Source organism: Diadema setosum, chromosome 16, assembly GCF_964275005.1.
Source record: "Diadema setosum chromosome 16, eeDiaSeto1, whole genome shotgun sequence".
Taxonomy (NCBI): Eukaryota; Metazoa; Echinodermata; class Echinoidea; order Diadematoida; family Diadematidae; genus Diadema; species Diadema setosum.
In genome coordinates, this window is record NC_092700.1 from 16,739,174 (window position 1) to 16,883,352 (window position 144,179).

The following is a 144,179-nucleotide window of genomic DNA, read 5'->3' on the forward strand; positions in this document are numbered from 1 at the left end:
CTACCTGTGTGTCATTCATTAATGATGCATGTCAAGCTTTTGTATATTTTTGTATTATTTTGTTGAAAGTGAAAATGAAAGTTTGAATTGAATTAACTTCAATGAAATCCAACAGGGGGAGAGGAAAAGAGTGTCGAAGGAAGGAAAGAAGCAAAAGGAAAGTGAAATGCTGGGTGTGTGGAGTAGAAAGAATTCGGTGCAATCTAATGTGTGCATAATATGATTATTGTCACTGAATATCATAGAGACTGAGTTGCAGGAGTAAACAAACTGGACTTGTTGCGTTAGCATGGTGAGCAAGGCCGACTGGAGTGTATTCACTCCACTGTATGTATGTGATTATGAATGTGTACTCTGATGTGTGAACATTAAGTGTCTGTATCTGTATGTGTGTGTTTGTGTGTGAGAGTGTGTGAGGGGTATCATAGTAAGTTTGAAAGGACCCCTGCAGGCTTGTTTTAAAATGATAAATTAATTATATCGTTAAAAGTCAGTGAATGGGGGAGGGGGACGGGACGGGAAGTAATTTAAAAGGGAAATTATTTGAGTCAAACAAGAGAAAAATTGGATCTTTATCCTTTTATATAGGCCTATAGGTGGCGCTATTAGCGATCTCTTTGGAATTGAGATGTACTTTAAACGATGCTTTGAAGGAACAGAGTCGGGGACATTGCTCTAAATTGTATAGGGGAAAGTATTTCTGGTCGACCGTGCCATATTAAATTTTGGGCTAAGATATACGTTAAGGATAATGTAAGAGATAATTAGGTGGGTGGGGAGACGCATAGTAGCTAAACTGCATTTAAATCAAGATCGTGCATGCGATGAAACAGAGACGGGAGTGGACATGACCCATATTTTATCGCAAATATGCCTGTTTGTAAAGTGTTGATATTATTGCGGGGTCATCCGACGAGACCGACACCCACAAGTCATAAGGCCCAGGAGTTCGACATTGGAAAAAGATGGTCCATTAGTCTTGCAGTCCACAAGTCATTGAGCCCGTGAGCTCGACACTGGGCAAACCAGGCCCAAGAGTCACATATAGTTTGCGAACAACAAACAAGGTCCACGAGTTCGACACTGGGGGAAAAAAAAAGCCCCACGAGTTTTACAGAACATCCGGAGAGCCTAATATGTCAGTCTATTGCGGGCCTTTCCGTTTTTCTTAGTGTGATCAATACTTTCTGTGATCCACGATTCCTTGTATGCAAAGAATGTCCACGAGTTTGACACTGGGTAAAGAAAGGGCCACGAGTTTGACACTGGGTAGAGAAAGGACCACGAGTTTGACATAACATCCGGAGCCTAATGTGTCAGTCTCTTAGATTGCGGGCCTTTCTGTTTTCTTAGAGTGATCAATACCTTTGGTGATCCACGATTCCTTGTTCTTTGTTGAATGTTTTGTTTTTACAAGAGACATGCACATTCTTATCACAATTAAACTGAAGTTTGTGCATAAAGATTTCATATGGTTTGTCAGCATCTATCTTATTCAGTACTTCATTCCATTTTTCTTAAGCGAAATCAAAATAACAACAAATCTATGTTTTATTAGCTTATCTTTAGTACTTGTATAATGTCTTGTTTGATTTGCATTTTGTGTGAATTATATTTGCTTAGATATGGCCGAAAAAAATTCCAATGTCCCTAAACTATTGCATCACACGATGCCATTAGTATGGAGCTTTCATTGAGTGCATTAAAAAGTATATTGTCATTTCAAGCTTTTCATGTGATAAATATTCAAGTTGGCTGGTCTACATGAGGATGAAAATGGTGAAATGATGATAATCTAATGAACTTTAAAGCATAAATATTATCAGTGTTTAGGAAAAGTAGAATAGATAGAATAAGATATACAATTACGATCTAGCGTCAGTAATGTACTATTTTATGCTTTATTAAAAAAAAAATATATATATACCGTTTTCAGGTTAGCTCGTAAAGATTCCAATGAAGAAAAGATAATAATTAGTCAGAGGGGATGAAGGTTCAGGTGTGAGGTTCTTCAACTTGTCTCCCTCTGCAAACGAAATTTGTTAAGATCGCAACTGCTGATCTGTAAATTAAAAAACATGTCGGAAAAAGGAACTGGTGGGACCTTGTATTTTCTCTGATTTGTTGTGTGGTACTTCTGTGTGGTATTGCAGTGTGACACTATGGCCCGAATTCACGAAGGTGGTACAATTGAAACCATGGTTTTAACCATGGACAATTTGCATGGAGCGCCAATTGTCGCATAGCCTAACTGTATTTCGTTACGAAATCAGTCACTTCGTCGACGAAATGACCATTTGCATGCACTACCTTCAAGATGATTGGGCTGTGTTTGTCTGAGAGGAGAGGGTCAAACACATCGACAGAGAAGTCATTATATACCAAGAAAATTTCCGGAGATGCAAGAAAATAGTCAACAACACTTGCATTTGGGCAAGTAAAGTCTCCAGTACACTATACCTGCCTATTCCAACTCGCCCATTAACAACGATCAGATTAAAACTTCTGCAAATTTCGAGGAGTTTCTTGCGGTGACTATTGATTTCCTTGTCCTGACTTTTCCTGTCTAAACTCAGACCACAATTGGAAGAGAGTAAATCCAAGCACTCGAAGTTATTTATGTATGCCAATTAGAACAGTCAACGGAGTTATCGTCTTCCAATGATTAATTTTAAGACCTGTTCTAGTATTAGAGTCACCTACAAGACCAGGTAGCTGTGCATATTTCTTAACTTTATCAAATCAGAAACGATATCATAATCGTATTTATTAATAAGGATTCATCATAAACCTTTGACTGCTTCGGAGGAATGTATAGACAACTCCCAAAGTAAATGAAATTCCAATAGCGTTCTCATTAAATTTAAGCCATAATACTGATTCTGACTTTAGTGCTATTCAAAATAAAGTACATCCGGGTTCTCCCGTAGGGTGATTCAACATTGTTAAACGAAATGATGGAATGGATCGTTTGGGTTTGCTTGAGACCTAACTTCAGGTTTCTATAACATCTTTTTGGTTAGATTATGAGAAACCTCTTATGAAATATGAAAGAGCATGTAATTCCAAGAGGGATTCAACGTTTATTTGATGTAAATTGGTTTTGAAATGGCTGAGATAAAACGGAGCAACCCTAATAAAAGTTGGGACCCACCTTCTATTAGGATCGCTTTGCTTTCTTTGTCTTTGGATGTGTCAGCCATTCCAAAACCGCTTTTCATCGTATAAACAGATTTACTTTGAATTCCTTTTAGAATGGTATGCTCTGTACGCATATGGTATGTTCTGGTCTCTTGGTATCTCGCAAAAAGTTAAAAGCCCAATCCTCATCTCCACCAATACTACACTATCCCTATATCAACAACATTTCACTTGATCTTATCATTACACTTGTAAGGACAATAAGCTGTAATTACACTCTTAGGACAGATCAGGGCACCGTTTGTCTAGTGTCTGTCCTGTGGGTAGTTATCCAAAGGAAGTTTTTTTTTTTTTGGGGGGGGGGGTATTACCCGGGGGTAGTTATCCAGGGGTAGTTACGGGGGAAGGGAGCAGTTATCGGAGAGGGAGATAGTTGTCCTATTTTAGGTGAATTGCCCTGGGGGTGATTGCCCTAGGAGGGTAGTTGTCCGAGGGTAGTTGCCCTAGGGGGATAGACCTGGGGGTAATTATCTGGGGGGGGGGGGGTAGTTATCCGGAGGGTAGTTGCCCAGGGGTAACTGCCCCTGATTCGCTTTTCAGATCTACACCAATCTCCTTTGCCAAGGTGATTACAGTGTGGGTGGTGTCCTCATTAGGTCCGCTTTCTGGCCATCCGAAAATTTTGAAGCTGTCACTCTAGGAGTACTGATCAGGTCTGTCTATTCAAAGCGATTAGTTTGGACATGATGGGTTGTAGAGCCCACCAATGTCAAAATCGACCACTAATGTCAAAACAACCACTAATGTCATAACACGTCGACCACAAATGTTATAACATCCACTAATGTCATAACACGTCGACGACATATGTCAAAATCGGATTAACCACTAATGTCATAACACGTCGACGACAAATGTCAAAATTTCCATTTTTACTGCAAATGTCATAACACGTCGACGACAAATGTCAAAATTTTCAAATTTTACTGCAAATGTCATATCGCGTCACAGGGGCATATCCAGGAATTCCGTAAAGGGGAGGCGCCTTTACAAAATCAAAGGCTGGCGAGACCCTCCCCCACCCCCATTTTCTTTTTTTTTTTTGTTGTTGCGTTAACAAAATATAGAGACGGAGCACCAGAGGGGGATGCGCCCCCTCTCGATCCGCGATTGCGTCAACCGCAAATGTCAAAATCGGATTAACCTCAACATGTCATAACACGTCGACCACAAAATCAAAATTTCCAAGCTTACTGCAAATGTCATAACGCGTCACGGGGCGGATCCAGGAGTTTCGTAAAGGGGAGACGCTTTTGCAACATTAGAACTGCCGCACCCCTACCCCAATTTTTTTCCTTTTTTTTTAATTGTTTTAACTAAAGAAAAAAAGAGAGGGGGCACCAGAGGGGGATGCATCAACCACAAAATGTCAAAACTCATTGCTTGAATTATAAGGGCGGATACAGGAATTCCGTAAAGGGGAGGCGCCTTTACAAGATTAAAGCTGCCGCAACCCTACCCCATTTTTTTTCTGTTCATTTCTGTTGTTTTTAACAAAAAATAGATAGGGGCACTAGAGGGGGTGCGCCCCCCCCCCTCGATCTGAGATTGCGTCAACCACAAGTTAATGTCAAAACCAATCGTTTGCATTACAGGGGTGGATCCAGGAATTCCGTAAAAGGGAGGCGCCTTTACAAAATTAAAGGCCTCCACAACCCCATTTTTTCTTTGTATTTCTGTTGTTTTAACAAAAAAAAAAGAAAAAAAAAAAGAAGGGGGGCACCAGAGAGGTATGAGTCCCCTCTCCATCTATGATTGCGTCAACCATATACAACAAGTGTCAAAACCCATTGCTTGCATTACAGGGCCGAATCCAGAAATTCAGTAAAGGGGAGGCGCCTTTACAAATTAATTATTAGGGCTGCCGCACCCCTCCCCCAATTTTTTGTTTTTATTTCTATTGTTTCGATTAAAAAAGGGAGGGGGCACCAGAGGGGGATGCGCCCCCTTCTCGATCAGCGATTGCGTCAACCACAAATGTCAAAACTCATTGCTTGCATTACATGGGCGGATCCAGGAATTCTGTAAAGCGTAAAGGGGAGACGTCTTTTCAAAATGAAAGGCTGGCGCAATCCCCCTCCCCCTTATTTATTTCTCTTTTTTATAAATCCTGGATGCGCCAGGCTTTAATTATGTAAAGGTGACCCCCCCCCCCTTTACGTAATTCCTGGATCCGCCCCTGTATTACAAGCAATGAGTTTTGACATTTGTAGTTGACGCAATCGCGAATCGAGAAGGGAGCGCAACCCTCTCTGGTGCCCCCCCCCCTCTCTCTCGCTCTTTTTAGTTAAAGTAATAAAACTAAAAAGGAAAAAAATGGGGGGGGGGGGGGGTGCGGCAGCTTTGATTTTGTAAAGGCGCCTCCCCTTTACGGAATTCCCGTATCCGCCCCTGTAATGCAAGCAATGAGTTTTGACATTAATCATTAATTGACGCAATCATGGATGGAGAGGGCACGCATCCCTCTATGGTGCCCCCTTCTATTTTTTAACATAAATAAAAAGAAAAAAAATGGGGAGGGGTGTGGAAGCCTTTGACTTTGTAAAGGCGCCTCCCTTTTACGGAATTCCTGGATCCGCCTCTGTAATGCAAACAATGTGTTTTGACATTAACTTGTGGTTGACGCAGTGGCGGATCTAGAGGGGGCGCGGCAGCCCTCCCCGTCTCAGTTTTTGTTAAAGCAAAAGAAAGAAAAAAGAAAAAGAAAGGAGAGGGGCTTCCCTTGCCTTTGAGTTTGTAAAGGCGCCTCCCCTTTACGGAATTCCTGGATCCGCCCCTGTGACGCGTTATGACATTTGTGGTCGTTGTGTTATGACATTACCTGTGATTAATCCAATTTGGACATTTACGCTTGACGCAATCGCGGATCGAGAGGGGTCGCATCCCCCTCTGGTGCCCCCTCTCTATATTTTGTTAATAAGAAATAGGAAAATGGGGGGGGGGGGGGGTCTCGCCAGCCTTTGATTTTGTAAAGGCGCCTCCCCTTTACGGAATTCCTGGATCCTCCTTTGTGACGCGTTAGGACATTTGCAGTAAATTTGGAAATTTTGTCGTCGACGTGTTATGACATTTTGTGGTTAATCTGATTTTGACATTTGTCGTCGACGTGTTATGACATTTGCAGTGAAAATTGAAATTTTGACATTTGTCGTCGACGTGTTATGACATTAGTGGTCATTATGACATTTGTCGTCGACGTGTTATGACATTAGTGCTCATTATGACATTTGTCGTCGACGTGTCATGACATTAGTGGTTGTTATGACATTTGTCGTCGACGTGTTATGGTCAATTATTAGTGGTCAATTTTAACATTAGTGGGCTCTATACATGTGCTGTAGAGCTCAAGTGATGCATTTTTAACGACGGAGGCTGAAGCTTTTCCATAGCAACGGACATGGCAGAAGTTACGGATTAGGTCATAGCTTGAATTATGATTGGCTGGATAGCCACAGGCACCCAGGCAACTATATTATCTGCAATCAGTGGTCCATCACGGTCTCCCTGTCCCTCCACTGAGCTCTTCGCAGTGGCATGTGCCAATCCGGTGGCAGCAACCAACGCAAACGAAACCGCTTCCTCGAGAGCTATCTTTGGTCCCCTTCTCTTCTGCTTTGATGGCTACCTCGACGCCCAGTTGAACAAACCTACTGCCCACTTGCCATGACGTCACAACAAATGCAATACCACAATATTCTTGGTGAGGATGCTTGAAAAGAAGAGGAGAATGATGCTGCGCAAGTTGCTAATTAGAGACAGGGGTCTTATCCAACCAGATAATGATGATACGTAGAGTTGCAATTACTTGATGACACATATAAATCCGCGCTGAGCAGTGAAGACAATGGACAAAAATGCGCTAGAGATTGTTTTGGTTGCCAATTAAAGACATAATTTACCATTGCAGATGAAACAAAACCCAATATTAGATGGGTTAGTCAAATACCGATTATGATTGGCTAAACACAGTCACGTGATGGAGGAACATTCGTTATGTTCGCCTATGGGAGAACATTTTTGTAATGTTCTCCCATGGGAAAACATTTTCACGTAACAAAATGACAGAAGGACCCGCACATAGTGAATTTGGCTCTGCGCGAGCGATCGAGTGCGTTGTGCTGGTGGTTGACGTTGACGTAGTAACTTTGACCTATTTGACTAACCCATATAATATAACAGATGATGACTTTTGTTGTCGGGAACGTGGAACGTTTTTCGTCTCGGGACTTATAACCTCCCTCAATAGCATTTCAAACCCTTCGGGTGGAACATTCGGTATGTTCCCTCCCCCGCCAGTAATATAACATTAGTTCTTTAAGATAGTTTTAAAATGTGAGTTAGGGATAGAAACAACCATTGTAAAAATTTGGATCAATATAATTGATGTGAAGTATACTGTTGAATACACAAAATGTGAACAATAGTTACAATAAAAGTGTTTCCTGACTAAACCGTTTACAGTTATGGTTTACTGGGAAAATACTGATATTTCCTTATATTTTAGGATTTATTGCGAACATTTTATGAGGTAGAATGTCTTGTGATACAACAGACCTACACATATGCATCAAATGTGATATCTTGAACATTTTTTAAATCACTGCTCCCAAGGGTAAACAGGACCTTTAAGTTACTGATGAAGATGAAGATTAAGTTCGAAGAGTAATTTACATGAGGAAACACCATGCAAGAACGCTGAAAAATCTTGAATACATCTAAAACGGTGTTGCTGAGGCACAAAGTAGTATCTCAAATAAGTCTTAACATTGGACAAGTAAAGCGTTCCACCAATGTGACATATATATAGCAATGTCAGCGGGGTCACATTTAACACATTTCCTATTCTGCCGACGTGTTAAAAGGTCAATTTTCATCAAAGCACTGTGGCTATATATATAGCTTTAATTCTTTAAAGAAATATCAATAAAATGCACTATAAATTACTAAAAACAAAAACTTTAATTTGGATCACCAAAATTATCAGGAAACTTGCATTCGATGACATTATCGTGGAGCTCCACGTTACACGAAGTACGTCATGCAAGTAGCCATCTTGAATAAAGTGACCCCAAATTATTTCTGCTTCCGGGTTGTTTTTTTCTCTCTTGCCTGGTTATATGACGTAGGTGTTTAGAGATATTTACGTCGGTACATCTCCACATGTTGCACATGCGAAATGACCAGTCAGAACTCGACGAGCAGTTCGTTTTCCCCCTAAAAATCTTGTATTTTGGTGAAGTTTGGATAAAGAGGCATCAATTTTGTGACTTTGGACTCTGTTTTCTATGGCAAAATCTCAAGGGTTTTAAAAAAACCGGTCTTTATTTGATTTTTGTGGATGTTTTTAAACTAGAAACCACTTGCATTTACAGTAAAAACCTGTCGCATTTTGTCGCAACAAGGATAAGCAAGCCGGTGTCGGGAGATCTCTCGGGCATTTTTCGGGACGCAGAATCACGGTTTCGGAGGTGATTACGTAGGTTCGTATTTAAGGCCACCTTACGTGTAACCGTTACAAGTGAAGGGCCTGCTACTACGTGTTGTGCTAATTACTTCATTACTCTGCCGTTTTTGCCCATAGAATTTAATTGATTTCCACAATGATCGTTTCCAAAATAAGTTTTCGTTGTCAGCCGGTTGTTCAGTACTTGTAAAGTATTTTTTTTTTCCTTTCAAACCACCTTAACACAATAGTATAACACTAACACTTCCAATAGTTCTAACCAGTTACCAGGTACTAAATAGACTTTTTAACGTCAGGTCTAAAGAAAACTTTATGATAATGTAGGTTTCACTTTTCAAATTCAGATCTTTAAATTCTGACATTACATGTAACAGTTAGACAAAGTCCAAGTTTAAATCGGCAAATTACAAGTAATTCAAGCTTGTCTTGAGTTTAATTTGATGAAGAAGATGTTGGGTTTTGACTTTGAAGTACAAATGTTTACCAATGCCCCTCTGTATGTATGAATATGATTGTTGTTAGATAGATTAATCATTAATTATTATCATTGGTCTAGGCAGTATTGTTATTATAATTATTATTATTATTCAATATTTAACATTAGTATTATTATTAACAACTGCAGAATATCTCGCCAAGATTTTTGAGGCATGCACGAGATTTTCTTGTGCACTGTGTGCGTAGTATCCCGGACGAAATAAAGCACAGTCGATCAGTACAGTGTATATAGTCGAGAAATTTCGTCTGGAGATCTTGGCGGGGTATTCTGCAGTTAAGCCAATTATTGTTTTAACATTTATCTTAAGCTTATTAGTAATATTAATGTTTTATTGTCAGGCACTAACTTGGTTAATCATAACATTGGCATAGAGTCTATGCCTAATTGATTAGAATTGATTAGAATATTATGATTTTAATTTAAAATGTAATTTTGCAATATTTTCAGGCCATTTTATCCAACAGTGGATCCAGGATTTGAAAATTGGAGAGGAGGGACGAAATTCAACGAACTTCACTTGTAAAACTCACAAAGGAATAGTGGAATACCCACCAACTCTACTTGACTTTTTGGAGTCTTACTCGATCAGTAACATTAACAATGTGAATGAAAAAAAAAATAACCGTATGAAAAAACAATAGAATAAATTAAGATGAAGTACAGTTAACTTGCTATTTATTATTTTTTTTGTCTCTACATGTTTTTGAAACAGCTTCATTTTGGTGCATAAAACCATCTCTTTTTTTTTTTTGTTTCGAAAACCTGCATAGGGCCCTAGGGGGTAATAGAGTAAGGAGAAGCAATTCTCCATAAATTGCGGCAGAAGACATACAGTTGAGTGCGACATTCGACAAGCCATAACTCAGTAAATAAATATCCAATTTCAATTATCTTCACCATTGGATTTGTCTCGCTGAGACCTTTAATATGATATATGGTTTGGCCATATTTCATGAAATCTTTTTTTTTGTCTAACATAGCTAATATATAAAATAAAATTAACAATTGATGGTTCTAGAGAAAGAAACCTAGGAGCAACTGACACATACGTCTTATCTCGCCGAAAGAACCAAAGTAAAAAATCGCAATATCAGTAAACAAGATGTCGACTTGGGCGCACGCGCAATTAGGACACTTCCTGTAACCATGGCTACGATGTGGTTGCTACACATCAAACCACCAACCCAGCGCCAGGTGCAAGCCCCAGCGAGAGAAGAGCGGACGTGTACTTTCTGCCATAACAGACAACACAAGACGACAGTACTCTTGTTTATGCCAGTGAAATACCTCCAACCAAGGAGCTCCTTGCTGTAACCGTGTTACGCAGGATACAACGCAAAATAGGTACGTTTCATGTGTGCTTCTTCAGAAGAGAGTACGCTGCATGGAGTACAGAATATAGAGGGTTATTCGCGTATGGCGTAGTAAACATCTTGTCAGTCGTACTAGGTCATACAAAAAACAGTTCCCACTTTTGATGCTTAAAAGCTCGAAAATTATATATCACATAAAACTGTCATTGATATGAGTAATAGCTGAATAGTGTACAATTTAGTTGGAGGTGATTTGAATATGTAAACCTATATCAGTTTGATAAAATCCATAATTAATTTCAAAGTAAGGTTCCAGATTTGAGTCAAATTTTAACCCTCTGTACAAAACCTGAACTTTCCACAGGAACTAATGATGTGTATGTGAGTGTGTATTTACAATGACCCTGAACAAAGGATATGGATACCACCTGTTCAGAGCTCTGCTCCAAGGCACATGAATGCTTTATTAATTATTCATGATGGATTGCCCGGGGCACTGCTAGCCTGAATTCATGGCAAAGGGTGAAATACGTGCTCATGAGGAACACAGCTTATGTTCAGACGAGGGCAGTTTTGGTCGGAGTAACTTCGGAGGAAGCCTAGGGTCGGAGGAAGCTTGGTCGGAGTAACTTCGGAGGAAAGGTCGACTACCGTCGTGTGGATACAGGGTCGTGGTAAGATAAGTATAAATTGTGACCCTGCATCACAAAACCAACAAAAAGTCGCAAGACATGAATTTTTAGTTAAGGGCAGATTCTCAAAGAACGGAACGTAAGCTTTAAAATGATGTATAACTCAATTCAACTGGACTGCCATAACCTACCTAAATACTGCCAAGAAAACATACACTCTGGAAAAGTGGGAACTGAGAAAAGAGGCTCTGAAGTACAGGGTCTATTCAAGCGTTTAATCTTTACCGAGCTGTGCGAGCTGTGCTATGAAAGGGACAAAACACAGGATGTAAACGAAGAGATTATGAGATTAAGGTGAAATTGAGCATGTTCTATTAACACATTCTATCCATGATTAACGCTAACTTTCAAAGCAGTAGCAATATCCTTTCAAAAGTTATTAGACTTGAAAGTGAAGAGTGTGCAAAGGATTTCAAGAAATGAAAAGAGGTCTCTAAGACATACCTAAACATTCTACTCTTCTCCAAAAAAAGGGTTGTAGAAAAACCGCTGAAAACACTCTTTCCCATTCATTTTATGATCCCAAACTATCTAATAATGTAGAAGAAGGATAGCCCTCTCAGAAAATGTAAACTACTCAAGATTGACTCGGTTGACCAATTTCACGTTTTTTTTTTTTAAATTTATTCATTTTTTTTTTAGTCCTCACGTAAAATCAAGGGGCGCGAATTGCTGCGCCATAAAATTTTACTCCGACTAGAAATACGTCAGAACATGGCTCATGAACTGTATTAACTGTTCACCTTTACCTCGGTGAGAAAATATTTTATCATGCCTTGCTAATCAGTGATACATGTGAACTTACTTTGTATAAACCTTTAGTGAAAGCAGACAGACCTCTCATTTCCCTTTCTCCTTTCTACTATCCTATCTCTATGCAAGTCTTCCCTCCCTCCTATTCTCCTTCCGACGTGTATTATAATAATGTATGTACGGGGGCTGCACGCAAATCAAGCCACGCTTATGCTGTAGCCCGGGTTACAGCGTGAGAATAATGAATAATACAGTGGGCCCACTGTATTATTCACTGTTGTATGTAATATACTGTGAAGAGTTTGTTCGCAAAAACCGATAAGTCCATTTTTGAAGATTTTGAATATCGGTCTCTGACATAAAGTACAAAATAATACCTTTTAAATGATATATTGGTCACTACATATAAAGGTACATTTTTGAAGTTATGGTCAAAAGAAGCAAATATTTTCTTATCATTCTCTTTATTTTTCTTGAACTTTAATCGCAAATATCTCCATTTGGCAAATATGGACTCATCGGTTTTTGCAAACAAACTCTTCGTTTGTTGTACGTTTTGCTGTAAATTGTGCAAAGGCAAGGAAGAAAAAAAAATTCTGTGAACAACTTAAATATTTATGTATGTACACGAATGTGCATGTACAATGATGATGCAGAAACCAATGAATCAAATCAGATCAAATAAACAAAGACAAAAAAAAATCGCTTTCAATTCATGAAATAAAGACGATTAAAAAAAAAAATGCATCATTAGACCCGGTATCACACAATATGACCCAAATAATGAAGAGTATTCTGTAGTTTATGATTTTGATTTTGATATTTATGAAACAGATGTAAATGTTAATAATGATAATAATGAATAATATCAAAATTCCAAATTTTGCACAATGAATCAATTTAAACCGTTATCCGGAATTAACGATTCTTTTTAATGAGTTTGAGGTAATTTTGATAACCTTTGTTGTTTCTTTGACAATACTCATGATTTATCTTTTTCTATAATATGTCTTAGTAAAACGTGGATTACTCGGAGTTCTGCTTCCACATATAATCTCTTCCAGGTTATGATTCTAAAGAAAATAGCAAACGCGATAGTATATGGGTGGAGGTGTTGGTTTATACGTGAAACAAAACCTTGATTACGTTATTCACAGTGGTTTAAGTTGTATAAATGATGTCGTTGAGTCTCTTTGTATTAAAATAAAGGTCCCTTATATACATTATGCTGAGAATATACAATTATTATGTATACACCTCCAAATTCAAATACCCCAAATTGTCTTGATTATTTGCAATTTCTATTACATAATCTAATATTTAATAATAAAGATTGCTATATTATGGAAGATTTTGATATAGATTTTTCTAAGTTTCAAACTATGAACACTGCTCAATCCTTCCTTGATATCATGATCTCCACATCTTTCTCACCCTTTATACAAACCACCTGTAGTAACCAATCGCTCAGCAACTCTTATTGATGATATATTTTGTAATATTAACCCTTTACTCGTTTCTGGTATTTTTCCTTCAGATTTATCAGATCATTACCCTATTTTCATTCACATCCCCCTTCGAATGCCCCTGTGTTTACTTTCCGGAAGGGGGCACCCGCCAATGTAGAGAGGTTGCAAGATGATCTCAGTAATGTGAATTGTCTTCTGTACATAATACTGAAGATACAAATGAAGCTTATGATTTGTTTATGAGTATTTTTATTTCGCTTATGGATAAGCATGTTCCTGTTGTTAAAAAGAAATCTAGAAATTATAAAAGATTCGCTAGACTTTCATGGGTATCTAAGTCCTTCTGTGTTCAATCAATCGAAAGATTATATTATATGCTGGTAAAATCAAACGTAGTCAGGAATCCCATTGCAAGTACACTTCATATAAAAATGTCCTCACACAAATACTACGGTATGAAAAACGGAAATGTTTTATAAATCTGATATATTTTGTTTAAACGTGATATTCAAAATACTTGGAAAGTTATTTATATGGCTATTAATAAGAATAATTACAAGTCCCATATTACATCAATAGAATATGATGATGTTGATGATGTTTCCTTAACAGTATTTTTTATCATTATCTTTTTTTTTTTTTACAAATAGGAAATAATCAGAACATTTTAGATTACTTAGAAGCCCCTAATCCTCATTCATTTTTTTGTTCCTTTACACAGACATGAATTATTAGATATAGTTCAGAATTTGAAAATCAAAAAAAAAAAAAAAAAAGCGCTGGACATTCCAGTATTGATAATGTTCTTTAAAAAAGTATTATTAATTACACATGTTTTGTCGACCCACGATACATGTGTTTAATTTATCCATGAGTAATGGTGTTGTCCTTGAGGTTATGAACGTTTCCAAGGTAATTCATGTACACACAAAAAAGGGGGAGGGAAGATGTTTCTAACCATAGACCAATATCATTGCTAACTATTGTTTCGATGTTATTGGAAAAGGTTGTTTTGACCAGGCTTTTGAAGTTTTTAGATACTCACAAATTATTTCTGATTCTAAATTTGGCTTCCGACAAAAACATAGCACATCTCATGTAATCCTTACCTTCCTTGATAAGGTTTCAAAAGCTATATCTAAATTTCATCACACTATTGGAGTCTTCCTGGACCTCTCCAAGGCTTTGATACCATCGGTAACAACATGTGACACATAGGGTGTTATTTCCTCGATTGCTGATCCACTTGTTCACATATTTAATTTGTCAATCCTTAACGGTGTGTTTCCCGATAAAATGAAATTGGCTAAAGTAATACCAATATTTAAGAAAGGCGATAAACTTGTAATCAGCAATTATCGCCCAATTTCATTATTGTCCTCACTGTCTAAGGTTTTAGAAAAACTTATTTATAAGAGAATGATCAATTTTTTGAAGGTACATGAAGTTTTTACAAACTCTCAGTTTGGTTTTCGTGAGAAACATAGTACTTCGCATGCTCTTTTATATTTCGTTGATGAGTAGTTCATGCCATTGATAATCATTCTCATTTAGTTAGTATTTTCTTGGACTTCTCCAAGGCCTTCGACACCATCAATCATGACATTTTACTTTACAAATTATGGCATTATGGAGTACGTGGGAAGGCCTTGGAGTGGTTCAAGAGTTATTTAGTCGATAGAAAACAATTTGTTACAATTAAAAATAATGATTCAGTTATCAGAGAAGTTAAATGTGGCGTCCCACAGGGAAGTCTTTTAGGGCCGTTATTGTTCATTATTTATATAAATGATTTTTGTCGCGTATCTGATGATCTCTCTTTTATTCATTTCGCAGATGATACAAATGTATTTTTCGCCCATAACGATATTGATTTTCTCGTTCACAAAATCAATATTGAATTGAATAGAGTGACAAACTGGGTCAGAGCTAATAAGTTATCACTCAATGCTCAAAAAAACGAAATATATGATTTTTAGTAGTACTGTTGACAATTTAAACACAAATATAGTTTTAGATGATTCTCATCTACAAAGAGTATCAAATATTAAATTCTTGGGGGTCACTGTAGACGATAAACTTTCCTGGAAATCACATGTTGATAATATTTGTAACATAATATCGCGTAATATAGGTGTTATAAATAGAATGAAATTTCATATTCCACAAAAAATATTACTTATGTTATATTCGTCGTTAATATTGCCTCATTTGAATTATGGAGTTTTAGTTTGGGGCAATACGCATCAGAATTTACTTGAAAGAGTGTCCCTCTTGCAAAAGAAAGCCCTCCGCGTTATCTGCCATTCCCCTGTACATTCTCATACAAACACGTTGTTTGCCTCTAACAAGCTCTTAAAAATTAAAGATCTGTTTTTGTATAATTTAGGCCAATTTATGTACAATTATTGCAACAATTTGCTTCCATCTATTTTTGATTCTATGTTCCTCAAAAACCAATCATTTCATGAATATCCCACTAGGCGTTCCAATGAATTTCATTTACCCCTTTTACGCACGATCCTTGCTAAAAATACACTTATTTACAAAGGCCCAAATTATTGGAATACTTTGAATCATGATATAAAAAACGCCCCATCCATATATTCTTTTAAGAGGAGACTGAAGTCCTTTCTATTGCAATCGTATGACTCTACAGTACTGAACTAGCCATTTGGCCTTCTTTCTCACATACTGACTTACTCACCTTTTCTCCTCTTTGAAGAATAACTTGTATTCTTTTGGATGTCTGCTGCCATCTACGCTATCGCCCAAAGCGTCAAAGACTTGAATTTCTGTCTTGCTCCTGTTCATACGTCCCTTCATTTCCTTGCTTTTCTCCTTTCAGGCGTTACAATATCTCTTTTTTTTCTCCACAACTATCATCTGTTTCTCTTGACATGCTTCTGTCGAAGATCGCTGTCTCTGTTGTGCATTTTCGTTTGCTATTTTGTCTTCTGTTTGTTAGTCTTGTCCATTCAGTTTTGTCCCGTACAGCCTTTTCTTCAGTAGTTGTTTCGTTGTCTAGTCTTTTTCTATGTTTGTTTGCGTCTACGAAGGTAAATGAATTTATCTGTGAATCTAATTCTCAGTGGGCTTCCAGACTTCTTCCTCTTCTTTTTTCTTTTTTTTTCCCTTTTGTATTTATGATGCTTCAATATCATTAATCTTCCTATTGATGTTATTTTTCCAGAGGGGCCCACATTCTACAAGCTCTGTCTTTTTAGTGGGTCTCTCCATTTTTCACACTTTAAGCAAAGTTATACATGTACTTCATTTCGATCACTTCTGTTTCTTTTTTTACAACAATGTATAATTACTATAAGGTCCTCAATTGTTGTACATCCTTTTCAATACATAATGTTCTGTTTACCTTATTCTCTGTTGTCAAAAGAAGTGTAACTTATGTTTTGTCGGAAAATGAAATAAACTTTAAATTGAATTGAATTAAACATACTACTTCATAACTTATCACATTGATTATGGTATCCGAGGAAAACCCTTGGAGCCGTTCAGGAGTTACCTTACCAACCGAAAACAATTTGTACTCATCAACGGTCAAACATTGATATGCAAAAGGTGAACTGTGGTGTTCTTCAAAGAAGTTTGCTATATCCTCTTTTAGTTGCTTTTTTTTATCTCAATGATATGTCAAATTCATCAAGAATCATTTGCTTTTTATTGTTTGCGGATGACACTAACGTATTTTTTTTTAATCTGATTCTGATCCTGATGTAATTGATACTTTAAACATTGAATTAACGAAATTACTTCACTGGAGAAGAGCGAACAAACTGTCAATCAACCTACAAAAAAAAGTATGTTTTTTTTTTCTGGAGGCGCACACAGTCAGTTATTGATTATTATACCGTATCACATTCACTGTTTTTTTTCTTCTTCTTCTTCTTTTGTGACTAATTTTGGTTTTGCATTGTGCTAATGTTGTTTTGTTTTCTAGTCTTTTGTATGAATAGCACCAGTGCACTTGGAAGCACCAGTATAAATTGCGATACAAACGCAATTATTATTATATTATTATTATTATTATTATTATTATTATTATTATTATCATTATTCCTTAATTTTCTTGAAAAGTTACCGAGAAATATCCTCCTGGAAGACACGATCATTAAAGAAGTCTCTTCTATCACATTTCTAGGTTTGATTTATGTCAACAAACTCACTTGCAACTTACACATTGACTCCATATGTTGCGTTATTTCAACGAATAATAGGTGTCATAAATAACGTCAAATTTTGTCTTCAAAAAAAAAATCTCTTTTCGTGTTATACTCTATACTTTGTTATTTTGATTTAGGTAGGAACGTCCATATGTATTAAGTTATGTTAAATTTAAAAGCTTAGAGTCTGCCTATGCTCTTTTAGAATCTGCTCTTATAATCAATGTCCATCCAGGTGACTTTTTAGTGGTTCTGCGATGCTGGGTCAGATTTGTGTGAACAGACACCACTGAAATATGTAAAATTTAACAAATTATGTGAGAAAAAAAAGGTACCATTTTTACTGCATGCACTATATATCCTGATGACGTTGTGGATGATACACACGTAATCCTTGTTAATTGTTATTATGTTTTCCATTCCTACAGGGTTGGAAATTGAATGTGCAGTGATCTTCCAGGGTTTTCCGATCAGACAGCGAGTGGTTATTCAAAGAGGAGATGTCTGAGGAGGAAATCCAGCGTGAAATGTTACGGAAACTGAGAAATGACATAACAGATGCAGAATTTGATATGATGAAAAGTAAGTAGCATTTTGGAATTGTTCGACTGCTGTGACAAATATTTGTACATGTTATTAACGAAATATATGTATTCTGTTCATCTTTTGAATATGGTGCAATTGAATGAATTATCCTGCACTTATGCCTTATCCTATTTTTTTTTTTGTAGACATATATTTTTTGATATAATGATAAGTCTTTAAAATGTTTTCGTTTCCTTCCTCTCTCTTGATCGAGATGTTTTACTGATCAATTGGCATCCCAATCCAGAACTCCAACAGCTGATGTTCTGAAAATCAAGGTATGCTCCCAAATGACCCAACCTGCTAGCAGTCAGCGTACGCAAGCTACGTTTCATTATCATTAATGCAACACGCTTTAAAAAGCATATTATGCAGGTTGCATTGTTACTTAGGGTGAATTGTACAGTTTGTTCTTTCTGTTCATGATGGTATCTGCAAATGGGTGCCATCTGAATTGAACATAGTATCAGTCGGGCACTATATTCATCTCCACTCACGCAGTGGACCGGCTCCTCAGTGTATTATAATCAGACAATAGGTGTAAATGTTCGGATTTTGTGCGTGTTTTGTTTGTTAGAGTTGCCCTTGGAAACTGTGTACTTGCCCTGTCTTGTGGCGGTTGGCGGTCCCTGCGTGTGGGTCTTGTTGGGGCATAGGGGTGGGGTGATCTTTTGCTCTGCAGCTGCGGAAGAGGAGGCATCGGTATTTATTGCAATGAATGATAAAAACGACCTATTCATAGATGTTCCTTGTGAACAAGGCCATCGCTGGTTCCCTCCGAATGGCTTCCTCGGGCAAGGGTTCCCTTAGGCTGTATTAGCTGTTTGGGATTTGTACCCGGCGGGCATGATGGTTGTCAGTTGGTCATTTTGTTGTGATTATAGCCTGCACGTGGTTATGATCCATTGCAACCAAATCTCGGAATTAACTCAATTTACCTGCAATTAATGTTTTTATTGTTGTTGTTGTTTTTACATATTTTTGATAGTTTAGTTGTGTTCAGACGAGGGTAGTTTAGGTTGGAGTAACTTCGGGGTCAAATCGTAATGTTGACATTTTGCGAGTACACGTGCGCGTGCAGTACAATTCTAACCTAGCCGATCGCGACGAAGAAGGTATGGAATATTATAGCGCTCAGAAATTCTCATTAACAAGTATGAAGAAGACAAATACCACTGGCAAAAAAAATAATCGTATGGTCGACGTGAGCTGTATAACAGCACAACATCTGTATTAATAAGTACAAAATCTGACCGGCATACATAATTAACATAAACTCAATTTATTTTTTGATAATCATTGAAAATTGTGATATATTGTATTTGTAATATCTGTTTATGTTTTGTATTATAGGTTGATCTCATTGTGCAATGGTTAAGATGAATAAGATTGACAATTTTTGTTCTATGTATGTTGTTTTTTTTTCATTGCTACACTGTATTTTGCGAGTATTTTTAATGTATACATGGCCATCTGTTAACAATGTCTGTAATTCAGCCTCCGGGTCGCGATAGATATTGATGAATAAAACACCTTTTCAATTCAAAATGAGTCGTTGCAATGTTGAGCAATGTGATGTAGAATGTACACCTTTGTACCTTACGCTTCGTTATATAAGAGCTAGATCATTGAATTTGCAGTGTTGCTTTATATACTACGTAGTCTATATTAAAATGCCTTGCATTGCCAATAATAAAACTTGACCTGGGCTGTTTCCTAACTTTTCCATGTATATAAAACACATACACACACAAACACAAATAATTAGGGGATGCTCTAAAGTGCAGATTTTTCCCCCGCTTGGTCACTTCGACACCCCCTAGCTGGTCATACCTCCCCCAATCATGAACATAAACCGACACCCTTGACTACCAGTGGCGGATCGGGGGGGGGGGGGGGCACCGGGCGCCCCCCTCTTAATTTCCAAAGCGGAAAAAATATAGCTACAAACGGCAGTTTTTGGACTGTAAAATGTCAAAATTTTCAAGCTCGCTCACATTTAATCGTTATGCCATTCTCCTGATGTTGCTGCCAGTAATTGCCAGCAGTTGCGCCCGGTGCGCCCCCCCCCCCCCCCTAGGCCGCGGCCGAGCCCGGCATTACCTCAGTGTACACGTAAACTGGGCCAAATGCGCGGCCAATTTTAGTCTGGCTTCCAAACCCTCTGCCCGTACTATTTCGCTACTCGGGATATTAACCTCCTCAACGTCAAAAACTAGTATAGTTTAAGGTGGTTTTGTCCTGCAAAGGATTTTTCCTTCGGCAAAGGCCTATGCCCGAACGGCGACTTCGTCGCCACGGAATCCAGTTGGCAAAGGATCTGAAAACCAGACTATACCAAATTGCGTTTGTTTACAAGCCAGTAATTGCCAGCAGTTGCGCCCGGTGCGCCCCCCCCTTAACTGCTGGCAATTACTGGCAGCAACATCAGGAGAATGGCATAACGATTAAATGCGAGCGAGCGGAGCGAGCGAGCTTGAAAATCTTAAGTTGTGACATTTTACAGTCCCCAAACTGCCGTTTACATAGCTATAAATTAAATTGTTATGCTACTTTGACATTCTACTTTGACATTCATGATAAGATGATAAGATTCATGAAGATCCTCATTATATTTGTAATATTCTAAATAATCATTTTTCTTCCATTGGGGAAAATCTTGCAAGCAAAATTCCATCTTCAAATAAACATTTTTCTGAATTTTTAGGTCCACCAAATTTAAACTCAATGTTTTTTAGCCCAACATATAGTCAGGAGATAATCAATATTGTTTCTGATTTTCGTTCCAAAAAAAGTGCTGGACACGATGACATCAGTAATTTTCTGCTGAAGGGGGTAATATCTTCAATTTCGGATCCTTTATCTCATATATTCAATTTATCTCTTTTTTTATGGTATTGTTCCTGAAAGTATGAAAATAGCAAAAGTTATTCCTTTGTTTAAAAAAGGTGACAAATTAGATGTTAATAATTATAGACCAATTTCTTTGTTATGTACACTGTCCAAAATTCTTGAAAAAATTGTTTACAAAAGAACTCTTACTTTTTTGAAATTCAATAATATACTCTCAAATACTCAGTTTGGTTTTAGAGAAAAACATAGCACCTCACATGCATTATTGAGTTTTGTAGAAAAAGTAGCACATGCTATCGACAAATCCTCACATCTCATAGGTTTGTTCCTGGACTTCTCCAAGGCCTTCGACACCATTAATCATGATATTTTACTTAATTAACATTACGGAGTCCGTGGGAAGGCCTTGGAGTGGTTCAGGAGCTACCTCTTGAACAGGAAGCAATATGTCTCTTTAAATGGTTGCAATTCACAAATGTTAAATGTTAAATGTGGGGTCCCACAGGGAAGTTTATTAGGTCCGCTTCTGTTTCTTATTTATATAAATGATTTCTGTAAATCATCAGATATTCTTTCTTTCATTCTCTTTGCGGATGATTCAAATTTGTTTTTTTCGCATAATAATCCTTTTACCCTAGTAAAGACATTAAATTTTGAATTAGAAAAAGTTGCTCAATGGATAAAAGCTAATAAATTATCTCTCAATCTTCAAAAAACAAAATATATGCTTTTCAGCAACTCCATTGAGGCACTACCTGCTGATATTATTTTTGATGGCACACCGCTGGAAAATGTTTCTTATATCAAATTTCTGGGAATAACAGTTGATAATAAGCTTTCATGGAAATTTCATGTTGATAGTATATGTAAGATTATTTCTCGAAACATCGGTATAATCAACAAGATTAAATTTTGTCTTCCTTTGTAGTCCCTGCTTACATTATATTCATTCCTCATATTGCCTTATTTAAATTACGGTATTCTTTTATGGGGAAATACATATCAAACTCTTTTGGATAAATTACTTCTGCTACAAAAGAAGTCACTGCGCATTATATGTCACACTGCATATTTGTCTCATACTGATCCGTTATTTTTTGAAAATAAAATATTTAAAATTAAAGATTTTATATTTGTTTAATTTAGGACAATTTATGTATAATTACAATAAAAATAATCTTCCATATATATTTGAATCAATGTTTTCAAAAAATCAATCTGTTCATAATTATCCTACAAGGCAATCGAACGAATTTCATTTACCATTTTTTAGGACCTTGCTGGCTCAGCAAACCTTCATCTACGAGGGGCCTAAGTATTGGAACTCACTTCCCTACGACATAATAACAGCACAAACTTTGAATTCTTTTAAAAACAAATTAAATTTTTTTCTGTTGAAATCTTATGATATACAACCAAATTAGGTTCGGTTTCATTCTCTCAATCAAGTCGTTTGTTTGTTTGTTTGTTTTTACAAGTATTAAGTTATCACACAGAAATCATCTTTTAAGGAAAACAATCTGTCTAACATAAGTTTACCTCAGATATTTCTTTTATTGTACCAGTAACATTTGTTACGGAAGGTTAACTTGGCCTAACGAACCATCATAACCACCAAAAATACCCAGACTCTCAAACAAGGTGTTTGGTCGATCTCGGTCATCTTGTCGAACTCTTTATTTACATATTCCTCCGCGGAACAATCAAGTGCCCAGAAATAACAATACAATGTACCTGTATCCATAACACTTCCCCCCTAAAAGAGTGCATTTAACGTTTTAACACAAATGGACTCTATGTACGTTGGCACAATATTTTGGAACAGCATTGTACATTCCTCTTCCAATTCACACTTATAACTCCATGAATTTACCATGGTTGCATCATTATAAGAACACATAAACGAAGTATGCTATGGCTACTAGTATATCATTATCACAACCTGTGATAAAACATGTATGACTTTAGTACCATTCAACGTGTACCAAACTAACACTCTCGTGAGTTATACTGCTGCTTGTGAGTTACAGCATACTGGAATTGCATGTAGTTGTGCAACACTGAATACTGCAATGTTAACTTTCTCAACACCTTAACCTTTATGCAATCATGTCATGCATACAGCACAAACAATACACTTGTACCAAAATCATGTGGTTTCCTCGTTAGAACACACATGCAACATGTCAATTTTTACACTGTCATTATTAAATGATTAACCTGTGTACAACGATTATAAAACACGTCATCTCTTCCACAAGCAACTGCATAAAATCCAACTGTTGTAATCATATACATCATATTACCTACAACCAAAACATCATATTCCATGATATGCGACTTACATATACCTGTACACGTTGTGTCAGCATCTATTGAAACGTTTAAACACCAACAAATGTCATATATCCTACTTATGTGTCTGAAAACTTTCCTGTCAACATACAAAACACCAAGAGTATGACCTGCCTGACAAAACATCAAATGAACCTGAATGAGATATACACTGTACTTGATGACAACCTGTGTGTACACCTAAACTTAATAAGTGAGTGTATACCTGCCTGTATACATCCTGGTATAACACAGTTCGCTTAAATACATGCCTGTTGGTATGTTGGATCAACTGTGAAGTACTGAATACCTTTGCCAAGGCAATGATTGAGGTATAATAATGAGCAAAAGCTTTGTACATGTATAACTATATAATTTCTGTACCTAATACAGTATACATGCTAATTAAATCCAAAAAGCAACATCCAATAAACTTAGGGTGTATGCCACAACAAATTTAACCAATACCTGTACATGTACAAGTATGAAACTTCAAGTACCTGAACTGTACCTACATTACTCGATACACCACATTCTCTATACAAACAGCGACACTACCTGTTTGAAATCAATTTACCAACAACTCACATTCTTGACAACTGTTGATGGCTAGCATAACTTAAAACAGCCTTCATAGTGTATTCTTTTGTTGAGTGACTCAAGCACAATTATAGCTTGCTGTGTTTCCTTATTAACACAAACATGTCTGAAGATACTTCCATGTTGTTATTTACACATTCAAAGTGCCATTCATGCTGTTGGCATCACAATTATAGTGTATGCAAAATGCATACATGTACCACTCGTACATATACATGATGTACACACACTGTCCTGTGTACTTGCAAAACAAATTACACCTGTTTAAAGTGTTGCAAACATAAAATACATTTGCACAAATGTTGCATCTGGCAACAAGACAAAATATTGAGATGTCTCAATTAAGCACGAGAAAGGGCGTCTGCCACAATGTTTTCCTTTCCGCGAATGTGCTTAATGTCAAGGTTATACTCCTGTAGGATTAAACTCCATCGCAGCAGTCTCTGGTTTTTGTTTCTTATTCTGTTGACGAATGTCAGTGGGTTGTGATCAGTCCACACAACAACGGGTTGAGTTGTGCTGCCCACGTAGACATCAAAGTGGCTGAGCGAAAGAATTAACGCTAGGGTCTCCTTCTCAACGGTAGAATACTTCCGCTGGTGCGCGTTGAACTTCTTTGAGAAGTAGCAGACCGGTCTGTCCACTCCATCGTCATCAGCTTGCATCAGCACGGCGCCTGCTCCGACATCGCTTGCATCGACAGCTAGGCTGAAGCCTTTCTTGAAGTCCGGCGCTGCCAATACAGGACCACTCGACAGGATTGCCTTCACTTGGTCAAACGCAGACTGGCATGCGGCTGACCACTGGAACTTCACGTTCTTCCGCAGGAGATCAGTCAAGGGTGCCACAACATCCGAGAAGTTATGGCAGAAGCGACGGTAGTATCCGGCCATGCCGATGAATCTCATCAGCTCCTTCCTCGTCTTGGGAACAGGGACATCTTGGACTGCTCCTACCACATACATGACTGGCTTCGCACTTTCACCTGCACTTCTCTCAACATACTTCTTCAACATGTTGATGTGACACAACCGTTTCTTTTTCTTCCTGTCTGGCGTCTGAATGATGTAATTCACATCACTCAATCTCTCCTCCACGACATAGGGACCAGAGAAGCGAGCACACAGAGGGTTACCAGGAATGGGCAACAGTATCAATACCTTTTCACCGGGACTGAACATTCTTTCCCTGGACCTCTTATCAAACAACTGCTTCATGTTCTTTTGACTGTTTCTCAAATGTCCAGCTGCAAATTCACGTGCACGAGTCAGCCTACCACGGAACGTGGTCACATAATTCAACAAACCAGGTGACTCATCCTCACCCAACAGCTTCTCTCTCAAGACCTTCAATGGACCACGAACCTCGTGTCCAAACACTAACTCAAAGGGACTAAATCCTAAGGACTCTTGCACAGACTCTCGCACCGAGAAAAGCAACAACGGCAAGCCTTCATCCCAGTCCTTCTCGACCTCAAAGCAGTATGTTCTCATCATGTTCTTCAGCGTCTGATGAAAACGCTCCAGAGCGCCTTGACTCTGTGGATGATAGGCACTCGAGGTAACACATTTGATACCCAACTCACGCATCACTTGCTGAAATATCTTTGAAGTGAAGTTGGAACCCTGGTCTGATTGCACCACCTTTGGCAAGCCAACCGTTGTGAAGAACTTCACTAACGCCTTGCTAACGTTCTGTGCAGTAATACGCCGAAGTGGCACAGCTTCTGGAAATCTCGTAGAAGCGCACATCATAGTGAGCAAGTACTCATGTCCAGCCTTTGTCTTTGGCAAAGGACCAACACAGTCTATGATAACTGTGCTAAACGGCTCATCAAATGCTGGTATGGGCTTTAGGGGAGCAGGAGGAATCTTCTGATTAGGTTTCCCCACCACTTGACAAACATGGCAAGTTCTACAGAAATCTGAAACATCCCGTCTCAAGCCAGGCCAAAAGAAATGTTTCAAAATCTTGTCAACCGTCTTATTGACTCCTAGATGACCACCAAGAGCTGACTCATGCGACACACTCAAGATATGTTTACGAAATACTCTTGGAATGACAATTTGGTGAACTTCTCGCCATTCTTCATCACTAGAAGAGTCAACTGGCATCCACTTCCTCATCAACACATCTCCTTTCACATAGTAGCAAGTCCTTTCACTCAGTGCTTCTTCTTCAGCAAGAGCACTATCACACAATGCTACCAACTGTGGATCATTCTTCTGTGCATCAATCAAAGAGCTCTTGTTCAACCCAATCTCATTTTCATCTACAGGCTGAGACTCATCCCCTATCTCATGTGATTTTGATGCTGCGGGTTTGCTTACTTCTACATCATCTAACCGACAGACGAAACTCCCTTCTAGACCGATATCCCCTTGACTAGCCTTCATTTCAGACTCCTCTGATTTTCTACACATGGAACGTGTGACTACACAAGCTGGGAAAACTTCAGGGAATTCCTGAACCAATGCAGCTGTCTCATTTCCTTCTTTATCCAAAGGGACTGCACTGACCACTGGAATAGTCACTTTGTCTCCTGCAAGATCATTGCCTAATATCAATGCTACACCATCCATAGGAAGTGACTTCCTAACACCAAGGCTCACCCTTCCTGAAACTAGGCCTGACTGCAAATCGACTGTGTGAAGAGGGGCCTCAACGTAACCTCCTTCTACTCCTTGTAACAGTACACTTGTGCCTGTGGACGACGTTTGCCCAAAAGGTAAAACACTGTCAAGAATCAATGACTGGGATGCACCAGTATCTCGCAGGATGGTAACCTTTCTAGCTTCATCACACCCTATCAATGACACATAGCCTACAGAAGTGAATGGTTCATACTGAGACTTAATCTTGTCTTGATCAGCTGACTTAATCACACTCTGAACTTGTTCACACCAATCACCTGTCGATTCAACCGAACGACTCACCAATCCATTTGGATGAGACTTCTTTTCTTTGTCTTTTTCCTGTTTTTTCTTGTTCAGAACGGGACAAGTAGACTTCACATGCCCTGGTTGCCTACAATGGAAACACACAATGGGCTTCTCAGTGTTCCTACCCTTCTTGTCAGTCTCATTTTCTACCACTAGACCAACCTTCACATCTGTCTTACTGCTAGAATTTGTCTTGCCAACACTTTGACGACTTGGAGCTGCATATTTGCTTCCTACATACCTGTTTCCATGACTACGGGACAGAGTATACTCATCAGCCATTGTACTAGCTACTGACAAAGTTTTCACCTTTTGTTCCTCAATATGTGTACGCACCTCTTGAGGTAGTGAACTCTTAAACTCCTCTAATAGCACAAGTTCCCGCAAATCTTCAACAGTAGCCACGCCTACTGATTGCAGCCAACGAGTGAAGGCAATTTCCTTCACTTTTGCAAATTCTCTGAATGACTGTGACTCTAGTTTTCTACTATTCCTGAATTTCTGTCTGTACGCTTCAGGAAACAAGGCGTACGCGTTCATGATTGCCTTTTTTACTATTGCGTAATCCTGAGCTTCTTCGCGCGACAGTGAAGCATAAGCATCACATGCCTTTCCCTTTAACTTAGTCTGCAAGAGATGAGGCCATTTTTCTTTCGGCCATTCCATGCTATCCGCCACTTGTTCGAAGTGCAGGAAATATCTATCCACATCTCCTTCATCGAACTCAGGGACCATTCTGACATTTTTGGCGATATCAAAATGCCCACCACTGACGCTTACACCATACTCTCTCTCACCGACTTGACGAGCCCTTTCTAGAGAAACCCTCTCTCTCTCTAACTCAATTCTCGCTTTCTCAAGTTCAAGCTCTTTCAGACGTACTTCTACACTCCCTTGCACATCACCAGGGGGACTACCTGATATGCTACGCAATGCCTGGAGGGGAAATACTTCTTCATCTACAAGAAATTTGATTGTGTGCTGTGTAATCTCTGACTTTTTCATTGTACTCTTCACAGCAGGAACCTTGTAGTTTTCTGCAACACGCAACAAATCAACCTTTTTCAAGGTTAGCAACTCCTCAACTGTGGGTGAATCCACAAACTTCTCAATGGAAAACTCTTGATCTTTCTCCATTATGCACCAATAATGTACAGTTAATAGTGCAACAAGAAAACCTGACTATCACCAGCCAGCCAGCTGAAAAACTCTTTTCAACTGAAGAAAACCAGTCGCACTATAAACAATAACCCGTATGCTATACCACACACGACCCGACTGGGAATAACCCGTATGCTACACCACATACGAACCGACTTAAAATAACCCGTGTGCTCAACCACACACGAACAACAATGGCATTACCTGTGTGCTAAACCACACACGAACCACCGTGAAATCACCTGTATGCTAAACCACATACAAACCACCGTGGAATAACCCGTATGCTTAACCACATACGAACCGCCGTAGAATAACCCGTATGCTGAACCACACACGAACCACCACGTACGGGACCAACGACCAACGTTTGACCAACGTTTCCACGCAAACACTACGCACGCACAGCGTATAACTGGACTAAACCATCCTCAACACTACGCACGTGCCAAATTAACCCTTTCGATCCCGAAAGAAGTTACGAACGTGTGCTTCCCTCACGCAGACACAGAAAGACGACCGATTTACATCAAAATGTTTAACATATCACTCCGCGTCCACACACACACTACGCCATAAACGCATCATGCTTTCTGAAATCGTAACACCTGCACATACAGTAAACTGTAACAATCACGATGCAAACTACATACAGTACTGTACGTAGTTGCGCGACGCGACGTAAACTGTATCGCGATCGCCCATGTCCACGACATAGCATAGAGTGCTACACACGCTACTCACCGAAATTCATCGGCCAAGCGAGAACGAAAAAACACTCCTGGGATCATATCAAGCCCGACCAAATCACCTAAGTCCGCAGAAACCCTGCCGAACTCCTGTGACGTGCCCCCAATTTGTTACGGAAGGTTAACTTGGCCTAACGAACCATCATAACCACCAAAAATACCCAGACTCTCAAACAAGGTGTTTGGTCGATCTCGGTCATCTTGTCGAACTCTTTATTTACATATTCCTCCGCGGAACAATCAAGTGCCCAGAAATAACAATACAATGTACCTGTATCCATAACACAGTGAGTCTATTCTCTTTCTCTTTTTTTATATCCGTTCCTATGCATTCATACCGGCATATGCACCCAATCAATCGCAATTTCAAACCAGGGAACGTTGTATTGTTTTGTTATTGCATTTTCATAATGAAGTACAGTATGCTTGTGTCCACGATGGCGCGTGTTGTACCATAGTCTCATTTCCCCCTTTTTTTTTGTTCTTTTTTTTGTTCTTCTTTTTTTCCCCCTTCCCAAGTTAATTTCATGTCAGTTGACGTTGGTTTCTTTGACTTTGTGTACGTATTTTTAGAGGGTCCCATACCCTACAAGCTTTGCTTTTTAAGTGGGACCCTCCATTTCCATTCTAATCTTTGGTCTCATTAGGTATATACCTTAGAAACGAAATTCTGTTGTTACTCATGACCACTTGTACGTTTTTCTTTGAAATTGTTATAAATTTGTTCTGTAAATGTATTGTATATATTTTTTCTGTTTATTCAATGGAAATGGAAATAAAATTGAATTGAATTGAATTGAATTGAATTGAATTGAATTGAATTACAGTCCCAAAACAGCCGTTTTGTAGCTATATTTTTTCAATTGTAAATTAAGGGGGGCGCACCGTACTATTTCGCTATTCAGGATATTAACCCCCTCAACGTCGAAAACTAGTATAATTTAAGGTGGTTTTGTCCTTCAAAGGATTTTTTTTTTTCCTTCGGCAAAGGCCTTTGCCCGAACGGCGGCTTCGTCGCCACGGAATTTTATTTGGCAATGGGTCTGAAAACCAGACAATACCAAATTGTGTTTGTTTACAAGCAGGTCGCCACTACGACAAAATATTGAAAGGTTTGAATTAAAAGCGCGGCCGAGCCCGGCAGTGTAAACGGACAAAATTGCGGGGCTCGGCCCCGCAATTGAGGCTGGGCTCGGCCGCGGCTCGGCCCAGCCCCGCACTGTAAACGGGGTCTGCGGGGCCAACATTGGCCGCGCATTTGGCCACGCGCTGGAGATGGTCTAGGCCGCGGCCGAGCCCGGCATTACCTCAGTGTACACGTAAACTGGGCCAAATGCGCGGCCAATTTTAGTCTGGCTTCCAAACCCTCTGCCCGTACTATTTCGCTACTCGGGATATTAACCTCCTCAACGTCAAAAACTAGTATAGTTTAAGGTGGTTTTGTCCTGCAAAGGATTTTTCCTTCGGCAAAGGCCTATGCCCGAACGGCGACTTCGTCGCCACGGAATCCAGTTGGCAAAGGATCTGAAAACCAGACTATACCAAATTGCGTTTGTTTACAAGCAGAGCGCCACTACGACAAAATATTGAAAGGTTTGAATTAAAAGCGCGGCCGAGCCCGGCAGTGTAAACGGACAAAATTGCGGGGCTCGGCCCCGCAATTGAGGCTGGGCTCGGCCGCGGCTCGGCCCAGCCCCGCACTGTAAACGGGGTCTGCGGGGCCAAAATTGGTCGCGCATTTGGCCACGCTCTTGATGTGGTCTCGGCCGCGGCCGAGCCCGGCATTTCCTCAGTGTAAACGTAAACTGGGCCAAATGCGCGGCCAATTTTAGTCTGGCCTCCAAACCCTCTGCCCGTACTATTTCGCTACTCAGGATATTAACCCCCTCAACGTCGAAAACTAGTATAGTTTAAGATGGTTTTGTCCTGCAAAGGATTTTTTCCTTCGGCAAAGGCCTTTGCCCGAACGGCGACTTCGTCGCCACGGAATCCAGTTGGCAAAGGATCTGAAAACCAGACTATACCAAATTGCCTTTGTTTACAAGCAGAGCGCCACTGCGACAAAATATTGAAAGGTTTGAATTAAAAGCGCGGCCGAGCCCGGCAGTATAAACGGACAAAATTGCGGGTCTCGGCCCCGCAATTGAGGCTGGGTTCGGCCGCGGCTCGGCCCAGCCTCAATTGCGGGACCGAGCCCCGCAATCTAAAATTGGCTCGGCCCAGCCCCGCACTGTAAACGGGGTCTGAGAAAAGGCCGAGCTCGTCGGCCGCGGCCGAGACCACCTCCAGAGCGTGGCCAAATGCGCGGACCATTTTGGCCCCGCATTTGGCCTTTTGCGCTGTAAACGGGGTCTTAGTTTGCAGTTCGCACTGTAAACGGGGTCTTAGTTTGCAGACTGACAGCGCACGCACACAAGCGCACACTCACATACACACACACGTACCCCTCAAAATTACTTTTCCACGAGGTGTCCCCCCCCCCCCCCATGTCTTGGCCCACGGTACGCCACTGTGCGTAGACCAGGGCCCCGTTGCAAGAAAGTTGCAATCAATTGAAAATAATTGCTCATTTTGAAACAACAATTCTGATTGGCTCAGGGTCTGCCCTATTAAGAAGACATGCATGCAACAATGATTTTGATTGGCCAGTGACAATCAGTTGCAAGTTGCGTGTAAACGCAAAGTTTGTAGCAACGGGGCCCAGGTGACCAGAATGATCCTTCCATTGACATTTTGAAAGCATCCATTTCATTATTTTGCATTGAATGTATTATCTAGCTCTTTCTATTGATATTATCAGATACCGCTTTTGCTGTCAGGTGGATGTTCTGGCAAGCACCACTTATAAGGATCACTTGAGTAATCATTACATCACAGATGCTTATCTCAGTGAATTTAAAAACCAACACGCTCTGCTGGTACAGATGACCTATTTTTCTGCTCATGCTCAAAATGGAACCCCGAACTGGCTTATTGGCATCCCAATTCAGAACTCCAACAGCTGATGTTTTGAAAATCGAGGTATGCTCCTTTGTTATTCAAACTGTTAGCAGTCGGCGTACGAAAGCTGCATTTCATTATTCATTAATGCAACACGGTTGAGCATATTAATATGCAGGTTGTATTGTTACTCAGGGTGAATTTTATACAGTTTGTTCTTTCTGTTCAGGATGGCATCTGCAAACGGGTGCCATTTGAACTGAACATAGTATCAGTCGGGCACTATATTCATCTCCACTCACGCAGTGGACCGGCTCCTCAGTGTATTATAATCAGACAATAGGTGTAAATGTTCGAATTTTGAGCGTGTCTTGTTTGTTAGAGTTGCCCTTGGAAACTGTGTACTTGCCCTGTCTTGAGGCGGTTGGCGGTCCCTGCGTGTGGGTCTTGTTGGGGCATAGGGGTGGGATGATCTTTTGCTCTGCAGCTGCGGAAGAGGAGGCATCGGTATTCATTGTAATGAATGATAAAAACGACCTATTCATAGATGTTCCTTGTGAACAAGGCCATCGCTGGTTCCCTCCGAATGGCTTCCTCGGGCAAGGGTTCCCTTAGGCTGTATTAGCTGTTTGGGATTTGTACCCGGCGGGCATGATGGTTGTCAGTTGGTCACTTTATTATGATTATAGCCTGCACTGGGTTATGATCCATTGCAACCAAATCTATGTTTATACCAAAATCCATGTGTAAAACACGCTGTTACGACTCTCGGGATTTACTCGATCTACCTGCCATTAATGTGGGCAGATTACGACAGTCCAAAGCATTATTATAATATTCCCGGGTTGTAAGATGCTTTGTTGTTTGTGGATCCTTTCCCGTTTAGGCTATAGGGACGACACCATCAATGTAATTCATTTGCTATTTACCACCAATATTCTCTTCAGATCTTTCTCCCTCTAGTATGTTTTCTACTCCCTTGATCTGAAGCATACAATATTTCATTAATAACAGTTTTCTGATGTAAAGGTAATGCACATTATAAAATGGGTTCAAGAATGTAGCCAATAGGAAGCGCTGGAATGAGTCACGTGTGCTTTGGTTATTCTAGTCCCATCGCACTGCGTGTTAAATCCACCGTGGTTAAATCCTATTGCCGATCGTCTGTGCGCGCGGCGGCTCCTTTGAATTGCATGCATACATACAGTACGCGCTGTCAATCCTGTAAACACTTCTAGTTCGGGCTGCCGGCCGGCCGGCCTTTCTTCCCTTGTGCATAACATGTGTGGCGTACGTATACTAGTACTCTTATACGTACACTTTGTACAGTACAGTAGACCAAGCGTTGTGGGACCGGACGCGTACATGGAGTCACTTTGAAGGGCAAATCCAACGATTTAGCAGATTAATTCTCACGCCGTTTTCAGAGTATGTTGTCTAGTAGGCCTATATGAGGAGTCTATATCAAGTCTTTAAGGTAAAGGGTGCATATTCTATGTAAAATAAGTAAGTTTTCATGCGGGAACTTAAGTGTCCGGAAACCCAACCCTCCATCATACTTATAAATACTGTATGTGCGGGATTTCCGAGTGCGACGTGCGTAAATGCTTGGGACGAACATCTTCGGACGTCTTGACCCACAAAGGTACGTGAAAAACGCTGGAAAATGCTGTTAGTTTTCGAATTGTTTTCGAATTCGAAATGTTTTCGAATTTTTCGAATTGTGAAACATGCACTCGGCCTCGCCTCGTGCATATTTCACAATTGTAAATACCCTCGAGTGCACTATACGCCTCCACTAACGCACTCTATCCTGTGCATCATTTGTATATTATTGCATTAACCTCTTCTTGACTGTGTTAATACCCTGTTTATGTGTGCACGTGCCAGTTCAACACGGTAGCCCAAAAGAGATCATTCTGATGCAATGCGGATTTTGCTACTGTATATTTTTCTCGTGAGGCCTCATTGGTCATCCTTTGGGTTTTCCTTTCAACGTTGTTGCTTTTGTTTGTTGTTTTTCTGAACATAAGCATCTTTACAAAACATGTCATCTATTTGTACCCATGAGATGCACGTGTTTCCACCTTCGATACAAAGAAATAGATAGGTTTCATAATATAACTGATGTTACCTTTTGTTTTTGTCACCGATTAGGACATATCATACTGAGACTTTGTTTAAATTTAGTTTAAAAGCTTCTTCCATCAGTCACTTAAAAGTGTGCTGCAATTCACGACATTGTTACATACTCATAGATAGTACGAATAGCCTGTTCCTTCTCAGTTGTAGGGGATATCCGTAAATATTTCTTCCCCTTTTATGTTAATTTTCCTTCTGGTTCGAATCTATGCTTTGTCGTAATATGATACGGATAGGTGATGTTATTTTATATATTCCGTCCACTGCATGGATAAAGAATAATTTGCCGAGTTTTGATTTAACATACTCTTTCTGTATTTGTATGCTTATGACAAACTTTTTTTTTGTGTGTGTGTGTTTGTGCTAATCAAGATCGCATCAATGTTATGTATAGGACGACCCTATTTCCTTTTGTAGATAACGTTATGTCAAGAGACAACGATATAACGTGTAACTGGAATATTGCAACAATCTCCACTGTCAAATTCTCTATTGCCGTCTATTGCCGTCTACAGGTGCCTTCGTGGACTCAAGCAACGGACATCACGCTCACTCTTTAATACGCAATTCAATAGACACAGCATTCAATTCAAAATATTATGATGATGACTTTTTTTATTTGGTAGGAGCTTCTTTTGTACAAAACGAATCAGATAGCAATCAAAATGACATTTTCTTGGTTTTCAGCCAGTTTTAATTCATCGCCGCAAGAATTAGATTATGATTTTGACATAGAGAACCAATAGCAAAGTCCATATTCTTCTGAATATCTTACTCAAAACCAATTCAATAATGTTGTCAAGGAGTATGATAATACTACTTTTTCTCTTATAGATTTTAATATTACGAGCATTAATAAACATTTTGAAGAATTGCGGTTACGCCTAAATAGCTAATTATGCAAAATATCTCGGCAGTCTGTCTAACCGAAACCTGGCTTTCTCATGGTTCAAGTCTTCCATTCGCTCTTGACGGGTATGATCTTGTGGTTAATAACAGACAAAATAGGGTAGGTGGGGTGTTGCCATATATGTTTCACAAAATTATGATTATGTAGTTCGTGATGCGGTTTAACAGCATGACTAATTCTTTTGAGTGTCTTTTTATTGAAATCACAGTCCCTGGCAGTAAAAATAATTATAATCACAGGTGTAGTATATAGACTACCAAGCGCGATTATTAAATCATTTTTAAATCATCTTTCAGATTTGGTTAAAAACCCACTTTTTATCAATAAAAATTGTTTTATAATGGGTGATTTCAATATAGAATTATCAAAACAGAATAACATGTCACAAGATTTTTTGGAAATATTTCTACCTCCTTCTTTCTTACCCTAGATATCTAAACCCACACGTAAAGTTAATGAATTCGCCTCCCTTATTGATAATATGTATATATTTTTATATTCTTCCTCCTCCTGATTCTTTTGTAGTACTCTCAGATATCACGGATAATTTTCCCACCTCGACTGGTTTTTCTTAAAATGAGACAGTTAATAATGAATACAACCACTTATTTAACCGAAGAATCACACATGAAAATATAGCCAGGCTAGGTGCTAGTTTAGACACTGCAGACTGGTCCAGTATTTTTGATACAAATGTTGTTAATTTGTCCGTTGAATATTTTATGAAGATTTTTTCAAAATTTGGACAATTGTATACCAAAACGCAGAGAAAAATCAGCTAACTACCAAAAAACAAAAAACAAACAAACAAACAAAAACCTAGGCTACCATGGATTTCTAAATCGCTCTTGCGTTCAATTAACAGAAAGAATAATTCATATCATGGATTTAAAATGAAACGTACTGAGCAATCAAAACTGACATATACTAGTTATAAAAATATTTCGATGAAAATGGTACGAATAGAAAAGAAAACTTATTATACTAATCAGTTACAATTTTACAGACATGATACGCAAATTTCATGGAAAGTGTTAAAGGAAGCCATGAATATCTCAAATGTCAAATCAAGTATTACAAAAATTAGATCTGATGATGAAATTTTTGAAGATCCTCATCAAATTTGTAATATTTTGAATAATGATTTTTTCTTCAATTGGGGAAAATCTGGCAAGTATTCCTCCCTCCACAAAAAAAAAAATCTTTATTTTTAGGTCCACCATATTCTAGTTCATTATTTATTAGTCCAACATACAATCAGGAGATAATCAATATTGTTTCTGATTTTAGTTCAAAAAAAAAGGGGGGGGGGATGGACACGCTTACATCAGCAATTTTCTTTTAAAGTGGGTAAAATCGTCAACTGCAGATCCTTTATAGCTCATATATTAAATTCATCCCTTTTTAACGGCATCGTCCCCGAAAGTATTGAAATAGCAAAAGTCATCGCTTTGTTCAAAAAGATGACAAATTAGATGTAAATAATTTCCGACAAATTTCTTTAAGTGTATTGTCAAAAATTCTTGAAAAAAAAAATGATCGTAGAAGAACTATTGATTTCTTTAAATCCAATAATATATTTTCAAATTTTCAGTTTGGATTTAGGGAGAAACATAGCACTACACATGCATCATTGAGTTTTATAGAAAAAGTGACACATGCTATCGAGAAATCTTCTCATCTCTTCTCATCTGTTCCTGGACGTCTCCAAGGCCTTCGACACCATTAATCATGATATTTTACTTTCAATAAATTACATCATTATGGAGTGCAAGGGAAGGCCTCGGAGTGGTTTAGGAGCTACCTCATGAACAGAACAGGCAGAAATATTTTTTTTTTTAATGGTTACAATTCGCAGGGAAGTGTATTAGGTCTACTCTTGTTTATTGTTTACATAAATGATTTTTGTAGATCATCAGATGTTATTTCTTTTATTCTCTTTGTAGATGACTAAAATTTATTTTTTTTTCGCACAGTAATCCTCTTACCCTTGTAAATACAAAAAAAAAAAGAATCAGAAATTGTTGCCCAATGGATAAAAGCAAATAAGTTGTCTCTTAATCTTCAAAAAAACAAAACAAAACAACAACAACAAAATATGTTTTTTTTAGCAATTCTACTGAGGCATTACCTGTTGATATTGTTTTTTATGGTACTCCCCGCGAGAATGTTTCCCATGTCGACATTAAGCTTTCATAGAAATTTCATATTGACAGTATATCTAAAATAATTTCACTTAACATTGGTATAATTGATAGGCTTAAATTTTGTTTTCCTTTATCGTCCCTGCTTACATTACATTCATTCCTAATATTGCCATATCTAAATTAAGGTATTCTCGAGTGAGGAAATACATATAAAACACTTTTAGATGAATTACTGTTATTACAAAAGAAATCACTCCGTATTATTTGTCATCTTTCATTTTTGTCCCATACTGACCAGCTTATTTTGAGCATAAAATATTGAAAATAAAAGATTTGTATCTGTTTAATTTAGGACAATTTATGTAACAATGTAAAAGTTTTGAAACAATGTTTCGAAGAAATCAATCCGTTCACAATTATCCAACATGGCGATCGAATGATTTCCTTCGGCCATTTTGAAAACTTTGCTGGCTCAGAATACATTCCTCTACGATGGACCCAAGTATTGGAATTCACTTCATAACAATTTTAAAACAGCTCAAACTTTGAACTCCTTCAAGAATAAATTAAAATTGTTTTTATTGAAATGTTACAACATGCAACCGAGTTAGGATCGTTTTATCATGTCAGTCAAGTCATCATTTCTTTGAACATCAAACAATTGTGTATTCATTGTTATTTTAATCAGATAATGATAATAATTTGTTAGACACAAGTCCTCCTTAGATGTTTCTGTTATTGTTCTGTATGTACCAATGTGTCTATTCTCTCCTTCTCCTGCACTCTTACCGGTAATTTTTTTTTCATTATATTCAATCCAGGTTGTATTTCATCATTACTCTTACATCATGGAATCCAGTTTGTTTGCGCGTCCACGATGGCACGTGCTGTAGTGTTGTTGTTGTTTTTTTTGTTTCTTTTTTCCCCTTCCCAATTACTGTATTTTGATTTCATCTCAGTTGCTTCGTTTTTGTTTTATATCGCTGATTTGTGTATTTTCTGAGGGTCCCTCATCGTACAAGCTTTGCTTCGTAGGGGGACCCTCCATTTTTCATCCCCATCCTTACTTAACATGTATTACATGCTTTATGTATATATTTAAAAAGATATAATTGTTTTTTTTTAATCTGTTACTCATTTTCATATGTGCTTTCTTAAACCACATTCTGCAATTATTGCAAATATCCTGTGCACATACATTGTACATAATTTCTTTGTTTATTTGATGGAAGTGAAAATAAATTTGAATCTTGAATCTTGATTCTTGAACAAAAGAAGCATAAGCTTCCTAATTGAGAGATCTGTGCAGAATATCTGACTGTTTAATTTTGGATCTGTACAAACTAAATGAAACTTTGTTGAAAACTTCACGTGCTTACCAGCAAAACAAGCACTTTTAGCTCATCTAATAAACAATGAGCTCTCAAAACTAGATCTCACAAACTCAAAATTATATAATTCTCATTCTGATGTAACTTGGAATTCCTGATACCAGTATCAGCCAGAAAATATCAACTTACTCTATGAGAGACAAAAGAACATGAACTTCCTGGACTGCTTCCTTTCTTGGCAGTTGGCTCAACTTCTGTCCAGTATTGAACGAACTTGAAATGTAATATAGTTGCCTGCTTACTTCTTTGATTCTGCTGATTAACCATAAATTTGTCACTATTGTTGATCATTCATTACATCCCATTGAATTGACTTCTGCAATTCACATAAATTTCTGTACAAATCTATACATGTATGAGGAACAGAGCAAAGAATAATGTCTGTCACTTGTGTGTGGAAGAAAAAAAAACACCAACACTTTTGTACAAAATTACATGTGACAGCAAACATGTTACTCAAAGGCACACATCTAGAAACTTGTTCTCATATCAGAGTGAGGTAAGCACATATCAGAACACCTGTGCCTAAAAAAATGTTCATCAATCTGACTTGAGTGAATAGAGTAGCATTTCACAAAACATGATGAATTGTGAACTTGAAACTAAATTTATGGGAGTTTTGGACGTTACATGTTTCAAAATGTTTTTTTTTTTTTTTTTTTTTTTTTTTTTTTGCACAGTGATGATGCAATAATGTCTTGCAGGTTTTTTTATGCCTCCGCCACGAAGTAGTGCCGGAGGCATTATGTTTTCGGGTTGTCCGTCCGTCCGTCCGTACGTCCGTCCGCATTCGTTTATACGCGATAACTTGAGTGATATTAAGTGGAATTTTACCAAACTTGGTCCAAGTAAAAAGTATGATAGGGTAATTACTTGATTAGATTTAGGGTGAAATCGGCTAAAGGCCAAGGTCAAAGGTCAAGGTCAAATCATGAAATTGTAACTGTTTACGCGATAACTCAAAATTGGATGAAGCAACTTTCACCAAACTTGGCCCAAGGATAAAGTATGATGGGGCAATTAGTTGAGTAATTTTTAAGTGAAATTGGAAAGAGGTCAAAGTTCAAAAGGTCTAGGTAAAATGCTAAAAATGTTGTTATTTTCCCCATATTTATGCAATGCCCAAAGGTATTCTCTTGAAACTTTGTGTAGACATGTACTACTGCGCAATGATTCTCCAGAGAGAGTTTCATGTCATAAAGTAAATGTCAAAAGGTCAAAGGTCAGGTGAAAATGTTACGATTTCACTTTTCTCGCAAATGGCTCAATGTATCTGCATGGAACTTGGTACATATGCATGTATTGACTGGCAGGGATTAGCTAGGGAATTTAGGGGTCATGGTTCAATATTCAGGGTCAAAGGACAAGGTCAACACCTTAAAAATTACACTTTTTCTTTATACCTTGAAAATTATTCAATGCATAAACTTATATTATTCAATGCATAAACTTATACGATCTTCATTTAAATGACCAGATGTTTTATTGAACCACAATGAATTCTAGGTTTTCTCTGTTTATGAAATGCCTACATTTGATTTGAATTGTTAAGCATTGAGTGCGTACGGCATGTCGCTTCTAAACATTGTCTGATTATTTGCCTATGTAATGTGTGTGATGTGTTTTAAACGTTCTTCCGGACGCTACTCCCACCTCCTTTCAAAGCTTTTGAAGTGCAGACAAGGCACCTGTTCATAATAGTATTTATCAGTTTATCTTGATGTCCTTTTTGAAGGTGTCATGTGTCACCAGTCATTCTGATTCTTCCAGCCATTTCGCCATTTTGATTCTCTCGGTTTTTAAATCGGGAGTTTTTGTTGCTGGTTTCTATTTTTTTTTCCTTATTTTTCTGTTGTTGTTGTTGCTATGGGCAACTCTCGCGAACTTCTGTGAACTGAACATGCACGACTCTGGGTACATCGCCAAAATCGTTTATTGAATTACACGTACCCTTATTTTCTCCTTATTTTCAACTCTAAGATACGATCGATGATCGTGATATGCATTTTAAAATCCGATGTTTCACTGAACCACATGAATCCTATGTTCTCTTCTCTGTATATGTAATGTCCACTCTCGATTTGCATTGTTAAGCATTGACCTCGTACAGCGTGTCATTTCTACAACACAGTTCGATTATTTGCCAATGCGTTTAATGTCCTCCTGGACGCTACCCCAATCCCGCTTTCCAAGCGGTTGAAGGGCGGGTCAAAGGCTTCTGTTCATATGTATCTATTTATCTCGGTGCTCTTTGGAAGGTGTCATTATAATTATAACCATGCGTCACTATGTAATTCAGCTGTTTCGTTTCTCTTTTTTTTTTCTTCCTTGGATAGGTCAAGCCCTTGGGGTCACCCCCATGTTTGTTTCTTGTTGTCGTTTTTTGTCAGGGGTATTCTTTGTATAAACATTTTCAAACTGTCATTTTATTATCAATGATTCCATCCTTCAAAACACTTGGCACTCTTTCATTTCAAGCAGTCATTCCCCTCTCCCTTTAGGGTGGTATGATAGTTCGCGGGTCTTTTTTTTTTTCCTACCAACCTAATAACCCACCATGAAATCTCAGCCTCTTTATTTCTTACTGTTCTTTTAATCGGGAATTCATTTGTTTGACGAAAGACAGGCCATGCCTGCCGGAATGCGTTTCTCCTTTTTTATTAAACCCTCTCTCTTTATTGATTGTTACGGGCAGCGTTTGTTAACTACTATGAACAGAACATGCATGTACCTGGTTACATTGCTGAAGTGGTCCTACTATTGAGTTCCAAGTACTTCTATTTTCACTTTATATTTTCAATTCTACGACATGGTTTAAGGCCTCATGTTCTATATTGAACCTCATGAATCCTAGGTAATATTTTCTGTATATGTATTTCTTCTCTTGATTTGCATTATTACTATTGAGCAACATCCACGTGACATCGTGTATGATGTACCATATAATATAGTACCAATGGACTGTTGTTCCAATGAACCTTGTTATCATGAATTTAAAGGTAACGTAATTGCAGGTGGCGAGTTTGTTTTTTTTTTTCTTCTTCTTCTTCTTCCTTTTATGTAACATGGGATATTTTGCTTTGCCAAAAATGTATGATTGGCACGGACAGCCATTCATGCTGTCGATAAATACTGCTTCCACTGAACTCTTACTGATTCTCTTTTTTTCCGTCAAAGTTTCAATTGATGTGTCAATGCAGCACTGCACAAGTATACGCACTGTGCAACACTTTGAATTCTTATGCTAGTGCAACTCACGTCTTTGTACTTCTCCTTTTTCGACAACAGCCGGTCGAGCTCGTTCTTTTACTTCCCTTCTCATCCCTATTCTCCTCTTTCGGAAGCCCACAGAGACACTTGATTTATTCTTGTTATTGTGTTGTGTGTGTTCTATGTCTTTCTCTGACGATGCTTCTGAACGTTCTCACTTACCTTATTCTGCTCTTTCTCGTTTCAAGTTCTTCTCCTCAGCGATATCCTACTTATCGTGATTTTGACGCCATTTATACTTGTAGATTACTCCAGTGTTTTGCCTCTTTCTGGCGACTGGTTATTTTCTTGTATCATCCACTTATTTACGACATCCTAGTTTTGTTGACATCGCAGACTTTTATAATCTCGTCTCGTACCTTTAATCATGGCAAATTTTTTTAATGCTCCATTTTATTCCGTATCGAATGATGACTTTTTTGAATTGTTCAGGAACACTAGGTTAGACTCTGACCCAGTTAGTGGGCTAACCAGTACAGGAACCACTCCTTATGATGATTTTGTTACCGATACCCTGAATACAGGAGCAAATGAATTGCCTCATGATTTTAGTAATGATTTCACTCAAAATATGTTATGCAATTATATTACAGTAAATCAATACAAAGATATGATTCATAACTTCTCTGAGGATACGTTTTCTTTGTTACACTTAGATATTAGGAGTTTAAATAAACATTTTGATGATTTAAAGTACTTATTAGAATCTGATGAAAGTCAGTCGTTATCGGTTATTGGATTAAGTGAAACATGGTTAACTTCCAATGCAGAAAATTCCTTTGCAATTGATGGTTACGATTTATTTGTTAATAATAGGCCTGATAAGAATGGTGGGGGTGTTGCATTGTACATATCATGTTCCTTTGAAACTATTGTCCATCAAGATATTTCTAGAATGGACGATACGGTTGAATCTTTGTTTATAGAAATTCTCATCCCAGGATGTAAAAATCTTATGTTAGGCATTGTATACAGACCTCCTAATTCAAACGCTAATGATTTTTTAACCTATTATTCAGATTTGGCAAATTCACACGTTTTCCGAAATAAGGATTGCTTTTTGCTCGGCGATTTCAATATTGATTTGCTGAAGTCTGAGCATGATAATATCTCTAGTGATTTTCTTCACACACTTCTATCCTCATCCTTTCTTCCGCTCATTTCCAAACCCACACGTATTACAGATCGTTCTGCCACCGTCATTGATAACTTTTTTTTTTTGTAATATTCTACCCCTCCCCGATTCTTTCATAATTCTTTCAGATATGACTGATCATTTTCCAATAATGACTTATTTTACTCTTAAAACATCATCTAATATTAAACCTCCTTCATTTCCTTTGTTTAGTCGTAGAGTTTCACCCGAAAAGTTAGCTAGTTTTGATGTGGCTCTCGAGAATGCTGACTGGTCAGGAGTGTTTGGCAGCGATGATATCAATATATCTTTTCATTATTTTATGGAAATATTCAATCATCATTTAGATGATGTAATTCCAAAACAAAAAAATAGAACAGATTACAAAAAACACCCAGGTTACCTTGGATCTCAAAATCAATCCTTCGTTCAATTAATAGGAAAAATCATTTGTATTATAAATATAAGCTGGAAAAAACCGAGCGATCGAAGAATAAATACACATCACACAAAAATACTTTGACAATGATTTTACGTTCTGAAAAGAAAAGATATTATTTCAAGCAATTCTCGAGATATAGGTTTGATATGAAAAATACTTGGAAAGTTCTAAAACAGGCCATGAATGTTCCGAATAAAAACTCTGACATTGACAAAATGAAAATGAATGATGAATTGATTAATGATTCTCTTCATATTGCAAATATCTTTAATTCATATTTTTCAAAAATAGGTGAAAATTTTGCTCAAACTATTCCTGCAACAGAAACTCATTTTACTGAATTTTTAGGCCAGCGCAACTCTGATTCCATATTTTTGACACCGACTAATAGATTTGAAATTATTGATATAGTTTCCTCTTTTGAGAACAAACGAAGTTCTGGTTATGATGAGATAGATAATTTTATACTTAAGGGTGTTATTTCCTCGATTGCTGATCCACTTGTTCACATGTTTAATTTGTCAATCCTTAACGGTGTGTTTCCCGATAAAATGAAATTGGCTAAAGTAATACCAATATTTAAGAAAGGCGATAAACTTGTCATCAGCAATTATCGCCCAATTTCATTATTGTCCTCACTGTCTAAGGTTTTAGAAAAACTTATTTATAAGAGAATGATCAATTTTTTGAAGGTACATGAAGTTTTTACAAACTCTCAGTTTGGTTTTCGTGAGAAACATAGTACTTCGCATGCTCTTTTATATTTCGTTGATAGAGTAGTTCATGCCATTGATAATCATTCTCATTTAGTTAGTATTTTCTTGGACTTCTCCAAGGCCTTCGACACCATCAATCACGACATTTTACTTTATAAATTATCGCATTATGGAGTACGTGGGAAGGCCTTGGAGTGGTTCAAGAGTTATTTAGTCGATAGAAAACAATTTGTTACAATTAAAAATAATGATTCAGTTATCAGAGAAGTTAAATGTGGCGTCCCACAGGGAAGTCTTTTAGGGCCGTTATTGTTCATTATCTATATAAATGATTTTTGTCGCGTATCTGATGATCTCTCTTTTATTCATTTCGCAGATGATACAAATGTATTTTTCGCCCATAACGATGTCGATTTTCTCGTTCACAAAATCAATATTGAATTGAAAAAAGTGACAAACTGGGTCAGAGCTAATAAGTTATCACTCAATGCTCAAAAAACGAAATATATGATTCTTAGTAGTACTGTTCACAGTTTAAACACAAATATAGATTTAGATGATTCTCATCTACAAAGAGTATCAAATATTAAATTCTTGGGGGTCACTGTAGACGATAAACTTTCCTGGAAATCACATGTTGATAACATTTGTAACATATTATCGCGTAATATATTTGATTTGATTTGATTTGATTTGATTTGATTTATTGGTTTCTGTATCATCATTGTACATATACACATTCATGTACAAACATAAATATGATAATATATATAAGTATTTTCTTGTTCATTGCCTGTGTACAATGTACAGCAAAAGTACAACAAAACATACTACAATGAATAATACAGAGGGGCTACAGCATAAGCGTAGCTTGATTTGCGTGCAGCCCCCGTAGCATAACATAATATTATAATGTACATCGGAAGGAGAATAGGAGGGAGGGATGACTTGCATAGAGATAGGATAGTTGAAAGGAGAAAGGGAAGGGAGAGGTTTGTCTGCTTTCACTAAAGGTTTATACAAAATAAAATCACCTGTATCACTGATTAGCAAGACATAACAAAATATTTCTTCAACGAGGTACAGGTGGACAGTTGATACAGGTCATGGTCGGTTACATAATCATTATTACATAATAGACTAATTGTGTCGATATTTGTACAAAAGAATTTCGTGTATATAACAATGACAATGGAATTACTGATATTCAGATAACAACATCGTTTTTACAGCCTTCCTAAAAGAATACGTGGACTTTAAACTTCGAATTTCAGAAGGAAGAGAATTCCAAACATCGGGTCCGGTGTGTCTGACAGATTTCAGAGCCATCACTGTTTTGGGATTATACAACTTATCAGATTGTCTTGTTGGATAAGATGTATTTCCTTATTTAATTGAAATAATGAGTAAAAAGAAGATGGCAACTGACCATTATGTAAGCGAAACATAAAGAGTGAGTTTTGCAAAAAATTAATGTCATTTACCTTAAGTGTTCTTAATTCTGCGAATAAAGGATCTGAATGGTCTCGATTAAACCTGAGTTGGTGCATATACGTATTGCTTTCTTTTGCAAAAGTAATATACTATCAATGTGGCTTTTTGATGTTGCCCATACAATGTTGCAATAAGAAATGTGCGATAATATCAATGAATTATATAACATAAATAAGATATTCTGAGGGACATAATACTTTAACTTTTGAAGTATACCAACATTACGAGATACTGTATCAGAGATATATTGTACATGAACATTTCATTTCATATTTTCATCTATATATATTCCGAGGAATTTAATACTCTCTTTTTGTTCCAATAATACACCATCCACCATAATATTTAAATGTTGCATTTCAATGTTGTGCTTCTTGTTATAGAAATACATAAAATTTGTCTTTTTCAGATTAAGTGATAATCTATTACTCTTAAACCACATAGATAATTTCGGTAATTCAGTGTTAAGAGTTCTTAGGAGCGAATGAAAATCAGAATTGGAACAAAATACATTGGTGTCATCAGCAAACATAATATATTGCAGTGACTTAGATGAGTTTGAAATATCATTTACATACACTAGAAATAATAACGGTCCCAATATGGATCCTTGTGGGACTCCACATTGTATAGGTAATACTTCAGAGTTAACAGATTCATAGTACACATATTGCTTTCTAACAAGTAATCTTTAAACCATTCAAGTGGAATACCACGAACACCATAGGACTGCAATTTACGTATGAGGATAGTGTGGTCAAGAGTGTCGAATGCCTTGCTTAGGTCCATGAAAACACCGATGACATGTTTTTGTTCAGCTAAGGCAGTCGACACTCTATCGTATAATTGGGCTAGTGCCATATCTGTTGAATGAAATTTCCTGAAGCCATACTGGTCTTGGTTAAATATATCACATTGTGTCAAAAAAATCATACAATCTGTTATATACAAGCCTTTCTATTACCTTAGAAATACTAGGAAGAATAGAAATAGGACGGTAATTTGATACAAAAGAAGAGTCATCTTTTTTATATATTGGAATAACTTTAGCAATTTTACATGCATTCGGAAATATACCAGTTGAGAGTGACAAATTACAAATGTACACTAAGGGTGTCAGTATACTACCAATAATCTGTTTTAAAAAATACGTACTCATTTCATCATGACCAGTTGCATAACTTGATTTTAATGAGTGAACAATGTCAAGAATCTCACCATAGTCTGTTGGTTTAAAAAATAATGAATTATCATTTGACGCACCTAAATACTGCGAAACATCAGTTTGTGTGGGATCTATTTTTGAAGCTTGACTAGGACCTATAGCAACAAAATACTCATTGACACAACATGCTACATCCCTTGGGTTACAGAGTGTTTGACCGTCACGCATAATTTGAAATGTTGACATATTCTTTTGCTTACCAATCACATCATTAATAACTTTCCAAGTGGCTGACATATTTCCAGTAGCATTTTGAAAGGCTTCTGTATAAAACATCCTACGGGAAAGCCTTATAATTTGTGTCAATTTATTTCTATATAATTTATATCGATTAACGTTATCATTATTAGGATACCGTAAACTGCATTTATATAACATATTTCTTTTCTTTATTGATCGGAAAATTCCTTTTGTTGTCCATGGATTTTTAATTTTTCTATTACTTTTCCTTTCAATTGCGGGGATATGTTTGTTAAAGTAAGAAAGAAATATATTCCAAAACGTATCATAAGCAATATTTGGGTCTGCGCGAAGCAATACATCATCCCATGTCTCCGAGATTAAATCGTCGTTGAGTAATGATATATTTTCTGATGTGAATTTGCACTTCTTCTTACTTTCTGTTTGCTTGACATGGGAATGTTGTATCTCGTCACAGTAAAAAATATAGGTAAATGATTAGATATATCACTATACAAAAGACCAGATTTCGAATGATCTGTGTCAATATTAGTAACAATATTATCAATCAATGTTGATGAGTTAACCGTCATTCTCGAGGGCTTATCTATAGTGACATTACAGAAATTTGCTTGCAAAATATTGCAAAACTTATTCTTAGCATTACTTCCTTGATTCAAAAGATCAATATTGAAATCACCCATCAAGTAAACATCTTTGTTTTCTTGATTGATCAGCTCTAATAAAACATCCAAATTTTCCAAAAATAAATTACTGTCTGTATGAGGGGGCCTGTATACAACACAAAGTATTATATTTCTTCTATTACATATATTAATTTCAACACACGTGCAATCAAATTCATTTCCCTTATATATCAAATCAGATCTTACTTTAAACGATAACGAGTGTGATAAGAACAAAGCAACTTCGCCCCCTCGTCCGCATTTTCTATCAGACCGGACAACAGAATATCCATCAATGTTATATAAAGGGGGAGATTTGTCGTTAAGCCATGTTTCTGTGACAACGATAACTGAAAATTTCATATTTATCGCAGACAACAATAATTGCATATTTTCGAAATTTCTTTGAAGACTGCAAGCATTAACATGTAATACACTGAGAAAATGTTCATTGCTAGAAAATTCTGAATTAAACTCGTCAGGTGAATAATACCGACATTGGACATTTTTATGTGTACATAGATTTATTTCATCCATATTTTGAATAGGAACAACATATTGACCACAACATGATCATAAATATTTGCTTACGAATTACTGAAAGCAGACAAGAAGGGAAGGAAGGAATAGGGCAAGTCATACAGAATGTGCGTGTGAAAGTATGTGTGCTGATGGATGAGTGCGAGGTGCGACATGGTATATCATCATGGTACCTCATTAAATTACGAACTACAAAATTAGCGATTGTTTTGCACATCTCAACTGAATTATTTCCAATGAAACATAAGGACGCTCCACAGCGATCAAAAGTACATACTAAAAAAAAGCTCAATTTCAAATCGAGCTCTGTTTGTCGAGAAGACTATAACAAACAAAGTTATGGTGTAGCAAACTTGTCATTATAGCTGACAACTTGCAGCAGCAATGACAGCAAAATATCAAATACTGTTTAACATTATCCAATCTCAACAACATTCATTTAATTTTTAAATTATTCATATCGTTTATATTTATCCAATCTCACCAATAATCTTTTAATTATATAAAAACATTCAAAATATATTTATTTTTATGTAGGTATATGAAATTCATATCAGATACGGAAAAAGAAAAATGTCCGTTCAAAACGGAAAAAGAAGAAAAAATAACAAGCGAGGCATGTTGAGGTCTGGTGTGACATGGAATAAATAGCCCAGCAGTGGAGTTACACTGATATGGATACATGTACAAAAAAGAAAAGGAATTCAAGAGAAGCCAAGCGGGCGTGTATTAAGAGCACGTCCGTCCAATGAGTACACAAATTACAATTACGGTATTATTCCGCCCACCTGACAACGAGAACGGGAAATGCTTGTAGGACAATAACAGGGCAGATACCAAAGTGGCGAAGTTCCAGAGTTCATGAACCTTGTACTATCGGTCCTTTAAATGCTCATAAGAAATGGGGAAAAAACCCGAAAACAAAAGCAAAACTGAATTTCATTGTGATACAGGTTAACTAGGTGACAAACACTTCTTACATGAGTGTGCATAGTCCATTCTAAGGGTAATGAACAATGTAAAAGGGCTTAGGCTGATATGAATACATGTACAAACAAATGGAATTCAGGGAAGCCAAGCGGGCGTGTATGGAGAGCTTATACACATACACATTGGGTACACAAATTACATTTGAGGGATTGTTCCGGTCACCTGAAAAAATGGTGTTGCATAACCTATGTACTAACATTTGCTGTAATTAGACTTGTTGTATGAAAGTATAGGAGTGCTGAATATAAGAACGGCTGACGTGAAGGCAACGGAATTCAGGTACGAGAAGTCAATGTAAATTAAATGCTTTAGAAAGTACATCTGATGGATACGCAGAAGACATACTGTATGCATTATACGTGGCTTTCAGAGCAAAAGAGAAAGAAAACGAAACAAAGGTGGAAATGGCGCCATATGACTTCAGGCATGTCATCAAAACAGAAATTTCTTTTCAGAAACCTTAGTACCTAAATCAGTGAAGTTATTTGAATTGATCTGATTCAAGTAAAAAAAAAAATCAAATTCTCATGAGTTTATGCCAACCTTTTCAAAAAGAACAATTTTGGGAAACGTATTGGCGTAGGCCTTATAAAAAATGGCAATTCATCAGAAATTATAAAATTCAGCTTACAAATGTCATACTATCATGTTCTTTGATTAAAAATAAATCTACAAAACTTCTTACGTTAAACATTACATAATTATGATTTGACATTATCTATACAGGACATTTCATTTCAATGCGATCAATACTGCAGTGTTTCTCCGGTAGGGCATTATTATAAAAAAAATCCACAACAATATTATAATTTGAAATCATCATATAAATGGGTTATTATGCAAAACATGACTGTAAACCTACTACAAATAGAAAATACTTTGGTAGACAATGCTTGGGGTCACATTGGATGTGAATGATAATGACGGGCATTATATGCATTATGGAAAAAGAAAAGTACATTGGATCATCAAACATCCTGACTGAAACTTCAGTTAGATAATCAATTGAAATTGTAGGGGTTACCACCAAGTTGTCGCCATTTGCCGGCGTAGAATCTCAGCTTGGTTCCTGCCTTGTAGAGCTCCTGAACCTGTTTCACCCATTTCTGTTTCTCTTGCAGGTCAAGTGGCGTCAGGTCATCAGTAATGAAATACTGCTCATTCTTCAGGACATCTCTTGTGCGACGCATCACTTCGACTTTATCGCGATATGATAACAGTTTCACCAGAACATGTCGAGGTTTCCCTTCGTTTCTTTTCCCATCTCTGTGCGCGCGTTCCACCTTGCTGTTGATCTGAAACTTGTCTCGTAGGATGTTTTCCGCTGTCTTGATGCAGTCATCGTGATCACCTTCCTGCGGCTCAGGGATTCCAACTAATCTCACATTATTTCTCCTCAGGAACCTTTCATTTCTATTTGCAGCGATAGCATGCCTCTCCACTAGACTTCAGCCGATCCATCTCAGCCTGCATGTCGTTAATTTTCCTTTCCATGCCATCCTGCTTAGATTGTAGATCGTCGATTCGCTTTCTCTCATATTCCAGGGAGGCTCCAAGGTGAGTTTCAAGGTCGTTCAGCTTACTTATGAAGTTGTCGACAGCCTTGCGGATCATATTCTCAAATCTGTCCGTTGCTTGCTTGAAGTAACTCTCCAAGCTTGGAGGCAAAAGAGGAACCCCTTCCGGGACAGCTCTAGCCTTTAAACAAGGCGACTCGCTCTGCGTGCCCCCATATAGCGCGTTTACCCCACAAACCTGTTGGCCGGCGAGTGGAGCGAGCCGCCTTTATCCACTCGTTCAGGGATGTGTACATTTGTCGTTGTTGTTGCTTTATATTCTTTGACAAATTTGCGTACAAATTTGACGCAGAAAATACACACGGCACCAAGGCAAGCCTCGTTAATATTAAGTAGAATAAGAAAAATATTAACGAGGCTTGCCTTGGTGCCGTGTGTATTTTCTGCGTCAAATTTGTACGCAAATTTGTCAAAGAATATAAAGCAACAACAACGACAAAAGTACACATCCCTGAACGAGTGGATAAAGGCGGCTCGCTCCACTCGCCAGCCAACAGGTTTGTGGGGTAAACGCGCTATATGGGGGCACGCAGAGCGAGTCGCCTTGTTTAAAGGCTAGGACAGCTCCGGCTGCAACCGAGTCAGCTGCACTGGGCGCAGAGGCGGAAATTTCAGTGTCAGTATCAGGTTCCTCGATAACATTGTCGACATTCTCCGGCTGCATGGATGGAGCCGGGGTGGCGGTATTTGTTGTCGCCTCCTGGTTCAAATTTGGCGCGCTTCTCTGTGTAGTGTGGCTCATTGGGCTACGTGTACTAGTAGTTATAGTAGTGGGCTTACCCGGCTTTGCCTGGCCTTGGTTTTCCTCGGTCTTAGCTTTGCTTGCTGATCCATAATTACTTGCAATTTCGGTTGGGGCGTTTTTTATATCAATCAATCCTGGAATGTTGACTGGTAGAATGAAAGAGTCGATAAACAAATTGAGAAATATTCCGTGTCCTTATGGTATATAGTTTTTTTTCACAGAGTTTTCTGGAGACGTGCAAATTAGCGTGTTCACTCGAAGGGCGCCATCTATCTATCTATCTATCTATCTATCTATCTATCTATCTATCTAATATAGGTGTTATAAATAGAATGAAATTTCATATTCCACAAAAAATATTACTTATGTTATATTCGTCGTTAATATTGCCTCATTTGAATTATGGAGTTTTAGTTTGGGGCAATACGCATCAGAATTTACTTGAAAGAGTGTCCCTCTTGCAAAAGAAAGCCCTCCGCATTATCTGCCATTCCCCTGTACGTTCTCATACAAACACGTTGTTTGCCTCTAACAAGCTCTGAAAAATTAAAGATCTGTTTTTGTATAATTTAGGCCAATTTATGTACAATTATTGCAACAATTTGCTTCCATCTATTTTTGATTCTATGTTCCTCAAAAACCAATCATTTCATGAATATCCCACTAGGCGTTCCAATGAATTTCATTTACCCCTTTTACGCACGATCCTTGCTAAAAATACACTTATTTACAAAGGCCCAAATTATTGGAATTCTTTGAATCATGATATAAAAAACGCCCCATCCATATATTCTTTCAAGAGGAGACTGAAGTCCTTTCTATTGCAATCGTATGACTCTACAGTACTGAACTAGCCATTTGGCCTTCTTTCTCACATACTGATTTATTCACCTTTTCTCCTCTTTGAAGAATAACTTGTATTCTTTTGGATGTCTGCTGCCATCTACGCTATCGCCAAAAGCGTCAAAGACTTGAATTTCTGTCTTGCTCCTGTTCATGGTCCCTTCATTTCCTTGCTTTTCTCCTTTCAGGCGTTACAATATCACTTTTTTTTTTCTCCACAACTATCATCTGTTTCTCTTGACACATTCTACAAGCTCTGTCTTTTTAGTGGGTCTCTCCATTTTTCACACTTTAAGCAAAGTTATACATGTACTTCATTTCGATCACTTCTGTTTCTTTTTTACAACAATGTATAATTACTATAAGGTCCTCAATTGTTGTACGTTCTTTTCAATACACAATGTTCTGTTTACCTTATTCTCTGTTGTCAAAAGAAGTGTAACTTATGTTTTGTCGGAAAATGAAATAAACTTTGAATTGAAAAAAAAAAAAATTAGGGTTGGTTAAAAGTCAAGTAAAATCCTCAATTCCCCAAATACTTGTACATGTACCTGTGCTCTTAGACAATTAAAGCAAACCTAGTTCAAGGAAAGTGAGCATTCAAGACATTTCTGACAAACCTGTCATTTCAATGTTTTGCCAGTTATGTGAAACTGTCATCACACATTGTGAAGACATTTTACTATACACCTATTGGGCGAATCATGCATTATGGCGGAGGCATACCAGTCGCCATAGCGACACTTCTAGTTTTTATGCCTCCGCCACGAAGTGGTGCCGGAGGCATTATGTTTTCGGGTTGTCCGTCCGTCCGTCCGTCCGTCCGTCCGTCCTTCCGTCCGTCCGTCCGTCCTTCCGTCCGTCCGTCCGTCCGTCCGTCCGTCCGTCCGTCCTTCCGTCCGTCCGTAATGAATTTTGTGGACAAGGTAACTATCAAAACCTGTTGAGGTATCCTAATGAAACTTGGCATGTATGTGTATTAGGGGGTGAAGTTGTGCCTATCAACTTTTGGGTGCACATGCTCAAGGTCAAAGGTCAAAAGGTCAAGGTCAAATACATAAAATTTTACTATGTCCACCATATCTATTGAATGCCTGAAGATATTTTCTTGAAACTTAGTGTATACATGTATTGCCCAATTAAGATTCTCTGGTGAAAGTTTGGGTCATGAGGTCAAAGGTCAAAGGTCAAAAGGTCAAGTAAAAATATTAAAACTTCTTTTTTTTCTCCATACCTTGGAAAATTGTTCAAGGTATCTTCATGGAACATAGCATATACATACTGACTGGAAGTGATTATCTAGAGAATGTAGGGTTCATGGGGTCAAAGGTCAGGGGTCAAAGGTCAAGTGCAACACTTCAAAATTTTACTATTTCCCTCCTATCATGCAATGCCAGCAGGGTTATTTTTTTTTTTACACTTGGTGTATGCATACATGTGTAACCTAATAGAAATTCTCTGGAAAGTTTTTTTTTCTTCTTCTTTTTTTGCCTCAAAGGTCAAAAGGTCAAAGATCAAGTGAAAGTGCTGAACTAACTTTTTCCTCCATATCTCGGAAGTGGCTCAAGTTATCTTGAAACATAGTGCATATTATGCATGTTCTACCTGAAAGTGATTATCTTATGAATTTTAGGGTCAAGGGCCAGATGAAAATGGTAACAATTTACTATTCAATTCAGAAATTGCACTTTTTCTCCACACCTGTACCTTGAAAATTACTCAATGCCTAAATGTATGAATGGGTCAGAGTCAAGTTAAAGTCCTTAAATCCCTAGATACATGCTCTCCTATTCATCCAATTAAACCTATGTCAAGGAAGGTGAACATTCAACACATTTGTGACAAACTTGTCATTTCAATATTTTGCCAATTTTGTGAAAATGTAATCACACATTGTCCACATGTACTATCTAGACCTATTGGGAAAATCATGCATTGTGGCGGAGGCATACCAGTCGCCAAAGCGACATTTCTAGTTTTTTTCTGATAAATGAGGCAATGATGTCCGTCCCGCAGTAGTTGGCTCCCAAAGTTACATCAGCTTGCTCACCTAGAGTGCGTTTTAGTAAATTGACTGTGAATGAAAACACTTTTAAATGTTCTAAGAAATAATATCCTTTCCATCAAATCGTTCTAGAAATAGTTGTCGCGATGTATTGATATTAGTTTTTTGAAGGAGTTTTAATCGTTAAATTAAATAGGATTTGTTTATAAAAACCTAAACCAATTTGAGATACCCTATTCCGCTACGATCCTCAAAAGTCGTCAAAGCACGGCATATCGTGACTTGATCGCTTCAAATCTTCTCCATCGTATCTTGAGCGTTTCAGAAGCGTGGAGGGTCGCCACCATCGCCATCGTCGCTAACAAGCTTTAGACATGTCCAAAACTTTCGTAGCAGGGACGTGGTGGTTCTGGAGCGTATCACAATCGGCTCACGAGCGTATCAAAAGCGGCATGTTCGTAGCTCTAACGTGGTAACAACGCGAAAAGCGTAACTGACGCGCATTAAAAGCGGCCCGGATCGCCAATGAAAATTTCCACTTTTACTGCATTACATAACAGGAACCGACCATAAACAAAGTAAACAAAGTAATTGCTGCACCAGACCATCGCAGGGAGGAAGAAATGGAGAAAAGCGTATAAAATTCATTTTTCCACGTATACACGCAGAAAGGAAGCTTCTTTATCCATTAGATCGTTAGTTTTTTCGATTGCCAGTCAATACAAGAGGTTTAAGTTGCAATCATTGCAAATACCTTCATAAAATGGGATCATTGTCCAATATGATTTGTAGTCTGCTTGTATACCTGTTTTGTAGTATATGGTGTATTATGGTGTATTATATTTTACCCTTTTAACTGGATGGATGACTTGACTAACAGTGCAATTTCACACCAGGTTCTAACTGGTGCTGTTCTAGAATACGAACATGTAGGAGAAAAACCATCTGCACATCCATGTTGGTTTGACACTGACACCTGACTGAAGAAATTCAATCATATAACACACTTTATACCCCGATGGCTTGAGATCGTAGCATGAGCCCGGCACTCAGTGGCGTATCTGGGGGGGGGGGGGGGCACGTGTGTTACGGTCTTAAAGTGTAACTCGGTCTTAAAGTGTAACTCCATGCCTAGGCTTCTGAAAATGTGTCTCGCGTATATCGAGCCTCACCTGTGGTTTTGGATACGTTTATGAGCTAGTTCTTTCTGTCGTCTGCTCACTCACCACTCACTTTTATTTTATCTGCCATGGTTTTAAAATACAACAAGTAACATTCATTCTGCATGCTTATATTTCAACATGTCATAAATGAATATCATTGTTTCCCTAAACTCTTGTCATTATGTATGAAGTGTGCTTATTTTTTCAAAGAGGCATTATAAGAAAAGAGGTGAATGACAGATGGGGAGATGAGGGAACAAATGGGGATGGAATGACAGGTACATGTATGTGTTTAAAACATCACAGCTCCATCACACTGGAAACCTTCATTTAAGAAGTGAAAATTGTCATCTTTTCATAATTTGGTTTTGTATCTAATGTATATGTATACCTTGATGTATGTGAGTGTTAATGTATTGTTGATGCGTGATGTGCGAGTGTCTTGTATGACTTTAAGCAGCAATATGATCATGATGATACTCGTACTTGTGCAAACTTCTTCAATAGTTTTCGATATACCAATTTTTCCTTCTCACAGTGAGTTGTAAAATGTTTCTACTTTTAATAATCGCAATAAGCATGATCATTTCTGCATGCAGGATATTTTATGGGTGCATGTTTTCGAGAACAATCATGCGCAATAAACCACACATTACATGGAGCAGACATAATACCTATTACCTTCAATAATTATACACGTCATGAATGCGAAGCTGCAGATGCTGTCAGGGTCCTATATGAGCAATTCTTTTCATTTGATTTATTGCTGTTTCTGTATTAGACAAATAATCAAATCACTTTCGAAAGCATACTTATTGATTCATCATTAATTATGGCTAACTTTGCACATGAAAGATAAGGAAATCATCATGAAAGAAAGCAGAGATAAAATAAAAGGAAAAGTGGAAGCATGAGGAATGAAGTTTGCATTTCCTGATAAAATTGTGAATTTTATCTAATACATAGCATTGCATCAGCTCTGTTACTTATGGTTCTGAAGAAGATTTGCATGTATTTTCTTCAAACAGTCCCTTATGTTGAGACCTTTGGACTCGGTGCCCCTTCAAACAAAGTGGGATTCCATTACCAAAGGGATGCTACACCTTTGGTGGAAATGGACATGTTATTGTCATAGTTATATTTTTGAAGAAGATGCCGAAAATGTGCAAATTCCGCCTCCCCCTACCACGACACGCCTGGATACCGCCATAATCTAACACGAAACTTCCAACTTAAAGGACAAGTCCACCTTCATATACATAAGAATTGAGAAAATGCAGCAATATTAGTAGAACACATCAGTGAGAGTTTGAGGAAAATCGGACAATCCTTTCAAAAGTTATGAATATTTTAAGTATCTGCGCAGTCACTGTTGGATAAGAAGACTACTACAGTGTATGATGTCACATGCGTACAACTATATAATGAAAATAAGAAGAGAATTTCACAAAACTTTACTTTTTGAATAAAGTGCACATTTCTTCGACTTGCTACTGACGTATGTTAAGGGTAATATTATTCTCCCTGCCTTCTGAAAGAGAGAAGTCGAGTGTTCTTTTGTTATGCGAGAAAAATAGAAATATGTTGAATTTTCTTTATTCTTTCTTTATATCGTTGTACTCATGTGACATCACAAGCTATAGTAGTCTTTTCATCCAGCCGTGACTGAGCAGAAACTTCAAAAATTCTTAACTTTTGAACGGATTGTCCAATTTTGCTCAAACTCTCACTGATGTGTTCTGCTAATATTGTTGCATTCACTCAACCCACATGTCTATAAGGTGAACTTGTCCTTTAACTATGTCTTCATATCAGCATTTGGCTAGTTCTATTATTTTTGGTTCTATATAATGAAGAAGGTATAGAAAAGAAAATCCATAATTTCTAATAATAATTCAATATATTTTGGTAATAGAATTAATGTACACATTTATTTGTTTCTCCTTTAAATCATGTAGATTGTAATCTGATATATTTATTCATACATTTCGCTGAAAATAATTTTGATTTATATGATATGAAAAGTTGAAGGAAATAAATCTTACAAAGAAAGTAAGAAATACAATATGAAAAATCGTAATTTTTCTCTTTATTGGTGATTTTTCTCTTGTTCTTCATCTTGTTTTTTTTTTATGTATTGAACCTATAACTCATGTATGTCTGCATCCCCTTCCTATCCGAAGTAGGCATCTTGTCGTAGTATTGTCCGTGCTCGTGTGTCTGTGGTGTGCTGCGTTGTGTAGTACGTGTACTAGTAATTGTTTTCATTCCTCAGTTCTTTGTGCAAAAAAGCAATTTTGAATGTTGTTTTTTTTCTCTTCCTCTCTCCAGTTGCCCTTCAGTCTATTTTCTTTAGAAATGTTACACTCTGAGGAGTACACATCAAGCTATTGCATAAACCCTATACGTTCTTCGATACATATAATTGTTAAGTAAGTTCCTTTTCCTTTATGCAGTTATTATTCGTTAAAGATTTCATTTATATCACGTTGAAGAACAAATGAATTAAATTGAATTGAACTGAAATGAACGCGCCTGATGATGACAAATGTATTACCTGATTGCGGGCACAAACCCTTGTAGGTCGTAAAGGAGTCTGCGGCAAGACTATAAAAGCACCAATGGCATTGAGCCTCTCTCCCATGGGAGATGGGCACGACGAAATGTGTGCTCGACCGCATCCCTTTGACCATGGAGCTACTAATAGCTCCATGCTCTGACACATTTTCAGAAGCCTAGGCATCGAGTTACACTTTAAGACCGTAACACACGTGCCCCGGGCGCCACTCCTTAGGGGCGCCAAAAAAGAAAAAAACGGAAAAAAAAACGGAAAAAAAAACGGAAAAAAAAACAAAAAAAAAAAAACGAAGAGGGAAAAAAAAGGGGGGGGGGTCGCCAACGGTTTCGAACATGGGGGGGGGGGGGGGCGCAAAAAAATCAAATCAAACAAGATAAGAACAAAACGTAATGACGACGCGGAAATATACAAATTTCGGCTCACTCGCTCGTGCTAATTTAGAGTATTTTTTCAAGTTCTCAGTTTGTTGGTATAAATCGTTATCTATAAGGCCGTCACTACATCTCGATTAGAATTGTAAGATTTAATAAGCAAAAAATGACAAAAATTCCATGTTTTGTAAGCTGAAATACACAAATTTTCGGCTCGCTCGCTGCGGTCGCTTGCCAAAATTTATCTTAAAAAAAAGAAAAAGATAAGAACAAAATGTGATGATGACGCGAAAATATAAAAATGTTGGTTCACTCGCTCGTACTGATTTTTCAGATTTACAGTATTTTTTTCCAAGTCCTCAGTTTGTTGGTATAAATCGTTATTAGGGCAGTCACTATATATCTTAATTAGAAATGTAAGATTTAATAAGCAAAAATGACAATAACTCCATGTTTTGTAAGCTTAAATACAAAACATTACAAAAAGTCTACACGCGAACGGTGACAAACAGATAATGAGCTATGACGTAGATCCGTCATTTGCATACCACCAGTCTATCACAGTGCATTGAGCATTAAAGAATAATACATATTTATGATGCAATCACGCGCCGCAAATGCGATGTTGAGCAAAATAGTATTAATGAAATCTAAATAGTAATAAAGACGCGCGCACCTAATGTCACGTCACGAATTTGCATACGCGCTAAGTCACGATCACGCGTTGACCCGATGCGACCTCGTAAGGCCAATGACATTTAGCCAATCAGCGTAGCGTATTAAGTGAGAAGCACGCAATTGCTTTAGTGTATGAACATATTGGTGGGTTATTCACTCGGGGCTATAACTGACATGGTTTATGAATATTGAAAAGGTACCGATGGCGAAGTTTCACGAAATTCCTCCAAACTCAGTATGAATACACGTGAGTATTTGCTGCAATTTACTAGGCAGGTGCATTGTACAAATACAAAAGGTATGGCAGTAAAATAACCCTCCCAAAATGGTCTTCAGGCTCACAGTTGGCACACCGCGCCGTCAATGTAAAATTGCGTGTTGTCGTAGAGCTGATTGCATTTGAGTGAGAAATGACACCTAATTTTCAACTCGAAAGGTACCGATGTAAAATTTTCACAAAACTCTACAAATGAGGTATGTAGAGCAAGCTTGAAATCTAGATTTTCATAAAAACCAGGTGGATTTAAGCAAAAAAACATATTCTGGGAAGTATGAGTTCGTAAAGTCGAGAGTCCGTGTAAATGTCCTATACCTGATTGTGCGTTGTGCGCGGTGCATTTAAAAACGCTCGTTACCTTCTATGGAGGATGTCACCGCACTTTTTGTAATGATTTTTCGGCTCGCTCGCTGCGCTCGCTCGCCAAAATTGATCAAAATTTGTTAATTCTTTACCACCCTCAAAAGACCACTTTTAAGTGCTTGAAAAAGTATATCATGTTTACTTTTTTTAAAGTCCCGGAATACAATCGCTTTGACCGCCGAAGCAGCGCGTCTCGTCGGCCTGGAAAAGCGACAATAACGTGGCAGAGTCGTACTATTATCGTGGCACTCTCGTCTTCACCATAGGTTGAGACCGTATGTCGTGCAATCGCCTAGCACCCAAAAATGGAGATGGAGGGTGATTGTGCTACGATTTGTACATTTTCACAGATCGCCAAAGTGGGGTATGAGCTGACAACATTTTATGGCCACGTGTGATTTGCAAATGTGTTTTTGACTTTGGATATTTTATAGAAAATAAAGAATGCGTTCGACATTTCAGGACATTGAAGTCATTACAAAGATGAGTGATTTTGATCAGATTTCACTAACCTGTCTAATTTACATTCTGTTCATGTATAAGTGAACTGGAGCATTATCAAAAAGGTATTACATCAGTGGTTCTCTTTCTTTTTCCCAGGATGCATTTCGTGAGGTCATTGGATATTCTATCATTTGATTATTTTTTTTTATTTACAAGTACAATTTCTAGCAATGTCTTTTTCCTATGTTTACATCTAATTATTGCCTTGTATTTATGTGTATTTATGTGCAATGTTTCATTCAGTCTTTTCTGTCTCATGATTTATTGCAGAGGAAATACAGCAACAGGATTTAGGAGGGTTCGGTCCTGGTGAAATTCAACGCCATGTCAAAACAATTGATGATATGTTTGAGAAACTTTTGAGAAAAGGAATATTCAAGGTAAAGTTAAGACTGCTGATTTTATCTTAACTGCAAAATAAGTTTTGTGTGCTATCAATTGATTCTTTGTGTGTGTGTGTGTGTGTGTGTGTCCACATACAGTACAATGACCATGAAGTAGGGTAAATCCACCATAATACATCTCCTGTACTTCTGGATGGAGTTTCTATTGATTCCAATAGGAAACCAGTAAGATCCAACAAACCCAATATAAACGCATGGAAACCAATTAGGATATCTACATATGGGAGTTTCGACGTGGGAGGGGTGGCAATGAATATCAAATTACAGAATTAATGGAAGTTCAATTTCCTGACCATACATCCATGTGGTAAGTCTGCTTATTATGTCATGTGTTATTGGGACTTAGTCTTAAAAATATCCTCTCTCTTTTTTTTCTGTTTTTTTTTTTTTGCAGATGGTTTAAGAAGGGGTATTGTAGAGTTTCAGTTGTGTGTGTGTGTGTGTGTCTGATAATGATGAACTACTTATTCAAAGCTTATTAGATGAAAAATGGATGTGAAATGGCAGAGATGTCCATAAACGTGTTTTAGTGGTCGTAGTAAAAGGTGGGCTCACTTTTTATTAGGACCACAGCCAAAACTATACCATCGATGCTTGTGGTCAGTCCATGGGCCACTTTAGCCTGTAATCTAGGCGGAGGATGCAGCTATTGTCTTTGCTGCTACGCTAAATGTCTTATGCGGCAAGACTACGAGCAGTGGAATCAGCACTGTTCGTAATCTCGCCGCATTAGACATATCACTTTGCACAGATAATAGGGTAGGCTATTGTCACTAGTTAACTTCTACTGCTTTCAGTAACTCATGCATTTTTGGCCCGCTCCTGGTCCGAGCTAAATTAGCCGGCGCCAAGCATAAGTTAAAAATTGCGTTCAGTAATAGCAGAGCCGCGCTACTTTTACGATGACCCCTTCATAAACGGTCAAGTAAGGGATAACTGCCATGGTAACTGAACACCTCATGGACGGAGCGGAAGTGCATGGGTTTCGCGCGATATTTGATGTGCGTGCCGCGCGCTTATGAGCTGAGCAGCGTAAGCTGTGACCTTTGACCGTGAAAGGAATTTTGGCACGCGCCTGGCGCTGCTATCGTTCATAAACTCTTCGATCGGCGCCAGGTGGTATAGCTGCAGCAGCGCCAAATTAGTCCGCACCCATTCATAAACTCAAAATTTTCGACTTGGTCCGCTCCTGGTCCACTCCTGGTCCGAGCATTATGAAATAATTCATGTTTTAGGGCTTTCATGGAAATGCCTAATCAATAAGGAAAAAGGATAACCTAAAAATATGTAATACAACTGTAATACATTTATATTTTGGTTTCGCATGTACAGTCTTATATTAACTGCTAGAAAAAAATGGGAGTTGTCTTTTTTAATGATCTGGTCTAGGGCATTACCCAATTGTTTGTTGGTTAGGCCTACACACTTCTACTGTCAGGGTAAACAGACGCGTTTACTTTTAGAACGCCTCTTAAACACGTTCTACACACCGCACATGTTTAATTAACATAAATACTGTGATACTCGGACTTAACAAGTCAGCAGCGCATGTCGTGACGGCCGCGGCCACGACGCACGCAGTGGTGTCCTGTGCGTGTGCTTCTGATCTAGCGCTCACTTATGGGCGGCCAAAAGGGCCAAAATTAACATTACATTACACGGACAAAGGACGATGAATCAAAAGGACAAAAGATGTAAAGATTAACATTATATCAAAAGATAGCTACAGTGTACGAGTATGACAGGCCTGGCCACTGGCTGGCTCGGGTACAGCCGCCTACTGTACTAGTATCCGTGGTCGGAGCGGCGCTAGGTAAGGTACACATACGCGCTCGCTAGGCGCTGTGCAAAATATGCCCCACGCCGGAAGTGCCCCAGTCCCGGAAGTGTACTAAATCTTGACGAGAAAGCCACATCCGGGTACTTTTTACGTCATTGGCGATAGCGAGATCAACCACATGCACCTATGAAGCTGGATGATAAAGACACACTCGTATAGCTGTACGGTCTGGGCCAGGGAATGGATTTAGTGCCCTACGCGCGGCGAGAAAGGAGTGCCAACAAATTGACATGATGGCTGATGCATTGCCTTTAATAGGACTAACTGTTTTAGTTAGGTAGGCCGATAAAACTGCAGCCAATTCGAATAAGATTAAAGACTATCGCACACCTGGTATAAATTATTGTCTAAGTAGGCCTATAGGCCTAACTTATTACCTAAAACCAACGACGGTAAGCCCGGGTTTATAGGCCTATGATAGGTTGTGTCAGTTGTCAGCTATCCCCGATTGAACAGTACAGCTATAGACATCTAGATCTAATCTCACGAACAGCTCTGTAATTGAAAATAGGCCCATAGACTAAGCACTGCACTGCATTCACGGATAAGTTAAAAGGCCCAGTGGTAGGACTATACACTAGTACTAGGTTCCACTTGAACCAAGTTCCATATACGCACGTCGCGTACAAATTATAATTATGTACCGCATGTGAAGTTCTGCACACTGACAGTCGCTGTCTGTATGGCACTGCGGCGGGGCTGTGGCGCAATTATGATCATTCAAAAATTCGTTTAAATTTTCACATCATCTGTGTCCGTGGGGTCCAACAGGCTACATTGTTTCTGATCACATACTTTAAAAGACTGCATGGATCTCATAAAAATCATGCTACTTACCCTGGAAAGGTGGAATCAAGTGCTCAAATCCCAACTTTTAAAGCTGATCGCCCCGGGCTTCGCCTACTAGTGCCGCATCAATCGTCCGATCGATCGAACGTAGACTCTGAAGAGAATTCTGATTGGTTATACTAGTAATAGATTACGTGATCACAATTTGTTAAAAACTTTATACATTTATTGTGTAAAAAGCTTTTGGCGGCAATTTCTTATAACCATTAACCTGAATTATTTAAGATACACAACCAATTCGTACACAACCAGTTTTCTCCACAACTTTATATGCGCATGGTCTGGACTTAAGACATGCATTGTGCGTGTGTGTGTGTGTGTGTGTGCGTGTTGAAATTGAAAAACAAAAACGTTTGTGTGTGTGTGTGTGTTGTGTGTGTGTGTTGGAATTTGAAAAAAAAGTGGTTTGGTGTGTACCTGTGTGTGCGCATGTGTGTGGGTGTGTGAGTGTGTGTTTTGTTGTGGGTGTGTGGGAGTGTGTATTGTATGTCTGTCTGATGTTTCTAAGTGTCATATATTATGTGAAATCAGTACTCCCATACCAAAGAGTATACACTGTACCTTTCTGCAATCGTTTTATGTAGTATGAATGCATGAATGCCTATTTGGCAATTTTGGCTTCGTGTTAAAGGTATTAGCCCACATTTGTAAACCTGCAGCAATTGGTCTCATAGTTAGCATGGAGTTTGGGTATGATTGCAGTAACACCTGTGCAAAATTTCGTTCCAATTAGTCCATTACTTTCATAAAAAATAAATGAAAATGCACAGTAATCCGTATGCATGCGTATAACGCTCGCTAGCTCCGGTCCACGTACGTGTTACATGTACAATGTACGTAGCTATAGCCCGCGCTCGTAATTCGATTTTGGGTCGGGTTGACCCGGTTTGAAAATTGATTTTAAACGATGATTTTCTCTCTTTTATCGAATGGTATGGACAAAGAGCGACAGGTGAGGTATGTTACTGTTATAACTTGTACTTGAAGTCATATTGGACCTGTTTTATGCAGTTTTGAATTTCGTGGGTTTGCAAATGTGGGCTAGTACCTTTAAGGCACATATTTGACACATTAGAGCGAGGCCTTTTTTCATCAAAACACGTATACTGTGCTGAGAATGTATCTCTCTTGTAAAATCCGGAGGCATATGGACAAATATTGATTTTCCTTAAAATTATAATTATTCTTCCAACCCAACCCCATCTTCGAATATGTACATGTACTTTACGTGTATTACTATAGGCACTTCCGGGTTCAGGCTTCTGGTAGTCGACTTCTTTGCTAATGGCGGCGGGTAGTTCAATTGGCCCCGCTTCTATATGCGAGCGCGCGCTCTATTACATTCTATAGAACCTCTTTGTGTAGGACCCTATGGTGTATGTGTGCGCGCGCGCACAATGTATGTATACGCGCTCAGGTTCAGGCAACTGCAGCTAAGATCTCCACGTAAACAACAAGAACAACACTCAACTCTGATCGACAGCTCAACTTTGGCTTGAACTTTGTTTGCACAACTAGATAAAGAAGCGTGCATTAATAAATAGCATACAAATCAATAAAAGATCTAGCACTAATTGCCATATTATATGCTTTGCCCGGAAATGAAATAAAAATGAAATGAAATGAAATGAAGTTTGCGCACATGAGTTCTTTGGGGCTCTCTATTTGGTATTAGAATAATTATTCCTTATTAATCCACTGTATACTTCACTGAGTAATTCATCTAATGATACCCTGGGAGCGCATGATCATTCATGTATCTCAAATTGCCACACTATGATTTTTACTCGACGAGACTTTCAATTTTTATTGTTTTCTAAGCGAGGGACCAATTCAGTTCTTACTGCGCTATTATAACAAGTATATCTAAAACGTTGACTATCATTCATGGGGTGATTCAACATGAACGGGTCGGGTTGGCAATAAATAGAAAGCCTTGTTCTAATTTGTCTCAGGGTCGTTTGGAAAATATCGATATAATGCAGAGATATGAATAATGGTATCATAAGCTCATTTTATATAATGTAAGCATTAAAAGGTGTGATTTATTTCAAATATTCAGTATAACTATTCAATTCAATTCAATAGTTTATTTATTTCCATCATCAAAAAGAAAAGAAAAGAAAAAGTTGACATAATCCAAAGTGATACAATTTTTCTTTCATTTTTCTTACACTCGTCTGATAAGGGATTTTTTTCAAAAACAATATAAAGTATATGCACGAATGCTGTCATAAAAAAGAAACAATGCACTTTGCCATGGCAACAAAATAGTAAATAATCACAATGATGGAAAACAGTGTTCCACTAAAAAAAGCCAAGCTTGTAAGACGTGGAACACTGAAACAAAACAACAACAGCACCAATTTGTTATACCAATAAAACATATTCATTTTAAATTCTTCTATATACCATTGTACATTTACTCATTGATGATGCTGATACTATGAACAATACTAGGATTTTAGAATGCAAACGTATAAACTATACAACATATCACATTTGTGGCACAGACACTATGGGGCCAGGTATGCCAGGAAAATTGAACGGAAAGGAACATATGCAATCGGCCACAAAAAAAACATAACGACAACAACAACAATAACACAAACACAGAAATAACAGAACTTGAGGAAATGCACTCAGACAGATACTGGACAACGAAGAACGAGGAAAGAGGAGCAGGGAAGAATAGAGAAGGAAAAGGAGAGGGAAAAGGAGAGGAATGAAAAAGGTCTGTGGACACACTACAAAATCTCAAGGAAAAATGAAACATGACGGGTTTTTTCATTAAACAGAATTAACTGGTATATTTAGAGAACAAATATTTTTTGAGTTTATACTTAAATGTAATTAACTTCACAGATTCTTTTAGATCATTATCTAAACTATTCCAAAATCTGGGTCCGGTATAAACAAATGTATTTTGAGTGTGTACAGTTCTCACTAAGGGAAGATGAAATTCTTTAGATTGTCTCGTGGGATAATTATGTACGTGGCTGTTACAGTGAAATAAAGAGTAAAATATTTTGGGTACATGGTTGCAGTTGTAATTAAGCATGAATTGACCAAGTTGAAACAAGTACAACTCTTTTATTTTCTGAATTTTGTGTTCAAAGAACAGCTTGTCAGTATGTGCTCGGATATGAAGGTTAAAAACATCTTTTGCAGAAGAAAAAGTTTATCTAGCAATGTCGAATATGTATTCCCCCAAGCAAGAATTCCGTAATTCAAGTACGGCAATACCAAACTTGAATAAAGCGTAATCAAAGCCGAAGAAGGAAGATAATATTTCAATCTAATCATCATGCCTATGTTACGTGCAATTACATTACAAATATTGTTTATGTGACACTTCCATGATAACTTATTATCAACACAAACACCTAAGAATTTAATAGACAAAACATCTTCTAGGGGAGTAGTGTCAAATATAACATTGCCTGGTAATCTATCTAAGGAATTACTGAAAAACATATACTTTGTCTTCTCAATATTCAGTGACAATTTATTTGCATATATCCATTGTGAAACATTCTTCAATTCATAATTCACTGTACTAATTATAGTATTAGGGTCAGGGTGGGAATAAAAAAGATTGGAATCATCCGCAAATAATATGAAAGAGAGTTTATCTGAAGATCTATAAAAATCATTAATGTAAACTATAAATAAGAGTGGGCCTAACAAAATTCCTTGCGGAACACCACATTCTATTTTCTTCATAGAAGAATCAAAACTGTTCACATGTACATATTGAAATCTGTCAGATAAATAACTCGTAAACCATTGCAAGGCTTTCCCGCGAATACCATAATGTGATAACTTATAGAGAAGTATATCGTGATTAATCGTATCAAAAGCCTTGGAAAAGTCCAGAAAGATGCCTATTGTACATGACGCAAATCTCTCGTTTGGCTACACCCCCGTAAATAATGCCAGTGTATATCTTGGCAATCAATGACTTAAAAACCAAAGATATAAAACACCTGTTTCTTGACCCTGGCCTAATCTAAGCATCAGTCATCACCACTGCGCCACGGATGGGGGGGGGGGGGGGGAGGGGGCACCGCGAGAGGAGGAGATTGTTTTGGTTTTGGCATGGGCTATGTAGCTCCATGGTGCGTGTGTGTGTACGTGTGTGTGTGTGTGTGTGTGAGTGTTGACATTCAGCGTATGCAGACAGAGCATGCCTGTACTGCAGCCCACCTCCCCAACTCATCCACGGCTTGTACTTTATCACCAACAGTGAGCAGCACCGGCAAACTGGCAATGCTCTCCTTCTTATTCCTGTATTTTCGTTATTTACGGGTCAATTTTTTTTCGTTCGAAATGTAAAATGGATGACCATAGAATTTCTCAATAGAATATAAAATTGAAAACTTTAAAAAGGATAGAGAAAATTGAGTTCACTTTGAATGGTCTGAAACAGGCAGATAGGCAGATATCCTTATCATGCTCTTATACGTAATACGACAGCTGCTGGAGTCATCAAACCCTGGCTTGGCCTCCAGGTTTGTCACGCCTGAGCAGAAAGTTTATTTGCAATGGACAAATACTTCGACTCCAAACTCCCAAACGAAAAATCTTTAACGAGGTATAGCACCCCACTTTCTTCGTGGAAGTTGGGGTCTCGCCTCAAACGAGGGATTGACGGCATGATGCGAAAATGTATCAAGTGCAAGTGTAATCTTTTCCACAAAGGTAAGTAAAGCGTGGGTGGTGTTGTGATTTTCTCTGAATCCAAATTGAAAATTCGTAAATATATTACTCATATTAAAAAATTTTACAGTTCCGATATATACTATTCTTTCCAAAATTTTAGAAATTGAAGCTAAGAACAATATTGGTCTGTAATTATTGACATCATTCTTCTCCCCTTTCTTATATATAGGTATCACTTTGGCAGTTTTCATCTGATTCGGTACAAGCCAAGTAATAAATGATAACTTAATAATACATACTAAAGGATCCATTATTTGAAGAATTATATTTTTCAACAAATAATTATCGATTCCATCACAACCTGGGCTTTTCTCTTCTTTCAAATTATAAATAGTATCAATAACTTCTTCATTATACGTAGGGTCCAAAAATATAGTTTTAGGATTAGGTATATGTAAAAAATCATAAAACACTTTATAAGATGAAGGGATACTTTGTGATAAATTTTTCCCAATCGATGCAAAAAAATCATTAAAAATTTCGGCCATGCCAGCAGGTACATTGCTTGAGGTATTACCCCATCGTACTTCTGAAATACTAGATACATCATTAGATGTATTCATAACATCTTTTATTGTTTTCCAAGTATTCTTGGCGTTTATATTTCATTATCTGGTTAACATAAAATTTTCTCTTTTGAAAACGCAATGAATTAGTAAGCGTGTTTTTATAAGTCACATATTTTTGTCTATTTTTGTCCGTAGGGTTACTCCTGTATTTATAAAACAAATAATTTTTTCTATTAATCGATCTTAAAAGTGATTGGGTTATCCACGGGAGTCTTGGAGTTCTTTTGTAACTACTTTTCCTTGTACAAAACGGAATATGTTCATCAATTTTAGAAGTGATGAATTTAATAAAATAATCATAACACAAATCAAGATCGGTATTGTTGTATACAAAAAACCAATCATTATCTTTTAAACTAATTTGCAAATTAATAAGATTATTGGTCGTAATCTTACGACGTCTCTAATAATTGTTTTGCCTAGGAGATAGCTTAATTGGCACTTGTGTAAATATAGGATAATGATCAGAGATGTCAGATAAAACATTACCAGACTCGGGAATTGGGAGAATATTACAAAAATTATTATCAATCAAAGTGGCAGATCGGTCAGTAACACGGGTCGGCTTAGAAATTAACGGTAATAAAACAGACATCTAGGTTTCTACAAATTCTTGCGAAATATGTTGGGAGTTACTTTTCATAAGATCAATGTTAAAATCACCCATTAAATATACATGTTTATTTGTAAGAAAATAGAGTTCTGCATCAAATTTTGTATATACAACAAAAAATCATTCGGATTCGATCCAGGGGGTCTGTAAACAACTCCAATCAATATGTTTTTCCCATTCGGGTTTACCATTTCAACAAAAAGATATTCAACTGCATCAGTCATGACATTCAGTTCTTCGTGGATAGAATATTCAAATTTGTTTATAAACCCACACCACCACCCATTCTTTCTTTTCTTTTTCTGTACACGAAATCAAAGCTGGATATAGAAAATAAGTGACTTCTATTGGGAGTCAACCATGTTTCGGTCAGACCTATAACGGAACAGTTATTACCAGAGTTTTCTAAAAAATAATCGCAACTTATCAAAATTTCGTGTATTCAAATGAGCTAACAAAAGATTATCATCATCACTATTCATAACATATTGTTTATACTGGTTTACAGTCAGATAAACACATGATGAACTTTGCACAGGATCTTGGGGATCAAAATTATATTCAAATTCTTGTGCCGAACCATTAAGTTTATTCGATATGTATGCTTCATATAAGGTGGAAGTTTTGTTTTCCTGCGCGGACGTAAAAGAGCGCCTAACTGTATCATAAAATTCATCATCGTTCACAGAGTTGAAAACAAATGTTGGATTAGCCATAAGTATAAAAAAATCACACCGGAATCGACAAGAGTTCCACTTAGACCTATACCTGGAAATTGTAGTTATGTGGGAATGTACAGACCTGGAAGAAGAGAAAGAGAAACGCATACACACAAACATGAAACACATACAAGAAACACATACATGAAACATAGACATGAGACACACACAAGGCACGGGAAACAACAAGGACGCAGACAAGACATAGCCGATGATATCAAGTTGGGCACACACGTCCGTGGCCTGCGTCTGCTCTGCCAAGACAAAACGAGGCATGAGCAATAATATCAGCATGGATTAACAACAGACTGCATTTGAGTGAGTGAGCTCCCTTGATATTCAAAAAATATCAATTTCACACGAGATATATTCTCGTGCATAATTCAAACAATCAATATAAATTTTTATAGGTTATTTGGGGGTCAGGAGAGAAGGAGAGAGACGAAGGGAGACACGAATAGAACTGTAATGTTTACTGTTACACCTACACTGTAGTTTCTGATATTAACAGTGAGTGCCTATTGGCCATAATAAAACAATAAGTGTAATATCTTCACAAGTCATAATAGACAAACTACGATGTAGAAATCAATTCTAAATATTTGTTCGCTGGGAATGTCATGAAGGGAAAAAATGGAAAAGAAATCAGAGAAGAAAAAAAAAACAACAACAAATACAGAACATTTCATAAGAGAGTTTTAGATAATAAGCGTATAACTGATTAATACTACCAGCTTTCCCGAGTATCACCTCATCGTAAGCTTTCTTCAACCCCACCCCTACCATTACAACACATCAAAGAAAGTTATACTCAAATTGAAGAGAATGAAACAAAGTATCTGCTTAACATAATTGAAGACTATTCCATATATACATAAGAGTTCATTTTTTTTTTCTATTCATTTCAAGTTTGCAGACAGAATGAGAACGAGATGAGATCAGTGAAAAAAAAATTTGACTTTTTTGCTCGATCATTGATCATCATAAGCAGCGTCCGCAGGAATGGAACAACCCATGTCAATTAGTCACGGATACTAGATCTTCATGTCGTCAATAAGTGAATCTCGTAGACCATGCACTTTGTCTCTGAATTATCTCGCAAAATCTCGGGTGCTGAGAAGGACATGCGCAAAAATCTGCGCGTACGATACATTTTTGATTTGAGATCATCAACAGCAGCGTTGCGGTCTGACTGGAGTAAACAATCGCAATATTAGCGCGGCGGTCGCCGGCCGCGTCGCAGCGGCCACGCCCGGCTAACTATGCGCGATGGGTACGCTAGGCTGCTGAGCTGCAAGTGCAACTCGCTGGGTAGTCTAGCTAGCTCGCTGGAGCCCCCGTTGGCCCCCAGTTATGGCGACCGTTATAGCGCCGCTAGAGGCTGTAGGTGAATAGGTCATCGAAATTGAATCCAATCGGTCTATGGCTGCGGCACAATTATCATTCAAAAATCTGTTTAAAATTTTGCCTCAGACATCTGTGTCAGTGGAGTCCAACAAGTTACATTGTTTCTGGATACTACTTTAAAAGAACGGACCTCGTAAAAGTTATGCTACTTGGGCTGGAAATGTGGAATCAATTTCTCAAATCTCCACTCTTGGAGCTCCGAATGTACACAACCAGCAATTTTTCAGTGGCAAAAGCAGTTACACAACTAAATTACACAACCAATAAGTTTTACACAACAGTTGTTTGAAACATTATACACAACTTGTTGTGTTATCCGGATATTTCACAACTGTTGTGTAAAAATCGATACACAACACTGTGTAAAATTTACACAACTTCAGTTGTGTACGACTTTACACAGGGTGGTATTCTGAGGCCCTAATTAAGTCTGTAATTAACTTCGTAATTAAGTCGGGAAGTTAATAGGCCCTTAATCATAGGCAAAATCGGTATTCTGAGGACGTAATTAAAGGTGCATGGTCCCGGTGTTTTAGTCAAATGCGTACGCGAGCGCACGGCGCAAGTTTCCTATAGAGACCTATGCTATCGACTCCTCTTTAGCGCTTACGCTTTGGCCCACTTCCCCGAGTCCGAAGAAGGCCGATCCACTGTAGTCAGTGGTCCGATCACAGTTCGGCTCATGATTCGGCTGAGGGGGATGACAGCTTTAGCAAACTTCTTTTGTGATGTCATAATAACAAGCATATATGTACGCACCCTGGCATTACTACAGACTGCGCGATGCGCAAAGAAGACAACGAAGGCAACGTTACTTAGCAACACCTACGCACTTTACTCTTGATGACAGCAGCTCAACTTCGGTAATCTTCGTATCAATGCTAACGGTGATCGGCAGTATCATCAACAGCGCCCTCTACACTACCGGGACTATGCCCCTTTAAGGTATGATTAAGTCCCCTATGATTATCTTAGGTTCCTCCCATCTAATTGTTATTGCATCCAATCAGACGCGTTGTTAGAAGCCAAAATGATGATCACGCGCGCAAATATGCCCTCAATGCGCGCTCCTCCCCCCTCCCCCCCCCCCCCGTAATTACAACGCAAGAGCTCCGTGCGCACACTCCGGTCTTTGATTGCAACTCTTCAACTACCCACACGAAGAGCTCACATAAAATGACAAAATTCCGCTAAGGTCGCCTATCTTTTTTTCTCTGAATTCTATGGATACCATGACAACAAGACTCAACCGCTCCTCGGTTACCGAAGACGGTAAGCATCGTTTTGGCCAAGAAAAAACGCTGTAATGCGTGATATTGGAGTAGTTAATGACACTCTTTGGTATCATTAAGTTTTCCATTAAAGGGGAATGCTTGGGTTAGGGACCATGCACCTTTAACTTTCATACTTAATCACACGCTCAGAATACCGATTTGTAATTAACTCTGTGATTAAGTCCTCTAGAAGTGCACGCGCGTCATTACGCGCAAGCGCGTAAGACTTTCCCGCCAAAGCGCTTGTTGTCATTGTAGTTAATAGACCTCCTACTTAATTAAGCAGCCACAGTAGCTTCATGTGAAGGTAGAGGCATTCCACTCAGTGCGTGCTACAATTGAATTGTTCTGATGGTAGGTAACCCTTATGTGTGATAGATAGGGCCTAGTGATAATGATGATAATGTTACTTGTACAAAGCATATAATGGTACTACATGCAATACTATTGAACTGTATTGATACTTCTACTGCTGCAGCTACTTCAGGTACTTCACTGTTGTTCTTAACATATTTTCTGTTATTTTGGCATCTCTCTTAGTTGAAGGTGAATTCATGACCGGTGTTGCATATTCAAAAAGTTCAATGTCAGTTCATGTCAGTTTGATGGAATTGTGGAACTGGCATGACCAGCAAAGGCATGGCAGAACTGAATCTGTATGTACATAATTGTGTACTTTGTTTGGATAAAACCACAGTATATGCATGTGCAAGTATAACCCCATACCTTCATTATGAAATACATACCTACCTTGAAATGATGGAAATGAAAGCCATTTAGTGTATTTGGCTCAGGAGAATTATATCGGCTGGCTCTTTTATTTCTTTTTTTTTTTTTGGAAAGGATGAAACTTTAAATGTGGCTGGACTCTCCCGCTCTGCACGAATTGTCATCATGAAATATTGTACCAATGCAATGTGAACTTTTGCACCATGTATATTCTGCAGGTGGGGAACTATAGGAAGCTTCACAAACTCTTCAGTTTGATTGGATCAGAACACCTCCGAGAAACCATAAACGCGGCAGAGAAGAAACTTAAGTCAAAAAGTAAGTAACGTGCCCTTTTACTTTTTTTTTTTGGTAGGGGTGGTGGGATTGAAGAAAATGTATAAGTGTGCCCCAGATTTGTTTATGGACATGACATTGAATATACTGGTTTACTAACATATGCCTACAGTATTCGAATGTTTATATTCTGTTCTAATGAAGTGACAATCTGCTCTATTAAATGTCAAGTGAATATGTTAAAATTTCGTTTTTTTCTCTATATCTCAGAAATGCTTTACTAGGTATCTCCATTGAACTCATGTAATGACTGGCGGTAATTATCTCGGGAACTGTGGGATCATGGCGTCAAAGGTCAAGGGTGAAAGACCAGGTTAACATTTTACGATTTAATACTGAAATTATACGTAGATTAATAAATAACCATTCTTTCCATACCTTGGAACTACTCAAATCTTAAACTTATAAATCAAAGGGTCAAAAGTCAAGTAAAATCCTCAAATCCCCAAATACCTGCTCTATTAGACAGTATAGCCATTCATCCAATTTATCCTAGTTCAAGGAAAGTGAACAATCAACACATTCGTGACGAACATGTCATTTTTATATTTTGCCGATTATATGAAACTGTTGTCACACATTGCCAAGACGTACTTGCCAACTCATAAATTGGACGCCATGTCGTTACCCAGCGTACAGCGCGCTAAAGGTTTTAGCGTGTGCGCTTGGAGGTTAGCGTAGTACGCGCATGCGTCCCAAAGGCGCAAAGCACTGTGTTGCTTGAGGGTTTTTTTTTTTTCATTCTATCCATGTTGAACAAAGCCAACAATCAATCATTTTTACGCATTCAAATAGACCATTGTAGAAAGAAGCACCCAGTTATATTAATAATAGGGAAGCTGTCTAAAGGACATAATTCCTGAATATATGATACATTTTTGCTGTAAGAATAAAAGAAGAATTCACAGTATAATTATGCCGCGTCGTAAACTTTCACTAGACTGTATGCTATATTGTATTTAGCAAGGAAGTTGTCCAGGGAACAAGAATACTGTATAACAAAATGATATATAAATTTACAATTCTAGCAGTGCACAGGCGATTGACGAATTCCATAGTTACAGTATTACTGTTTTGCACGTAAATAACCATCCTATTTAGTACCTTATGTTTGAAACTGACATGAAGGCCTACATGCAATTCAAAAGGAATACGTCTATGTACAATGTACAACATGAAACGTCATCGGCAAGTGCGTATTAAGGTATGTAAAATGATCTCAAATTGTTTAGAAATAATTTTTTTAAAAGACCTGTAATTGAACGAAAGCACAAATACGTGGATAACATGATAATGAGGGATATCCTCAGTGACATCCATACCAAATGTAAACTATACCATCATGACCATTTCATAGATATGAAATAAGTTACAAAAAAAAAAATAGAATTGTCCAAAATGGCTACCGGTATACCTCAGCCATATTACATTGTTCTCTTATAGCAGGTGTAGTGTATAATTGACAGAAAAAAATGGCATGTGAGTCATAAGATTTAATGCGTCGAGTGTTTACTTTCATTGAACTATATAGGTGTGAATGGATGACTTTTATTGTTTAAGAGAGCAAGTATTAATTTGAGCATTTTTTACTCGTAAGTTGACCTATCTATTTTCATGGCAATACTTTAAGTGTTATTTTAAAAATATGTGGAAAATCTTGACATTTTAATATTTTCACTTGACCTTTGACCATCATGGCAAAAATCTTTCCCTACGCGTAACTGTGTAGTAACAGGGAGGTGAGACACCTCCCTGGTAGTAATGATGGCATGCAAATCCTGTGTTTGGTTTTAAGTTTTTTCTTTGGGTAATCTCCAAGGTATGGGGGAACTGCGGGGTAATAATATTTCAACAATAGATAGTAGAATTTTTACATTTTACCTGACATTGATCCTTGACCTTGTCCCCTCCCCCCTCCCATGACCCCCTGCCACCCACTCCCCCCCCCCCCAGGAAAAAAAAAATATATATATATATAAAATGAATAAATCACAAGAGAATCACGGTCGCCGCAGTAAGTTTCGTCTGGAAATACATGTACTCACCTTCAAAAATTGCATATAGATATGGGGGAAATAGTAATATTTTAAGAATTTAACCATGTACATGATCAATTTTGACCTTTCACTTTGAGCGTGTTTACATTAAAGTTTATAAGGTAAAGACAACACTAAGTCTTCGTCCACTCACACATGCATACATGTCAAGTTTCATTACAAATGGTGTCCACAATAACAGACGGAAGGACCGACGGACGACCAAAACAAATGCTCAGGCGACACTTCGTACGCTATGGCGGTGACATACAAATGTGAATCAAAACTTGGATAGTCTAAAAGACATCGCGAGGAATCCACAGAAAACAAATCATATAGTTCTCCCGTCGCACTCTGATTTACCACTTTTTTTTTTCCTTCGTTTTGGATCTGTCGGAAAGCGGTGCATCATTACACTTGAGTCAGGTCGGTTCAAGCAACGCCATGCACGGCAGGAATTAAGGCATGATAAATCTTCAGTTTATCGGAGAAAGATGTCAAAATAACTTTAAAATATATTATATACCTTCTACTTCAATAAAGTAGACAACGGCAATGAAATGACAATTCATTATCCCCACTGCACCGTGACTAATATTGGGGATTTCCCCAAGGTAAACAATATTAGCGCGTAGCTGCGCGTAATGAACAATGGGCACTGCGTATGAGCTTTGCTCGCGCCCGCGTGATTGATTTTGGTAACGACATGGCGCCTGTAGATCACGGGACCAGCTTTTGACCAATCACAGGCTTCAAAGCACATAAGCCAAAAACCGAGTTGGCCAGACTCTCTTTAAATACGGCACTGTATAGACCTATTGGGAGAACCATGTTTATGCGACGGAGACATACCAGTCGCCATAACGACATTTCCGAAAGTTGGGTCTGTTTTAAAATCCAGTCATAATTGAATGTACATTGTACATGTCTATTGGCATTCAAAAGGCATGATGACATGTACATTGTTTGTATGCTTGTACGTTTTATATGGTAGTGTGTTTTAATTTGTTTACATTGCCGGGCCGGCCTCGGGACTACGCTTGTACCGTACCGGGTACCAATTTTTAAAAAAGGAGACACAATTTATGCCACTGTTTGTTTGTGTGTGTGACAGGGGTCTTAGTAGTGGAAGAAAGTGGTGCGAGTTCACCTTGGCTTGCTAGGAAGGAAATTATATCAAATGAATGTGTGGTTGTACTACCTATGCTGCTCAGAAAAAGACTGTTGAACTCTCTCCCTTTTAAAAATGTTACAAAATAGAGTGTCAAAGGTATAGTTAAAGGAGGTATGAAAACAGGAACAGAGGCAGGTGTTCTCTTTAATAGAACCAATTTTAGATAGAAAAGCCCTTTTCCGTACCTGTTTGCAATGCTGTGACAGCTAGCCTTTGCAGATGTGTTGTTTTTTTTTTTTGTTTTTTTTTTAGTTTTACCAGCATAAATTTGCTCAATGGCTCTACAGACTTGCAGGACTAGGCGTTGCTTCCCTTTAACTGACCAATGTTGCACAGTTGCTACTTGGCAGGTTATAGTTAGATAGTAATTGTCCTTGAGATTGACTGATAATCCACAAGTCAAGGTTAAGTGCATTTAAGTGGATGGAAGCTGTTTCCTTTGGAACCAGCCTTCCTTTATATGTCTCTTTAAATAAAGCCAAACCACAAAGGTTGAGTTTTCTTTTTTTTTTATGGAGAGGTCAAAAACCTGACGAAATGACGAAAAAAAGAAATACAAAATTAAGGTTCAGCAGATATGATATGCATACAGTTTTTTTTTTTTTTATTTCAAGGCTTAGTTTCATGTGCATATGTTAATACGGTATGTTGGCATGCAATGTAGAACTTGCAAAATAATTTCTTACATGTAAACTACCACGTGTCCAAATGCAGTATTCTGCACATTGTAATTTGAGAATAAATTTCTTACCTTTTCAATTGAATTACGATATCAAGGAGGCATTTAAGTTCTATTAAACAGTGCAAAACACTGGATTAAATGACAGCTCTTAGTTTTTGATAATTAGAAAACAAACTTACCTTTAAATATTTGATAATAGAATATGATAGCCTACTGCTGTCGACTGTGATAAAAAAAAAAAAAATTATACGGTTGTAAGCAAATACAGCAAGTCAATACAGTGTACGTGAAATAGATTTAGGCTATCACTGACACTGTCCCCAGTAAATGTTCCCTATAGTCATATATTTCAGGTTTCTGGTCCCTGGGTTGGCTAGGGGAATTACCTCTGCACATGTGCTGTAGATACTGTGTGTATATGAAAAAAAAAAAATATGGGCTATATGTCATGAAAGGTACTCACAAAATTATGTCCTGTTAGTGAAGGTTGTATTAGTACTGGATTGCATCATTAGGACTCCGAAGGTTCTCCCTTTTTATACGTGCGTTCGACTGCTTTTCGGAATGTTACCATTTGTGCTATTTACCCCCACTTTCCACTCGTTGGTCACTCCTTTTTCTTTTCCGTCATTCCTTTCTTTCTTGGCCACTCTCAATACTTTTTTTTTTTTGTTCTCTGGATCTCCACGTCTTATGTATTCACATTTTCTTCATCTGTAGTCTATCTGTCCTGTACATCTGTTCGACTGTCTCACTCCCACTCTCTTCTAATCTTCTGTCATGGACTATCCGGTACAGGGAGAAGACTCAGCCCAGCAAGTGCCCCAGCAAGGTGAACCCATTGCTATATATCCAGGGGGCCACATTCCACCAGGAGGAGCTCCAACCCCCTTTTTTACTTGGTGTTATAACCCCCAGTATAACGGGTCGAAAAATATTTAGCCCGAGCTAAGTCTGCTCTCGGTAGGTAGAATAGGTCCGCTTTGACAAGTCCGGGCTAACCTCACTATAAAAAGTATCTAGATCTATTTAGCTCGGGCTATAAAATTCACTGACCCGTGACTGGAAAGCGTGTATGGCGCTTCCGGGTTGCCAACATGGAAGTACGTTTACTGTGTATTACGTACCGCATGCACTATATATAGTTTGTGTATTCTTAATTTCTATGCTGTCACATTTCTCTCTAAAACTCCCAGTGAACTCATTGAACTGGCGAACGACGTGTGGGGTTTAGAACGGCAGTACGTACAGTGATATGCTGATGACTGGTTGAATTTCGCGTATTCAAACGTATTTCACTACAAAACTGAACGCACTTGAATATTCGTGCTCGTGGTCCAGGGGGCGCATGGCGGGCTGATGCGATGGGGGGGGGGGGGGGGGGGCAATAGGTCTGGTCTTGCACGTAGGCCTAACCTTGGTAGTCTGGTTGCCGGACCGTATGTTAAGGTGCAAAAGTGTGAATTGGTGCAAAACCGCGAATTGCCGCCTAAGCTGGTAGAATGAAAATAAGAACAAAGAGCGTGATCGGCAGAGCGTGAGATCGGGTATTATACAATTCGGATGGGGGAACACAGAGGGCGGCTCGGCAAGATCTAGAGTCCCTTTATAGTTTGGAAACAACGTGGCGTTCAAATCAATGGTGTTCTCTCTCTAGGTACATGTATAAGAACTCTACATAGCATAGATCTATAGCTGATCTCATTCTCATAAAGATGACTATCTTCTTGCAGTTGTCATTTTTATCGTTATTGTTGTTGGTGGTTGCAGGAGTTGGGATAATGTGTTGTTTGCATGTTTCTATCATGCATGAGCTTCATGGTAGTTTGATTGTCATTCTAAACTGGCACAACCAAGATACTTTCGTAGCTTAACGCACGATAAAATCTCTAGATTGAAAGAGAAATTATTAGAGGCAGATTGGAATGATGTGCTCCAGGAATATGACATTGATGTTGCACATGATAAATTTATGGACATATTATGTAATACTTTCAATGAGTGTATTCTCCCGATGATTATTAAGCAGAAAAATTACAAGTGTCGAGCCCGGCAACCCTGGGTTACGAAATCTCTGCTCAGGTGTATAAATGGGAAAAATAAACTTTATTATAGATTCCGTTCTAATCCTTCAGATGCATCTCGTAAAAAAATATGTTAAGTATAGAAATACCATGACTTCTTTATTGCGAATGATTATTGTTGCTCTCAGTTTGATTTGTCTCAGAATGATAATGAAGCCACTTGGAATGTTATTGATAATGTGCTGAATAGAAATAGTCAAAAGAAGCAACCCACTAGAATTTCGTTAAATAATGAGTGTATTGAAAATAGCAAGATGATTGCTGATGCCTTTAACGACTTTTTTTTTTTTGCAGACATACAGTTGTAGGACCCATCCTTGCTAAAGAAGTACCTTCCACTCATTATAACGATAACATAAAGCTGAAAACACTTAATATACAAGGACCAGCTGACAAGGTTTCCACACGGTAATCTTCTCTCGAAACTTTAGAAACTGCTCGGTCGAAATGCTAAGTAAAACTGTAAACTTCTAGACGGCACAGAAGATGAGCTTGAGTCGCGTGCATTGCCCATTTATTGTGTACCTAAACCTCGCGATCGCATGCGCGGCACACGTGTGTGTAAATCCAGCAGCTGTGTGTACTGTTTACCTAACAGGTGATAGACATCTACCGTTCTATTTTCTACCAGCTTAGGCGGCAATTCGCGGTTTTGCACCAATTCACACTTTTGCACCTTAAAGGGAGGCAGTCCTGAGATTTTCACTATACTGATAATTAAGAAGAGTAAAAAAATAACCTTTCACCTGTTTATACGCGTGGAAATTAAAAACTGTCTCCGTACGCGATTTTTGAAAAATAATTCCTGCAAGCGATCGTGTAAGAGCCTGCAAAAAGATGCTACGTCATTGATGCCCTACTCTCAAGTTGACAGCCGTGCCTCTAAAAAACAATTTAAGTGTTCAAATGATCAGTTGTAATTTTATCGTAAAATATGAAAATATGTGATTTCATTATTCTAAACAAAATATTTCAAGCTTAGTTATATATAATTCATGTCAATTAATATTGTAAACATAAATTTATAAATATTTCAAAATCAAATATACCATGTACTTGACATCAAATAGGCACGGTCCTTCTCTAGCTTCTGTCCGTGTTGCATACAAAGAGATTTGCGTGGAGGAGAAAAATCTCTTTGGTTGCATACTACTTTGCGTACAAACCACTCTCGCGCGCGAATTCTTACCATACTAATGTACACAGTACTCCGTCTAGCCGAGTTTGGCGTTCAGACCGAAGATTACCTGGCATAAGAGACTCGAATTTTTCAAAGGAAATATTGTTTCTATCTCGATATATCTGTAAGTACTCAGAGATCAAACGAATATGACTTCTACCGGGCAGGGTAAAAACAGGGGACCGCAGGAATATGATTTCGCTCCACTTTGCCGTGGAGGTCCAGTCGGCACTTGCAGTGGCACTGTAGACACTACTGCAGTCCAACCCCGGCTGCAGCCCCACCGTAAATGACACATATACCTAACCACTTTCCTTACCTCTCTAACATTTACACTTCCTTTCCTCGGTTCTCTTCGAACTCGATGCTTGAGGTGCTTCTGTTTTATAACTCATATGAGCAAATGTGGTCGGGATTGCATCTGGCTAGCTTCAGTTTTTTTGTCGGCTTTTAACCGAGGGCCACAGCCTGCCTGTCCACGTCAAAACATGCTTCTCAAATGGTCCTCGCATAGGCCTATAGACGTTACAACACGATATCGAGAATGCTTTAAGTTTTTATGTTCGGCTTCGTTGTACCGAGATTTCTGAGCCATACAGCGCACCTTCCACGATCCTTTTGTGGGTCTGGGAGGGAAAAACGATTTTCCTGGGCAATTTTTTCTACGATTCCAGCAAAATACTGCTTGACTCATCGCCATCGGCATGATGTATGGCCTACATGTATAGTGGTTCTAGTAAGGGTACTAGATCTCGCGCAGGGACTTAATGGTCGCGCATTGCGAAACTGCGTACTTAAAGGACAAGTCCACCTTCATATACATAAGGATTGAGAGAATGCAGCAATATTAGTAGAACACATCAGTGAAAGTTTGAGGAAAATCGGACAATCCATTCAAAAGTTATGAATCTTTAAAGTATCTGCGCAGTCACTGCTGGATAAGAAGACTACTTCAGTGTATGATGTCACATACGTACAATGATATAAGGAAAATAAAAAGAGAGTTTCACAAAACTTTACTTTTTGAATAAAGTGCAAATTTCTTCGACTTGTTACTGACGTATGTCAAGGTTGATATTATTCCCCCTGCCTTCTGAAAGAGAGAAGTCGAGTGTTCTTTTGTTATGCAAGAAAAATGGAAATATGTTGAATTTTCTTTATTCTTTCTTTATAACGTTGTACACATGTGACATCACAAGCTATAGTAGTCTTTTCATCCAGCCATGACTGAGCAGAAACTTCAAAAATTCATAACTTTTGAACGGATTGTCCGATTTTCCTAAAAATTTAACTGATATGTTCTACTAATATTGCTGCATTCACTCAACCCACATGTCTATGAAGGTGAACTTGTCCTTTAATCTTGTTTCGTTCGTAGCAGATAGAATTCGTAATTTGTTCGATCGATCGTTTATAATATTCTACGAAAGCCGAAGCACGTTACAGCCGCAGAGGGGCAGACACTTTCACGCATGAAACTACATAGGGCAGCTGCGCGACCTCCACATACCCCGAGAAATTGAACGCATAAAATTAAGTCCGACATACAAACGGCGACAGCGCACTACTCCGTCATCGTATCATCAGGAGATTCTGGGAGGTGATTTTTCTGCATTTTCGTGATATTCATTGAGAAATTCAGGTACGATTGTTGAATAATTTCTATTATAAGAGCATCACAAATTTTTGTGCGCGATATCTGACCCCTCAACCATACTGGAACATAGCCATAGAGCTGTATTTACATACAGCTCTATGAACATAGCCTAGAATCATACAACGTCCAAGTAGATCCTTGTAATTTGATTGGAGGATTGTTGATGACGTAATATTCAATAAGTACTCCATTCAACGCGCCGTGCAATTTTGGTTTATTTTTGCGTGCAACTTGATTCGATTTTTCGTTCTATTCCACGGTTCGGGAAAATTGTACGGTACTGCGTGTACTTTGTGTTGCATATTGAGGATCGCATGCAGCTAGCGCAGTGTACGCGTGCGGTACATGCATGCGCGTATGTAGGCCTACGTAGTGCTAGTGTACGTGTATGAGCGCTACCTGTGACCTGTATCTACACTGATTGCACAAGCCAGAAAGAAAATCGCAGTGGATCCACATGTAAGTATGGCTATATTTTTCATACATATATAGACTTCTAGGCCTACTTAGACCTACCCAACAATCCTCCAACCAAGTAACAAAGATCTACTTGGACGTTGTATAAAACAAATAGTGTATGGTCTTTACTCGTGCAATGGAACGAGATTTCGCACTCGGTGAAAGATGAGGCGCACTATTCAACTCGGCTTCGCCTCGTTGAATACAGCGCCTCTTTCTTTCACCTCGACCTCGTGCGAAATCTCGTACCATTGCGCTCGTGACCATTCACTATTTGTATACTAGTACACATACTACATACTAGTATACAAATAGTGAATGGTCACGAGTGCAATGGTACGAGATTTCGCACGAGGTGAAAGATAGAGGCGCTCTATTCAACGAGGCGAATAGTGCGCCTCATCTTTCACCGAGTGCGAAATCTCGTTCCATTGCACGAGTAAAGACCATACACTATTTGTTTTATACAACGTCCAAGTAGATCTTTGTTATTTGGTTGGAGGATTGGTGGGTAGGTCTAAGTAGGCCTAGAAATCTGTATATGTATGAAAAATATAGCCATACTTACATGTGGATCCACTGCGATTCTCTTTCTGGCTTGTGCAATCAGTGTAGATAAAGGTCACAGCTAGCGCTCGTACACTAGCACTACGTAGGCCTACATACAAAACGCGCATCCGCATGCATGTACCGCACGCGTACACTGCGCTAGCTGTATGCGATCCTCAATATGCAACACACAGTACATGCAGTACCGTACAATAATTTATTTCTCGAACCGTGGAATAGAGCGAAAAAATCGAACCAAGTTGCACGCAAAAATAGAACCAAAATTGCATGGCGCGTTGAATGGAGTACTTATTGAATATCACGTCACCAAAAATCCTCCAATCAAATTACAAGGATCTACTTGGACGTTGTATAATACTGTAAACAGTATAGCTGCATGCGCGGCGACAGGGCTGCGCTGTGATAGACTGGAAACGCACGAAGGGCAAACGCAACCGGCGTATATCTACCGTAGATCTGTAGTGCTGTAGTACCGTCCACATGTGTACTGTGAATATTTTGTTTTCAGTGATCTTTTTATTAATTCCATTTCCTTTGAGAATATAACAATTCAAAAAAAAAATTACACACATTCTACATAACATCTGTCATAAATCATGTAGATATTCCTACAGTTATGAGACATAATCCATAATCCATAAAACAAGAATAATCATTCAATTCATTTTAAGGCAGAAATCAAACAGAAGAGAGGAAATAGAATGAATTATCCGATCATTCCTTTTTAACTACAAAACAAACAAACAGAATTCATATATGCAATTGTGAGCAATATAGCCAAACACTAAAAAAACAGGAAATGAAATTTCTATTATATCAAAAGAACAATGACAACAACAACAACACAAACCACCCTCATTATACAATACGCAATACACACACACACACACACACACACACACACACATACACAGTACGTAAAAACAATGTCAAATACTACTACTAGTAGCAATCGCCTTCTTCATGCATCCGGGTACGCATAACGAGCAGAACACGGCTGGGAAGAGTTGTGCCTCGGTGACGTCGGACTCTCCGCCAAGACTTGCTCATTAGCATATTCACCATGCAGATTCACACTTTTTCAACAATTTTACGAGCTTATTTGGTGATTTGAAAGTTTGTTTTTGGTGAAAGTAGTTCATTGGAGGTACCAACAACATATCTTTTTTTTTTTAATTCGTGAGGACTGCCTAACAACCGTATAGCCTCTGCCAACTGAACTCCTTTTACAAAATGCCCCCTCCGCGGCGACGAAGTCGCTGCCTTTCCCGAAGGGTTGTGTATAGTAGGCCTACATCCGATTAAGTATTATGACCGTGGTACAAAAAGTGTAATGTGAGTAACAATATAACGTGAGTGAGTGTAATGTGAGTAACGACATAAAAATCATGAAGTACAAATACATTTCTAAACCAGTCGGTCGTGTTTTGGCAAAAAGGTGTATGTCTGCCGTTTTACAGCGACTTCAAAGCCGAGAAAATCGACTTTAAAGTTTTGGCAGTTTCCTTGATCGTAGAAGCCATCTAAACTGTGCAGCGCTCAGGGATTTAATTTCAGGATTTAGTATACACTTCAAATTTCATTTCCTGATAATTTTCGTGCATTGAACTTGGCTCAGTCGGTAGCGCGTCTGCCTCACGATCACGCGGCCCGGGTTCGAACCCGAGTCTGGACTGAGCAATGTTGTGTGTAAACATACCGTCCCCTCTAGCAAGAGGCAAAACACTCTGTCCCTCGGATAGGACATAAAATGGAGGTCCCGTGTATGAGAGAGTCACAGCTCATGCACGTAAAAGATCCCGCTTCATTCATTCATCGCAAAGAGCAGGGTGTCTAACCCGGTGAAGTGGTCCCACCCCACATCCAACTGGACCCCATGGAAGACCAGCTTAGTGTAGCTGAATATGGGCTATCCAGCCATCTTCACAGATGGGAAATGAACAACAACAACAACAACAACAACAACAACAACAACAGAGATAGCCCCAAATATCTCGGAAACAAAGGCTCGATGACTTACGAAAGATGGTCACATAAAAATTTCGGCATCGAAAACCCCCCAAATGATTAAAAGCACAAACATGATAGTTTTCAGACTACACCTTTTTGCCAAATCACGACCGCAGTGCTAGCAAATATCTTTTCTCTTCTTTTTTTTTTGAGTGTGTGTGTGTGTGTGTGTGTGTGTGTGACTTGAGTTAACTGAGGGGGCATTTTATAAAGAGAGTTTGGTCCTTTAAATGACCGTACATGACCTGCTTGAAGTGGTTGTTATAGGCCAAAGATAAAAGATTAGTTTCCATCCAAAGAAAAGCTTGATTGTGAAACTAGACACACCAGATGTGGTAGAAGAATTCGTTTCCAAAACCTGTTAAATCCACTTTTCATCATTTTTCACATTTTTTTTTTTTTTGGGGGGGGGGGAGGGTGTAATCTATGCTTTATCACCATGCCCACAATCTGACACTTCCAATTCAATGAATTTCAATTCAGAAACATGACAAATTTAAGACATTAAAACGACTTTTTTCCCAAACGTGCTAAATCCAGTAGGACTAACACCTTCCCCCATTGACAAATCAGCAAACAACATTATGACCTATTCTTGACTGATTGGGGGTAGAGCATGTGCGTACATTCTGGGTACATGCTTAATTGTGCACACTGCTCAATGCAAAGCTTTGCAGAACATATTTGCAACAGCAGCAGAAATCGCGTTGCAATGATCAGCGCATTACGGCCTCAAAGTCAGATAAAATATTTGCAGATCGAACTACTTCTCCACTTTTAAAGCGATTCCTGTGAAATTTGGCACACATGTTGAGTTCAAGGTAAAGTTGTGCAAGATACCTTTTAACAGCAGTGGAAAAGTGCGTCGTCATGGTAACTGCACATTATATCCTCGAAATCAGGTGAAAGGATAACAAATCGAACGTTACTTTTATAGTTTTAAAGTGATTCATATGATTCATATGAAATCTGGTACGCATGCCGAGTTCAATTTTAAGTTGTGCAACACATAGTTTTCAACAGCAGCAGAAAATGCGTTTCCATGGCAACAGCTCATTACAGCTCCTAAATCAGATAAAAGGTTTGCAAATCGAAGCGGTCATTTTGACTTCAGTATGAAGATGTACAAGACATAGTTTCAACAGCTGCAAAAAGTATGTTGCCATGGTAACAGCACATGTCCCCCAAATCAGGTAAAATATCAAATTGGATTGATATTTACCCTCGGATTCTAAAATATCGCGTTAACAAGGTAAAAAACAAAACAAAAATATTCAGACAAAGTTCAGTGACATTTGACCTTTGACTTTCAGCAAATTTTATTCATTATACTTGTCATTGTGCGCCGTTGTACCACGTTCGATGAAAATCAATGCAGAAGTTCATGAGATTATGCGTCAGATAAATAGATAACATATTTAGACAAAATTCATTGACCTTTGCCTTTGACCTTGAGCGGATTTCGCCCGAAATCTTATCAGTTGATGAACTTCTCATTGTGCACTGAAGCACTAAGTTTGATGAAAATCCACCTAGCTAGTGGTTCTTGAGAAAACGGGATGAAAAAAGGTTAAATTGCATATTTAGATAAAGTTCATTGGCTTTGACCTTTGACCTTCGAGGAAATTTCACCCGAAATCTTACTGGTTCCTACACTTCTCATTGTGCACTCGTGTACAAAGTCTGATGAAGATCCACAAGTACCTGGGAATGGAAGGAGAACAAGTTTTTCTTAAAGTTTAACAAGGTTGAATGACTTGGTACAAAATTTAACAAACCCAGGCCGGGAATGAGGAAGTTAGCTTTGAAGCTCTTCTTTAGATTGAGTGATCGCTATATAAAGAAAACTAACCAAGTCAGATACAAGCTGTGGAGAGCTTTCCATTCATTCTGTTTGTACATTAAATTACATTTACATATTTATGTTGATTTTTTTTTCGGGCACTTTTTGGTATGGTTTTGGTATGGTATGGTTGCATTGTGTACATGCTTCGTCTTGGTTCAAGAGAAGACCATGTGGAAGTATAAAATGGAAAACGAAATATACGATGTAGAGAGATGCTGCCAACTTTTCAATATTTTTTTTTTCTTTATCCTCTTTCGAGGGACTTTATTTCATTTCAGATATCTAAAAAAATTCACTAAAACGTACAAAAAGAAACATGTAAGGCCATAAGGGTATGTGCATTTTTGTCAAAATAATAATAGTATTATCATCACATAAATTTCGACTTTTCAACAAAGTTGACTGAAACACTCAAGTTCATATCCTCATTCCGTGCATGATTTTGTTTAAAATATTAAACTTTGCTATGACAGAACCTTACCATCGAGGTTGTGACTTCCTACAAACAATGAAGAAATGTATCATATCTTCATTCACTTTGTATAGATAAAGCATATACACTTCCTCGTGGATCATCTTCGGAGGAAGATTCGGAGTTCTACGAGCCAGGGAAGTGCTACGTCCTTTTCATCAACAACCTGTTCACTGGCAGGTCAGACTATCGCACAGGTATATTGCTGAGAAGTAGAGATACCGGTTTATACTCAAAGGTGGGGGGAGGGAACAAGGCATGTGCTATGAAAAAAAAATCTGAGAAATCGTCCTTTCAAGATGAAATGCAGAATTCTACGAAAAGCTTCCTGAAAACATCAATAACTCTATTGTATGGAATTTAGCAGCACGCAATTGTCGCCATGGGTTGCGTTGGGGTAATAGTGCACTTACAAATGCATCGTGTCAATTCGCGAAAACAACATATAGCGAAAATATACGCGAAAATAACACCTTAATAGTTGTAAAAGTCTTGCTTATGCATGGATTATTTTTGGCCACACACAAGTACAATATCCCTGATCACTCTTAATGATAGAATCTCTTTGAGTTTGATGTCCAATTGTTAGCAGCCCAGTGACTAAAGTATGTAGCATGTGCATTTCCATTAGTGACTACGAATTGGTGCACAACAATCAGAATATTGGCGTGCTTGATCACTTTGTTTGTATCATTTAAGAAGCAAAGGGGACTGACACTTTATGTTATCACTTCATGTAGGCCTATATCTTTACTGGAGTTTAAAGGGAGTGGTGATCTCTGCAGAAATAGGTTAATTATTTGCTTGAGATGTCAAACAGATCAATAGAAACTACGAAAGTGTAACTTATGAAATTGCTAAAAGGAAAACAGTTTCTTTTTTTTTAATTCAAGCCATTCAAATGACACGAGGTAGATATGAGACTAAAAAAATCATTTCCTGTGGAAGTTCATTGACTTATCTTTCAAGATGTTCCTTGAACATTCAATGTGGCTGTTTTGGACATGCGACTTTGATGTTGTTAGCGAAGAACTTAGACATAGTGGGCTATTAAAATATGACATTCTAAAATAGAATTTTACTAAAGTGAATCAATCTTCTTTCTTGAAAAAGAAAGTGTTTGAAAACATTTTTCCCTTGAAATTTCTCGTCTGAAGCAATGAGAGTGTAGTTTTTCCATGGAAGACAGTAGAAAAAAAAAAGGTGAATCCTATACTAGAGACATCACAATCACAGTTCATATGATCGTAGTGATAGAATGACAGGCCATGTGATTTAATCATTGTCATCACCATCTTGATATTCATCAGAGTTTGAAGGAATTTCAGTATGTTTTTGGGAGTGTGTGTTTGTTCTTTGTTTTGTCAGTTTGTTTGTTTGTTTGTTTGGGGGGGGGGGGTGGGAGGGTGGCACTGCTTCTGTTCAACATTAAACTCCATCTATAGTATGACTCCTTGAATCGCACACACACTTGACAGAAATGCTGTAAGATGTAAAATCATTGGATTTTTAAGTCTGAAAGGAGTACATGTAGGATAATTATGACATCATGCATGAGTAGTAATTTGGAATAATAGGCTTAGATATCTGCAAACTTTTTGAGTAAAGAAGCACACATTATGAATGTGTTCAGAGAATGTGTTACCAACTAAAGCTGAACAGGAGAGTGCCGGCCAGTTTACCTAATCGTCTGCCTACAAGAGCCTGATGGGTACTGTACATGTACATAGTTTTTTTCTCAGAATCTATTTTAAGGAGTTGGCTAAGACAGTTTTCTCAAAAACACCTTTTTACGTTTCCGCGTCATTCTTTTTTTTCTTTCTTTCTTTCTGCTCTCATGTCTCCAAATCAAATACTTTATCATTGCAGGAGCTGAGAGGGATGAAGAAAACGTTCAAAGGCTCTTCAAAGACCTTGGGGGCAACTTCTGCCTAGAGTATATAAAGGATGTGACCAAGGGGCAGCTGGACAGGTACTTAAGTGATTTACAAAACACTCTGGGAAGTGGATCGTACAAGAGTTTTATTTTCATCCTTGGAAGTCATGGGGAACCGCAGTCATCAAGAACTGGTGGACCAGAAAAGGTAACCTTGATAGCTCATATTATTTGTGCAAATGTGTAATATTGTATTTTACAGAAATTGTTTGGTGTAGACACAGGTTAAAGGAATAATAGATATTCAATGTCAGACCAACTATCTCATAATTTATTTCCATGTCTTTGAAAGGAGAGTCCTTTAGAATGATGATTTAGAAGTATAGATAGAACTTATTTTATGCAAATATTAATGCATCAGAGTGACTATAGATTGCACCTGCACTTGTGATGTATAGAACATACAAACTGAGACCAAGACATTGATTAATCACTACAAAATAATGGCTCAAGAAGGGGGTTTATACTGCAACGATTTACTACAGGTTAAGACCTCTGGATCCATGTTGTGTTGCAGGAAAGGAGTATTATTGAAAATGAATAGGATTTAAAAACTTCTGTTTCAATTCAGTGTTCTTGTTCATTTATGACACTCCTACCAATAGGACGGAGTGCTGATGGCTGATGATAGTTGGATGTTGGTTGACGACATCATAAAGAATTTCCATGGTGACAAGATACCGAAGATGAGAGGTAATAGACCACTGACCATGTGATGTGAGAATGCAATGCATATTTATGCTACGTATTGTCCTCACGTAGCAATGTTTCATCCATGCACAATGCCAAGATTCTTTTAAAAGTTATAATCTTATTGTAGTGGATACTTATATAATAGTAGCCTTATTTAAATACGATAGTCCCTTTCACCTGAAGCGTTTCTCTTTAACTTTTGAATAGTTTGCGATAATTTTCAAGACAAAAAGATCTCACGCTGAAATTTCTTTACTTTTTTCTTCACATCTTGCCCACATTTTAAAATCCTGGGCACATACTTGTGACCAACGTCACAAAAATAGCGGTTTCCAATGATGTCCTTGTGTACAATGTGTAGGTTTTACAAGAAGCGTGTCATCAGATAACATCCATTTTGGTGACCATGAACTATTCTAAAAACAAAATTAAGATAAAAAAGAAAATACATTATGAAAATGCAAACAAAGAAAAGCATAAGATTTCCTTTCAAAAGAAAATGAAAATGCAAAAATTCTGAATTTCAAGAAAAATGTGCATATGTGCATAATTGATCACAATTACAGCTAATTTCGATATGTTTGAATGATCTATACAAATTTGATTAGGCACTCTTTTATTACACCAACACACGAACTGTGGTCACAATCAGTCAATAAATGGCCAAGATCTTGGGGCGGGGTGGGGCAAAATTAGCCTCTCTTCAGGCTATGCAGTTTCGAAATAGTCTCCACATAGCCAGGTACAGATTATGTTGTATTCCACGTTTCACCTGGGTCGTTGTAGATGTTGAAGGTGAGGCAGCTTGTCCAAAATATAAACTGAACGCGGGATTTCCTTTTTCAATTTGCTAAACTTTGTCCATATAAACTACATTCCCCCAAAGCTCTTTGGGTTTTTTTTTTTTCTTTGCTGTGTGATAGACTGCATAAGCCATATATTTGTCTTTTTTATTGCTTTGCACCAAATTTTGATAGCGTACCAATTTTTACGAAATCAAAAACTTCGAAAAATATTGCCTCCTCTAACTCAGCTGCTTCATATACCATCGCAAAAGTTTGAAATTGCTACATTGTCTCTTGAAGGGATAGTCAATGTTCCTTTCTCAATGTAATTGATGAGAGCGAATTCAACCACTCCAGAATTTGTCCTGAAATGTATAGGTAATGTACAGTGATGATAATTATGTGCCAATGAATGCCATACTGATTCCTTTTGCATTCGTTACTGGTAAATATTACAGTCATGGTTTGGATAAAGCTGTCATGTGCGTCATGGTCTTTACGTTGGTAAGGTGCACATTCTTTTCCGAGGACCTCAGTTGAAATGTCATGGTGCTTAATTCTTTCAGCGAGTTTGATTAAAGTACTATCAACTTTGTCTTTCATAAATGTGCTTAGCCGACAATTCTTAGTATGGTACTATTATCTTTCTGATCGATTAAAAACTTTCATTCATTTTTCCTTTTCAGACAGGCCAAAGATATTCATTATCCAGTCGTGTCGTGGCAAAGAGTCTGCAAGATGGGTTAGCTATCCCGATGGCCCAGGGGATTTATCATCCCAAGGAATGATGCATAACATGGAATCATTCGACGTTCTGACTAGGCCAGTCAACTCAGACGTCTTGATAGCTTATGCGACCACGGAAGGTGAGGTGATTGATGCTTTGGTTTGGGCTTCTTCAGTAGACTTGAGTCTTTTCAAACTTGAGGATGAAAAGGAGGGATTATCCTTCGAGACCGACACAACGAGTCATACGGTCCACGTAGGTACTTAGTTGTTCCATAACTCTGTGATAGTGACAGATAAAAAGATCTAGCATTGCCAAAAAGCCCAGCGGAAATTAGTAGGGTCAATGCACATCAGATAAGATTATTTTCACATTCTTGTTAAGCAGGTGAAACATGAGAATGTGCGAAAGAAGGCAAGAGACATTACGTGCCTGCGTTTTCTCTGAAACCCAACAGTGAACTCATTGCATTCCTACAAGAGTATACTGATTAGGCCCTTAACCTGACTCGTCCAACTTGCAGGAACAAAGGCGTTTCGCAATCATTACGAGGGTTCCTGGTTTGTCCATGACCTGTGCGACGTCATCGCGGAGTTCAAGGACAAGGAGCACATCCTCGACATCCTCGTCCGGGTCAACAAAAAGATGGCGCGGAGGGAGAGCACGAAGGACCGGGCCAAACAGATGCCCTGCTTTGTCTGCACCTTCACCAAGCGTTTCATGTTCATTCCCAAGTAGGATGGGCCGTGACACAAGCACAGGTGTAAGATTGTGTACTGGTATCCAAGAAGAGAACGGGGTGCAAGGAACAAAAGGGGGCGGGGCGGCAGGAGTTGGGATGAGGGTTAAAGTATTGTAGATATATTAGAAGTGGATGTCTATCGTTTGGTTACTCATGATTGTGGTTTCAGAATGGATATGTCTTCAAAATGTGTATGAATTATTCAACTGGTGGTGAAGATTTCAAATTTCAAAAGACACCTGTTCCATAGTTACTGTGGAACAGAAGTGGAGAAAGTTGCATTGCCAGCTAGTTTGTGCTGTAGTGGAAGGGAACTAAAAAAAACCCCAAAATGTGTGATAAAGACGTATAGGACGGTAGTGACAGATACTGTAACTGTCCCGGGTTTTCTTTAACCCTTACTGTGTTTTGTTTGTCAGATGTCACATTCACAGGAGTGCATTCTTTGCTGATTGGTGCAGATGTCTGGAAACTACAGTGCACTCCCGTTATAACGAAATGCTCGGGATCGGCAGTTTTGGTTTTTTTTTTTTTCGTTATAACCGAACAATACAATATATAACGAAAACAAGGAAACCACGCATATATCATATTCTGTAATTGTTGAATACTCATCGTACACTGGAAAGCTATGTGAAATGGGATGATACTTTTGTAATTTCGTTTAAATATTACATTTAAAAGAGATCATAAGGTTGTTTGTATTGTCACACATGTATAGAAAATGATGGTTTAGGATTCGGTTACCGTTGGCTATTCCAAAGTTTCGTTTCTTACTAAAGTTCGTTATTCCGAAGGCTCCTTATTCCGATGTTTCGCCATTCCCGGGATTCCGAAGGTTTGTTCATCTGAAGCTTCGCTCTTCCGAAAATTTGTTATCCGCAAGTTCGTAATTTAGATAGAAATATTGCTCTTTTTCCAAAGGTTTCTTGATCGGAAAATGAAATGAGGTTCGTTATTCCGACGGTTTGTAAATCAAAAAATGAGAAAGGTTCACTATTCCGAAGGTTCGTTGTTCCGAAGGTTTTTTTAGTCCGAAAATGAAATAAGGTTCGTTAAACCATTCCGAAGAAAGTTTGTTAATCAAATATAAAAAAAAAAATAGAAAAGTTATTTCTAAGGTTCGGTTATCGTAAGACGATTGTAAGGTTTGGAATTCCTAAGTTCTGTTGGTGGACTCACCTTTTTCACTTTTGGATTAACGAAACTTTTTTTTAATGTTCCGATAACAAACGTTTGGAATTCCTATCATTTTCGGACTAACGAAATGTCGTAATGAGAACCATATTTCATTGTCGGATTAACGAACCTTATTAATAACGAACCTTTGAAATTACGCCAAAATGTTCGTAATAACAACCCCTATTCCATTTCAGAACCAACGGACATTTAGGTGTATCTGAATCTGAGTGTTTGTAATAAAGAACCTTCGGAACAATAACACGAACCTTATATAATTTTAGATTATTGTATCGCGATAACGCAAGTTCCCCTCCAAAACTGTGCGTGACACACGGAGCGAACACACAGTGATGTGAAGCGTTCGCCCGTGCAGAGACGCTATATTAAAATGCTTGTTCCGCTATGTATTTTCGTAAGCGATCCGCATTTCGTTATAACGGAACACATTCTTTTGTTTTTCTTTGTTAGTGGCGCTCGGAAAAGACTTTGTTATAACGAAAATTTCGCTATAACCGTGTTCGTTATAAGCGAATTTTGTACCATAGACTTTAACGGCGATAATTTTGGGACCAAAAGTTTTACTTCGTTATAACGAAATTTCGTCATAACCGTGTTCGTTGTATAACGGGAGTGCAATGTAATTGTCAATAAATAGAAATTACCTAATCCTCCTAAATCCATATTGTGTCACCATGGCCTTTCTGCTGGACTCTGCTCGGTCAAGTGTGGATGGATTACTGAATGCCGATTTTAAAAAAAAGTTGGCAAGTTGAAACATTTTAGATGCCTGGGCACATAAAGGGTTAAGTGGGAAGGGGAAACAGGAAGTTGGAGGAGTAGGAGTCCAGTCCATTTCACTTGAAGTGAATGAGAACTTGACCACATAAGTCAAACCGTGAATTTTTGTTTAGCCAGGTAATTGACCAGTGATAACGATTGGCAGTCTTGCCATAAATCTCACTACGCAAATTTGACGTGCACACTACACATTGACCGCCACACATCTGTCGTGTACTCTCCTTCCTTTCTCCATGGGTTTGTGTTTGTTTCACAAGCAATGTGACCAAGCCATATGTGGTTTACGTTCTTGTGGCACGATGTTCATGAGTGACATTCAAGATAATGATAGAAATACTGTCCAACTGGAGTTTATTCGGCATATTTCTTTGGTGATTGCAGTCTTAAATTTTTGATTTAAACCAGGGAGACAAAGTTTAAATAACTTGAGAACCCGGATCGACTGTAAGGCTTGGCTAGATATACTGTGTATGGCCCTCTGTGTAGACTAAACATTGGCTTCCAAGGATCTGTGATCAAACGCAGTGACACACATACACACTCAGACAGATAAACGAGCAAATCCATTCACATCTTCTTCTCTTTTTTTTTTTTCGGTTTTGTGACAATTTGATGTATTTCCTTCTGTGTACTGTACTGTAAAGCCCGTAGAGATCCTATATGGTATTACTAAGAACTGTCAGTAGACGGGCTATGACGTGCTGTATTCAAAGGACTTGACACTTGAAAATGTGCATATCACTAAATCAGCAGAATAGTAATCATTATGGCTCCTAACTGTGTAAATATTCTGTCATTTAATTTTCTGTGCCAGACTGCCAGTAATGGCTGCAGCGGGTTACATGGTACCCCATGTGTACAGAGTGCATGGTTAGAACACGAAGGCGAAGGCAAAGCTCGGTAATCATACAAACATACAAAGTAATCGTGAAATATATTAGTAAGGGTTTTCACTCTGGAAGTGAGTTTGTTTATGTTTTATCTTTGTTTACCATCCCCCCCCTTTTGTCTTCATGTGCTGTAAGTATATTCCTGAAATATTTCCACATTTCGAATGATTTAATGCAATGTTTATTGCATTTTTTAAATGACACTGTAAAAATGCAAGATTAAGAAATACATTTTCATATACCAGATCTACTGTTGTAGGCAATATAATATTCATTATATATGTTGCCAAAAAAGAAAAAACCATGTACTTTTCTGTCTTTGTGTGTGACGTGATTATGGTGTTTAGTTTATTGACGTGTGAACTAAGGTTTGAATTTTCTCACCAAGTGATTTGTTGGATGCACTATAATCTATCATCATGTCTTATTCTATGTTGTTTTAAAATTTAAATCATTCATGACGCCTAGCTTGTTTAAACAAACTGTTGATAATGTGAATTCTTCCCTTGAAATCATATCTGAAAATGCATGTTTATTTCTTTTATCTGCAATATGTCCCAGACGTTTTTGAATGTAATTTCATGATTGTGTCTTACTTCCTTTTATGTTCCATCCTTTTTCCCGAACTTTCATTACAATAGTAACGTAGTTGATGCTTAAATAACTTACTCTCGTGATATGAATGTTTCTCGTCAAATCATGTCTGAAAATGAATTGCCTTTTGTCTTCATAACGTTCCAGACGGTTTTTGAGGGTTTTTGTGTGTGTTTTTGGTTTTTCAAATGTAATTTCATGATTGTGTATTGCTTTCTGTGGATGCCATCTGTATTCCAAAACATTCACTTACTGGTAGTAACATAAGTTTAACTTACTTTTGTAGAATTAACTATTCCATTTGGGTGTTTGTTTCTGATTTGTAATATCGATTAACTTTTGCTTAATTAGCCGTGCAGCTGTCTTATGTAGTACAGTTGTACCACAGTTGCTCAAGTGAATAAACTTGTATCAGCAAATTAGTGGAAAAAGCAAGCTGCGTGCATTTTGGCGTCTGAACCTGTATGAGTTCTGTCAATAGTGGATGGTTTAACTAGGAATGTGTTACGTAAGTGGAGTGGCAACTCTTCGTAATTCATGCAAACACAATCATGTTTGGATACAAAGCGTTGACAATGGGATACCTAACAATCCACAACGCTTTGAAGTCACCAATCTAGTTGCAAGACGAATTTTGGAGACAACGAATGCATTTCACTTTTCATTGATTTGCGAGCTATATTTCGCCGTAAAATCTGAAGTAAAATGTTTGAATTTATTTAGAAGAGTTTAGTAAAGAATTCGATATTGTAAACATGTATTTCTATTTTTTTCATAATGCACAAATCGACAGGAAATGGAAATCAGGTCCTCTTGAAAACCTAATATTTTTCTGTGATGTTCACATTTTGCGCATACACATGTTATTTTTAATCTTTTCATCTGGGATATTTGATCTTTCAAATAAAGTTCTCCACTGAAGTGTGTTCCATCGTGCTTTTATACTTTTTCACTGTTAAAGCTGTCAGTTCTACACTGCATTTTGATTCGCTGCTCCAGTTCAAGGCACACAAATTCATTGCTGCCATCACACCGAAAGAGAGAGCGAACTGTAGCAGGGGGAATTCTTTTCTGATGTGAGAGCGCTAGTCCCGATTATTGATGCTCTCTTTTGTCAAAGCACCTGGATTCCACCTGTAGATAAAGCGCATAACTTCTCGGCGGTGCCGAGCATGACGTCAAAGGAGAACAGGAGTTGCATCTCCTTCTCTCACACCTCCCTGGTTGAAGTGAGTGTTTGAGTGTGTGTGTGTGTGTGTGTGTGTGTAGATAATACGTGTATTTGTATCCCTGCATATGTGTGTGGTGCGTGTGCTACTTCATCATACTATAATTCGAGCAACGTTTGGCTGTCTGTTTGTCTGTTTGTCTGTTTGTTCCTCTACTCCTCCCAGGTCCTTGGTCCGATCTCAATTAAACTTAGTGGATGGATGCAGGTTGACCGCAAAATTGCCGTTGAGGGGTTCATTTTTGGAAAGGTCAAGGTCACTGGGGTCAAAGGTCAAATAACTTCTAATCTTCGTCAGCTGCAATAATCAAACACCCGATAGAGGGCACTATGTAGGCCTACTTATACGGGGATTCCCCAGAAATATAATCAGACACTCATCAGTGCCGTATATAAAGAGAGTCTGGCCAACTGCTAATTTGGACGCCATGTCGTTACCGCGCGTATTACGCGTTACAGGGTTAGCTTTTACGCTCAGACGTAACAAAATAGCCAAGCCAAATAAGGGGTAGTTAACAATGGGCACTGGTATGAGCGCACTTCAGTAACGACATGGCGCCTGTAGATCACGGGACCAGCTTTTGACCAATCACAGGCTTCAAAACACATAAGCCAAAAACCCAGTTGGCCAGACTCTCTTTATATACGGCACTGCTACTCATATGGGGATTCCCAGGTGTACGCCTACTTAGCTTCCAGCAAGTTTGGCCAAGATCGGACCAAGGAGTAGCGCAAAACAGTTATTTGACCTCCATTGACCCAGTGACCTTGACCATTTGTGGGGGAATCCCCATAGAGGATTTCTGGCACTCCACGGGTACATTGACTAGTAAATATAATTAAGGGTATTTTTGTTTTTAATAAGGCTATTGCTGTAGTGTCGGTCTCGTGATCATGGTTTGCGTATTAAATGTCGGTCTCGTGAGCCTTTTAAGAGTAGTGTCGGTCTCGTTGGCTTGTTTGCTAAGACCCCGTTTACAGTGCGGGGCTGGGCCGCGCTTTTAATTCAAACCTTTCAATATTTTGTCGTAGTGGCGCTCTGCTTGTAAACATACGCAATTTGATATATAGCCTGGTTTTCAGACCCTTTGCCGACTGGATTCCGTGGCGACGAAATCGCCGTTCGGGCAAAGGCCTTTGCCGAAGGAAAAATCCTTTGCAGAACAAAGCCACCCTAAACTATACTAGTTTTCGACGTTGAGGGGGTTAATATCGTGAATAGCGAAATAGTACAGGCAGAGGGTCTGGAAGCCAGACTAAAATTGACCGCTCATTTGGCCCAGTTTGCGTTTAGGTCCTACACCAAGAAGAGGCTGGGCTCGGCCGCGGCTCGGCCGCGGCCGAGACCACCTCGAGAGCGTGGCCAAATGTGCGGCCAATTTTGGCCTCGCATTTGGCCTTTTGCGCGTTTACACTGAAATGAAGGACTGCAAACACTGTAAACACCTCGCACTGTAAACGGGGTCATAGTGTCGGTCTCGTGAGCCTTTTAAAGGGGCCCTGAAACCCAAATGCATGTTGACTGGTGTTTATCTATGATATCCTCAACATCACTTTTGCGTTAAAACAAATATCTAGAAACATTTCATATATTTTTAGCGATTTTTTTTTTATTTTTCTTCAGATTACTTGGGAACGCCCACAAAAAACCTTCCATACCAATCAATATTAATATTCTTGAGATGACCTCATCTGTCAATCATTGCTAAAGTACTGAAATGTTTAACATTGGAATGCACCTTCCCCTCGACTCAGCATAACTTGCATGTTTCTGTCATATTAATGTGACTAACAAAAGACATAGCGGGGAACATGCGGGATAGTGGGACGCCAGCCTCACAGATGTACAAGAAGATGTTGGAAGTGTAAGGAATATTTAATAATCTTTTCCGTTTTCGTGTGGAGTCCCTTCATAGCTCTTCGTGTTTCTTGCATTGAATGCGTGACCTGAAACCATAATAATTGCTATCGGGTTCATACATGTCTTGATAGAACTGATCTTTTTTTTTTCTTCTCCACAGGATTGTTCAGCTCCCCTTGTCAACCAAATATCCGACGTTGTCTTACATCAACACTTCGATAACAAATTTGAACATGCAAATTCCATCTGTCTTATGGGAAGCTTCGTTGGGGGCTCGTTATTCCCCGTCTCGATGTCATCCCTAATGGAAGGATACGGACTCGAGGGAGCCATACTTTGTTTGGCAGGCTTGTATCTACACTGTGTGCCAATAGGAGCGACGTTCCTTTCCCCTGTGGACTTAGCGGAAACACAGAACTTGCCTCGTACGGATAGAGGAGAAGTCCTTCCAGGTGAAGATGACCAGGCGGGTTTGTCGGAGTCTTCTGCATATTTGTTGGAGCGAGCAGACAAAGAATCGAAAACAAACTCAGTAGACCAATGTCACAATACCCATGGAAGCCGAAAGACCACAAAGCCGCGATCGACACGAGAACGGATCTAGGAATATGTCTGATCGGATTTGGGAGTGAGGGCGCTGGTGCAGGAGTGGGCGTTCACGCTCCTCTTCTTACCATGTAGTCTTGCAGATTGCCATGGTCAGCTGGACTCTTTTCGTCGTCTCCTTCGCAATGTCCAAGGGCTTCGAGGAATTGTTCGCTTGCTACCTGCCCATGGTGGGGTCAATTGGCGGAGTGGTCTTTCACGGGACTATGGCCGTAATCCTGCGTTTCAGACATCATTGGGGAGCGCCCCTGTTCATCACCAACATGGTCTCTATTGGTGGAGGGCTACTCATTTACCCTGCAAGGTCATCATCCCCAACGCATCTTCTCATCTGCTCCTTCTTCGCCGGCGGCGGCATATTTGCCGGTTACCCGACATCCTGGGCAGTTCTTGAATCCTTCGTCGCCGAGAGAAATTTCAAAGGAATCATCTCAGCCAAATTATTCATCACAGGACTTGGAAATGTGATTTCTGGGTACATCACACGTATGACACCTCGGGGAAATTAAAAAAAAAGAAGAAGAAGAATACAATAACCAACATATGAACGAGTGCAAAACATAACGTGATATATATATATATATATATATATATATATATATATATATATTATATGTGAAGTTCCTTGAAGGAAGAAAAAGGGGGTAAATAATTATACACACGTAAAATGTGAATGTATAAATTTTGTAAAAGTGCGTGTGATTAAGAAGTAAATGGTGGAGAGGTTTGCTCTAGACGGAATACGTCCTTCTACATGCTTTCATCGTTGTCATTTTTTTTTTTTTTTTTTACTACCGAATGCACTTTGTCCTTTTCAAGCTAAAATCACAATCTAGAACTTACCATTTTATCTACTGTCATTGCAGGCAAGCTGTATGATGCCACTGGTTCATTCGATGGAGCCCTTCAACTCGTTGGCGGCATGTGCGTAATGACTGTTCCCCTGACAGTGGCCCTCATGTGCATCCAGAGATATAGGGACGAGGGGCGTGGCTGTTTCCCCTCAAGTGACCAACGTGCTGCCATTTAAAGGGGTGCACAAACCCAACACCCACACGAGTCTTCAACCAACGAACTCGACATGAGGCAAGGCCCACGAGTCCGACACTAGACAAACAAGGCCCACGAGTGGCCGGGCTTAATGTGCCCAGTGTCGGTCTCGTAGGCCTTTTTTATGCCTCCGCCAACGAAGTGGCCGGAGGCATTATGTTTTCGGGTCGTCCGTCCGCCCGTCCGTACGTCCGTACGTCCGTACGTACGTCCGTCCGTCCCGTTTTGTTTTTGTCGATATCTCAAGAACCGTGTGATGGTTTTGCATCAAACTTGGTATAAGGGTATATCCTTAGGGATGATACTTTGTGTGGATTTTAGGGTCACAGGGTCAAAGGTCAAAGGTCACAGGTTATTTTGTAAAAAAAATGAAATTTCATGTTTTTCTCCATATCTCGCGAATGGTTCAAGGTATCTTCATGGAACTTATGCTTGCACCGATGGGCAGTGATTATCTAGGGAAGTTGGGGGTCATGGGTCAAAGGTCAAGGTCAACTCCTCAAAATATAACTACTTTCCTTATGTTTATGCAATGCCTGAAGGATTTTTTTAAAACTTGATGTATGCATGTATAACCCAATATATATTCTGTGGGAAGTTTCTTGCCAAAAGGTCAAAGGTCAAAAGGTCAAAGGTCAAGTGAAAGTGCTAAATTGCACTTTTTCCTCCCTATCTCAAAAGTAACTCAAGGTATTGTCATGAAAATTACATATTTATGCATGTTCTACCTAACAGTGATTCTCTTTGGAACTGCGGGGTCAAAGGTCAAAGGCCAGGTTTCGATAATACTATTTTACCATTTGATACTGAAATTATACTTTTTCTCAATACCTTGAAAATTGCTCAATGCATAAACTTGTAAAAGGGTCAAAAGTCAAGTGAAAATCATTAGTTCCCCCAAATACCTGCACTCTGACGTTATAATCATTCATCCAATTGAACCTGGTTCTAGGAAAGTGAACATTCAGCACATTTGTGGCAAACCTGTCATTTTAATATTTTGCCAATTGTGTGAAACTGTCATCACACATTGTCAAGACATTGTACTATAGACCTATTAGGAGAACCATGCATTATGGCGGAGGCATACACCAGTCGCCGTAGCGACATTTCTAGTTTTTGTTTTTGTTTGTTTTTTTGCCTAGTTTTGAGCTTATTGGCCGTATGACTCGTGAGCTGTCTTACTCTAGGACATTTCCGCTGTCGAGCACGTGGGCCGTATAACTCGTGGGTGTCGGACCCTTTGGATTCATGGAGTGGGAAGACTGGCCTGGTTCGGATATATTCGAGAATTCCCCTAACGAATTGTGTACAGCTTTATCACTTATCTCTGTGCAAGGAGGTAACAGGCTCGCCCAGCTCCTAGCTCTATGTGTAGGTACACACACGCAGCCTCACTACATTTCGAGTGGAGTCAACCGTTACCGATGAGCGCACACGTCGATGCACGTATTCGCTGACCGGTGCTAATCGTGGTTTTCTTATGTAACCCGGTAGGCAGCGAATGAATTGGATCACCCGTGAATCCCCACAATATACCGGGTGTTTAACCATTTTCAAGTGAATTTCGGTATTAAGTGGTACTTGATCCCGAAACGAATGAGAACGAGCAAGAGAGAGGGAGAAATATAAATATATATATGGTGTATAGAGAGAGAGAGAGAGAGGGGGGGGGGGGGGCTGGGGGAAGGAGTGCGAATGTTGTCTTCGGTTTGATTCTATTTCTGTGGTTTCCTTAAAAAGTATACATAACATTAAAATAAACAAAAATGTGCAAAAATCTACAATTGATTAAATGTGGAATATACTAGGTGTTACAAAAAAAAAAACCACAACATTTTCCGCTGATCCTTATATTAGTAGTTCGGAAACTATACAACAGATAACACTGTCATTGATGTGAGTTATAGATAAATAGTGTACAATTGGAGGTCATTTCAAGATGAGAGCATGAAACAGTTTCATTAAGTCCATGATTAGTTTTAAAGGTAAAGGCATCGCATAGTTTTGGTTGAGACCTAACCTCGGGTTTCTAACATTTTGGGTTGAGATTATGAGAAACCTCTTAATATGAAAGAGCATGTAATTCCAAAATTAATCCGACGTTTATTTGATGAAAATTGGTTTTGAAATGGCTGAGATACCCAAAACAGAGCAATTCTAATAAAATGTGGGACCCAGCTTTTATTACGATTGCTTTGTTTTACTATATTTTTTGATGTCTCAGCCATTCCAAAACCGATTTTCATCAAATAAACATTGAATTCTTCTAAGAAAGGTACGCTCTGTACTATTTTACAAACGGTTTCTTGATATCTCGCAAAAAGTTCAAAGCCCAATTCTCACCTGTACCAATAATGTACCATCCCTCTAAGATCCAGATTTTGGTCAAATTTGAACCCTCTGTACAAAATTGAACCTTTACACAAGAACCAATGATGTGTATGTGAGTGTGGGCTTACAATGACCCTGAACAATAGACATGAATACCACGAATACCACCTTTTCAGACCTCTGCTGACTAGCTTCTGGACTCTTCCTCCAAGGCACATTCATGCTTTATCAATAATTCACGATGGATTGCCCTGGGCACTGCTTGCCTGAATTTATGGTAGAGGGTAAAATGCATGCACATGAAAAAAATAAGCACTCGTTTTTATGTGCTTGCATAAACGGCTTTTCAGGATGAATAATGACTAGCTGTGATGGTGGAATTTCTCACTAATATGCAATAGAGCGTTCCAATTTTGGCCATTGTTCAGGACCATTGTCAGGGTTTTAACCACACACTCCCATACACACCAATTGACCCCTCTATAAAAATTAAATTTGGTACAGAGGGCTGAAAACAGAGCAAAATCCGAATATTATCACTTAAAAGTAAATCTTGAATTTAATGAACTGATTTATGCTATCATTTTAAATTACCTCCAACAAAATTGTACTCTATTCAGCTATTGCTCATGATTATCATAGTTAGTGCTATCTGACATGTGGTTTTTGAACTATAAAAGATCGAAAGTGGGAAATGTTTTGTAACACCTAGTACTAGTCACAATAAATGCTTAAACATTTTCAACAAATTGAAAATCAAAAAGGCAAACGATGAAATTAATTCCAAGTTATGAGAAAAATGCAGAATTATGCCATCATAAGAAGGCGCTTGACAGTGTTGATGGCAGCCTAAAAAGATTAACGAAGGAGAAACATGAAGAAGTTGGCATTTTACCATTTAACCTTGTTTTATGGTACGTGTATTTAAAGAGAGTCCTTTTAGTGGGTACCTCCACTTTCTTTTCTTCACAGAATGTATAAATATGTTTCTATGAATAATATCTCACTTTGTAATCACTACTGACAAGTACATGTTATTCCTTGCTACCTGTGTGTCATTCATTAATGATGCGTGTCAAGCTTTTATTTTTGCATATTTTGTTGAAAGAAGTGAAAAATAAAAGTTTGAATTGAATTAGTCTAAATGAAATCCAACAGGGGGAGAGGAAAAGAGTGTCGAAGGAAGGAAAGAAGCAAAAGGAAAGTGTAATGCTGGGTGTGTGAAATACTAATAATGAAGTCAGGGAATTCGGTGCAATCCAATGTGTGCATATAATTATCAACACTGAATATCATAGAGACTGAGTTGCAGGAGTAAACATACTGGACTTGTTGCGTTAGCATGTGAGCAATGCCGACTGGAGTGTATTCACTCCTCTGTATGTTTATGTGATTATGAATGTGTACTCTGATGTGTTAACATTGAAGGTCAGTGTGTGTCTGTATCTGTGTGTGTGTGTGTGTGTTTGTGTGTGTGAGTGTGGGAGTATTATAGAAAGCTTGAAAGGACCCTTGCATGTTTGTTTTGAAATGATACATTAATTATGATATCGTTAAGATTCAGTGAATGGGGGGAGGGGAGGGGAAGTAATTTAAAAGGAAATTTATTTGAGCCAAACTAGAGAAAAAAAAAGGATCACTATCCGTTTAGGCCTATAGGTGGCGCTATGAGCGGTCTCTTTGGAATTGAGATATACATGTACTTTAAAGGGGGTATCTCACTGAGCGGCGAACGTTTGCGAACGTAGCGAATTTGGGAATTCGCCAGGGTTCGTAAACGGTTGCAAAAGGTTCGTTGACATTCGCAAGACAGTTCGCAAACGGTTTTTATTGTCGCAAACAGTTTTTCTTGTCGCAAAGAAATTTTGAACATGTTCAAAATTTCTTTGCGAACCTTTGCGAATTTGTATTTTCGCTAACAGTTGCAAACATGCGCAAACATTCGCAAAACACTCGTAAGAATTCGCAAACGGTCGTAATACGGTGTCGCTAACGTTTTTATATGATTCGCCACTGCTAGCGAACAAGTAACCACATGGTTCCTATATAAAAGCTTCTGACACAGACAAGGTTCCTCTCTAAGAAAGTTCTTGAAGCTCTTGACATCTCCATCATGATTGTAATTGCTTCAAAAGCTTTTTATATTGACTAAAGTCTGTCCTCTGCAACAAGCACTCTCTGACTCTCTTTCTTTTCTTCTTCCTTTCTTGTTTTTCTTTATTTCATTTCTCTTATGCTGCACAACTCTCTAAAAAAGAAAGAGTGAAAATGTTCACTCCTGAAGGAGTGAATTACAGAAAAGAGTGAGTTTTGAGTGAAATTGGAGTGAATTTTGAGTGAACTAGGAAATATCTATTTTCACTCATTTTGGAGTGACCTCGGGGATCACTCGAAAATCTTGGAGTGATCCCTGAAGTCGCTCCAAAATGAGTGAAAATGAACATTTTCAGTCCAAAATCACTCTAATTTCACTTGAAACTCACTGTTTTCTGTTATTCACTTCTTCAAGAGTGAACATTTTCACTCTTTCTTTTTTAGAGAGAATAGCTGTAGCAGCAGCCTGACAAAGCAGCTCTTCAAGGATAGCAACACCTTGAGCCTCTTCTTGGCAGAAATTTATTTCCATATCCTGGAAATCCATCTTGAACGGTTGTCACAAGAGATCTGAATTCAGTGGAAGGTTTTATGTCGTTGTATGGGTCTTACTATATACACAATCGCCTGTACTTTTCTAGGTCCAAGAATATTCGCAAAATTGTCGCAAAGGATTTGCAAACAGTTGCTAATATTTGCAAAACTGTCGCTAACATTTGCAAAATTGTCGCTAACATTTGCTAACATTCGCTAATAGTCGCCACCTGTGTTTTCAAACACTTTCGCAAACATTCACTAAAGTGTTGCTAATTGTCGCTAAACATCGCTAAAAGTCGCTAACTGTCGCTAATGGCAGAAGCGAACTTTGATTTTTCGCAAACATTCGTCAGAAAAGTTGGCGAATCTCAAATTCGCTACGTTCGCAAACGTTCGCCGCTCAGTGAGATACCAGCTTAAAGGATACTTTGCAGCGACGGACCATGACTTGAATGGGTCTCCTCACCATATCCGGGTTGTTGCATAAGGCAGTAACTTCGTCGCGAATGCGTCCTTGTAGTTCCTGGAGATTATGAGGAGGAGTCACATACACCTTGTTCTTTAAGTGGCCCCAGAGGAAACAATCACAGGGTATGAGGTCTGGTGATCTCGGTGGCCATTCAGTGTCATGGTTGAAGGCGATAACTCTTTCTCCAAAGAGTTCTCTTAGACGATTGCGGACTGCAGCAAGACGATGGGCCGGTGGGCCATCCTGAACCCATCAGAGACTTCTGAATGTGCCGTGAGCCTGTCGCTCAAAGTGTTCCTCCGGTTGCAGTACCACGTCTTCGTTGAGCATTTGAAGGTACATGTTACCATTCACGTTCCTTTGGAAGAGAAAGGGTCCGATTACCTGGCCGCTCCCACAAAGACCAACCCACACAGTCACTTTTGCTCTGTTCATATTCACATCGAAGTTTTCTTCGGGGGGGGGGGGGGGCGGCGTTGTGCAGAGGCATATTCAGTGACATTATGTGAGTTTACTTTGCCATCCATTCCAAAGCCGGCTTCGTCACCGATTAGAAGATTCCGCCAGAAATTTGCATTTCCGTTCGTGCGGGCTATGAACCATCTGCAGAAATCAAGTCTTCTGGGGAAATCACGTTCAGTCAGTTGATGTCTGATGTGTACCCTGTAAGGGTGCATATGCAAGTCCAGTCTTGCGATGCGATCGAAAGTTGCCGAAAGTAATCAGAATCCATTTCTCCGCGAACTTGTTCACCTTGGATGTTGCTGGAGCTGCTGCCTCACTGCTTCAATGTTCTGTTCAGATCTTCCAGTCCGTTTTCTCCCAGAATTCTCCTTATTGCGATTCAGGCTGATACCATGCTCTTCGTACTTTCCAACATTTACCCAGATTGTCTTTGACTATGGTGGTTCTCGATCGGGAAAGCGTTCCCTTAAAGCTTCACGCGTTTGTTGCAGACTCCCAGTCTCATGGAATTTAGTAACAACAAAAACTCTGAACCATTTTGTGATTTTTGCATGTAAGCACATGTCCATATGCTTTAGTGCAGCTATTCACAACATGAAAACATGTGACATGTTGGCAAAAATGACATCTGCATTTCAAGGTGGTCATTTTGGTCACTTTAGTAACCATCAATCTGGTATGTAAGGCATCTAATGAGTAATTCATTTTGACTGAAATAAACAACAACCAGTATTAAATGAAAAGGGCCAAATTCCACAGATGCCTCACATACTCCAGGTGCTATGCATAAAATTTAGTGAAAAGACCTCCTCTGTTGACAGCATGAACTTGGGTGATGTCTTTGTGCAAGATCTGGAAGTTGGAAAAAGTGAACTTTTGCATTGTCTCATTCAAGAACAATTTCTCATCAATGAGTTTGATCTGACATATAGATTTGGTATGTATGGAAAAAAAATTGCTTTTTTATTACATGCTAGCTTTGACTTTTTAAATTCTCGTGATTTTGAAGAATAATGTCTGAAAGTTGGATTACCTTTTGTGATACACACTGTATTTTGAAATCTATGAGAAGAATATACACGTATATCATGTATATCCGTTCGATGTTTGATCCTTGCTGACGTGAGTTGAATACTCGGTTGTAAGTTCTTACCGGCAGAATGGACGGTACGACTCGACACACATTCCAAAACGAGAGATCCAAGAAACGATGGAGCAATGATTACTTTCCAATTAATGAGGAGAATTTTTGTATTCGGAACGCTTACTACAGCGCGTATACATATCGCCAATGCAAGCTTTCACGGTACTTTCGCGTGTAAAGCACTGGGCCTTGCTATTGACATGTCAGCATTCGGATAAGGGCGGAAAGAGTTCAAGGATGTGGTTTTGGGAAAATGAAAATGTTGTGTGTACTGACTGTGCCTTGACTACCTCTTGGAAGGGTGACACTTCTGCGACTTGCATGGATAGTGAGTGACTATGTGATGGGGTTTTCTGGGAAAGAGAATATCTGTAAAGGCTAGGATACTAAAAGTGCTACTAAATTGTCTTTTGACAGGGGTTACATGCATCACCTTTCTTTGGAAAATGAGGCTCCCCTTCACTGCCCTTCCTATACGTGCATGGAATCAAAGAGTAAAGAGTTAAGTCATTTAACAGAATCATGCTTGAACACTCTATCATTGAAATGGTTGTGAAACCAACATTTGACATTGTTTCAAATCTTCATTTCCTTTCTCATGATTATGTATGTCATTAATACAAAATACAATAGAGTATTCAACTCACGCAACCAAGCATCTAACATCGAACGGAAATCAAAGTCTACATACATTCTATTCATGCATTTCAACATGCATTCATTCATTTCGTTCATTTCATTTCCAACAAGTATAATCATAACATATGAATTCACACAATGACGCCACAATGTACTGAAACAAACTGTGAAATGAGATGCAATGTTGTAAACTTCACGACAAATACCGAAAGGTTTCAAAATATGTGTAGTTTTCAAATGAGTGAACGAACAGCTTGCTTGTTTGGTTAGTATGTTAATCGGGCCGTCATCCAATGCACGTTGTCCTGATGGTGATGATCTCCTTTACGTATTTCGCTCCAATTTGCAGAATCCATGATCAATGTGCAACTGCGTTCGATATACACTGCTATTTATATGTTATGAGTGAAAATATAAGTCAGGATATGAAATTGTTCAGTGGTGCTGCAATTCGCGCTCTGTTTTTATGTCATGTTATATCGCATTCTTCCCATTCCACGCTTTGCTTCGCGTGGAGAATAAAACTTCGTGAATACCATCTCATCAAAGCAACAACAAAGAAAAGTTATTTATAGACATTGCGGGCCACTTATTATGAGGCTCTTTTTCCGAAGTGGAGGAAAACTCAAACATTGTATTTCATGCCATGGTTCACTTTAACAATAGCATAGGCCTACTTGGATTTCAGTCAAGCGTATATGCTTCTAACATGCCTCAGTCAGTTTAACTCTAATCAGTATGAATAAAGACTGTGGTATGATAATGATGTGTGTGGGTATTATTCAAACCCTAAAAATTATTGTTATATACCTTGGGAAAACAACAAACGGTTGGTAACAACGATCCGGAAACAAAGGGTGCTTAACACTTTCTGTGCCATTGCGGCAAAAATGTGCACAATTTCACATACAACTATAGACAGGTTAAGAGAGAGCACTTCACCGTGATTACACTTTTCCCTGCAACAACAAAAAAAAATGTACCTGAAAAAAAAAAGAAAAAAAATACAATGGAACCTGCATCGCGAGTGAATTGCTATGGCATGTATGTGTAATAGTATTACATTGTACAGTATGTCCCAAAAAAATTACAACGGGACCCCCCGCAATGATATCTTTAAGAATAGCGAATCAATCTAAATACAAATTCAGGGTATGAAACTATAACTCATTGCCCACATCTTACAGAAAACCCCATTCGATTTGCTTCAGTGGTCAAAGAGAAATAAGGAATTTTGTAGAGGATGTCGGGAATCTCTTTTGTTCAAGTTCTGTCTATTATTCACGCACTAGAGCAGTGAATTGCTAAAATTGGAAAAATTAGACTCATGACATGCTTTACAACAATCTACATTTCTCTGTGACTGCTTAACCAAATTGAATGAGGCTTTCTGCAAAATAAAGCTAAGATGTTATGTTTTAAGGCCCCGAAGTAGCACTTAGACAGGTCGATCATTTTGGATGTTATAAATTCGAAAATTTGATTGTCAATTTTGAGGGACATACTGCAGTATGTCCCACAAAACTTACAATCAGATTTCGCATTGATAACATCCAATATGATTATTTTTTTTTTCAATGCTACTTCAGGGTCTTAAAATCGTATGACATCTTAGCTCTATTTCGTAGAAATCCCCATTCGATTTGATAAGCGGTCGCAGAGAAATGGGAATGTAGTAAAGCGTGTCATGAGTCTGATTCTTCCAAGTTTAGCACTTCGATGATTTTGTGTGTGAACAATAGACAGAACTTGGACAAAAGAGATTCCCGACATCCTCTACAAAATTCCTCATTTCTCTTTGACCACAGAAGCAAATCGAATGGGGTTTTCTGTAAGATGTGGGCAATGAGTTATAGTCTCATATCCTGAATTTGTATTTAGATTGATGCAATATTTTTAACGATATCATTACGTAGGGCCCCGTTGTAATTTTTTTTTTTTTTTTGGGGGGGGGGGGGGACATACGGTATAGGCCTCAATAAGGTTGTGATTCTCTTACATTCGCGACGTTCACTTCATGTTCTCTAAAAAGTATTATGATATTTACCTCTAAACAGATGCCGTATCAAACCTAAAACAAAATCGTCGGAACAGGACATGTCATATCAAATTAATGTGTGCGTGTGGTAGGCAGACAAGGTGCCATTCGAGCCTCAAAATGGAAATTTAACCCATAGAACCCTGGCTCCCTGCACTAAAATCCCAGGCGCTATGTGTGCTCGATGTGCGTATGAATGACTGATTACATCCAGTACCTCCTGTCTCAGCAAAAAAGCTGCTGGAAGATATTTTTGTTGTCACTTTATTCGGAGGATATCCATTCTTTTCAGAAACAAAAACAAAAGCAAACAATCGGTTGATGTAATACAGTGTATATCTGATGTAATTCTATTTTACGAAATACGATAAAAAAACGAGCTGGAATTATTCGTCATGATATATCACAGGGAGGGAAAATATATGTCTGACGTCACTGCTCTGGCAAAATATTGTCCGTCCCCATGTAACATCGGGCAAACAAAATACTATCGGCGAAACCACAACGCACACAACATAGAAAAACAAACAAACACACACACACACACACACACGCGTGACAAGCGGCGTTTATATAGAGATATGATTACATAATCTATTCTGTCTTGCACACTGTCTCGGATATAATATATATATATATATATATATATATATATATATATATATATATATATATATATATATATATATATATATATATATATATATGTATATATATATTATTATTATTATTATTATTATTATTATATATATATATATATATATATATACATATATAAACCCTTCAAAAAAGTTTGGAAATCTGCGTTTGATCAATCATTTCTCATCTTTCCTTAGAAATGATTCATTTGTGCTTAGTACCACAGAAAGATTGTTTAATTCTCTTTAAAATGATAATGATTATCGTATACATGGAGGTACAGTGCTTACAAATATGAGGTAAAGTCAAAATTGAAAAGCTGTCAAATGGCCCAATTTTTGACGTCCGTAATGCAGTTTCCTCGTGATGGGTGAGTTCCCCATTTATTCTTTGGTGTTCATTTACTGTAACATCAGCATTTTTATGGAGTGAAACATGTATGTGTTCAACCAAACAGATAAACACACACACACATACACAGCATTACACACACACACACACACGCACACACACGCATAAATGATCATGACTCAAACCATTTCATCTCACAGAACCTCGCCACATTAGCCGCAACAAAGACATAAAGATTGCATGGTCTTGATTTTATTGGAATTTCATCTTTATTTTCTCTTCATTTTGTCGTTATTTTGTGTTTACTTTATGTTTACTTTGTCTTTATATTGTCAATGAACATGATCGGGGCTCAGCATCTGGTGGACGAGCCAAGTGCTTGCACCACCGCCTGGCACCGTGTCCTCATGCTGTTGATTGGCGTCAACCAGTATCTGACGGAGTCCTGCCTATATATATGTCGTTGCATTGGTGACCCTCTTCCCCACAGCTCGACCAAGTTGATCCCAAAAATGTTCTATGGGGTTGAGGTCGGGGCTGCATGCAGGCCAGTCCATTTCTAATGATGCCCTCTCTCTCTCGAGAAAGCTGCGCACATGTCTCGCTCTATGTGGTTTTGCGTTGTCATCTTTTTGAAGCATCTCAGCTTAAATTTGCCCTATTAGTCCGGCAGCCATGGGGGTAAGGTTGCATTGGAATGTTATAGTTTTTTTTTAATTGATATTGACTGTTAAGACCTTCTCTTTTAACAATCCACATGCTGGAGCTCTGTCAGAATTGAGCAATTTGAGATATATGCGGAAATCCAAAATGGCCGCCGGCGGCCATCTTGAAAATGCTATTTACTTTCTTTTAACCCCCTAGTACATCAAAAATGGGCATTGAATGTATTTAGGGATGGAGAATTCAAATCTGAGGTTAGTTTCAGGATATTACTATGTTTTGATGTCTTAAAATAAAATGGCGGCCATTTTTCAAGATGGCCGCCATATAAACATACTGTAATGTAGACTATGTAGAATCGCGCAAAGACCTGACTTATCATTAAGTTTTCCCTTTTTTTGGGGGGGGGGGGGCAAGGGAGGTGCATAATGTAAAAACTTTATGCAGATTAAGGCCTGTAAAGCTTAGATTCATTGATAAAAATAATACATGTTACCTGTTATAACGAAGTCGCTTATAACGAATGACCGCTTACAACGAAGCAATGCTAGCTGAAGTCCCGATTCTCTGTACATACAAACCTATAGCACAGCGATTCGCATACAACGAAATTCGCTTATAACGAAGTATTTTATGTGATCCCAAGCATTTTGTTGTAACAGGATTCGACTGCAGTATTACAGGGGCCGCGGAACGGGGGGGGGGGGGGGGCTGGGGGGCTGCAGTTGCCCCCTTAAGATTCTGAATAATTCTGAGTGCACAAGACTTATCACTTACATTCCGAAAAAAAAAAAATTCAAAAGTTCCGTCATGTACAAGGGGAATATCCCCTTTTAATCAACCCTTTCCTCTCTCGGTTTCCCCGATCATTTTTTTTTTAATACTTTCCCAAATATTCCATCAAAATATGCCTATACGAAATATAGATCTCAATTTCAATTTTAAAAAGTCAAAAGCTCCCTGTACGGGGAGGGTGAGGATAGCACTCTCCCACGCTTTCTCCCCATCCCCCCCCCCCTTCCGTGCAAACAAGACTATGGCTACACTTCGAGTTTTCCAAACATATACCACATAATGTGTGCACAAAAACGTTTAACTGCAATCAGAAAATACAGAATCTCCCTCATGTAGGAGGGAGAATAGGGCTTATCCCCTCCCACATCATCCTGCTACGTCTCCTTCTACAGACTTGCACTTCTCTATTTGACAAAGTTTCAGATATTCCAACAGAAGTGTGCGCCAGATTGTTGAATTTCAGTTCTAAAAATGAAAAAAAAAAAAACCTCCCTCGAATATGGGAGAGGTATCTTGCCACCCTCCTGTTGATTGGTCCCCTCTATAGACTTAGTACACTTTGGGGAATGGCAATTTCCAAATTTCCCACAAAAAGTGTGCTTCAGATCGCTTTATTTCAATTTTAGAAACTCAATAGCTCCGTCGAGTGGGAGGGGGCATCCCCTCCCACACCCTCCCCCTCTACCTCATTAGACTTTGTACATACACACAGGTGATGCACATGCGGAATAATAGCTAAATCCCGTGATTTTGCTATTACACTTCCCTGAAAAAAGCCCTTAAATTATTTCCATTATTATTTTTTTTTTTTTTTGGGGGGGGGGGGGGAGCTAGAAAAAACTCCAAGTATTGCAACAAAAGATTGCACAAGATCGCTGAATTTCAGGTCTGAAAATGTCAAATCACCTCAGTGTGGAAGGAGAAATATCCCTTATGTACACCCTCGACGTGTGCATGCCTTTTCTGTTTGATTGCTTTACAACAGACAGCGTTCATGAAATTCATTGTAATAATTAATACAAGAAGTTTATTCAAATGCTACCACTAATGTCTTTATAGGCAAGTTGTTCAATAATAATCCACATCAAAATATCCTGCTACCTTAATTAAACAAGTGTGGCCGTTTCAAGTCCACAAGACGCGCAAAAACACGCATCAAACTGCGCCATTTACGACATAAAAAATGCAAAAAGTTCTCACCCTGGGAGGGGGACACACCCTCCCCCTCTTTTTGCTCGGCTCGCTTGGCTCGGTCGCTTGGCTCCCTCACATAGTAACAGCCCCCCCCCCCCCAAGAAGTGGGGGGGGGGGGGGGGGCGGCATGACCTTGACCCCCCCCCAAAAAAAAAAAAAAAAAAAACTGAAAAACGTTTTCAAGGTATCTTTTTGATGTGATTTTTTTTTAATACTTCTTGATTGTTTTGAAAGTGATCTCTTTTGGGTGATACAATATAATGATCAAACTGGAACCCTAATGACGGTTGAAGATTTTTTTTTTTTTACATCACCCTGCTGTTGGAGGACCTGTCCTTGCTGAAGAGTAGTGTGAAACAATTCAACAATCCTACCTGAATGAAGTGCTTGTTCCCTTGTAGTGTCACCATTGGTTACACTGCTACAGGCAGAGGTGATAAAACAGATCTTCTGTTCTAGCAAGAACCAAATATTTAAGTTTGTCTACTACTTTATTTGGTTCAGATGTATGGATCATGTTCCTGAATATCAGTCTTTTTCCTGAAGATACTGTTTATGCATCTATTTCATCTGTTTCTTCTGGATGGCTGGTAATATCTCTTGCCTCTCTCGTTTGGTAATTGTGACAAGAATAATGAGCCGTTACAGAACAGAAGTATTGAAAAAAAAAAATCATATCAAAAAGATACCTTGAAATTATGTGTATACCAATGTGTACAGAAAAGCAACATGACTATTTTGAAATACTTCTGAAAATATGGTGTTTTTGTTATTCCACTCAGCCTTATCTTTGATATTATTTTGTCTATAATCTGTAGGGGGACTACATTTAACAAGCAGTGCTTCTAAGTAGTCCCCTCCACATTTGTACATGGTGTGATTTTATCTCAGAATATCACGGTATTTTGTATATACATGTAATATACTCTGTATAGTATTGATATTATATCCACTATGTGTTATACCCTGTATATTTTATCATATAATGTCCACTATGTGGAATATGAATAAATTTCAATTTCATTTCATTTCATTTCATTTCATTTCAATTTCATTTCAATACTACAGTCGAATCCTGTTATAACGAAATGCTTGGGATCACATAAAATACTTCGTTATAAGCGAATTTCATTGTACTTCAGCTAGCATTGCTTCGTTGTAAGCGGTCATTCGTTATAAGCGACTTCGTTATAACAGGATTAACCTGTATTGTTTTTATCAATGAATCTAAGCTTTAGGCCTTAATCTTCATATTTTTTTTTTTTTACATTATGCACCTCCCTTGTCCAAAAAAAGGGGAAAACTTAAATAATAAGTCAGGTCTTTGCGCGATTCTACATAGTCTACACTACAGCATGTTGATGGCGGCCATCTTGAAAAATGGACGCCATTTTATTCTAAGACATCAAAACATAGTAATATCCTGAAACTAACCTCAGATTTGAATTCTCCATCCCTAAAAACCTTTAATGCCCATTTTGGATGTGCTAGGGGGGTTAAAAGTAAGTAAATAGCATTTTCATGATGGCCGGCGGCGGCCATCTTGGATTTCCGCGTATATCTCAAATTGCTCAATGCTGACAGAGCTCCAGCATGTGGATTGATAAAATAGAAGGTCTGAACATTCAATATCACTTTAAAAAAAAAACTATAACATTCCAATACAACCTCAGCCCCAAAATCAGGGTTTGGCTGCCGGACTATATCACTGGCGCGGGGTCTTTGAACATTGCTTACAAGTGGCATGATGTACAACCATAAAACTTGATGAGCTATCAAAATTGCCTGGAATGCCACCAATGAAAACTTGAATGTGAAGTTAAGATGTCTATTGAAATTTGCCTTCATGACTGACCAGTTGAGAACAAAAGACATAACACAATAGAACATGTTCTTTATGTACTCTTCACGACCATTCTCATTCATAAGGACAGTTCTTGTTCGTTTTGCAACTTTTCAATGCAGACCTTATCAGACACTTTTGAGTACAGTTCTTTACTTGATAGCATAATCGTAATGAGTAGGATATCATTTTAAAGAAAATTTAATACTCTTTCCATTGATATCAAGCATGTATTGTATAGTGCTTACAAACTGGAGAAATTTACAACTGAAGTCAGATTTCCAAACTTTTTTTGAAGGGTTTATATTCCACTCTATGCTTCACGTGGAGAATAAAACTTCGTGAATACATGTACCATCTCATTGTACCAACAACAAAGAAAAATGCTTCGTAGACATTGCGGGCCACTTATCATGAGACTGTGTTTTCGAAGTGGAGGAAAACTCAAACATTGCATTTCATGCTATCGTTCACTTTAACAATAGCATTCTTGGATTCAGTCAAGTGAATATGCTTCCAAGTTAGTTTAACTCCAATCAGTGTGAATAAAGACTGTTGTATGATGATGCATTGTGTGTGGGTATTATTCGAATCCTAAAAATAATTGTTACCGTGGGAAAACGACAAAGGGCTGGTAATAATTATCCGGAAACAAAAGGTGCTCACCCCTTTCTGTTCCAATGAGGCAAAAAAAAAAAAAAAAATGTGCACAATTTCACATACATCTAATATGTGGAGTGACGCGCAGAGGGTTAATAGAGAGCACTTCGCCGTGATTACACTTTGCCTTGCAGAAAATAATGAAAAAAAAAAAAACCACAAGACAATGGAACCTGGATCGCGAGTAAGTTGCTATGGCATGGACGTGTAATATGTGATATTATGAGCCTACTCAATAAGGTTGTGATTCTCTTACATTCATGACGTTCACTTCATGTTCTCTGAAAAGTATAGGTTTTCCCGGCCAATTTCGCACTTTTTTCAGTCCAATTCCCAATTGCTGCATTCAATTTAGCACAATTTAGCCTAGACGGCATGTTCGGTATTTCAATTTTATAATCTTTTCATTCAAATTTATTTTGGAGCATTCAAATTACCTTTTACATCATTCGAATCAGCACTTTTTCAGTTCAAATTCGTAAGACAAGCACCATTTCGCAAATCGTTCATTCAATTTAGCACGATATAGTCACGTGATCACGTAAACGCTGCGCTCGTTCATTCGAATTCATCCTTGGGCATCCAATTTCGCATTTACTGCAGTCAATTTAGCAGACACGTTTGTGCTTTTATTCTGATATCACCTTTGCAACAATACTTTCAAAATAAGTGTATGTGTTTATAATGTTCGATAGCATTATTTCATTCACAGATACATTGATCTTAAGTTTGTTTTGTCAATAATTGGGAGAAGGAGGTTTCAATTTACATGATTATTTCTTTCATCTGCATGTTTCATTATTTTCATTTGGTGGGTCCTAGATTGCGTTAATTACCATTAGGAATAAATAAAAGAACTTGGATCAGCTCTAGCCATCAATTTGTCAAGGTTATTACCCTCAAATGCTTCTATGATTCTTTCCCTGTTTTCTTGAGAGATACGCAAGTACGTATAAATCACGGTTCTCACCTTTTCAAAATAGAAATAACATTACGCCAATTTGAATGAACATGTTTGGAATTTGACTGCCCATACGCGAAATTGAATGACTGAAATACCATTTTCCGCCAGTGCTGGCGAATTTGAATGACTGAAGAGCACGTGCCAATTTGAATGCCCGTTTTACGAATTCGAAAGGCACATGTGCGAAGTTCATTGACCGAAATGCTAAATTGAACGAACAAGTTGCAATTTTGAATGACAGAATGTGCAGTGACGAGGATTTTCGCTAAATTGAATGAACCTTTTATCAAATGGACTGACAAAAGTGCGAAATTGGCCGGGAAAACCTATATTATGATATTTACCTCTAAACAGAGGCCAAGTCAAACCTTATACAAAATCGTCGGAACAGGACATGTCATATCAAGTTCATTTGTGTGTGTGGTAGGCAGACAAGGTGCCATCCGAGCCTCAAAATGGAAGTTTAACCCATAGAACCCTGGCTCCCTGCACTAAAATCCCAGGCGCTATGTGTGCTTGATGTGCGTATGAATGACTGATTACATCCAGCACATCCTGTCTCAGCAAAAAAGCTGCTAGGAAGATATTTTTGTTGTCACTTTATTCGGAGTATATCCATTCTTTTCAGGAATAAAAACAAAAACAAATAATCGGTTGATGTAATACAGTGTATATCTGATGTAATTCTATTTTACGAAATACGAAAAAAAAAAACGAGCTGGAATTATTCGTCATGATAATATCACAGGGAGGGAAAATATATTATGTCTGACGTCACTGCTCTGGCAAAAGATTGTCCGTCCCCATGTAACATCGGGCAAACAAAATACTATCGGCGAAACCACAACGCACACAACACAGAAAAACAAACACACACACACACACACACACACACACACACACACACACACGTGACAAGCGGCATTTATATAGAGAAATGATTACATAATCTATTCTGTCTTGCACACTGTATGGGATATAATATATTCCACTCTTTGCTTCACGTGGAGAATAAAACTTCGTGAATACATGTACCATCTCATTGTACCAACAACAAAGAAAAATGCTTCGTAGACATTGCGGGCCACTTATCATGAGACTGTGTTTTCGAAGTGGAGGAAAACTCAAACATTGTATTTCATGCTATCGTTCACTTTAACAATAGCATTCTTGGATTTCAGTCAAGTGTATGCTTCCAAGTTAGTTTACCTCCAATCAGTGTGAATAAAGACTGTTGTATGATGATGTGTGTGGGTATTATTCGAATCCTAAAAATGATTGTTACCGTGGGAAAACGACAAAGGGCTGGTAATAATTATCCGGAAACAAAAGGTTCTCACCCCTTTCTGTGCCAATGAGACAAAAAAAAAAAAATGTGCACAATTTCACATACATCTATGGAGTGACGCGCAGAGGGTTATTAGGGAGCTTTAGATTTTAGACGCGCGGACGTTCAAAGGGAAAAAAACATGGTCTGAGCGTGCGCATTAACTTGACGTGCGCTACTGCGCACGCTCAGACCATGTTTTTTTCCCTTTTAACGTCCGAGCGTCTAAAATCTAAAGCTCCCTAATATAGCACTTCGCCGTGATTACACTTTGCCTTGCAGAAAATAATAATAATAAAAAAAACCCCACAAGACAATGGAACCTGGATCGCGAGTAAGTTGCTATGGCATGGACGTGTAATAATATGTAGTATTATGAGCCTACTCAATAAGGTTGTGATTCTCTTACATTCGCGACGTTCACTTTATGTTCTCTGAAGAGTATTATGATATTTACCTCTAAACAGAGGCCAAGTCAAACCTTATACAAAATCGTCGGAACAGGACATGTCATATCAAGTTCATTTGTGTGTGTGGTAGGCAGACAAGGTGCCATCCGAGCCTCAAAATGGAAGTTTAACCCATAGAACCCTGGCTCCCTGCACTAAAATCCCAGGCGCTATGTGTGCTTGATGTGCGTATGAATGACTGATTACATCAAGTACATCCTGTCTCAGCAAAAAAGCTGCTAGGAAGATATTTTTATTTGTCACTTTATTCGGAGTATATCCATTCTTTTCAGGAGTAAAAACAAAAGCAAACAATCGGTTGATTTAATACAGTGTATATCTGATGCAATTCTATTTTACGAAATACGATAAAAAACGAGCTGGAATTATTCGTCATGATATATCACAGGGAGGGAAAATATATGTCTGACGTCACTGCTCTGGCAAAAGATTGTCCGTCCCCATGTAACATCGAGGAAAACAAAATTGGCGAACCACATGGCAAAATACAGGTACTCACACACAACACAGAAACGTAAACACACACACACACACACACACACATATATAAATATATATATATATATATATATATATATATATATATATATATTATCATTATATTCAGAATTCACAATTTCCAGCAAAACATGGCGGACATTTTGAGTTTCCGCTTTGTAACGTGATATCATTATTTTGTTGGTGTTGTTGTTGTTGTTGTTGATGATGTGATTGTCGTTGTTAGAAGGAATCCTGTGAATTTGTTTGGAGAATGATATGACACAGCGGAGACGCATTAATCATATGGACTGTTTTAGTCGATTTCGTTTATTTATGATTATGTCATGTAGATAACATTAAAAAATAATTGTATTGAATTGAACTGAATTGTAACTGTCATTGAAACAAGTAACTGATGTGATGAGCGATATGTTTTCTTTATTGTGCAATAGCGTCAATGGAAGCAAAATTTCTATGTGTCTTATCATAGATCAATATAGAATTTCAATTTAATTCAATTTATTCATTTTATAAAATCACATACAAAATATTTACATAGATGTGTGAGTAAAAGGAGGAAATCACGCAAAAGCCTAGGGCTTGGAAATGGAGATTTCCTTTACAATATAGTTTAAAATCACCGTTTTGAATAAAACATAAAATGTACAGAACTTAGATTAAAGACCGTTACAAAATCAACAATACATTATGATAGAAACAGGAAACAGGAAACAAAACAACGACTGACATAATACAATACAATTAAAAAACAAAACAAACATGCAGAAATTGTCAAAGGTTTGTATGGGAATTGCACAATTTTCAAAATAAACGTTAATTAATACAGATTAAAAAGCTGCTTATATTGAGTCATAAAAAGATTCAATGTGTTAACAGTTTTCAGTTCCGTGCTTAATAAATTCCACAATTTAACCCCTTTGTACTTTATTGAGTTGGACTGACTGATTTTCAGACGATATATTAATGGTAAAATATAACATTGTTTATTTCTAGTATTGAAAGAATGTTTCATGGCATGAGAAGAAAAATAATCATTGAATATATCAGGCAAGACTGAGCGAACATATTTATACATAAAAATACCAAGTTTAAAGGGTGTGTACAGTTCTGGTCGAGGTGAGGATTTAGCTTTTAACGTTTTGCGAGATATTCAGAAACCGCTCTATGAGATGTCAAAGAGCATGCAGTTTTAAGGGGTATCAAAAGTTTATTCGATGAAAATCGGTTTTGAAATGGCTGAGATATCAAAAACAAAGTGAAACAAAGAGATCCTAATAAAGTTGTGGCATGTCGCCTTTTATTATTAGCACTGGTGTATTGTTGTCGTCCACTCAAATAATCAAAAAAACCAAGAATGAGGCACACCACGAATACCATAGTGTTCTAGCTTGTGCAAGAGTATGTTATGGTCCAGTGAGTCAAACGCTTTGCTCAGGTCAATGTACATAGCCAAGGGAATTTCTTACTTTTCAAGGGATAAAATGACTTGTTCCAAGGTGTGTAACAATGCTGTTTCGGTAAAAGAGTCTGAATGAATCTGAATCTGAACTTCCCAGGCAAGAGAAATGTACATTGTAGTTAAAAATTTTGTACGCAAGAATCACAGAGTGCATGGAAAGGACCTCTTTTTTGTTTGCAGCTTCATTCACAATGGTTTCCACGGCTGCCTCTCTTCGCCTGTATGGAGCAGCCTAACGTTTACCTCGTATCCAGCTATTGTTCGCCACAAAAATGCAAACAATCTGAAGAATGATTCAAAAGAAGCACAAAGAATCCAAAATTTAATGAGCTTGCGGCTACATTTATGGGCAAATGCGTGACTGTGGGGAAAAAATAAAATCAACTTTCATGAAAGGGACTATGTGCAATGCAAATGCTTCTTGACTTGTATTGAATCATAAAAAACCCGATCGTCACCTATGTGGTCAAAAGAAGAACTAAATTTGTGCCATGTGTTTCAATATAATACTTCTGTGATTTCGCTTCAGATTACTAATGGATGACTTGTAAATATCCCTGCAATATCTTTCGTATTACAGTGTAACAATGAAACGTGCCGAATATGCTCAGTCTCGTGAAAGGTACATTCCAGTGTCATATCATATTGGTATAGGCCCTATGATACTTTAGCAAGATTGCCTGAGCCCAGATGATGTCACTAACAGAATCTTGGTTTGGACGGTGTTATTATTTGTGTGTGTGTGTGTGTGTGTGTGTGTGTGGCCGTATCCAAATACTCTATGAGAAAAGCAAAAAATGTTGTACAAATTATCATTAGATAATGGCATATACGTATTAAAGTGTCATGAATCAACACAAGTAAAGATGCGTTTGCATTGCATTATAGTTCCTTTATCGTCCTCGAGCCACTCTCAGAGGCGCGATCTCGAGACTTCATTAACATGTTGTAGACCCTACAAACAGACCAACGGTCAGGGGGAATGACCAGCGGTCAGGGGGAATGACATTGTGATGGAGTCTTGCTCTCCAGCAAGGGTAATATGCATGTAAATAATGAGAACAATTAACACAGATCTCTAGAGGTAGCAGTGAAATGAGCAAGTTAGTGAAAATGGTCTTTTGCTCCTCGTACGAATCAGAACTATAATAGTGATCATGAATGTACCCTATATCAAATAAATACGCCGATTCATCTCTGACGTGAACCCCCCCCCCCAAAAAAAAATATATATATATATACATATATATTTAAAAATGCGCTTGCCTGTATGATGACAGCAATCCAACCCCCCTAAAGGGGAAATCCAGCACAAATATAAGTTAGTCTGATAAGAAAGAGTTAAAAAAATATGAGTTCAACGGAATAATTTTGATCGACATCGGATGAAAAATAAGGAAGTTATGACGTTTTGAAGCTTTGCTATTTTTGAGGGAAACAGTTCTTGAACAGTCAATATGAATAATGTAAATGGCAAAGTGAGCATGCACAGTCATTCCCTCACAACTTATAGTTTGTACATACAATTTTGAAATTTCCAGTTTTTCATTCAAACGCAATTATGCCCAAGGCTCAAATCCTCGTATATCTGACTGATCACTATTCTGAAGTTATTCAACCAGGAATAACATCATGTTTCACACTTCAAAGACAGAAACATAGAATTTTCGTCATATTTTTTTTTTACACGATCAATGGAAAATTGTGAGGATATGACATGGTTAGCTCACTCATTTGCATTTTCATATCCACTGCGCAAGAACTGTTTTGCAGAATTTGGCAAAACTTTAAAATGTCATAACTTCCTTACTTTTCATCCGATCTCAGTCAAATTTTTACTGTTGAACACGTAAGATTTTACTCTTTTTTATCTAACTAATATTTGGACTGGACTTCCTCGTTAAATGCGATTCCACATCTTGTTATAGTCAAATTTATTAGAAATTATTCGGAGAGCAAATTCAGATCTCGGACTCAGACCAACAGGAAGGCAATTGTTTCATATTAAACGGGCGACATATGACCATGAAAGTGGGAGTATTTAAATGTTTCATCATAATATGTTTTCAACAAAATTCAATGAGACATATCGGTCTTAACCACATACGCAAACAGTCCAGAAGAGATGATGACGACACGGATTCACAATTCTCCTGTTGGTTTGCAACATAAAAGTATGAGGGACTTTAATGCAAGACAAATAATGCCGTTTTCACTTTTTTAAAGCATACAAGGTCATCGTCAAATATAAAAAACAAAATCTTCTCGATAACATTGCACTCATCACATAATAACAAGAAAACAATTTTTATGAAAATTGTTATCTAAATTATTACATTATACATTTAGATTACTTCCCTGTTTTTCAGCCGATTAAATATCAATTATCTCAAACTGATAAAAATGACATTAGATGATCTCCTTTTCTTTTTCAATACGATGAACTTTGGTATGCTTTTTGTGCATAACTTAGCAACAACAACACATTCGCTCTAAAGTGATCATTGCTACATAGTTTGTTATAATACTAATAGATTGATGAGAAGAATACAACTTTACCTTATCAATCTAACATGTCAAAAAAGAGAAAATTGAATTTAGCAGCCATTTGTATGTGCAGTTCGTTGTTTAAGTGTCAATTTAATTTTATTTCTGCATTTTCCACGGAAGTGGTACGTGTATTTGATAACAACGACAGAAAGTGACATTTACAGTATAATAATAACGACAATCTCTTAAATATTTGGACATAATGCAATGAAATCAAAGAAAACAATGAACGATATAACTTCTCCAAAGAGCCTTAGACCCCGTTTACAGTGCGAGGCTCGGCCGCGGCCGAGCCGCGGCCGAGCCCAGCCCCGCTTCAGTGTAAACGCGCAAAAGGCCAAATGCGAGGCCAAAATTGGCCTCGCATTTGGCCTCGCTCTGGAGGTGGTCTCGGCCGCGGCCGAGCCGCGGCCGAACCCGGCCTCTTCTTGGTGTAAACGCAAACTGGGCCAAATGCGCGGCCAATTTTAGTCTGGCTTCCAGACCCTCTGCCCGTACCATTTCGCTATTCACGATATTAACCCCCTCAACGTGGAAAACTAGTATAGTTTAAGGTGGTTTTGTCCTGCAAAGGATTTTTCCTTCGGCAAAGGCCTTTGCCCGAACGGCGACTTCGTCGCCACGGAATTCAGTTGGCAAAGGGTCTGAAAACCAGACAATACCAAATTGCGTTTGTTTACAAGCAGAGCGCCACTACGACAAAATATTGAAAGGTTTGAATTAAAAGCGCGGCCGAGCCCAGCAGTGTAAACGGACAAAATTGCGAGGCTCGGCCGCGCAATTGAGCCCGGCCCCGCACTGTAAACGGGGTCTAAGTCGTTGCTCATAGTTTCCTGTTAACATGTGAGACTTGAAGATTCAATAACTTTGTTATCCTAAAACCAATTTCGTAGAAGGTACCATTCTGATCGTCTGACCTTATGCCCTTTAACCGTAAAGACAAAGTAATCCAAAACACGCTTCAAAAATCGCATCTTCAGATGCAACAATCGCGATTAGGTATCAGTAAAAAGTGCAATGGTATGTCAAACCATCTCTATATAGATTTAGACGCAATTCCTTGTAAATACAAGCGTTGGATGAAAAGGAAAGACACTGATGTGATAAAATCGGATATTGTGATTCGTAAAGTAGGGAGGGCGCGCGCTGGAGATACAAGCAATTTCTGTTGATGTACTGTGGTAAACATAAACAGATATACATACATACATATACGTGTGTATATTTTGAGAAATGCATGGAAAACAAGACTAAGTATGCCTCGCTCATACCTTTTTTTTTTTGGAAGGTTTGATGGGACAAACATTTTACCAACAAAAGCCTGTAGCAGGACAATTGTGCTATTGTATTGACCAGAGAGGTCACGGCAGCCGAACCTGCCAGCTACACAGCGCGTTTTTTTACTCAGTCCGGGAGCAGACTTCGCGGTCAATGTCATGTGTAGACCTACGTTTACACGGCTTTTTTTTAGAAATTTGTCAAGAAATATTTCTCGATATCAAGGCAGATAATCGGATATACAAAGTCTTGGTTACTACATGGAGCTACAAGTTCCATGGTTACTACAACAATGCTTGTCATTAAACACTTCCAGGTGTAAACAATTCTGAAGGGATTTAATCCAGACAATCGCATCGGGGAAGAGAGCCCCAAATGTTGAAAGAGACTCCAACGGAGAACAACAATAATTTTCAGCAACTCTTCTGGTACGTGTAATAATCTTCAATCTCCATCGCTTTGAAAGTGCGAGTGCGCAGGAACACACGCGAACCCATCGTAGCTCCGGTGGAATATAAATGGGGTGGCGAATTTCGCCCGTTGACATATACATGCAGGCCTGTGGGGCGCTTCGAGCAGAGCATGGCGGAGACATTTGTCGAATCTAAGGACAAATGGAGATACGTGGTGCTGGTGGCCAAGTTTTCACTGGACTGCATCACTCAAGGTCTACTCAAAGCCTTTGGCGTGTTGGTTCCTTCCCTGGTCAAAAGACTGGACACAGACTATGGCGCTCTGGGATTTATTCTCTCCATGGAGTTAACCGTCTTTTTCTTGGCCTGTAAGTACACCCGTCCGATATTATTACGTTGTCGCATTTTAGGGTTAAACTTCCCTCTATCACCGTTATAGTTCATGCTAATAGGAATAATCTAGATACGACTCGAAGGTACATTATAGGCTTACTGTATACACACATTGATAGTATTTTATATCATATAAAGTATACAGTACATAGAATATAATCATGACATTGATTCATCCTTTTGAGCATTAGTACGTATATTGCATATGAAAAAAAAAAGTTTTATATTATTTACTTCATTCACACCCCAATGAAGTCTGCTCTAACATACTTCCACGTATTCAGTGAGTCCTCATTCTAACTCAAACTGATCTCGAAGAGCGTACTCCCTATGTCATTAATATTATTGATATCATTTCTTCTCCTTCATCAGGGTGAAAAGAACTCAATTATTGAACTTACAGCTTTGTATGCAGTATTAAATATAATTTTCTATAGAGCCTTTCTGCAGTTGCGAGCTGTTTCCCCCTCGCATTCTACGCTTGATTTTTATTATTCTTGGCCACAGGTTATCAGTGCTTATGACGTCCCCTATTAAGAGTGTGCATTTGTATATTCAAATTATTAATGTGGATAGGAGGAGGGATCCTGAAAAGATGTCGCCTGAATGGGTGGATGTTTAAAGATGTGTGTGTGTGTGTGTGTGTGTGTGTGTGTGTGTGTGAAGTGATATGGCTAAAGTCACAGGATGTGGTGGGAAAGAAAGGTGCACGTCACGAGTTCGACACCACGAATCATACAGCCCATGAATCATGCTGCCCACGAGTTATACAGCCCACGAGTTTATACAGCCCAAGAGTCATACAGCTCATGAGCTCGACATTGAACAAACAGGGCCCACGAGACCGATACATACACACCCCATGTTGTAATGTCGAACTCGTGGGCTATTATTATACGTAGTATTGAGCTCATGGGCTGTATGAGTTGTGGGCTCTATGTGACTCGTGGACCTTTTTTCCAATGTTGAACTCGTGGGCTGTATGACTCGTGTGTGTCGGTCTTGTTGGATGAACCCAGAAGGAAGATGGAGATGAAAAGACGTGCAAATAAGGGGGATAGAGTAAGAATAATGGTAACACAAGATTTTATTTGAGACTTGTTGTATATGTGTATAGATAAAGGAAAATGATTGGTACCATTAACTTTATTTGTGTAATAATTGCTGTATGTTTCGTTTCTATGATTTAATCGACTGCATCTTGTTTTTTAGATGCATTTAAGAATAATGTTGTATAATTGAAATCTGATAAAGATATTCGTAAAAAAGGAATGCATAATGCATTTCTCACCTACGGCCGATGGGCAAATTCAGCAATGTTCTCCATCGTCGGCGCTGCAAGCACAGCCTGATACTACGACACCTAAATAACTCCTTCATTGCTATCGCTATATCCTTCCCGTGGAGCTTGCCACTCTCGGGTATTGCCTTACACCCATTTTAACTTCTCAAACGGTTTCTTTGGACTCGACGTACCAAAGCAGATTCTCTGGTTCAATTACCGGGCAGGCCTGAAATCGCGAAATGTCTCTTGGCTCACTATCTCAATCAGGGTCTAAGGCAATACCCGAGAGTGGCAAGCTCCACGGGAAGGATATAGCGATAGCAATGAAGGAGTTATTTAGGTGTCGTAGTATCAGGCTGTGCTTGCAGCGCCGACGATGGAGAACATTGCTGAATTTGCCCATCGGCCGTCGGTGAGAAATGCATTATGCATTCCTTTTTTACGAATATCTTTATCAGATTTCAATTATACAACATTATTCTTAAATGCATCTAAAAAACAAGAGGCAGTCGATTAAATCATAGAAACAAAATATACAGCAAAAATTACATAAATAAAGTTAATGGTACCAATCATTTTCCTTTATCTATAAACATAACAAGTCTCAAATAAAATCTTGTGTTACCATTATTCTTACTCTATCCCCCTTATTTGCACGTCTTTTCATCTCCATCTTTCTTCTGGGTTCATCCAACGAGACCGACACCCACGAGTCATACAGCCCATGAGTTCAACATTGAAAAAAAAAGGTCCACGAGTCACATAGAGCCCACAACTCATACAGCCCATGAGCTCAATACTACGTATAATAATAGCCCACGAGTTCGACATTACAACATGGGGCGTGCATGTATCGGTCTCGTGGGCCCTGTTTGTTCAATGTCGAACTCATGAGCTGTATGACTCTTGGGCTGTATAACTCGTGGGCAGCATGATTCATGGGCTGTATGATTCGTGGTGTCGAACTCGTGACGTGCACCTTTCTCTCCTAGTTTGCAGGCACAAACCCTTGTTGGTCGTATAGGAGTCTGCATGCGCCAAGACTAATACACGCACCACTACACTGCAGCCTGGGAGAAGCTTCAACACAGGGCCTATGGGACAGTGCCAAAGTGGTGCATGTAGTAGTCTTGGCGCAGACTCCTTTACGACCAACAAGGGTTTGTGCCTGCAAACTATTTCTTTCCCACCACATCCTGTGACTTTAGCCCCCCCCCCCCCCCTTATCCCCACCGTTGGTACGGGACTAGTAAAGCAAAAATTTACAAGTGTAAAAAGTCCTAAGGATTACTTTACAAAAGAGTGAGGGAAAATTTCAAAGAGTGAAAGAGTATGTGTGTGAGAAGTGGTTTAATTACAGTAAGAGTTAGAGCGAATACCGAACTTTTATAATTATTGATCATCGATATTCTGTGTGTTTGAATGGGGAATAGTTTACGGCTTGCTTCGTCAATATCCGCTGTGATAAAGCCTTCGTTTTATTTTTGTGCATGTACTTATCCCTTTCGTTGATATCATCCAAACTTGTTTTGTAACCATTGCTGTCCTTTTTACGATGTATTTTTGTTCTTTTTTGTGGAATTCAGTTCCTTTGACTGCAGCGAGACACGAATGTCTCAATAAAGTAGAATGTCATTTACTTGATAGAGTTTTGTCTTCCTTCATCGCGATGCTGCCATCAAAATGTTGGTGGGGGGAGGGGGGGGGGGAGAGATAGAAAGCTGAACAAGCAGCGATCCCTAATCTGGTGTACAAAGATGCGGCAACATAATACAATTGAGAGTCAACCAACTAACGCAAATGACAAACATATCAACTTAAGGCAGTACATTTTTGGAGTGGAATGATGTACAAGCAAAAATCCAAAGGGGAGAAATACTATGCATGTATGTATAATGCATTATGAATACATATGAATGCATTATGAATACATATGAATACAGACATTATATGCAAGTGAGTGTCTGTGTAAGTGGAAAAGGGCTATATACTTTGTAATATGAAAGTATCTCTGACAAGAAGAAGAAACAGACCGGGAATAAGAGGCCTCCATTCAAAAAGGCGCAAAGTGAGGAATGACAGAAATTATGTTAGTCATTTTCCCCCTGGATATTGAGGCCATGGGGCTGGATTGTGTGAAGTCGTCTCATCCAGAGCTATTCTCTCTGTTGGTTCGGACTGTGTCTATATAGACGGGTGCCTAGATACTATATGATGCCCTGTAGAATCATGTCAGTGATAGAGTGATTAGGGAGATCATATAATAATGGTATCCAACTGGAGCGTCAATCTCGGCTGTGTTGACAGTATCAAATTGATCTGTGCCCATAGAAGCTTGTCTTGGTTTTCCCCTACATACTGGATCCTACAAACTCTAGTGATGAGATACACGACATTAGTGGTGGTACAAGCGATGTTGCCCTGAGAATGGTTTGTTTCTTTATTTTATTTGTTTGTTTTGTTTTATTCAATCACGGGATAAAATGCCCTCGATCAGCCGGGTAAAGCTGTTTTTTAGAAAGACCGTGAATACAGTTTTACAACAACAACAACAACAACAACAAAAACAACAACAACACAACAGTTAACAAATCGATCGAAGCAAATTAACAATAAACACAAGCATAGCATAATAAACTGCATAACAACATACCAGAAACTAGATACCAAGAAAGAAAAAGAAAAGAAATATAAACATTACCACTAAACACAACGCTACAAAAGAGGATGACACAAACAGTTTCGCATAAATTCAGACACATTAGATCAAACATGAAATCCACACTATCACAAACACAGTAACATTCCTTCAAAAGCTTCAAAATTACTTATCATTCTTACATTTTTGGGGAGGTTATTGAATATCTTAACACTGGAATAATTGCAGCCAAATTTCATGAAATTTGTTCTAGGTTTTGGAAGTGTGATAATATTGCGTGAATTACGTAGACTTATCTCTTTTGATAACTATTTTTGACAAATAAATGGTGGTAAAAACTGTACATAACATAATGGTGTCACAGTCAAAGGTAGAGTATCTTTCAACACACTCTTGTAGGTAAACTATCCAAACCAGCTGCCTTATTTCTCGGAATTGTATCAAATGATTTCATGATTTCACATTCGGTGATAGGATCAAATAGAAATTTGCAGGTTACTAGTTTGATATACTGAGCAGAACTGCGATAATATTCTTTCGGCAAGCAAGACCTTTAAAGACGTTTTGGTGCATCCACAAACATGTTATTCATAACATTAGCTATGTCTTTGTAGTTGTGAACGTCCTTTCCTTCGGATTTGACATGGTGCAATACATGTCCCTTTCTCTTAGGTAACAGTGTATATGAGGAAGCTTCCAGAGTACTGACGAGTCACCCTTATTTTTCAAAATGCTTTCATTTTCATGGTAAGAGAGGCCTGTATAGTTGCTGGTGATCCTTGGGATCATTACTGACCTATGATCCTACCCTTGCCTTTTGACTGTTCACCCACTTGCGTTATTTAAATCTCCCTTACTTATCCATCCTGTTCTCCGTTGGGCACCATGCTTTGACTTCTAAACCCACCACTTTTGTTTTCGTTGTTCTGTGTCCCTTTAACCCTCCTCGAAGGTTTGTAGTTGTCTGTGTAGCATGGGCGTAAATCCCGGGGGGGGGGGGGAGGGATGGGGGATATATCCCCCCCCCCCCTGAAATGGAGGATGGGGGATGGCCTGTGCAATCATCCCCCTGAAATTTGAAAAAAAAAAATGGAGGAAGCAGAAATGTGATTGTATCAATTTTGGCATATTGCATGACGTTCGTATATATACGCCCGCCTTCAGAGAGGTAACAGAGCTGAACAGTATTCTATCTTGTAGGATAATGTATACATAATTAATATAAAGTAATATCGACATAAGGTATGGTCCAGACGTTGACAACGTCAAATAGTATAGGCCTACATGTAAACATGCTATGACGCAAGCAACTTGGGACCATCTGCAAATTATGTACGAAAACAAACAAACAGACAATAACAAAAAACTATATCGCCGTATAATCGAACCACCTCCATTTCCTGAATCATTCCTGAAACGATGATTTCATTTCATTTCATTTCAATTTATTTTCATTTTTCTCACATATCACAATATAAAGTAAATTGATACGAAATCTATACAGAACATAATTCAAAATACAGCTTCACCGGAATGTTCAAAAGTTTGTCTTGGTATACACAAGGTCTGTAATACATGCGAGTTAAACTGAGATCATAATGCGAAAAATATGATGGGGCCTGCGTAAAAGCAAGCTTGTATAGAGCCGCAGGTCCCGTGGTAAAATCAGATTAGGGGAAGCATAAGTACGGATATTTTTAGACCATACTATAATTGGGGGATCCGATTAAAACGAACAAGATCAAATCAAATGTTGCTATATAAAATACAGAATAAAACACTGAAAGGTCACATGTTGCAACTATAACCTACTACAAGTAAGGACATTGAGAGAACAACGACTGAGATTGTAAGGATTTAAGGACGTTCCTCACTTAAAGTGAAGTCCATGTCATTTTCTTCAAACTTTCCATACCGTGACTTTGACCCATCCAAAGCCCAAATATGTAAAGAAAACCATAGGTTCATGTGCTTGTTTTTCTTCTACGGGACTTTGGAGGATATGACTAATCTGCCGTCCTGTACCAAAATGATAGCGTTACACGATCAAGACCATGATTGCCAACAAAATCTGCAATGACAAACTTGAACCCCCATAATTCTTTCAAAATCCACGTTATTTTCTCCTAATTTGCAAGAATTGCAGAAAAGGGTACCCAAAACGAGGAAAAGGTTTTAAAGCTAGGGTTTACACTCTCATTCTTCAGCAAGCAGCGCCCTCACGCGGCAGAAAACACCGAAATCTCTCAAATCCTTCTCATCGACGTTTTCTGTTAGGGGTGAGCAAAAGGACATGGTTCATAAAAGTTTTGCTGTACATTCAAAACCCATGTCATTTTCACGAAACTTGACCAAATTGTAGAAAGAGGCTTACTAATTCCAGAAAAACAATCAAAAGTGGGGGTTCATGTGCTCGTTTTTGTGCTAGCAGCGCCCCAATGGGACATATATCATCGTAAGTCAAAAATCTGGTCAGGAACCTATGCAGAGATGCCCCGACAGGGTGGGTTTATAAAACTTATGCTGTACATTCAAAACCCATGTCATTTTCACGAAACTTAACCAAATTGTAGCTTACTTATTCCAGAAAAATAACAAAAAGTGGGGGTTCATGTGCTCGTTTTTGTGCTAGCAGCGCCCCCATGTGACATATATCATCGTAAGTCTCCAAAATCTGGTCAGGAACCTATGCAGGGATGCCCTGACAGGATGCGTTCATAAAACTTATGCTGTACATTCAAAACCCATGTCGATTTCACGAAACTTGACCAAATTGTAGAAAGAGGCTTATCAATTCCAGAAAAACAATCAAAAGTGGGGGTTCATGTGCTAGTTGTTGTGCTGGTAGCACTCCCATATGATAGAAATCATCCTAGGACCCCCAAATCTGGTTATAAACCTAACGTGGATGCCCTGATTAGGTGGGGTTCATGAATGTCATGCTGTACATTCAAAACCCATGTCATTTTTACGAAACTTTATTAAATTGTAGAAGAAGGGTTACTTATATAACGCAGAACAATTGTAAAAATGGGGGGGGGGGGGGTTCATGTGCTCGCTTTTGTGCTAGCAGAGCCCCCTTGCGACAGAAATCATCGTGACACCCCCAAATCTGGTCAGGAACCAGTGCAGGGATATATACCCTGCTAGGATGCATGAATCTCATGCGGTTCACTCAAAACCCCATTTTCTTTTTTTTTTCTTTCTTTTTTCAAAAACAAAAAACAAAAAAGTGTCATAATTGTATTGATATGGTAGAAAAATATTCAGAAAGGAAGGTCCATGTGCGTTTTTGTTATTTCCCTTACACAGCCATAATGATATCATGTGGACGCAAGCGTGGAAAACTCCACATTGACATGCTTGTTTGTTTGTTTTACCCACTTGCTGTAACCATGTGCAGTAAGTTATAATGTAGGAAGAAGAATGAATATAAGGAAATGGGAATTTTGCCATTAGTCTGACGGTCCTCCAAAGGAAAAACAAATCTTAATATAATAACGTTGATTGTAGATTGCATGTGTTGGTTGTTGCAGTGGTTGGTAAAGTGCGTGTTGTGAATTATGGATACTATGTACCTCGAGTACCCCCCCCCCCGAAATTTGATTCTCCTTTTGTTACACCAGATTTGGTAATCAAAATTAATATTTGAATGGTGTAAGTGATAAATACATATTTGGTAATACTTTCGTAACCTTGTATTTTGTAACCAAAAATAAAGAAAACCCAAATATTTTGTATTAGTAATGACAAGTTTAAATCTAATTTAGATTTTAACAGAGATATTCAGATTGTCTTACTTGTTAGACCTAAAGATGAAATGTGTCTCATGTTTGTTTTGTTGTTGTTGTTGTTGTTGTTGTTGTGTAGACTAACACCTAGTCTAGTAGACTATAGTAATCCCCGACTAGGGCCTATAATGCCCTAGGTACCTTAGCACTCGATTTGACCATGTTAATGAACAGATAATGAACTGCATGTCACAAAACAGATCTATGGATTGAAAATGTAAACAGCTCAGTTCCACTTCCAAGCTTACCGATCCCGTCGATCAGTGTCGTGCTACCATGACCATGATGCGGCTCGGACCGCTGAACTTTGCGTAGTACGTACAGATTGTAACGCGTACAGTCGGCACGCGAGCCGAGCGAGGCCCCCGCGGCCGCGGTGGGGAGATGCTGTCGGATATCCGTACGTACCACACTCTAGCTCGATATACTTTGTAAAGTACTACATAGCAGCTGCTCAGCTCAGCTAGCTCAGCCCATCACTCGTGAGTGCGCTTCTACGCTCTTTGTTACGTCACTGAAACCTGCGCAGCTAGGATGCGCACAAACTCAACTGAGGAACGTCCTTAAAAAGACCTAATAAAATGCTTGCAAAATGTTTTAATATGCAAAAGAAATGTAAAATATATGTCATGATTATCAATGTAAATATGTTGTCAGTGTCGTTCCGGTTTTTATCGCTTCTAGAAACTCCCCCAAATATCACATTTTTGGAGGACCCCGTTGCAGCTTTTGCGAAAAAGATAGTCACGTGACCAACACCCCTGAACCGATTGATGACGTATAAGCACGGAGTTGTGCTCAGTTAGCAGACGCCGCTCAGCACAAGCACTCAGATTACTAGCTTGGTACACGCGCGTACACGATAGCTAGCCCGGCCAGGCCCGGGCCCCGCGGGATGTGCGCTCCCGGTCGACACACTGACAGTCGACATGTACGCATTACCACGTACATTATCACTATAGTTAGCTTGCACAGATACCTGGTACCTCGAGCATAATGTCTTCCCCTATATGGGTAAACTTCGACATTGATGATGATGATGAAGACTGCAGCTCTGACGATAGCGGAGAGGAAGAGGAGGCACATGAAGTTGAAGGGGAAGATGGGGAGGGAGAGGCAGCCGATGAACCAGAACGTTATCGTGGGGCTGCACCTTACCGATATGAACCAGCTGCATCTCCCCCGCTGCCAGTGCAAGAGCGTATGAACATGGCACCAAGCCCAAGAATAGACCTCACAGAAACGATCGCCTGGGAAATACAGAGTGGTATGTCTGGTATGCCCCCATATAGTTTAACGTTAGAAAGGATATACTGTATTCTACATGACTGACATTGTAAGTTGTAACTGTCTAGTAAGTAGATTAGAAGAACGGGCCCAGCTCGCTCACAAAGTGAGCGGCTACTCTGGCCGCAGCAAGCAAGCGGGAGCGTCCCGGCCGTGGCCTGGCCCGTCAGCCGGCACTTACAAGTTAAACTACCAGTAGTAGTCTAGTAGTAGATCTAGTAGCAGTCTACTAGTAGTTATAGTAGTCTACTAGTAGTAGTAGTCTACTAGTACTACTACTAGTAGTAGTACTATTACCACTTCGGCACTAGGTCTAGTAGACTAGTAATTAGTAATAGCAGAATCTTTGGTAGTAGCACAGAGGCTACACTCTAACGCCTAACGGTTAGGGGGATATGTTGTTACAGGGTGGGTCGTGGCTAAAAAAAAGAAGAAGAAGAAAAAAAAAAAGGCCTAACCAGTTTCCCATAGTCAGTTTCTGCAATATGATCAGTAATTTAGATGCGTCATTTTCAAAGAAAAACGATACCAAGAATGATCGTCAATTTTGGTCGAGTAGTTTTTGTTATATGCTAAAAAATCATACTTATCTACCGATGAATGCCACGGTGGGGCTGGATTCACGAGTAGGTCTAGACCTATAAAGCAGACGGGTCGCCGTAGCATTAGTACAGACACGCAGTGGTGGTGGGGCTATCGTGAAATAGGCCCCACCGCAGTGCGCGTGCACCGTACCCGTGCGTTTATAGCAAGCAAGGGTAGGTCCTCCTAGGGTTTAGGGTTAGGTAGGGTTGTATTTATGGTTAAATTGGCCGTTAAATTAGTTGAGCCGAGGGCCATATTATGAAGTCATTTTCGCCGCATTCACGAGTATTCACTGTGGAAGGCAGCCCCACCGCCGTGCTTACCTACCGAGATGAACGCCACACGGTGGGGCTGAAACAGGCGAGTCGCCGTAGTATTACTATAGTACAGACACGCAGTGGTGGGGCCTATTTCACGAGTTTGCCGAAAATAATGGATATCCAAGCGTACCACAGTTGCAATCTGTATTATTGGCAGTATTAAATCCGATACAGTTCATTAAATATTCTTTTGTCTAAAGGCTCAGCCAATGACAATAGTGCAGCGCAGCACCTGCTATGCGCTCGCTAGCTCGCTCCCCCGCCAGCGCTAGCTAGCCAGTGCAGCCGCCGCCGGCGGCCGGCTGTCGCTGCGCTGCGCTAGCCATAGCCTTGCCAGCTCGCTGGCTACGGCTAGACTGGTCGTGAACGACTCCGTTCTTAGACGTCATCACAATTTAGAAGTGATAGTGCGCCGCATGCGGTGAAAGTATAGCAAGTTTTCCAAAACCGAGGAAATTGCATCCATTATGTTAACAAATATAGAACAAAATTCAGAACAGTAAAAAACCCCGCACAACCATAGAATTACTTAGAATTTAACATTTAATATTATTACATCATCGAGAAAAAAATGCCTAAACCATTTTATTAGGTCTTTAAGTGGGTGTGGAGGTAGAGATGATGACGTAACAGTTTGGCATAAATACATAAATGAAGGTGGGCTAAAAGAATTTTGTCGTGAATATAAAATATACACACAAGGACAATGGAGCTCAGGTGTCAAATTCCAGCGGGGTCCTAAACCATGCAGGCCGTGTGACCATGATAACAGACAGCTGCCACGCGCAAGAATTCCAACAATTGAGTGTAACAATAAAAACTTAGAGAGCGCAACAGGCAGATCTGATCGAAGAATAATAATGTACATGGTTAGGATCCCGTCGGACTACTACTAGAAGATAAATAAGATAGACAAGGGAGGAAATACTGAGCAACAAGTACTATACAATATGCATGGCCGTAGCTGCTCAAAAGATATTGTTTTAATTTTCGTTTGAATGAGGTTAAAGTGGTGCAGCTTGTAAGTTCCGTAGGGAGTTCATTCCAGTACTTAGGTCCAGTGAACATGATAGTTTTTATCGCAAAAATTGTTCGGGTACGTGGAAGGTGATACGTGGAATATGATGACTCTGATGACTCAGTCATTATACATCTATGGGCATACTAGTACACAGGGATGATCAGGGGCATCGATTCTATATCGGGGGGGGGGGGGCAAAGGGGCATTTGCCCCGCCCCTACGGAAATGTTTGGGGGCAGACATAATAAGTCCCCAAGCAATTTCCGAGATGAGGAAAAATCTCGAACTTTCTTTATGGAAAGTTATCCAAATACCGCCAGAACTATGACCCCGTTTACAGTGCGAGGCTCGGCCGCGGCCGAGCCACGGCCGAGCCCGGCCTCTTCTTGGTGTAAACGCAAACTGGGCCAAATGCGCGGCCAATTTTAGTCTGGCTTCCAGACCCTCTGCCCGTACCATTTCGCTATTCACGATATTAACCCCCTCAACGTGGAAAACTAGTATAGTTTAAGGTGGTTTTGTCCTGCAAAGGATATTTCCTTCGGCAAAGGCCTTTGCCCGAACGGCGACTTCGTCGCCACGGAATCCAGTTGGCAACGGGTCTGAAAACCAGGCTATACCAAATTGCGTTTGTTTACAAGCAGAGCGCCACTACGACAAAATATTGAAAGGTTTGAATTAAAAGCGCGGCCGAGCCCAGCAGTGTAAACGGACAAAATTGCGAGGCTCGGCCGCGCAATTGAGGTCGGGCTCGGCCGCGGCCGAGCCGCGGCCGAGCCCGGCCCCGCACTGTAAACGGGGTCCTAGCACCAGATCGTTGAATTGCAATCATAGACTCCGTTTACAGTGCGAGGCTCGGCCGCTGCTCGGCCGCGGCCGTGCCCAGCCCCGCTTCAGTGTAAACGCGCAAAAGGCCAAATGCGAGGCCAAAATTGGCCTCGCATTTGGCCTCGCTCTGGAGGTGGTCTCGGCCGCGGCTCGAGCCGAGCCCGGCCTTTTCTTGGTGTAAACGCAAACTGGGCCAAATGCGCGGCCAATTGCGCGGCCAATTTTAGTCTGGCTTCCAAACCCTCTGCCTGTATCTTTCGCTATTCACGATATTAACCCCCTCAACGTGGTTTTAAAGTGGTTTTGTCCTGCAAAGGATTCTTTCCTCCGGCAAAGGCCTTTGCCGAAGGGCGACTTCGTCGCCACGGAATTCATTTGGCAAAGGGTCTGAAAACCAGACAATACCAAGTTGCATTTGTTTACAAGCAGAGCGCCACCTATACGACAAAATATTGAAAGGTTTGAATCAAAAGCGCGGCCGAGCCCGGCAGTGTAAACGGACAAAATTGCGGGGCCCGGCCTCGCAATTGAGGCTGGGCTCGGCCGCGGCTCGGCCGCGGCTCGGCCCAGCCCCGCACTGTAAACGGGGTCTACAACATGCAAAAGCTCCACTACTGGGTCCCTTTCAATAGGCTTTGTACACTTTTGAGATCGACGTATTTCCTATAACATTTTATCAAAGAGTGTGCAGCAGATCTTTCACTTACAAAAATTCCCTCTAAATATTTCACCCAAAGATGGCTGAATTTCAGTTCTGAAAATACAAAATCTCCCTCGCGTGAGAGGGGGATAGGCCTACCCCCTTCTATACCCTCCCCGTTCAGTCCTTTCTACTTAAGATTAACAGATTTCTAAATGTTTCATCTAAAGTGTGCACCAGGTCTGTTACTTCAGTTGAAAAAAAAAATGTAAAAGTTCTGTGGGTGGGAGGAGATATCTCGGTTCCTCCCCCCCCCCCCCCAAAAAAAAAAAATAATAATAATAATAAAATAGAATTAAAAAAAAAAAACACTGCTGGGATTGAAATTTTCCCCGAATTCATCATAAATGAGTTTACGAGATATTTTCATCTGAATTCTAAAAATGCAAAAGCACCCTCGTATGCAGGGGCGTCGATCTTGCAGGACGGGGGCGGACGGGGGGGGGGGGGGGCGGACGGACGGGGGGAGGGGGAACAATCATTTTTATTGCCAATGATTGCCGAAAGGAGGAAAATTTTCTTGCTTTTTTGATAGAAAACTGTCCAAATATCTTATCCAAAGTGTGCACCAGATTGCAGAATTTCAATTCTGAAAAGTGCAAAAAACAAAACAAAAAAATAAAATGTCTATCGGTCCTTTTCCTTATTTCTTTTTAGATTGACAGATTTCCAAATGTTTCATCTTAAGTGTGCACCAGGTCTGTCACATACAAAAAAAAAAAAGGACACAAAAGATCCACCACGGGTGGGAGGGAGGGGATATCTTCTTTCAATAAACCCTTTTCCCGCTTGGTTTCCCATTAAAAACTCTAGTACACTTTGGGGATTGACAGCTTTCCAAATTCAATCAAAAATTTTCATTCGTGTTGTATTATAAGAATGCAAAAGCCCACTCGTATGCAGGGACGTCGATCCTGGAGGACGGGGGGGGGGGGGGGGGCAGACATGTCATTTTGTCCCTCAATAATTCCCAAAATGAGGAAAATTTTCTTGCGTTTTATCCAAATGTATTATCCAAAGTATGCACCAGACTGCTGAATTTCAATTCTGAAAATGCAAAATCTTTCTCGCGTGGGAGGGGAATATCCCCTCCCACCCCCTCCCCCGTTCGGTCCTTTTCCTATGGACTTAGTACAGATTTAGATTCTCAGATTCCCAAATGAACCCGATCTTTTTTTTTTTTTGATAATTTCCCAAATGCAGCCATCAAATATGCTTATACGAGATATCTCAATTTCAACTTTAAAAAGACAAAAGCTCCCTCGTATACGGGTGGTGATAGCACTCGCCCACGCCTTCTCCCTGCTCACCCACCCCCCCCCCCGCCCCCATGCATTAGACTGTATCTACACTTTGAACATACAGTTTTCCAAATATGCCACAAAATGTGTGCACCAAAACGTTTAAATGCAATCAGAAGATACAGAATCTCCATCGTGTATGAATAGGAGGGGGGAATAGGGCTTATCCCCTCCCACCTTCTCTGATTGACAAAATTAATTTCCAGATATTCCAACAAAAGTGTGCACCAGATTGTTGAATTTCAGTTCTAAAACTGAGAAAAAAAGCTCCCTCGAATATGGCAGAGGTATCTTGCCACCCTCCCTTTGCTTGTTCCCCTCTATAGACTTAGTACACTTTACTGAATGACAATTTCCGAATTTTCCACAAAAAGTGTGCTTCAGATCGCTCTATATTTCAATTCTAATAACGCAAAAGCTCCGTCGAGTGGGAGGGGGAATCCCCCTCCCATACCCTCCCCCTAAGCTCTACCTCATTAGACTTTGTACATACACACAGATGATGCACACTCGGAATAAGAGCTAAATTTCGTAATTTTAACACTTCCCTGAAAAAAAGCCCTATCTATTTCTATTATTTTTTTTTTTGGGGGGGGGGGCCGCTGGAAAAAAAAAATTGCAAAAAAAAAAAAAAAGTATGGCACCGAAAGTTTGCACCAGATCGCTGAATTTCAGGTCTGAAAAATAGAATGCAAAATCACCTTCGTGTGGGAGGAGAAATGCCCTTTATCTACACCCTCGTGTGCTTGCTTTTTCTGTTTGATTGCTTAACAGACAGCGTTCATGATATTCATTGTAAGAATTAATACAATAAGTTTATTTAAATGATATCAATTTTATAGGCAAATTGTTCAATGTAATCTACATCAAAATACACTGCTACCTTAAACAAGTCGGAAAAAAAAGTTCTCACCGTGGGAGGGGGGAACAGTGGGAGGGGGACACCCCACCTCCCACACCCTCCCTCCCCCAGATCAAATCCTGGCTACACAGGTTACAGGTCCCATTATTTAGTAGGCCTACACGCAGTGATGTCGCACAGGCGGAGCAAGAGCTGAGATACCACGGTTAAGTCATTGAATTATCTATGAATATTTCTTTTTCTTACTTTTTTTTTGATAGGAAAACAATCCAAAATTTCACCAAAAGTGTGCACCAAATCGCTGAATTTCAGGTCTGAAAATACAAAATCTTCCTCGTGTGGGACCCTCCTCCGCTCGGTCGCTCCGCTCCCTTGCACAGATATTCCAACTCCAAGTCCCTCCCCCACCCACCATCATTAAAACAGAACGATGCCCCTTGAGATGATGGCTTTATTGACTTTAATCAAGAAAAATGATAAATACAATGGCTACAGGAAAATATCTACTACATTATTACATACAAATAAATGGAGATCCATATTACCATTCTATTGATTTTGTTTGGGCATTTTTCAGGGCGAAGCTACGTTTTTGAAAGGGGGGCGTCAAAATCGCCTGTCAGTCAAGAAGAAAGAAAATCAAAAGACAAAAGAAATAGCAACAAAATAGTCTTACTACTTTTAAGGTCTGATTTTCCGCCGAAAGTCGACTGACAAGCAATAAAAAAGCAAACAAACAAAAACAAGAACAAAAAGTCTTTAAAGTGTGTGCATGTGTGTGTGTGAGTGGGTGTGTGTGAGTGGGTGGGGGGAGGGGGGGGGGGCAGCCCCCCACCAAGCTTCTCCCCCTCCTCCTCCCTCCTCCTCCCCCTCCTCCCCCCCCCCCCTCCCCACAAGGCTGCGCCAGTCCGGTTTAATATGGGCTTGTAATCGTGGTGATGGTGACTATCGTCGACCATCCTCAACCCCCACTCCTCAGTATGGATTTACGCCGTTGCTGTGTAGTAATTTTTAATCGCTTTCCCTTCTTGTTTGCCATTTTGCCTCTGACGAAGATTCTGCTATAGGATCGAAGGCCACTAGTGGAACAGGCAATTGGATAAGCATTTTCAGCAGCTTTATTTTTTCTACCTCAGTCATGTCAGTAATCCTTACATCGCGCAAGTCTAAGGCAAGTTTTCGGCTTGTAAAAGGCAACTTTTCCTACCGAAAATACTCGTGAGATTTGAATGTATGGTAGAACTGATTTACATTTATCTGATTTCCTTTCACAATCCAGGTCCCCTCGTGAGCTATCTCTCCACTTTGGTAGACCCTCGAACTCTTTGCGTCTTGGGCGGGTTGGGTGCGAGTGGAGCAATTGCCGTATCGGGATATCTCACGTCACCATTTTGGTTTGCTGTTATGATGTTTCTTACAGGTAAGACATGCAACATCGTCACATTCAAGGGCGCCGGAAGGGGGGGGGGGGGGCTGGACGGCAGAGGGGGCACTTGTTTTTTGGTTTTTTGTTTTGTGTTTTTTTTTTTTTGGGGGGGGGGGGGCAAAACGAGTTTTTGCCCCCCACCCCGTGTCCCTGTAACAAACAATTAATAAATTATTTAAAGACCAAAATTAGCAATAAAGACACTTTTCTTGTCTGAAAGTTGAAAATTATAAAAAAGCGACAATCATAATACCCCAAAAATATACATTATCATATTTATACACTAATATTTACTTGTGAGTAAATTTACTGTGTAGCTCGCGTCCTCAAGTGTGTCCCCTGAAACATACCTTTAGTAAACCTTCAATTTTTCCTATTCTTTTATGCTTTCTAGCAATACTAGAATAATTTTTATTGCTCGAACAGTGCGATCACGTTTAAAGGGACTGTACAGTACTGGTTGATGTGAAGATTTAGGTTTATAACATATTTTTTTGGTGAGATTATGAGAAACCTCTTATGAAAAATGAAAGAGTATGTAATTTAAAGAAGTTCAACGTTTATTTGATGAAAATTGGCCTTGAAAAGGTTGAGATATCAAAAAAAAAAAAAGCGATCATAATAAAATAACCATTGACATGCCACGACTTTTATTAGGATCTCTTTGTTTTACCTTGTTTTGTGATATCTCAGCCATTTCAAAACCGATTTTCATCAAATGTTTGATTCCCCTTAGAATTGTAAGCTTTTTAACATTTCATAGAGTGGTTTTTGAATATCTCGCAAAACGTTACAAGTTGAGTTCCTACCTCAACCAGTACTGTACAGTCCCTTTAAGCTTTATAATGAATACATTTCAGACGAATGGCAAAGTGAAAGTGGCTCGCTCCCTCTGCCCGTACTTATGGTAAAATGAATAATTTTCATAAATATAGTCCTTCGCAGTGATTTTTTTAAACTATGTTTAATTCCCTAGAAATTTTATTTAAGATGCTCTATATAAATGCGACTTTTATACTCTGTTTTTACAAAAGGTCCCTACCGACGGTCAGGTGGGTATCCTCCCTCCCACACCCTCCACCCCCCCCCCCCACCCCCCCGCCGAGGATCTCACACCGTCACATGAAATTAGATGTACCCCCGTATGTTATAATCATAGTCCTTCGCACTGATTTTTTTTTCACTATGTTTAATTCCCTTTAAAAAATGCTTTTAGATGTTCTATAAACGCGACTTTTGTACTCTGTTTTTACAAAAAGTCCCTACCGTGGGAGGGGTATCCCCCTCCCACCCCCCCCCCTGCTCGCTCGCTTCCTTCCCTCGCCGAGGATATCACACCGTCACATAAATGTTCCCCCGTCGAGATTTTGCCCCCCCCCCACAAAAAAAAAAAAAATCAAACCAAAATACAAACAAACAAACAAAAACAAAACAGAAGTGTTCCGGTGCGCTTGGTCACATTTACATCAATTGCGTGAATAAGACACGGTGGTTTTATTTTGCTGCTGATGCCTTATAGTGAGTTTGGGACATCGTGATTTGACGTCACTGAGAGTATCTCACAGTCATTCTATAAAATGCAGTCTTTACACTGTCCTGAAGTTGAGCAGAGATGGGAACATGATAAAGAAAGTGTTCGAATCCGATTCTCTGATCGTATGATCTTCGGATTATTCGCGAGGGTATCTTAAAGCTATCGTAATTTCTCAAGATTGCTAGCAAAGAGGTCGTATTGGCTTTGCCTATTGCCCTATTGATCAGCTTTTAATCAGCTTCGGGGCCAACTTCGCGCGAATTGAAAATTTCATATCCATATTATGGCTATCCTGTACCAATTTCGGGACAGTGAGACGCCACCTTCACAAATGCACACGAAGATGTTGGAAGTGGCCTGTAAGGAATTCATTATCTTTTCCGTTCTCGTGCTTAACTACTAAGTATTTAAACTTTTTCACGTTTCCAGTGTCACTTCACAGCTTCTATGTTTATCGCAATGAATGTGAGACTTGAAACCATAATATTCGCCATTGGGTTCATGCATGTCATTGATAGAAGTGAT

At 38.8% G+C, this 144,179-nt stretch overlaps 2 protein-coding genes and 1 pseudogene across 2 annotated transcripts in view; all 3 read left to right on the top strand.

Moving 5' to 3' along the window:
* The first annotated feature begins 10,389 nt into the window (after positions 1–10,389).
* LOC140239634 (caspase-3-like) lies at positions 10,390–92,622 on the top strand. The gene is made up of 10 exons (XM_072319464.1): positions 10,390–10,508; positions 18,001–18,154; positions 60,379–60,488; positions 73,456–73,555; positions 78,250–78,369; positions 87,818–87,940; positions 89,613–89,827; positions 90,285–90,372; positions 91,844–92,023; positions 92,408–92,622. The coding sequence occupies exons 2-10, from the start codon at positions 18,073–18,075 to the stop codon at positions 92,620–92,622; spliced, it is 1,233 nt and encodes a 410-aa protein (XP_072175565.1). The 5' UTR covers positions 10,390–10,508; positions 18,001–18,072.
* A 6,508-nt stretch (positions 92,623–99,130) lies between these two features.
* Positions 99,131–100,815, top strand: LOC140239635 (uncharacterized; annotated as a pseudogene).
* A 25,016-nt stretch (positions 100,816–125,831) lies between these two features.
* LOC140239636 (monocarboxylate transporter 3-like) overlaps positions 125,832–144,179 on the top strand; it is a 19,937-nt gene continuing 1,589 nt past the window's right edge. Inside the window, exons 1-2 of the mRNA XM_072319465.1 lie at positions 125,832–126,030; positions 141,974–142,114. Coding sequence (XP_072175566.1) covers positions 125,832–126,030; positions 141,974–142,114 — 340 coding nt within the window. The remainder of the gene's footprint in view (positions 126,031–141,973; positions 142,115–144,179) is intronic.

What these genes read in the sequence shown, in the direction of transcription:
- LOC140239634 (XM_072319464.1), top strand. Translation starts at nt 18,073, where the DNA reads ATGTCTGAGGAGGAAATCCAGCGTGAAATGTTACGGAAACTGAGAAAT. An exon ending in GAACTGGTGGACCAGAAAAG is followed by an intron (nt 89,828 to 90,284) that starts GTAACCTTGATA and finishes TCCTACCAATAG; the next exon opens with GACGGAGTGCTGATGGCTGA. An exon ending in CAAGATACCGAAGATGAGAG is followed by an intron (nt 90,373 to 91,843) that starts GTAATAGACCAC and finishes TTTCCTTTTCAG; the next exon opens with ACAGGCCAAAGATATTCATT.